At 47.0% G+C, this 144,179-nt stretch overlaps 2 protein-coding genes across 3 annotated transcripts; both read left to right on the forward strand.

Moving 5' to 3' along the window:
* The first annotated feature begins 6,184 nt into the window (after positions 1-6,184).
* Positions 6,185-93,856, forward strand: MFSD2A (MFSD2 lysolipid transporter A, lysophospholipid). 2 transcript variants are annotated; one of them, XM_078680792.1, is made up of 14 exons: positions 6,185-6,746; positions 12,745-12,870; positions 15,390-15,514; positions 45,056-45,179; positions 46,929-47,007; positions 67,770-67,942; positions 69,135-69,225; positions 72,923-73,044; positions 75,781-75,864; positions 80,526-80,609; positions 81,419-81,531; positions 83,865-84,008; positions 84,470-84,646; positions 92,710-93,856. In XM_078680792.1, exons 1-14 carry the CDS (start codon positions 6,663-6,665, stop codon positions 92,762-92,764), a joined length of 1,581 nt encoding a protein of 526 aa, XP_078536918.1. In that variant the 5' UTR covers positions 6,185-6,662; the 3' UTR covers positions 92,765-93,856. The 2 variants fall into 2 exon arrangements, with proteins under 2 accessions (XP_078536918.1, XP_078536920.1); XM_078680794.1 differs by lacking the exons at positions 6,185-6,746; positions 12,745-12,870; positions 15,390-15,514 and adding an exon at positions 29,748-29,888.
* Positions 31,000-35,795, forward strand: LOC144822844 (uncharacterized). Its single transcript, XM_078680795.1, has 2 exons — positions 31,000-31,551; positions 35,048-35,795. Exons 1-2 carry the CDS (start codon positions 31,008-31,010, stop codon positions 35,668-35,670), a joined length of 1,167 nt encoding a protein of 388 aa, XP_078536921.1. The 5' UTR covers positions 31,000-31,007; the 3' UTR covers positions 35,671-35,795.
* Positions 93,857-144,179: the final 50,323 nt, after the last annotated feature.

The following is a 144,179-nucleotide window of genomic DNA, read 5'->3' on the forward strand; positions in this document are numbered from 1 at the left end:
TGAAGTGGTGTTGAATGCAGTGTCGGGGTACAGTGGTGCTCAGTAGATAAGAGTGGTGTAGAGTGCATTGGTGTAGAGTGTAGTGGCGTAGCGTAGAGTGATGCAGAGTAAAGTGGCGCAGAGAGCAGTGGCATAGAGTACAGTGATGCAGAGTCGAACAGAGTGGCGTACACTGCAGTGGTGCAGAGAAGATTGGCATAGAATGCATTGCCGTAGAGTGTATTGGTTTTGAGTAAAGTGGTGTAGAGTGCAATGGCTTAGAGTGCAGAGGCAAATAATAGAGTGGTGTAGAATGCTTTGGTGTAGAGTAGAGTGGTGCAGAGTAGATTGGAGTAGCACAGGGTAGATTTCAGTGGCATAGAGTGGAATGGTGCAGAGTGGAATAGAGTGGTGTAGAGTAGATTGTTTCAGAGTATAGTGAAGTGACATAGAGTGCAGAGGCATGGAGTAGAGTATTGTAGAGTTCAGCTTCATAGAATGCAATGGTGCAGAGTAGATTAGAGTGGATTGGTGTAGAGTGCAGTGGCATAGAGTGGAACAATGCAGAGTAGAGTGGCATAGAGTTTATAGTGCCTTGGTGTAGAGTGCAGTAGAGTGGCATAGACTAGCGCGCAGTGGCACAGATTACAGTGGTGTAGAGTACAGCTCAGTGGCATAGATTACAGTTGTACAGAGTGGAATGGCATACAGTTCAGTGGCAGAAAGTGCAGTGTTGCTGAGTAGAGTAGTGTAGAGTGAAGGGGTGAGAGTGCATTGGCATGGAGTGCAGTGGAGCGGTGTAGAATAGAGTGGTGCAGAATACGGTGCAGTGACATAGATTGCAGTGGTGCAGAGTTGAGTTGTTCAGAGTTCAGTGGCGGAGAATGCATTGGTGTATAATGTAGCGGCATAGTGTAGAGTTGTGCAGAGTGAAGTGGTGTACAGAGTAGGCACGTAGAGTACAGTGGTGCAGAGTAGAATAGAGTGGCATAAAGTTCAGTGGTGTAAAGTGCAGTGGCAAAGAATACAGTGACGTAGAGTACTGTCTTGTAGGGTAAAGTATTGTGGGTACAGTGCAGTGGTGCAGAGTAGATTTATATATAGAGTACAGTGGTGTAGAATGTATTAGTTTTGAATAAAGTGGTGTAGAGTGCATTTGCATAGAGTGCAGCGGCATAGAATAGAGTGGCATAGAGTAGAATGGTGTAGAGTAGGGTGGAATGGAGTGGTGCTGGGAAGATTGCAGTGGAATGGCGTGGCATAGAGTGGAATGGCGCAGAGTGGAATAGAGTGGCTTAGAGTGCAGTTGCGTAGAATAGATTTTCAGATTAGAGTGAAGTTGGCATAGAATGCAGCTGCATAGAGTAGAGTTCAATTTCCTAGAATCCACTGTTGCACAGTAGAATAGAGTGGCTTTAAATGGATTGGTGTAAAGAGCAATGGGGTACAGTGGAGCGATACAGAGGAGAGTGGCATAGAGTGCAGGGGCTCAGAGTGTAGTGGCATACAGTGCTTTGGTGTAGAGTGGCGTTGAATATAGTACAGTGGCATAGATTGCAGCAGTGCAGAGTAGAGTAGTGTTGAGTGAAGTGACGAAGAGTGGAGTGGTGCAGAGTAGAGTACAGTGGGATAGAGTGGAGTGATGCAGAATAGATTTGCGTAGAGTGGAGTGCCATAGAGTGCAGTGGCGTTGAGACGAGTTGTGCAGTGGCATAAAGTGCAGTGGCATAGAGTGCAGTGTTGTATAGCAGAGCGCTGTAGAGTGCATTGGCGTAAAGTGGCGAGATGCAGAGTAGAGTGCCATGGAGTGTACTGTGCATTGGTGTAGAGCACAGTAGAATGGCGTAGAGTAAAGCACAGTGGCATAGATTACAGTGGTGTAGAGCGCAGTGGCATAGAATACAGTGGTATATAGTAAAGTGGCAGAGAGTGCATTGTTGCAGAGTAGAGTAGTGTAGAGTGAAGTGGTGGACAGTGCATTGGCATTGAGTACAGTGAAGCGGTGTAGAGTAGAGTGGTGTAGAATACAGTGCAGTGGCATGGAGTACAGTGGCACAGAGGAGAGTGGTATAGAGTTCAGCTGCGGAGATTGCATTGGTGTATAGTGCAGTGGCGTAGTGTAGAGTGGTGCAGAGTAGAGTAAAGTGGGATAGAGTGGAGTAATGCAGAGTAGAGTTGCGTAGAGTGGAGTGGCATAGAGTCCAGTGGCATAGAGTCGAGTTGTGCAGTGGCATAGAGTGCAGGGCATAGAGTGCAGTGGCATAGAGTACTGTGGCATAGAGTAGAGTGGTGCAGTAGTGTAAAGTGCAGTAGCATAGAGTTCAGTGGCAGAGCGTGCTGTGTTTGAAGAGTAGACTGTCGTAGAGTACATTGGCGAAGAGTGCAGTAGAGAACAGTGGTGCAGAGTAGAATAGAGTGGCGTAGTGTACAGTAACAAAGAATAATGGTGTTGAGTGCACTGGCGTGGAGTGTTGCAGAGAGAGAATAGTGGCGTAGAGTCCAGTGGTGTAGAGTGCATTGGTTTTGAGTAAAGTGGTGTTGGAGCATTGGCATTGAGTACAGTGGCATAGAATAGAGTGGTGCATAGTAGAATAGAGTGACGTGGAGTGGTGCAGCATAGAATGTATTGGCATGGAGTGCAGTGGTATAGAGTAGGGTGGAGTGGCACAAAGTGGAGTGCCACAGAGTGCAATGGCATAGACAAGATTGTTTCAGAGTACAGTGAAGTGGTGCAGAGTGCAGTGGTGCAGGGTAGAGTGCAGTGGTGCCGGGTAGAGTTCAGTGACATTTAGTGCCGTAGTGTAGAGTAGAGTAGCATAGAGTGCAGTGGTGCAGAGTAGATTAGAGTGGTATAGAGTGGATTGGTATATAATGCACAGGCGTAGAGTCGAGTGGTACAGAGAAGAGTGCAGTGTTGTGGAGTGGGGAAGAGTAGAGAGGAGTGGGTTAAAGTGGAGTATGCATGGTGTGTAGCACACTGCCATTACAGATCAATCAATCACTACATTTGTAGAGCACACCACTTACCAGTGAGGTTCTCAAGGCGCTGAGGAGGGAGGGAGTAAGGGGGCAGGGGTGCTGCTACTGCTCGAACAGCCAGTTCTTGAAGAGTCTCCTGAAGGTCAGCAGGTCCTGGGTCTGACATAGGCGGATGGGGAGGGTGTTCCAGGTTTTAGTGGCGAGGTGGGAGAATGATCAGCCGCCGGCGGTCGCTCGGCAGATGCGGGGGACGGTGGTGAGGGCAAGGTCAGCGGAGCGAAGATGGCAGTTGGGGGTGTAGAAGGTGAGTTGTTCGTTCGGTGAGGTGAGGTGGGCTGATATGTGGCTGTGGCGGGGGATGACTAGGATGAGGCGTGCAGAGGCGTTCTGTATGCGTTGTAGTCGTTTCTGGAGTTTGGCTGAGGTTCCTGCGTAGAGGGCGTTGCCGTAGTCCAGTCTGCTGCTGACGAGGGCTGGGTGACTGTCTTTCTGGTACTGGTGGAGATCCATATGTAGATCATGCGGAACATGAGTAGGGTGTTGAAGCAGGAAGAGGAGATGGCGTTCACTTGCTGGGTCATTGACAACGCGGCGTCCAGGATGACTCCCAGGTTGCGTGCGTAGTTAGTGGGCGTCGGTGCACCTCCCAGGGTGATCTGCCACCATGAGTCGTCTCAGGCAGAGGGGGTGGATCCGATGATGAGGACCTCCGTCTTGTCCGAGTTCAGGTTCAGGCGCTGTTCATCTTCCATTCGGCGATGGCCTTCATTCCTTTGTGGGGGTTGGATTTGGCGGTGGTGGGGGCCTTGGTGAGGGAGAGGATCAGCTGGGTATTGTTGACGTATGAGACCATGTTGAGGTTGTGTGATCTGGCGATGTTGGCGAGCGGTGCCATGTAGATGTTGAAGAGTGTCGGGCTGCGTTGCGGAGGCGTGTGCAGAGGGTGTGGTGTCAGACAGTGTCGAAAGTGGCACAGAGTCCAGGAGGATGAGGGCCGTGGTTTATCCGTTGTCCATCATGGCCCTGATGTCGTGGGTGGCGACGATGAGCGCTGTTTCGGTGCTGTAATCGCTGCAAAATCCGGATTGGGATGGGTCCAGGATGTTGTTCTTTTCGAGGAAGGAGGTCAGTTGCCTGTTGACGATCTTCTCGATTACTTTTGCCGGGAACGGGTGGAGATGGGCCGGAAGTTCTTGAAGTCCTTGTGGTCAGCTTTGGGTTTCTTGAGTAGGGCGTTGATCTCGACGTGCTTCTAGCTCTCCGGTCTCGATTGAGCTGTTGATGATCTTGCGGAGGTGGGGTGCAATGGTGGAGCTTGCTTTGTTGAAGATGTGGTACGGGCAAGGGTCAGATAGAGAACTGGAGTGAATGGTGTTCATGATTTTGATGGTGTCTTCGTCGTTGACATGGGTCCAGGAGAGCAGGGGGTCGATGTGGCTGGGGGTGGTGATCTTCAATTGAAATAGCCATTACTTTTGCACAGACATACCGTTTCACTTGTAAAAGTATACATAGCACAAACGATAATGTGTGGAAATGTCTTTACTTAGTGTATTGATTTGTGTTGATCGTACTAAAATATTAATTTCCACCACACTACAGAATTACTAAAAGCATGCTTCATTTGTACTTTCCTAATTCTGATATATCCTGAAATATCTGCATAGTTTGTTTACAGACATTTAAATGTTGTTGTGAGCTAGAAAAAAATAACATCAGCACGCCCTCAGGAGTCTGTATGACTGTCACATAAATCCTCTCACTTTTAAGTCAGCGAAAGAAAAGTAAACACCAAGCTGCATGGAAGACAAAGCCTATCATTTTATCTCTGTCTTTGAATGCACAGCAAATGTGACAAGATAAGAGCAAGATTGAAAGGCATGTTCACAGAAATTGAACACTGATTAAATGATACAGTAAATAAAGCATGGGCCACAAAAGGGACAAACACAAGCTGTACAACCGAAAACAAATAAAGCAAGCAAATGTGAGTTACAAATCATTAAGCCAATGGTAAGCAATGGGCGGAATGCATTCCATGGGAAGCTTCCTGAATGTCCCCAAGATCTCGTTAGCAAAACAGGCTGTGGTGTCTGGTAAGCTTTGACCTGAAAAACAGGGCAGTCCAGGCCGGCATGTGTGCGGTCTTATATGTTGCATGTTGTCAACTATGTACCTCACTTGGGGCCGTTTAGGACGTGTGCATAGTAAAGCCTACAATACTTATGACGGGATGTGTACGTGCTGTTCGGTGAGCTGTATGAGGTGAAGTATTTATCACCTGTAGTGTAGGTGGTGATGTGAAAGTGAGTTACCTAGTGTGGCGTGTGCTTGATGTGGGTGGGGGTGTAGGGATTGTTGTGCAGTTAGTCTTGTGCTGCCTATATCTGCTGAAAGAAATTGCAGTATAGGAGATGAGATGTGTAAGTAGTGTGTTGTGTGTGGTACGTGTAATGCTGATTATAGTTAGGTGCAGATTGAGGTGTGTAAGTAGTGAGTATTTGTTTCTCTTTACGAGGCCTGTGATTTCTGAGTATTGTGTGATGTGTGTTTGTGCTTTGTGATGGGCTGTGCATGTATGCATTGTGAGTGCTGCGAGGTTCTGTATTTAACGACAAGTTTGTGTGTTGTCTGTGAGGTTGTGCATTGTGTGCGGATGTGACCATTATTGTTTATGATGGGTGTGGTAATGTGCGTTGTACGGTAGATTGTGTGCTGTGCATTTGGTGCTTGTATGGTGTGGTGGTTTAATCATTGTTTGTGATATGTGAGCGAATGAGCGAGACAGTGTCCAGTCATAATAATGTGAGATTGATGAGTGTGTGTGTGTGCGTGCGTGTGATTGGTTCGCGTTCCATGCCCCTTGCGAGGCGTGTGTGGAAGGTGTAGCCCTTGCGAGGTGTGTGCGCGGAATGTGAAGCGTGTATTTACGTGTGTGCGCGAGCTCGCCTTCCTTGCGTGCATTATGCGGTGTGTGTGAAATGTTTGCCTTGTTTTAAGTATGGGTGCAGTTGTGGGGTGTACAGTGTGGTGGTTGGTTTGTGATATTTGATTTTTCGCTGGGAGTGTGTGGAATATGGAATTGGGTGTGTGTGCATTATAATGTACGTGGGGCTTAAGTGCTGCGAATGTGTGGTATGAGTGATGCGCCGAGAGCTGATGAATGGCGTTGCGATGGGAGTGGCGGGGGTGTGCCCAGCTCGGGCGTTCATTGGCTGTGAATCTCATTCCTTTCTCAGCTGCCGCTGCTGACGTGTGTATGGGGTGAGGGAGGCAGCGTGGACCCGCTTTTTTTAAGAGGCGGGGTAGGGGGCGGGCCTAATTCAATTCTCTAAGAAAGATACCGGCTCAGGCCTTGGGAGCAGAAGGGAAGCGGGACCCGAGCTACGGAGAGTGTCCGGAGCAATACCTTATGCCCAGCGGAGACATAGGGACCCCAACCTGCCTGCTGCCAGGACCCCTCACGTTGAGTAGCTGAAGGGGCCCCCGTCACTGAGGCGCGCACACGCTGTGCTGAGCCATCGAGACCTTCAGAGGTAGGCGCATTGGACTTCTCAGTGAGCTGAAAACCAACCCCGGGAGAGCGCCAGACATCCTCGCAGCGAGTCACGGGGACTCCTGAGTGAGGCACACACAGTAAGCCATCGCGACAGCCCCCGGCGGTGAGAGACAGCCCCTCGGAGCCAGCTGCAGAGGGCGCCGGCATGGCCCGGGGAGAGGGGGCGGACAGCGTGTCTTCGGTGGAGCTTCTGAAGCCGGCGCTGCGGGAGGAGGCCCAGGTCCGAGAGGTAAGGATCGCGGTGAGAGGGAGCAGGGATGGGGGTGTTGGGGACCCAGATACCGATGGAAGGCCCCTTTACTCTTCAGGTGTGCAGCCTTGATTGCCACGGGGGATCCGCCCATAGTACTCATCGGCCCCCAGCGTGCATGCCATTGTCCACCTGCCCGCCCCTCTGGACACCTTGCGGCTCCTGGCGCCTGAGCTCTGGCCTTATCTCATCCCGGTGATGGTGGCTGGGCCGGGCACTGATGATTGGGAAGCCTCTGTTAGGGTTGCATTTTGCTGCTGCACCGTTTTACCCCTGTAGTGTAGCGCAATAATTCCAATTATTTGCCCCTTTCCCATGAGGTCAGCAATGATACCGCGCTTCATTCCTATTAGTTAGTTCACCAAAATACCGTCTTCTGGGAGTGGTAGCTCTGCTTCACGCCGCTCGATCCGTTTGCAGTAGCACACATTGGAACAGTGGCGTGTACAGGAAAAACCATGTGTTCCTGGTGCATGGAAGCACCTGCTAGGCTTGCCTTCCATGCACTTATTGGGATTTCATGTGTGGTTTGGCTGTTAAGGACTGGGTTGTCCAAGTGGTCCGCAATGATTCATGGACTGAAGTGTGCCGGCTTCATGACTGAGGGCGATGTTGTGTCCTACCTCGGAGGACAGTGTGGGGCTTCTCTGAGGATTGCACCCTGTGTCCTAACTCCACAGGTTGCTCCTGAGTGTTGCAGTGCGCACCCCGCCAGTGTCATCTTAGGGACTGTTGGTAGGGACGAAGCAGAGGTCAGACGCGAGAGTTGAAGAGAGGGGCACAGAAAACAGGAGTTAACTGTACATTTTCATGGAGGTACAGACAGCGCGCACACATTGGTAGTCCAAGAGCTTGAGTGAAGTAGTAAAAGAGTAGTGAGTGGGGCGAAGTCGAGAGAGGCGCACATAGAGAAAGAAGCAAAGGATGGGGGAGGAAAACCAGAGGGAGAGAATGGCTACTCTTTTCAGTAGCCTCCTTTCGCGGGTGGGCTGGGCAATTGCTCATTTTGCCCCTGCTTTAAAAGTTTCTGCACCCTGACTTAGGGGGTCAAGTATTTCCTCTGCTCAGTTTGCATTGATGCCTCTGAGGGTTACGTCATTTGCTCTTTCTAAGTGAAAGTTACATTCAGAGGGCTGCATGTATGCCAGTCCTGTCATTGCAGCCACGTGATTGCAACTTCAAGTTCATTCATTTTCCACAAAGTCAACTTCCTTAAAGGGACCGGTTAGTAATGACTCGACGTTAGAAGCAACTGCTTCCGCTCATTGCAGCCCCTCCCCAGGCCCCGACTGCCCGTTTTTTCTCGCCGGGAATTTCCCCAGTGGGCTCGAGTTGATGGAATCCTGTTTTTAGGGAAGGGTTCCTTTGTTGTCGCCTTTTTGACACTTTCTCCAGCAGACACAGCGGGGGAAAGAGCGATAAGGGAGGCAGGCGGCGCCGAGGCTGGTTTGAATTTTTTCCCTGGGTTACTTCTGGTTTCCAGTCCGGCTCCCCCGCCCTGCGAGAGCTTTTCACGGCCCGTAATTTTTGTTGACTTCCCCGCTGACCCCTTTTAGTAAACGTGTATTTTCTGTTTGTGATTCTAAATATTATTTCGCCGAAACAGCCTTTCCTTAATGTGAAACTTGCTCGTCGCCTCGTGCCCTCTTTTCTTGTCCCCACGCCGCATCTCTCCTCACTCATCTCCACCTCTTTTGCGCTTCCCAACATCACCGCGCCTTAGTTACGAAAAGAAAAACCCTCCTGTTTAAAACGACGTGGGAAATACATTTGATGTCCGCAACATGTCTTGTCCACCCTTGCTAGCTTTCTGTCATTACAATACCAGTAAATTACGTTTTCGTTTAAAAAAAACAAATCTGATACCCCCCCCCCTCACACACAGCTTGCGTGTATGTACTTCACCGCCTCTGTGCAGCGCTTAGAATCCCCGGGCGGTGCATGAGTGAGGCGCACGCACGAGGGCGGGCTTCCGTGTGTGTTCAGCGGGTGGGTGTGTGCGCTCTGGGCTGTGCCTGGAGTGAGAGGGAGCTGTCAGGGAGCGACACGTTGAGCCTGTCTGCCTCCTCCCCGCTGCCTGTATTTATATCGGGGTCCTCGGGTCACTGCGTGCCTCTGCTCTGCACACCTCACCGCTAAAGCATGTCTCGCTGCACGCGCCGGGCCCGGCCCCTGGGCCCTGGAAGGGGGTGGGCTAATATGTATATTTAACATAGAGGGGGCGGGGCAGGTCCAGCTGGCGTTACTGGGGTGGTCTGGCTAATCTATTTATATTGTTTTCTGTAGCGCAAACCCATTCTACACCACCCGTTTTATTTATCTGTATGTTTTCTATAGCACAGACTCCACCACCAGATTGAGTGTGGCTGTGAAATAACAAGGGCGTCGTAGCGTGCGGTGATAGTTACAGAGCATGTGGACACCACTGTAATAACAGAAGGAGAAGCCATTGACCTGAGTCAGTGAGCGGGATAACATTAGCATAATCGGAAATAATAGTTGTTTTAGTCTGACCCAGCGGAGGTCTAATGGCAAGAGCAGCACGCACATCATTAAGCAGTTTCAGAGTGCTGTACAAAGCATCTCCAGATGTAAGCTCGCAAAGCACTGCGTGGAACAATTTTAGAGTGCTGTGAACGGGCTTTTGTAACAACTGGAGTAAACGATACATCAGTGGGACATTATCTTGAGGCGTGGAGTGCAGAGCGATTATAGTTTCTGCACCACAGACACGGATCAAGCCACAGTTGTCACATAAGAAGCACTCAGATGTGCGACATAGTTTGCCACGCCCCCTTTAAAGCACTGACTCCTCCCCCCTCGGTGCTTCTCTCTGCTTCCTGTATGACTGGTTGTACCGTTTCTCGCCCGACTTCGCTTCCCAGATGACCCCAAGCTGCCATGCCCAAATTCTGGGCTCTCCGTTTCCTGACCACTGTGATTTTGTTGCTTAGTCAAATTAGTTTCACTGATAGGCAAGGCGGGAATAAGCACTAGCATATGATGAAGTTGTACCTACGGATAGTTGTGTGGTATGTCTGTAGAACTAAACCAGGCAAAATGTAGTGGGGCAATGTACAGGGTCAAAGAAAGGACAGATTAACAGTCAGAAGGTGCTTAGACAGGAGTCTGTGTTCTGATAGGTATGCCTGTGATATTTTTATATGGTGTTAATCTAGCCTAGAAGAAGCGGGGCTACTGGAATGTTGTATCCTTGGTAACCTAGATAGGAATGTTAACTTTAGTTTGGGAACTATTCTATCTATTTCCTGTCTAGGATTTCTGTGTTTCATCCAATCTACTTTCTGTCTGGGGTTCGATCCGTCTACTTCTGTGTGAGGTTTTATCCTGCCTTTCTATCTCGCAGGCGGGCGTCATTCTATCTGCTTCTTATCTGGGATTCTTTCCATCTGTGGGCTCCCGCTGCATTGTCACTGGGATTTGGGCCTCTTAAGCCTCCTCAGTGGGGTTCAGCCCCTTATGTGTCCTGCCCACCTGAGATCCGTCATTTCCTTGTCATGTCTGAAATTCACCCCTTCCACTTTTTCCCCATCTGGGATTATTCTAATTTGTGGGCCCATCTGAAATTAGCCCTTTTTGTGGTCTGGTGTAGAGTTTCTCCCGTATGGAATTCAACCCATCTATCTCTCATCGGTGTCTCTTCTGGGTTACATCGAATGTGTCTCCTGTCTGGGATTATGTCTTGCACTTCCATATCATTTGACATACATGCCATCTGTGATATATATGTTCCTTCTGCTACCACTTGGAGATGTCCCATCTACACCCTGTGTTGGCTACGCCCCCTTTAGGCTGCATCCGAAATCTGGGAGATATCCCCAATCAGATAATTCTTGTTTGGCATATATTTATAGTATGTGCAGCCTGTCTGTGATATGTGCCATGTGGGATTATCCCTGCCTGGGATACACCCCATCTGCACCCTTACTGGGATATATTCCGTCTGCAGCTTTCCTATGACACACCCTGTCTGCATCTTGTGTAAGACATGTCCTATCTGGGTTATGCCCCCGGGGATCTTTCTACTTTCAGGGTGGGGACTGATTCATTCTCCTTCTGTTTGGCTTTGCTCCTCGTTGATTCTTTGTCTGAAGGTTTATTCTGTCTGCTTGCCTTGATTTGTCTGTGGATTCATTCAATCTGCTCCCATCCCAAGCAGGAGAACCTCTATGGGGATGCATCCTATTTGCTTCAGGCATAGTGGTTCATACTGTTTACTTCCTGCTCGACAGGAAGCAGGCTCATGATGCCTGCTTCCTGTCTAGGTATACATCCTACCATCTTCATGTTTCATAATGCTTGCTTTCCTTCTGGAAGGCAATCTCCTCTCCTTCCGTCTTGCCTATTTGAGGCATGGACACTGGAATTATGAGAGTTTTGTATATGCATCATTTTCCGTATGTTTATTAATGTGCCTCAAGGCCGCATCAACTGCTTCTTAATCTGTAGATTTTAACAAAAAAAATGTTTATACCTCAAACTGATCAAAAGTTACTGAACTCCGCAACTCTTGTTGCAGCACAGTGATGCCCTTTACATAAAGGGTGACTGCACCTTTCTAATGCGTATTGCTGTATTTGTGTCCTAAATTTGTACTAATGAGAGAAAACCTTTGCTCACAGTGTTAATATGTGTAACAATGACAAATTAATGAAGAATTATCACAAATTTTGCCACATTAAGCAATATATTTTGCAATTTCTTGCTGCATTTTGTCTGAGAGGTTATCCACATGCTTCCTGACGGATTTTGATTCTGTAAGGTGTGAGGTTATCTAGCAAGTGTTATGTTTGCAGTTCCTCTGACCCCCTATTAGTCTGATGCATTCAGTCCTTCTGCTTCCTATCTGGGGTTCATCCTGTATGTTTCCTCCGAAGAGGGTGCACCTCCAACAGTATCCCCTGTATACTTCCTGAGCCAGCAGCTGTTACTGTTCAGTTCCCGTTTAGTGACAGCAGTGCTATCGTAGAGATTTATGGGGCCACAGCTAAAGCATATTTTCGAGCCCCCTGTTCAAAACGACTCTAAATGTATTATTCAAGTTTAGTTAATGGAGAAAGGGCACTGCTTCCCCTTTGTGAATGGGTTTTCACCTCCTCTGAGGATTTGGTAACTTTTCAATGGTTGCAATGGAAGTACAATCGCAAACTATTGATGGATGTGGTACAGGATCGCGGTTTGGAAGTGATGCCCACAACATGTCATTCCAAATAGCAATTCATGAAACATTTCAAAACTCATTTATTGAATTACAAACATAGGTTCTCTGCACCGTCAGAACACTTTCTATGATATCACTGAAATCTCAATGGTGTTGCTTAAAGAAATGTACAGTGACACTGTATAACCCGTATGGGCCTGATTCACAATTCGCTTTTGAGTAAGTTTACTACTTTTCGGTATTTACAAACTTCACTTTTGTAGTACATATGGCCAACTGCTGGTACTGCAACACACCTTCACAGAAAGTAATGGAGATAGGAACTTAAAATAAAACCCCATAGGAAATAATGTTAAATTTAATGTATTTATCAAGTATTTAGTAATCCATTTTGAATCAAGAATGCTTTAACAATAAATGTTTTGTTTTTCAAAATAGGCTATTAAATAGTTTATGTATAAATATGATGTATATATTAAATAATATTGTATATTTGTAACCATTTTAAATGATTTCATTTAACATTATTTCCCATGGGGTTTTAACATAAACCCCTATCTCAATTATTGTCTATGGGAGGGTGTTGGCAGTACCAGAGTTTGGCCATGTGTAGTGCTATACTTACTAGTTACTACATAAGTGCAGTTTATGAATACCGGAAAGTAGTGAACTTACTCAAAAGTGCAGTTTGCGCACCAGGCCCTCAGTCTTTTGTATGGTTAATGCTGTACCTTGTGGGTCCCTGTTGGCATCCTTCAGGGTTTTCATTGCTCATGTTTTCTGCTCTTTTTGTAGCTCAAAAAGCACCAGAGGCTCTCTGTATGCAGCAAGATATGTTACGCCATCGGAGGAGCACCCTATCAGATAACCGGCTGTGCGCTCGGTTTCTTCCTGCAAATCTACCTGCTGGATGTAGCACAGGTAAGTCTTTTGGGATCTGCATCATGACATCCATGGTGCGAGGCGGTCACAAGGTGACCTGGCAGTCCTACAGTCCGTGAGCTGAATGAGGAAGTGCTAAAAGGTAGTCTAGTGCCAAATCTGTGAGGCAAGGTGGAGGCAGGCAAGCTTTTTGGTAGGTGAAGGGTACTTTGGTGATTTCTCTGTAATGGATTTAGGAGTGAGATTTTCCAAGTATCGAATGGAGGGGCCGTAGGGTCGATGCAGATGTGGGATTCTCTATGGTGGTTGGTGGAGTTGCAAGCTTGGGATCCTTTGGCTAGGGGCGATTGGTTCTGTATAATGCATAGAAGGTTGGGCATGTGACGTCTCTTTTGGTTATTTTTCCTCAATACATTGCTTTAGCCAACATTGCTTCTTTTGACAAGGCAGTAAGCCCTTTCATGGTGTCTCAAGGCAGCACCTGACCCATCAGTGAATGTAGCCAATGACTGAAGTGGATTGACCCATTGACACAAGATGTATACTGTAGTGTAGTTGGTGGAAGAAAAATGTGTATGACGCAACAGACCAATAGATGAAGAGAGCTGGCTGAAAGCCCTTGTAAGTATATCATTTTAGCATAGTCAAAAGGTCTTGACTAACACCTGACCTAAAGAACAGGACAGCAAACGAGTGTGTTCAGTTAAAACCCTAACGATAATCGCTTCTTTAGCAGTAAGCAAGCAGTTGTGCTAAAGCTTTCCTCTTGTTGCTTTTAACACAAAACAACGAGCTGAATTGTTTTAGCGTTCTTGTTCTTATAACCGCCAAATCCCCTTTAGCCTCGTGAATTTCTCACCTCAGGTGTTCTCATCCCCTTTCCATTTTGGACAGTTGAGAAAGACACTCCCACACCCCAAGCTTTTTCACGTCTAGTTTCTTGGCTGTGAGGTTGCCATGCAATAGTCCTTCAGAGAGAAGATAATGGAACGCTGGGTCTCTGCTCTTCCTTTAGGCCAGGGAACGCTGGGTGGCATGATATTCATTCACCCACCTTTTGTTCAAGCTGACACTCGCACGGGTATCACTTCCTGGGCCCTTGAAGCTCCTGGCACGCGGTGCCTCTGTGTGTCTCTGTCCCTCCTGTCCTGCCTGCAGCGTGGAGCGTATTACCTTTCTGCCACCCACGCCCTGCGTACGACGTCTGACATTATTAATGCATCGCTGTATGAGGAGGTGTCTGCTGAGCCTTCCTCCGTGCCCTGAGGCCACCACAGGAGCTGGGTCACTCCTGACACCGGTCTCCTGGTCCTGGTCACTCATTGTATTGTAATTGCATTTATATAGCGCTTACTACCCCTGACGAGGCGTCAAAGCGCTTTTTCGGCAAGTAGCACGCTACTCCAGTACCCATAGAGGATTAGTATAGTGAAACATGCAAGTACATTTTAAGTGGTGGATAGGTTAGTCCGTTATTTGGATTTGGAATGATAGCAGAAGGATAGAGGAGGGCAAAGGTTTGTATTTATATAGCGCTTGTTGACGCACGCTATTCAAGAAGCCTACAAAGGATTAGTGGTGAATTAATATGGTGAAATATAAAGTAATTTCAGTGGTGGGTATTAGTCAGTTACTTGGAGTGAGAAAGATAGTGAAGGGATAAAAGGGGAAGAAAGATTTGCATTCATATAGCACTTGTTACCCCTGATGGGTGTTGAATCGCTTTTCTGGCGAGTAGCACGCCACTCCGGAACCCATAAAGGATTACTGTTGAAAATTAGTATAGTAAAAATAAAAAGAATATGAAGTCATTTGAGTAGTGGATATGTTATTCGGTTATTTGGATAGTATATTAGTATAGTTTAATATGCAATTCATATGAGTTTAGTTGATTTGTGATGAGGAAGAGGTCAGGATGAGTTACAGGGGACAGACCAGGCTTGGACTCTTTTCTTCACAGTCACAAGAAAGTTTATGCAAGGTCGGTGGTACGAAGGAAATCATAGATGGATGTTATTCTTTATTTATTTGAGGTTTTATATAGCACTGACAGTGTCATGCTGATGTCCGAGTGCTGTAGGGATAATATGTTGACATAATACTTGAAATTGAGCATAAAATCACAGAGCAAAATCAATGGGCGATTAGAATATCCGGCTTCAACCGAGTTCCTGAACCCTAAGGATGCCTTCCTGGCTAATGAAGGAAGACAGCGTTTTCTAAATCCGCCTTTTTCTTGTTCTGGTAGTCGGTTAAACAGTTGAGGTGGCAGTGTTTGATTTTTGTCTATAAATGTGTGAGATGTACTTAGTAATGGGGAAGAGACCGTGACCGGCTGTGAATGGCAGTTTAGTCCTCTTTGGAGGGCTTCCATGGACCCTCTGGGAGGGGCACAGTCCTAGGCTGACTGGGGGTGATTGTGCAGTACTGGGTGTGATACTGGGGTCTCCCTTTTTTGAATGGATGGATGTCGTGGCACCTGTAGTGAGTGGGGTGGGTGTATAGAAGAATAACTCTTTGAGCTGCATTGCCCTAAACCTCTGCCTCCTTTGCTGCAGGTGGACCCCTTCTACGCCTCCATTATCCTGTTCACCGGCCGTGCCTGGGATGCAATCACCGATCCCCTTGTTGGCTTCTTCATCAGTAAAACATCATGGACGCCGTTTGGGCGCTTAATTCCCTGGTAAGTAGTCTTTGTGCTCCCCTACCCTCTTTCTTTAGTAAGTGGCCCTTTTCTTCAGTCGCAGATATCCTTTCTTTCGCACAACCGCTTTCTCTTACATGAGCTCACTTCCTCCTGCATAGCCTCTAATACAGACTCCCTTTGTCTTGCACAATCTCATCTTTCTGGTGTAGAACTCTTCCTCTGGCCCAACTCCCTTTCTCTGACCTGGCTAACTCTTTTCTGGTCCTACTGTCTCTCTTCTAGCAAATCTGCTTCTACTGTCCTACTTTTCCTCATGCACTCCATGCCCCTTATAGTGGCATAGAACTCTGTCTGTGGCAAGGCCCCCTTTCCTGTGCCCTGGGTGCCTTTCCTGTGGTTTAGGTCCAGTGCTTCTGGCACGGGCTCCTGACTGTGATCTAGATGCCAGGCCTGTGGCACTCTCTCTTACTGTGACATGGGACCCATGTCTTTGGCATGGAGCCCTTCCTCTCACATGGGTGAATGCCTCGAGCATGAGACCCATCATCTGGCTTCAGTCCACTCAACATAGGCCTGGCAGATTTTAAAGTTGAGAAGACCTGCTCAGTGAAGATCAGTCCGCTCAAGTCCTGTTGTGTCTTCGAAGAAGCAATGCAAAATTACCTTCAATGGTTTCTTACCAAGTGTGATGGTGTAAGATGAACTGGCTTCCCAAGGAATTTGTTTATGTATGTATTTTATGAAGCACTTAATGCTACATAAATGACATCACAGAGTAATGCCCCTCATGCTGGATTCAGCCAGCATCTCTGCTGTTCTTTTACTGTGTCTCTATCATGATTTAAGACATTTCACCTGGCTGAGGAGAAAACTGAAGTCCCCCAGTCTGAGGGCACTGGAGATGGTGGTCGGTGGTATTGCAGTTTTATAGCACTTTAAGTAGCACTTAGTGTTCGCTTTAGGTTGTAGAGATTTACAATATGGAACCTTGCTCTTAGAAGGTCGCTAGGGTATAGAATGTTAGACTGTGTGATATCGGTTGGCAGCCTTCATGGATGGGACGTTTTGAATGTACCTCTGTATTAATAAAACTGTCTGGTACATCTAGTGCCTCAAGTCGTGCTTCTCTACAGTAGCGACCGATGTTGGTCTGAAACCATGACGCGGTACAGATTTCCTGCTTTTCCTGGTGTTTTCAAGTGAGGAGCATGTAACGGACTCCGCATGACAGTCCCTGGCCTACCCAGTCTTTGAGCCGACAGGGGTTATTGACTATCACAAAACCCCAAAGATGGTCCTTGGATTCACACTAATAAATTCTTAGCTCAGTCCTTGTAGTGTGGCAAAGAGCAGTCCGGCTTTACTAGAGGAACATGTGTTAAGCATTTCAGAGTACCAACATGGACGATAAGTAATTGGCACAACAAACCGAAGTTATAGATTTTTGAAGTAATAAAATCAATGCAGAATACTACAGTGAAACTTGTGTGGTACTCTTGCAGGGTAAGGGTGATGCGGGTCCCAGCACCAAGCCACAACAGTCAGTTCAATTTTTCCTGGCCCATGGAGCGCGGGTGCAGAGTTGTTCTGGCTGTCCTGTGCTGCAAGAGAGCTGCTTTTAACTCTGAAACGTGGCTGCTGGGAAAAAGATGCAAAAACACAACAATGGAGTGGTTGCTAAAGCTAATCTAAGGTCTGATGGAGTTCCCTCTTGATGCAGCATCGAGTAAAAGGGTTGGTTGCTCTACAAGCAACCAACACGCCCTGGCAGGCGTAAGTAGAGGAGAAAGTAACTCTGACGTCTGGGGGTCCAGGGGAATGTGGTAGCTGCCTGTAACTTTGTGGAAGGCCGGACTACAGTTCCCTGCACTTCACTAGACCATCTGGATCTGAGCAATCCCTTGGAATGCCCAATGGCTAGCGATTCTTCGGTTCCAGAGCGTTGTATTACCTGCATTTGTAGGAGAGTAATGACACTAGTTCAGGGGTGTCTGAGGCTGCTTCAGGCTTTCACAGTGGTCCCTCTGTGTGGGGGAACCAAGAGATACCCTAGGACGAGTCTCAATTGAGCAGTTCCAAGAGCGTTGCCACAGGTGTAGGGTATCCCACTTTTGCTTTGTACAAGTCGTCTTGTCGCTGACACAGGTTTTTTTCTTCTGTCCTCTTTGATGCAGGTTGTTCAGAACTGCGGTTCTGGTATCGGGTGGGGGTGGGTCACTTAAATCCTACATTTAGTGGAGTTAGGGGTGTGGAAGCTGGTAGCCAATGGGCAGCTAGTCGCTACAGCTAGTCCGCCCCTGAAATGATGACATCCGTGGGTGTGGGTCACCTTTTCTACCCAGAACCCTCTATTCTGGCAATCCTAAAGATGCCAGAAATCTATTTTTGGGGTATAGACCAGGCTGGTCACCCTGGAGGTGTGGCTAGCCTTCTGAGGGTGTACACCTCCTTGAATAACTTATTTCCTAACTTATTTCCCACCAGCCTGGGTACGAATGTGCCTGGGGCAGAGGGAGGGCTGTTTTCTCCAGTGGGAGTCAGCCCTTATGCATTTCGGAGGTGGTGCAGCCTTTGCAGCTTACTGGCTTGATGTGCCGCTTCACTAGCCTGCTTGAGAAGTGGGAGGTGTAACCAGCAATTTCAGCGGCCGCCATCAGACCAGGCGTGCACACTGACCACGCCCACTTTAGGCCACGCCCCCCGACCGCTCTACAAAAGCGCTGACCACTAGCGCCTCTGTACATTTCCCTACCCAGTTCCTGAGGCGGAAAGCCGGGAGCTGGCGGTACTATTGCATCTCTAAAAACCGAGTTGAATTGAAACTTTAATATCTAAGCTCTATTTCACTATTTTACAATTTGTGTGGTGTCACCTACTTTGTGCCTTTTAAACCTTGCACCACCGCCAGGAACTGCTCCCACTTCAGCGCACAGCCGACCTTAACGCTGTCGCGTTTCTCAGCAATTTCAGCGGCCGCCATCAGACCAGGCGTGCACGCTGACCACGCCCACTTTAGGCCACGCCCCCCTCTGGGTTAAATATGTGCATGCACAGGAAGCGCAGCGGACGAGCGCAGCGGGAGCGCCTAAGGCAAGCCCGTCTGCGCCCGTCCGCGCCACGACCGCGACTAGCGCTGGAAACCCTGCCCAAATTACATCCAGTAGCAGTTATTCCTCCAGCTACCTCCATCAACTACGAGGTAAGAACTGCTGCTCCTGCAAACTTAATCTGGCAGACCTTACGGACACATTCCGCTGTAATACTTGCCAATGGTCCCTCTCTGCTACCCCAGCTCTCTCTCCACCCCCTACTCCCCCTCACATGGATATCCACCCACACTTCAAAGGTGGATTGATAAACGCACGCTCCATGTGCAAACACAACCAAGACATTAGAGACCTAATCCTGGATCTTGATCTCGATTGCCTCCTAATAACGGAAACCTGGCTTACCGAAAACAGCAATCCGGATTTAGCCATCGCCCTCCCCCAAGGCTTCTCCATCTTTAGACAGGATAGACCGAAAGGGAGAGGTGGAGGAGTAGCATTAATATTAAAAAACAGCTTCTCCTGTCATACATTCAACCTAGACCCCTTGAAAGACATCGAAGGACTCGGTTTCTCAATCAAACTTAATGATTCCATGTCCTTCTCAGGTGGGCTTATCTACCGCCCACCTGGTAACCCCTCCAATTTTTTAGATTCACTTACCGATACTCTGGGTCACCTTCTGCTTAGATACCCCCACTTCACACTGCTCGGTGATTTTAATCTTCACCTGGAATCCAATTCTGATCAACAGGCCGTAAACTTCTTACAGACTCTAGACATTTTTAACCTTCAGCAGATCGTGTATTTGCCCACGCACGCCCTTGGACATACACTCGACGGTGTGTGCTCCAATCTTCCCTCCCTCACCACCCTTCCCCCGTCCCTCTAATTTGGACGGATCACTGCCTGATCCCTTTCCACATTAAAACTTCCCGCCCACTTTCGTACAGCAAATCCAACTTGCTCCCTGACAACTTTGTAAACTGGAAAAAAATACAAGAAGCTCTTGAACTCGACCCTATCCCTCAAACCCATGTCCCCATCCCCACCGGTGATACTGTATCCGACGCTAACCTCTTTCATGGATGGATCACTCAAGAAATCAGTGCACGGACCCCCTCCAATCACTTCCGTAAACCAGACAAAAAACTCCAATCTAACGCCCCCTGGTTTACTCCCAACGTAGCCACTGCGCGTCTCTCCTGTAGAAAGGCTGAACGCAAGTGGCGCAGAACGTATGATACTACTGACCGCCTATCATACATCCTACTAAGGAAAGACTACCACTCCGTCATAGAATCAGCCAAAAAATCCTTCTATATTAAAGCCATTAATGACTCCAACCAAAAACAGAAAACTCTTTTTTCCATAGTGAAATCGTTCACACAGCCCAAATCTCTACAAATTGAAATACCCCCATCCCAAGAGCTATGCAACAAAATAGCTGACTACTTTGAGGAAAAAATTGAAGCTATTCAAAAGGATTTTCCATCCACCAAAGCGGGCCAACTCTCACGGGCTCACCCCCCGATTGCACCCCCTGAGTTCTCTCTAAAAAAATTCTCGCCGGTCACCGTAGACCTAACCAGAGAAGTTATCTTGGCCTGCAAATCCGGGTCGCCCTCTGACCCCTGCCCCCCTAAAATTTTGCACCAACTCATTGATGTGGTAAACCCAATAATCAACAAAATAGTCAACTCCTCCCTAAGTACGGGCTGTGTTCCTCGCCTGTGGAAACAGGGTATAGTTAAACCCCTGACGAAAAAAGCTAACAAACCCCCAACAGATCTATCCAACCATCGGCCAATCTCACTTCTTCCGGCCTTAGGTAAAATTACTGAGCATATGGTTTACAGGGAACGTAAACAATATATTGAAACCCACAACATACTTCACCCGCAACAGTCTGGTTTTCGCCCCAATCACTCCACCGAAACAGCTTTGATCGAGCTTACTGACTCGATTAAAATGCTCCAAGACAAGAAAAAGAACGTGGTCCTCATCCTTTTAGATCTTACTGCGGCATTCGACACCATCTCTCATACCATTCTGCTCAACAGACTGGGAGACATAGGTATTTCTGATGTGGCTCTGGCCTGGATAAAATCCTTTTTAACAGACAGATCCCAAACCATCGCTCTCGGTCCTTTTCACTCCAACGAGAAGAGAGTCTCCTCGGGGGTCCCCCAGGGCTCCATCTTAAGCCCCCTCCTCTTCAACATTTACCTCATTCCCCTTATATCCCTCATCGAGTCCTTCGGCATACCTGTAACATCGTATGCCGATGACACCCAACTTATTGTACCCTTGGAGAAAAGCTCCACGATTGCTGAACTCAACCTCAAAAACTGCCTAACAGCTATCTTCCACTGGATGGACCTAAATCACCTTAAATGTAACTCCAGCAAAACGGAGATCCTTCCCATGGGAAAAAATACCACCTTCTGCCCAGCCCTCTGGTGGCCAGATAACTCCACTGCCCCTCCCAAGACCGTAACCACTGCAAAAAACCTTGGCATTCTATTTGACAGTGATCTTTCCTTTGACCACCACGTCAGGACCGTAGCGGGCCGTTGTTTTGGTATCATCAAGTCCTTGAAAAAATTCTTCGACTTTCTACCTCTTGACTCCAGAAACACGGTAACGGTAGCCCTAATTGTCTCACGCTTGGATTACTGCAATGGTCTCCTGGCTGGCGCCAAAAAGTCCACACTTAACAAACTCCAAAGTATCCTCCATACTGCAGCCCGACTCGTCCTAAAGCTGCCCAGAAAATCGTCCATCTCCGCTGCTCTAAAATCTCTGCATTGGCTTCCCCTCCCTAAAAGAATATTCTTTAAGATGCTGCTGGTCGCCTTCCGGGCTTTCAATAGCTCCGGCCCACGATACCTCACCAAACGCTTCCCCCACTACAACCCGTCTAGATCTCTTCGTTCCTCCCACGACAACCTCATCCTCCCTGCCAAATTCAATCTGAAGACAAAAGGTGGCAAAACCTTACACCACTTGGCCTCAAAAGCCTGGAACCTCTTGCCCAAAAACCTGAGAGTCATAACCCACGAAAAACCTTTTAGAAAATTGCTCAAAACCTGGATCTTCAGCCTTAAGGATGATTATGTCAAAGCCGCTATATAAACTCTTTTTCCCCTATTACTGGATGTGATCCACCACTGGGATTTGTCAGCGCCAAGATGCTCCTTCCGGAGCGACCGTCGCGCTCTATAAATACCACTACAAATACAAAAAAACATCCTTGCTACCCAAGCCTGTGTGCCTGTCTCCTGGGAGTCATCACACTGCCTGACCGGAGCTCAGAATCCTCTTGTCTTGGCAGCAGCAAATTCAGGAAGCGCAGGCTTGACAGCCAGAGCAGTTGGGGCAGCCCGTTGGACAACCTCTAATGTAGCCACCTAGGTGCATGTGCATGCCACATCACCCATGACAAGAGATTTGAATCCAGGGTGGACACGAGATTCGTGTCACTGGTGAGAAGGCATATTTTTTATACCAAAAATGATATATTTCGGCTGTACCATAATGGAGCTGCCAACCTCGAATACCTGGGTGGCAGAACATGTAATCCTATCGACCTCTAACACTTCTAGTAGTTTCCAATGAGGAACGCCACTATAAGGACATATAGGCTTGCACTTGTATGTCCTCACCTTTAATATAATGCACCTTGCCATCTGTGCTTAGGAGACTCTTCCTTAGTGGTACCTAACATACAGTAAAAATAGTTTACTGACTGTGCCACACAGGGTGAGGGCACAATTGAGTACGAGCAATATACATTGTTGCTGCAGTCTGCAATGGCAGGCCTGCTGTCAGTAGTTTACTTGGGTCCCCATGGTACCATACACTAGGGACTTATAAGTGGGTAAAGTATTTGCCAATTGGGGATTACTAACTTGAACATATTAGTTTTGGGAGAGAGCATGGGCTCTGGGTAGCAGACTCCAGTGCACTCCTAGAGTCCTAGCCATCAGCATTTGGAGCATAAACGGAGGGTGACCATACAAAAAGGGCACTTTGCTACAATCAGCAACTATGCAACCACCTACATTAGCTCACCACAGTTGCTCACAAGAGTTCACCACCCATGCTTCAACTATCCACAAGAGCTTCACATCAATGTGACAATCTGCAAGAATACTACTGACCCTGCAACCAGCATCACCAACCACGCTACAACCACCTGCATGAGCTCTTCGTCAATGCTGTCGCCTCTCACAAGAGTTCATTATTAGTTCTGCAGTTACTCCCAAGAGAACCACAGAATCTACAACCATCTAGTGCATTCACCACAGATATCCAGCGTTTAACCCACCCAAAACAGATCAACGATAGCTGTGCAGCCACCCAGAAGAGCAATGTCCACATACAACCACATAGAAGAGGTCACCACCGCTAAGCACTCCTCAGCCATCTAAACCAGTAAACGGCTGCCCCAGGTGACGGCAGCTCGCGGCATCAATGAGATTCAAATGGCTGCCTCATGATATGGCAGCTCACTGCTCTTTGAAACCACAGAGGGTTATAGTGGGGATAGAGGGTTCTTGAATTAATGTAGCCAATTTTAAGACGCTTCTGTTCCCGTGCAGAAGGGACATACAGTTCTCTATACAGTGTTTGATTTGTTTTTCATGGCAGGCTGTGGCTGCTTTGTCTTTGGTTGTGTACTTGCCAGTTTCATTTCCTTTTTAACTTGCTCTGAAGTGGATAACGTTTTACGTGAGAGAACTAAAACAAAGCCTTTCTTGGCTTATAAAAGCGGAAATCTACTGCTTAGATTGGGAGAATTGACGCAAATGTGATTTGAGGCCTTTGGGGAACAGACGTGCAAAAACAATAGACTAGGGTGCGCCCAAAGAATTTAATAACGTTTTACTTTCAGGCAGATAAAAAGCCAGTTGTAAACTAAGAATGTCGGCGCCACTATTACACCCATCTGGACAAATCACTCCCTTGCCCCCCCCCCCCTCCCCCCCACCAATATTTCTTTGTTTCTAGCTCTCCCAAAATTAATTAATAAGTGGTTGAAAACGCAAAGTGTTATCTATAAATTGGAAAAGTACTTGTTTTCTCGTCGGTGAAGAACTCAGCAATTTCTTTCTTGCAACAGTACTCAGACCTGTTCCGTTCTGTATCAAAATCTATTTGTTACTTGCTTGAAGCCAAGACTGACTCAGTGGACAAATGTGCCCACTCCAGGAATCTGTGTATGGCCTTCTAGTCATAGGTTTGAACCCCGGCGGGTCCACTCAATCTTTCATCCTTCAAAATACATATACTTCTTTTTGCCTGTAACGTGCCTACAGGCCTAAAGCTGCAGGAAGGCACTGGGGTGAAGCCTGCAGGAAGGGGGGTTAAGATAACGGTAGAGAAATGGCGGATGGGGGGATGGGGAGTGATGCAAAAGGAGCCTTGTGAATAAAGTGATATATCTAACCCCCTTAATGGTAACATATCTTGGGCGCCTGGTCTACAGGACAAGAGTATAGGGGTAAAAGAGGCAAGGGAGGGGGCAGAGGGTTCGGAAACCAGGAGCTGGAGAAAGTAGGAAAGGAATTGTGGGGGTGAAGGGCAGTTCCTGTGAGAGGAATTGGGGACTAAGAGTTGGTAATGATTGGAGCCTGTTGGTGGTAAGAGAGAATCGATGAGCGTGTCTGTTTGATGGAAGGGTACTAACCTGCTATTGTTTTAAACCTCATGGTAACCTCAGGAAGCAGGAATCTTAGTCTCACAATATGAAGGCAGAGTTGTGAGGAGTTAGAGCTGAGTTCTCTAGGTGGTGTGACTTGTGTGAGCACAGACACATCAGGGTTTTGAGGAGGAGTGCTCCTCATGTTGCTGAATGCCATGCCATGACATTCCCCTAGCCATGAGATGAGACATAAGACTAGGTTGCCTTGATGAGGCCCCTATGATTTTAACCCATTGATTGCTTGGGTTTGAGCATGTGTTTAACAATAAATGACAGAGGGTGCAGACTACTACTAGTTTTACTCTAAATAATTTAAGGGTAACGATCGGTGGGATTGCTCTGGGGCATGTTTTCAAGGTATGGTGTGAGAGTACAGGTTCTTCAGTGACAGTAGGTGGGAATGCAAGATCTTATCAATTTTTTCAAATCATCGCTGTACTTGTTCTAAGGGTGCAGCTGTTTTCTGTTTCAAGGTGCATCAAGATTAACATATAATTTAGATGTATTGGGTATAGATCTTCACCACCCGTTCTAAAACCAGATAAGATAAAACAATGATATACAATTAGAATGGGGGAAAAGATAAGGGTCTGGAAAGCTGAAGGAGAAGGTGGATCAGAGTGGGCCTGCCAGTGAAGGAGTGTAATGCTGGACAGGGGACTCCAGATCGGTATGGCGAGGGAGAATTTTGGGGTAGAAAATATTCTACATGGGGCTGTCAAAATAGTGATGGTGAATTATTGAGCCCAGAAAGTCTGCAGGACTGTGGACACAGCATGCAGGGCATGGTGTTGGGGGCAATTGGGAATTTTGAGCCTGGAAAAGGTTCCAAGTGGCTTCCTGCCTTTTCCCACTGTTAAAGGTGAGTTTTGCGGTACTAAAATTTGATTGGGCGACTTGTTTAAAAGTTTGTTTTATTCAATTACTGAATGTCTTTCTTTGACACTGTTCGACCTTTTGCTGGAATTGTGTCAATTGGTTAGTGTTGATGCTGTGATGTCAGCACTGCATTACAAGCAACTTAAATCAACTTAAAAAGGGTCATTCCATTATCGGGTGATCTTCTCACCACAATTTCTCTGCACGTTGCATTGTCTTATGTGCAAGAGGATCCACGCCTACCTTCACCATACGTCACTTCCCACAAAATGATCAGCATATTTTTTTTTTTTTTTTTTACTTTGGGGAAAACATCCCTTATAAGTGCTTTGCAATGGGGACCAAGTAGTTCTTTTGGTGGCAATCAACATGCTAAGATGTGTACATACTGACCAAAGCTGTCCAGACAGTTTGATACACAATTCTTTCAGTTCTGCTTATCCCTGTGCCATTATACTCTGTCAGGCATACTGATTGAACACCAACCACCTTTATACTTTCCATCTTTTCAGGATTTTGCAAGCGTAGAGAGCAGTCTGAGTGCCAAAGGCATGCCTTGTGCGCGCTTGTAATTTTGAGGGTAGGGCTTGTGGGTTGCCTTTGGTATACCATATCTTTACAGTGACCACTGGTTAGCCCCCTGATTTTGCTCCCGTGGTATTTTTGTGTGTGAAGTCTGTTTTACATGTGAGGCTATGGGGGGGGGGGTGCAATAGAGCTTGGCCTACCCCTGTTCCATACCAAGGTCCAAGCCTGAAACTTCCTGGTCAAGTGCAGATGGGCTTGTCCTCACAAGTGCCAAAGCCTTTGTGAGCAACGCTTTTCAGCTCATTTAGATGAACAAGTTCTCCCTTAGAATAGAAGATTTTTTGGAGCACTTGTGAGACTCTTAAATAAAAAAAATGAGTAGCACCTTCTCTCCAGCATCCTGGTGTGGTCCTTGGCATGGCTTGCATAGATCCTGAGAAGTGAGACTCAAATTTATTTCTTCTGGGCCTTTCTTAATCCGCAACCGTTAGTCATAGTTGAGGTGCAGAAAGCAGAACCAGTTACCCTACCTCGGTCAATGATCTGTGGTGTGAGAATGCATATTTCCCTTTCTGCTGCTGCAGAGCAATGTTACAAGAAGCGTGGCCCAAAGGGTACTCTCATCCACCGACCACTAACTTTATTTACAACATGTGGGACATTTCTGTATGCTAATGTAGCCCCAGATGTATTGTGAGACAAACTGTCCTAGGAAGAAGGTTGAGTCAAAGGCTTCTGACTCCCACCACGCTGCAGAGCACATGCAGTAACAACAGACACTAGGCAACGAAACTTGCTACAATCCGCATTTTACAGATACTTGGCAATTGTAATATCATGGAACTGCTGTCTTGTAGTTTTCCCTGAGGGGATAGCAGACAGAAATATTAAAAGACAGCATTTCTTTGCTATGTAATAGCCATGAATAATGGCCATCTTGATGAAGATCCGAACCTGAAGATTTCCTGCAAAGGAGATCAATCCGCTAGACAGATAAGGAACTGTATTTTCTCTTGAGTCTGAAATCCTAACTATGAGGCTTCTGACCAACTTACATGACAAACTAGGTTTGGCACAATTGTGCGTTCAGGAAGCAAGTGTGTCCACCACCACCTTGAACTCTTGTTTTTTTCTCCTCAACTTTTTGTATTAGCCTTGCTATTCGCCTGCTTGCCTCCTCCACTCCATCCCACTCTCCTCACGCCTGGCTTAGCACGTTTCTGTTTATTTTTTGTCCTACATTTTTTTCTTGTTTGAGTATATTGTGCTGGACATTCATTATTTTATTTTTCATGTATTTAAATTGCCTTACAACAAAACTGGAGGGATCCCTTCGAAGTCTTCTTTACCAGCAGAGAAGTCTAAAATTACTTGACGTGGGGCCCGATGGAGGTAATCCCAGATTACCGATTCTTAAATACCGAATCATACCGATTCGGTATTTAAGAACTGGCAATCGGGATGTAGGTAATTTTACCGAATTAATTACGGAATCGGTATGATTCGGTAATTAATGAATCGGTATTTACCGATTCTGTAATTGCCATTGACTCCTATGGGCCTTGAGGCCCATAGGAATCCATGTCAATTACCGAATCGGTAAATTTACCGAATTTACAAGGGAGACAGGGTTGCATCCCTCAATTGTGCATGGGTGCACATGTTGCAGTATGTCTGCAACATGGCACTGTTTAAAAAACAAAAGAAATGCTTTTTAAAGGGTTTTCTTAATTTACCACCAACTTCTAGTTGGTGGTAAATTAAGAATTCTAAAACCCCTGTAGCACTGATTACAGTGCTACCTACATGTCAAAATACAGATTCGGTAATTATACCGATTCGGTATTTTACCGATTCGGTAAAATTACCAAATCTGTATTTTAACATGCTTCTAAATCTCATTTTCCAAATACCGGTCGGTAACGGCCGAAATTACCGAATTTCAGCCGTTACCGACCGGTATTTGCCTACCTACATCTGGCCCTAAGTGCCTTCCTTCTAAACCCTCCCATGTCCTTTGCTGCCTTTGGAGAAAAACAGATATCCACATCGAGTACACTTGGCTTGACTGTGTAATGACCTGGCATCAATACTCCTGGCACAGTGTCGTGGGCATTTGGGTTGATGGAATTCACTGCTTCATGCTTTTTGTACAGTTTCTGTGACATTGGGAGTGACTAATTCTTCAAAATGCTATTTAGAAAGTTATTTGACTTTAGGTAGTGACAGACTTCAGACAGAAGTTCCTTACCATAGCAACATTACAAAATAAAATGATGGAAGGAGTGTTGAAACTTTTCAATCACTCACCCCCAGTCACAGATCTGGGTTTAATCCATTGCTATTTTGGTCGCCACATCACCCCAGTTTGGACCCAGCCATATGCAAATCAGTCTTCACCCTGCTCCTCTTGGGAACAGTCTAGCCCGAACTGCCAGGCCTTCCCTGGACCGGGAACATAAAACTTATGCTTAAACTAGGCTTCTATATTGTCGGAGAAGACCACGGTTGTCCTAATGCACAAATTGCTGAAACAACCACTGAAAATTGGAAGATAAAGTTGAGAATATAATTTATTCAAAATATCTGAACCATAAAATAATTCCGCTCTCAGTACCTGTAGTCAATAAATTACAAGCAGAAAACAGTGCTCGGTGCTGACAAGTGCTACACATGGTGGTTAAAAAGTCATATCACTGCGTTGCACATGGAATTGACTCCTATATCCATTCATTTCTGTAAATGGCTTTCCACTGCTCTCGGTATAGCCAAAGATAGACAAATGTTATTCCAACGATTCATTCTTGGCTTGAGGATGTGTTTGAAGTGGGTACATTTGAAAGAATGATTTAGAAATTAAATAACATATCATTTTGATCATATTTGGGACCTCTTTTAGGTTCATGATGCTCCGATCTTTTATTATTCACTCACTATTGATGGGTTTAAGTTTAATGTTTACATAATCTTTTGTTTTGTTGCATACATCTATATATAGTTGAGATGACTGATCTATATGAATGCACATTCAGTACTTGGAGAGTTTTTCTTCTGTTATTGCTGTGCTTATTTTTTTATGTATCATATTGCTTTATGTTTCTACGATGGTATTTTACAACTGATCATTATTTATCTTATTTAAAAATAATAATTATAAAGAAGAAACATTTTTCCCCCCAAGATGAGCTCTTTCCACTGCCTGTGCCAGCTTTGCATGCAAGGGCGGAGGGGCGTGCGCGCGGTTGAAGGGCGGTGGGTGAGAGTGGCCGCGTGGAAGCCTTTTTAAAATGGGTGTGGCTCAGCTCTGGGTCTGCCCATGTGCTCTGGTAGGTTTTAGAACGAGTCGTATATATGGAACTGGGAGAGCAAGCACGCAGCTGCTGCGCATACCCGGCACACACCGTCTCCCACCCCCATCCACTCGCTTTGACCCTTCTACTTGTCCATCTGCTGACCTGGCTCTTGCCTCCCTATGAGGTAGCCGCTCAGGGGCGGGAAAGGGTTAAGCGACGGCCGTTAGAGGGTGTGTTCAAAAGTACAACACACCACCGCGTGCAGCCAATCAGAGCCGTGGGTGTGACGGAAGCCCGGGGCGGGAGACGCGGGTTACTGAAGTTCAAGTGTAGAGCCTGCTCATCTAGGGCTGTGTGAAAGGAGGGAGGGGGGTGGAGCGAGCGCGGAAGAGACATGGGACAAGCTTTGGGTGGAGGGGGAAGTGGCAGGATCATGCTCACAAAGGCCGAGGCCCTGGGGAATCGAAGGAGCCGGATAATGGGGATTTGGGGGGGTGGCCGACCAGCGGGAGGCTCGCCCCCCCGGGGAATTTTGGGGCACCAGGGGAGGGGGGGGGGGGTTAGGAAGATGTCCCTCGGGTCTCGCCGTAGCTGGCGTTTTTGGGCTGGTTTGGGCTGGTTGGGGGGTTTTGGGCTGCATTTGGGCTGGTTAAGTATTTAACCGGCCATTTCGTGTCACTGCACGCGGTTTGGGTGCAGTGACACAGCAGCCAGGATCGTTAGTTTTTTGTGTAGTGGTTGAAGTGTGGTAGAGGGATTAGACGGCGGTTCGTGATCTTCAGCGGCGATTTGTGAAGGGCGGAGGCGGTGGCCGGAGTGTGCGCGTCGTGCGTGGTGTATTTGGTTGGTCTTGTGGTGGCGTAATGGCGGAGGGCGATGACCCGCGCGTGGCAGAGGCACTGCGGTTGTTGCGGGAGGCGGGCCGCATGGACATTTTGCGGCCCGGTGTTAAGGTAAGGCCGCAGCGGCGCGCTGCTGACGGCGCCGCTGCGGCTGTTGTGGCTTGCGATCCGCCGCGGCTGCGGCCGGCTGCGCGAGGAGGGAGGGGGGGCGGGGGCGCGAAGGGTAGTGCGGGAATGGCTGAGGCAGCGCCGCGGGGCAAGGCGAAGGGTGGAGCAAAGCGGACCGGGCGGAAGGGGAGGAAGCAGCCCCTGGTGTTTATGGAGGTGGTGGGGGGCGGGGCGGGGGCGGCCCGCGAGGCAGGCTTGGTCTTGGGGGGGTCGGGGGGAGGAGGGGGTGAGTGGAGAAGTGCAGGCTGCCGTGCCGGGGGAGGGTGGGGGCGGGTGCCGGAGGTTCTGGGGGAGAGTGTGATCGGTGGGGGAGAGGGGGCGGGGGGCGGAGGGGGTCCGAGGCAGGGGGACTGCGGGGGGCGGCCGGATGGAGAGGGTGGGGGGGCGGCTTCACCACTATTGATTGAGGAGACTGACATGGAGGAGGAGGTGGGGGGAGGAGGGGGGGTGGACACAGAGCTGGACTGGGGCTCGTCTTCGACGGAGGAGGGGGGAGGCGAGGGGGGCCAGGGCGGTCCAGAGTTCGCAGGAGTGCGGGGGAGGGGCGGCGGGAGGGGTCGAGCGGAGTGGCGTGGCGGAGTGGGGGCGGTGGGGGAGGGGCGTGGGGGTGGCGGCGTGCCGGGGGGGAGGGGTGGGTCGGGCAGTGGCGGGGGAGTTAGTGGGGGGAAGGGGGGCGTGGTGGGGGGCGGAGTCGGGGAGGGGCGTGGGGTTGGCGGCGGGTCGGGCGGGAGGGGTAGGTCGGGTTGTGGAGGCGTAGGGGGAGACGACGAAGGGGCGGGGAGCAGCGGAGGGCAGTGGGCGGGTACGGGGAGGGGGGGGGAGCAGGGAGGCAGCTTGGGGGGGGGGGCATGGGGTCCGGGCCGCGGGGGGAGTGCGGGCCCGAGTTGGGGCTACGGGGGATGGGGTGGGTCGGGGGGCTGGGAAGGGGGTTGGGAAATGGGGGGCGGTGGGGTCCCGTCGCGGCGCGGGGGCCATTCGGCGGGTTGGGGGAGGGGTGGGGCGATGGGGTGGGGGAGGGGGCGGTGCTTGGGGGGGGGGGATGAGCATGGTTTTTACCCTGGCATGCTGGACTCCACCTTTTTTCCTTGGCAGGAGCTGTTTGCGAGGCGCTCGGGGGAGCAGCATGCGGCTCCCACCCACCGAGTGGATGGGCCAGCTCTGTTTGGTGCGGACGGCTGTGCTCCAGCGAGGGACCTTATTCATGACCATGGCGACAGGAGGCGCGGTGCGTCTCCGCCAGCCCCGCCCCTAAGGGTCCTTACGGCCGCCGGGGGTAGGGGAACGAGGATGGAGTTACATGTCTCTGATACGAATGCGAGTGCGGAGGATGGAAGGGCGAGTGTGGACCTGATGGAGTTGATGCGGGTGTGTCGGGAAAGAGCGGGTTTGAGCCGGCTGGAACCCCAAATGGGGGGCCGGAGTGGTGTGGTGCCGGCTATTGATGAGTCGGAGGAGGAAGGGGAGCTTCGGGAAGACGGGGGGGCTGGTAATGTTGTTGGAAGTGTATTGCAGGTGCCAGCAAGGCAGGAAGCGCCCAGAGTGACGGCCCCCTCAGATCCACTGGTTAGGCGGCGGGATCCAGCAAGGACGCCGACCTTGACGCCAGGTAAGACGAGTGATGGTGCGGGGGGTGCCAAGAGGCGTTGTGTGCAGGGTCGGGGGGCGAGGGGGAGGATGGGTGGCGGCTGGTGCGGGGTCGGTATGTGCAGGACGCGGGAGTTGGCACAGACGGCGCGCAGCCGGACGAGGGGGGATCCAGCGCGGGCGACGGGGCAGTGGCGGCGGGTGAAAAGGTGGCGGCGGGGGGAGGTAAGGAGAGTTGTGGGGTTCCGGTGCGGAAGTTGCCGTACATGGGGCTGACCAAGCCACTGGGTGCCCACCTTTCGGCGGCGACTAAGGAGAAGATTTGGAAGGGGGAATACATTGATATCCTGAAGCTGCTGCACAGGGAGTTGACGTCTAAGGAGGGGTCAAAGGAGGCAGAGCAGGAGCTGGCGCGGCGCCCGAAGGTGCCCTTGACGCTCGACAACTGGTCAGCGGCTTTCCTCATATACGCGAGCGTGTATTGCGAGAAGTTCCCAGATAGGTGCGTCGCGCTCTTTAAATACATGGATGTGGTGCGGAGGGCGCAGGTGACCTATGGCGGATATGCGTGGTCACACTACGATGAGGAGTTCCGGGCGCGCATGGCGGGGGACCCGGATGCGCAATGGGGGGAGCTGGATTCGGACCTTTATCAGCAGACGATGGGAGGGGCCAAGTTTGGCCGCACCATCTACACAGCAAGCGGTTTGCCGCTTGCTTCCCCTCCCTTTGCGGCTCGCCCCACCCGAGGGGGGGTGGGTCAGGGAGCTTCGAGCAGCCAGACCGCAGTCGGAGCCTGCTGGGACTTTAATAAGGGGGCCTGCGGGCGTGCGGCATGCCGTTTCCGGCACGAATGCTCGTCGTGTGGACGGAACCACCCAGTGCTGCGTTGTTGGGGGACCGGGGGCCCTCCGGGACAGCTGCCCGTGCAGGGAGGTGCTCTTGCCAGAGGGGGTCAGGGTGGGGGGAGGGGAGGGGGCAGAGGGGGGGGAGCCGGGGCTCTGGGCAAAGGCTCGTACGCCGGTTAGGATCGAGCGGATGGAGCCCTGGTTGGCGGCGTATCCGCGGGCGGAGGATGCTGCAGTGTTGCGTCGGGGTTTCCGGGATGGTTTTCGGCTGGGGTACGAGGGCCCTCGGATTGCTCGCTGGGCGGACAATCTGAAATCGGTGAACGCACACACGGGTGTGGTGAGGGAGAAATTGTTCAAGGAGGTCAGGGAGGGCCGGATGGCGGGCCCCTTCGCGGTGCCGCCGCTGCTGGGACTAATCATTTCACCCATCGGGGTGGTGCCCGAGAAGGAGGAGGGGCAGTTCAGACTGATACAGCACTTGTCCTGGCCGGAGGGGGAGTCGGTAAATGCCTACATTTCGGCGGAATTGGCGTCGGTGACTTACTCGTCGGTGGACGTGGCGCGGCGGCTTGTTGCGACGGCAGGGCGGGGCGCGCTGATGGCGAAATGCGACGTAAAGTCGGCCTTCCGGCTCCTTCCGGTGCACCCGGCGGATCACCAGTTGCTGGGGATCCAGTTCCAAGGTCTCATCTTTGTGGATAAGGCGCTGCCGATGGGGTGCTCCATTTCATGCGCGCTGTTGGAGCGTTTTAGCTCATTTCTGCAGTGGGTCTTTTCCAGGCGCACAGGCTCGGAGTCAGTGACGCACTATCTGGATGACTTTTTCCTGGTGGGGCGGCCCGGTGCGGAGGACTGTCAGCGGCTGCTGGATGGTTTGGCCGGGTTGATGGGGGAATTTGGGGTTCCCTTGGCGCCAGAGAAGACGTGCGGTCCCAGTACGGTGTTGTCCTTTCTCGGTATCGAGCTCGACTCGGTCGCCATGGAAGCACGCCTACCGGAGGATAAGAGGGCTGCAATGTTGGTTTTGGTGGATGGAGTGTTGTCTAGGAGGAAGGTGACAGTGCGGGAGGTGCAGGTGTTGTTGGGGCATTTGAATTTTGCTTGCCGCGTGGTACGGGCGGGCCGAACGTTTTGCCGACGGTTGGGTTTAGCGTTGTCCGGTTTGCCTTTGCCCCATCACCATGTGCGCCTTTCCGCGGGTATGAAGGAGGATCTGCGCATGTGGCGGGCGTTCCTGGAGAGGTTCAATGGGGTGCCAATGGCGCCGGCGGAGGACTGGGAGTGGGATGTCACCATGTACTCGGATGCGGCGGGCGTCGGCGGCTTCGGTCTGTATTGGGACGGAAGGTGGTGTGCGGAGCAGTGGCCGGCGCATTGGCAGGCAGGCGGGAGGAGCATCGCGTTCTTGGAGTTGTTCCCGTTGGTGGTGGCGGTTACCGTGTGGGCAGGGGCGTTGGCGCACAAGCGCGTGTTATTTCGAGTGGACAACATGGCTGTTGTGCAGGTGGTGAACAGGCAGTCGGCGCGGGACGCACAGGTGCTGAAGTTGATGAGGGTTTTTGTGCTGCGCTGCTTGGAGAATGACATACTGTTCCAGGCGCGCCACGTGCCGGGCGTGGACAATGACATTGCCGATGCTTTGTCTCGTTCACAGTGGGAGAGGTTCCATGGGCTAGCCACGACAGCGGAGGAAGCCAGGACACCGGTGCCGGAGGACATGTGGTCGGTGGGCGAGGCCGGGTCTTTCAGCTGGTGAAAGGGTCAGTTGCTGTGTCTACGTGGAAGGCTTACGAGCTGGCATGGGAGGAATTCCTGCGGTCAGGTGCGGTGAGGCAATGGGACGGGTGGCGGCGCGAGGATCAGGTGGTAAGGTTCATGCTGGCGCTCATGGATAAGGGTTTGTCGCGGGTGTCGATTGCGGGCAAATTGTCGGCGGTGGCATTCATGGGCAAGATGTGGTGGGGGCATTCCCCGTCGGCAGGTGAACTAGGAACCCGGCTGCTGGAAGGGTGGGCGAGAGAAAAGGGTGCGAAGGTGCGGCTGCGCCGTCCGATCACGGTGGATTTGCTGGAAGGGGTAATTGGTGCGCTGCCGCGGGTGTGCAGGGATGAAGGTGAGATGGTGCGGTTTTCTACCTTGATGTCCTGGCTTTTCTTCGGGGCCTTTCGTGTGTCGGAGTTGCTGGGCGCGAACGGGAGGCGGGGGGTGTTGTGGGGGGACGTGGAGGTGCGAGATCGGGAGGTGGCGGTGCGTTTGCGACGCTCGAAGACGGACCAGCGAGGGGTCGGGACCTGGGTGGTACTGGGGCCGGGCGGTCGGGAGGGGGTGTGCCCGGCGGAGTGGGGTAGAAGGTTGATGGCAGGCGGAGGCGAGTCGGAGAGGGAGGTTTTTGGACGTGGGGAGAGGGACGGTGTGACGGCGTCTCAGGCTTTGTGGGTTCTGCGGCGCGCCCTGCGGTACATGGGTGAGGACCCTATGGCGTTCGGGACGCACTCCTTCCGGATCGGGGCGGCGACGGAGGCAGCGCGGAGGGGTTGGGGCAAGGAAGAGATACAGAGGTTGGGGCGGTGGAGGTCGGATTGTTACCGGACGTATGTGCGGTTGCGGGAGGTTGAGGGGTTGTAGGAATAGCTGTGTTGCCCGATTCTGACATGTGTGTCTTTACAGGTGCTGTGGCGGGGCCGGCAGTGGCTGTTCTGAATGTATATATTGTGGGACATTCATTCATCAAGAGGGCAGAACAGGCGGAGTGGGACAGTCATCGGACACTCAATTTGGGATTGGACGTGGGGTTGTACCGTTGTCATTGGAGAGGGAAAGGGGGTAGGCGTTGGCACGAGTTGTTGCCTTTGTTGAACACGGTGGTGAGAGGGGGAGTGTGCCCAGATGTGGTGTTGATTCATCTGGGCGAGAATGATTTGGTGCAGTGCAAGGGGTTGGCGCTGCTCAAACAGATGAAGAGGGACCTGAGGGAAATTAAGAGGCAGTGGGCGGGCTGCCATATTATCTGGTCTGAGTTTGTTCCCAGGCGGGTGTGGAGAGGGGCGGAGCGCCCGGGGGCCATTGAAAGGGCCCGAAGGAAGATTAACCGGGAGATGCGGGTATTCTGTGCCAGGGAGGGGGTGGGGCGGATGGAGCACCCGGAGTTGCGGTATGGCGCAATTTACTTTTTCCGGGAGGATGGGGTTCACCTGTCCAGGTATGGCATGGAATTGTATATAATACAGATGAAGGAGGCGTTGGATGCGGCTTTGGGGGTGCTCAGGTATCCCAGGAGGCAGGAGTCCTAAAGGGGGGGTCGAAATTCGTATCGAATTTCGAGTGGCGCTTTCCTAAGGAGATAGGGTGGTTTTGCGGGAGGCCTGGGACTGTATGGTAGACGGGGGTGAGGTCATGGAGGTCACTGTGGCAGTCAGTAGAGGGGTAGGTTGTGAGCGGACGTGTGGTATGACAGTGCAATGTTGGGATTAAACTTTAGGGGTGGGGGTGCGGGGTTGTTAGGAAGTTGTTATTTAGTGAGCAGTAGTTTTGTTCGGCACAGGCCAGGCGGGAAATGTTTTAAGTGCACCTGATTCCAATAAAAAGCGGCCTTTTTCACACACAATTGGGGTCTGTGTCAATTCTTCCTCCCCCCCCCTCACCTACTGGTGTGCCCCAATGGGGATTTGGGGGGGTGGCCGACCAGCGGGAGGCTCGCCCCCCCGGGGAATTTTGGGGCACCAGGGGAGGGGGGGGGGGGGTTAGGAAGATGTCCCTCGGGTCTCGCCGTAGCTGGCGTTTTTGGGCTGGTTTGGGCTGGTTGGGGGGTTTTGGGCTGCATTTGGGCTGGTTAAGTATTTAACCGGCCATTTCGTGTCACTGCACGCGGTTTGGGTGCAGTGACACAGCAGCCAGGATCGTTAGTTTTTTGTGTCCCTCCCTCCCTCCCTTTATTTGGCTGTCCTTCTGGGTGGGGGTGGGGGGGGGGGTGTGGTCCTGGTATGAGGTGCTTTGTTGGGTGAGGGTGCACTGGTTTAGGGTCCAAGTTGTGTTGTCGCTGGAACAGGTGTGTTGCTGGAGGCGCTTTCCTAAGGAGATAGGGTGGTTTTGCGGGAGGCCTGGGACTGTATGGTAGACGGGGGTGAGGTCATGGAGGTCACTGTGGCAGTCAGTAGAGGGGTAGGTTGTGAGCGGACGTGTGGTATGACAGTGCAATGTTGGGATTAAACTTTAGGGGTGGGGGTGCGGGGTTGTTAGGAAGTTGTTATTTAGTGAGCAGTAGTTTTGTTCGGCACAGGCCAGGCGGGAAATGTTTTAAGTGCACCTGATTCCAATAAAAAGCGGCCTTTTCCACACACAATTGGGGTCTGTGTCAATTCTTCCTCCCCCCCCCTCACCTACTGGTGTGCCCCAAAAGGGCAGTGAAAGGGAGCGTGCGGAGTTGAACGTGTTACAGGCTTGTCAGAGCCCTGAGAGGCCTCAGTGTTGTAGGTACCACGAGGACCCGTGGGAATCTCCGTATTGGCGCTGTTACTAGTGCAGAAGCGTAAGGAACAAGCGTCGCAGCATCAGCAGGGGTCACATATTTCAAGGTCTCTGTGTTACGGGGAGTGTACGAGAACCCTCCCAGATCCCTTTATTACAGGAAATGTACAGAAATAAACAGTTGGGGTTTGCGACAGACTGGTAGTTGTGACACTGCCTTGTTGTGACACTCGTGGTTTTAGCCGGGGTTTCAGAAGAAAAAAGCTGTAACACGCTGCCAAATAATTTTTGGTTACTTTTCTGCACTTGCCAATGTTGTACACATTTTTAAGAACTCGATGACGTGGCGCTTTTATCTTAAGGCACTTAAAATCGTAACTTTTAAATCACGTGAGTATAGGAAATATCCTTTCTGAACGAAAAGTGAACGGGCACACAAAGCCACTATCTTGCCCGTGGTCAGACATTGCTCAAGCAGAAAAGAACTGCTCAATAACGCCCTCCCCACCCATCACCACTGCAATTTGTAGCTTCCGGAATGTTTGGTGTTGTGCACATGATTAGACGTTGCACGCACGAGCGTCTGCACACACGAAAGTAGTAATATGAACGAGGTCTCACATGCTCCCAGTTAGAATGCAGAGCCCACAGCTCAAGCTTTGGCATGCTTACTGCATATGGCATATCCTTATTTAATCGTCTATCAGGCATGCTTCCTGGCGGCATCACGGGGCTAGGGGCTGAATCACAGATCGGAAATGACGCACGTTTTACCTTCCCCTTATGATTCTCTATCTGTATCCTGGAAACTTCTAAACTCGGAAGGAGGGAAGGGGGTGGAAAGTGGAACGCTCCGAGAGCCTTTAGTGACCAGAGGGCGTTAGTGCATACTGTAGTATGGCCTGCTCCCTGTGGACACAGTATCCGGTCTATCTCCTCGAAGGACAGGATAGGATCCCATGGACACAGACGCTTAGATTGATCATTATTGCGCTCACCGAGTGAGCACTGGAGCCTGGAGCAGCTCATTGAAAGTGCAGCAGCTTGAACTGAGTCCTGGTCACTGAAAGCTTACAGTTGTATGCTCACATAGGGCACGCAAGCCTGACACCGTGTCCTGCTCACTCGGTGTTGAGTTCATTGAGGGTTCAAGAGTCTGGCTCAGTATTACTTACTAAAGGGTACATGAGCGTAGGGGTAGTGTTCTGAGGGCACAGAAACCAAGGCAATTGATTGTGCAAATTGAGTGATTGTAGGGCCACGGAAAACCTTGACACCTAGAACATACCCAATATCTCAACACCAAAACATGGTGTTTTCAAAACATCGCACTGCTGTGTCCTCATCCTCAATGTCTATCATGTACTGTACTTCATATGCACCATCAGTCCTCTTCAACACTCAGACTACTCAATTATCCTTTGCTCTTTCCACCAGTTACTTGTCTGGTTAACCTCCCAATCCATTAATTCCCTCTTAACTGGAATCTACCACAATGTATTGTCATGCATTCCATACCCAGCGTATTGCACGGTCTGACTCTGCACTGTTGGATTCATAAGGCTTCAATTCTAAGGACTTTATTTAAAATATATATATTTTTTTTAGCTTTCTGCAAGCACGTCAAGCATGTGAACACGCCAAGAAACCATAGTCACATGGGAGTGAATATACAATCGTATCCATGGAATTGCAGTGGTCAGGAAACAAGCATATGATCTATGATAACATGATCCATCACCCATTACAGGGGTTGTGTGAGTTGGGGCAGTTCCCCTCTGTCTTCCATTTCTATACCATACTACCTTAAACCGAGGACCAATACTTTGGTGAACTTCCATTATTCATTAATGTTAGGGCACTAACACAGTGTGTGTGTGTGTGTGTGTGTATGAACTATCCTCTCTCCGCCCCCCAGCGGAGACAATTGGAGGAGTCCGCTCTGCCAAAGCTATGCAAGCGGGCCTTGTCATAAGTCCTGTGGCAGATTTTATATGGGATCAGCCTAAGTCTGGACTTAATCATGACTTCCTACGGGTGCATTAAGGGTGCCTCCCAGTCTGTATCAAGTTCTCCCCCCTCATTTTCTCAGCGTATCCTTAGTTTTGGCGGGTGATCTGCGCATCCCATTTCATCCACCACTCCACCCCCTTATAGGCTTCTTTGGTTTTCTAAGTTGTCGATCACAGCTTTGTTACCCCTTTTCCACCACAGAGGTAATGTAAGTATGAGTGAGTTTGGCATTGGGTCCTTTCTAAGGCATAGGCCAGGTGGCTAGGCATGTTTCCTCAGTCATTAACTATTAGGTTAGCCGGCCAATAATATGCTTTCATGTCTGTAAGGGTGATGGCCCCATTATATCGAATCTTCTATAATGTAAGCAGTGCCACTCTCAGGTGTCCCCATTTCAGACCAAGGGTCGGACTTCCCATGCTATCTTTACAAAAATTTACCATAGAATCTTATAGTATGTGTTTTGTAGCATGTATAAATGTTTCAGTAGTTTTATCATCTTGTACATTGCGGCTCTACCCAGTAGAGTTTTCCATCTTTCTACATCTCCGTGGAACTCTGTCAGGACCCTGCGAATATTGCGTTCTAACCTATCTTCCTAGTTAGCGGAACCCCTCACTGTCTATGTGCAATCGTCCCGGGATGGTGTGCGCATTAAAGCGCCCTCCTGTCGGATATAGGCTAGATTTATCCCACTTGATCCTATAACCTGCATTCGCCCCATATTGTTAGAATATGTGAAAGTTCATAGTGTTGTGCGTGGGTTGGTCTGTGTTGGTGACATAATGTAAAATGTTATAGGCATATAGGGAGATCCGTTCGTCCCCCAGCGCGTCCTCTCTAAGGACTTATTGACTTAGTTATAATTCAGATTTTCCTTATTGGCTCTTTAATTTATTTGCTTGTTTGTAAACTTGTTTATGCACGATAAAGGTAAGCAGTTCAAACTCAGTGCGCTCCCCAGATGCCCTCAGGCGAGTCAGACACTGTAATGAATTTGGGAGTGTGCTCCTATCCCTCCCGGCATAACTTCAAATGCACGAGAGAGGTAAGAAGAAAACTATATATACAATATATTGTTTTCTTCGTTCCTCTCGTGGATTTGATTTAAGTATATATATACAACCACCATAAAATATATACACCTCCAAATCTCGCTCGTTGAGGAAGGAGCATGCTCTACACCAGGAGCAGATATAACTGTTTATTATTTCATGGTAGAAACAAGGCAATGGGTTTAGATTCATTGGACTCTTGATGATTGTATAATCAAGACTCCAAGGAGTCGAAACGTATCTCCTTGTCTTGACCATCAATTAATAACTGCATATGTGCCTACTCCTGGTGTGGCCCATACTCAGTCGATGAACGACATTCTTTGGTTATGTAAGCAGGAATCGGACCCTTGAAACGAGGCCTCCGCCGCAGAAGCTGAACATCTGGTCAGTTTTATTTCACTGGAAAATATATATTTTGATGGTGGTTGTACTTTAATCCAGTAGTATGTTTATTTATTTATAGATGAATTATCATATTACAAGATAAGACTATTATACCGATGAATCATAGAGTAATGAAGCACAGACACTCCCCTGGGAACTGTCTCTAAGGAAAGCTTGTACTGTGACATTTGAGGATACATGGTTGATGTTATATGACCGATCAAACCCAACCAAGCTTGCTGTTTTTCTATTTCACTTCAGATGCTTGCGCTTGGTATCTAGAAGACAGTATATAGCAAACGTTATTGATGGTTCAAGCAACCATGTGGTAACATGAACTTTTTCTTATATGGTGATGATATGGTTTTGAATTTCTACATCATTAGAAATATGTTCCATTGTTTTTTTTTCCTTGGCACAACCATTTATTCTATTGTCAAGAATTCTTTGTTGTACTATCAAGATGGCTTTATGTGGCATAGCTTTACAGTAATATTTCTTGCTGTTTTTCAAATAGAAGTTGGAATCGTCGTCTCCGTGAGGAAGAGCATTACATGTTCGAAATGTATTGAGGAGTTAATTATAAACACATCTGATGTCAGTGAATTTGAACTACGTATCTTTTAAGTTCAGATACATTTTTATTGGCCTTTAACAACTTTATTGTACATAAACACATTTGAAAACAACAAATTAAAGAGCACAATGAAAGAAAAAATGAATCACAACTTTAATACCGAGTCTTTTCACAACAAGAATTGAAGCCCTTTGAAGGCAACAGGGCAGTGCCAACCCTCACAACAACCTTGGGGGATGGGCTGGGTTTAAGTATATGAACATTCTAAATGGACACATTCAGGACACAAAATGTGCGGCAGGTGGCATGCTACTATTGGGAAAAAGGTAGCATTGCATAGAACACAGGTATCATGGTGTGTGCTACAAGCAAGAGTTTTTACAGAATCAATCTATCACAATTTTTAAATCCGCTGTTGTGCAATCTGTAATGGAAAAACCCACTGCCGACCTTTCTGCCCCCTATGTCACCCCATATCTCTTCTCTCATTCCTCTCTAAGATACCGGAACACTTAATTTTCAACCAACTCACTGCATATCTTTCTTCTAATAACCTTCTCAACCTCTTCTAGTTCGAATTCCATGCCCTCCCTGCACTGGAAGCGGCGCTCTCGCATTCACCACAGTACCCAACCATCTGCCCTCCCTGTTCTGGATCTGTTTGCAGCACTCCACGCTGTAAATCAACCCACATCGCTGGCCCCCCTTATCATCCATTGACTTGAAGCAAACAGCCTCCCATTGCAACCACATTGATTCCCTAGCAGGCCATGCGTTTGAGACCCTCAATGGTCAGATGAGTCATTTTGCGAACCTTTGGCACACATGGACACATTCAGTTATTCACCTAATATCTATTTAATGGCTCGTTCTCAGTAGAGTTTAACTATAGGTGCCTCTCAGAGATCAGTTCTGTTTTTATCTCTTTGTTTCACCTTAATAGGGGAATCCTCTATTTTGGTTTCTCCTACCAGTTGTACATTGATGACAAACAAATGTTCTCTTTTAACACTGTCTATCCCCAGTCAAACATCTCAAACAGAAGGTAACTCAAGCAACCACATACCAGTTTTTCCCTAGTTAGGCCTCTACAGTGAATCATTGGCACCGCGATAAAGGGGCCCATGTTGGGGCACACCCTTGGCCACTTAGGGTTTTACAATCAAACACACAAAAGTTGATGGGAGGAATGCTTGTGGTATCCCACCTGTCAGTTCAGTTTGGGCAGTTCCAGTTAGGAGCAAGGTCAGTACTGATTAGCCTAATGTGTGCCTCTAGCTAGAGTGGCTTAGTGGGTGAAAAGCGATGGGTTGGAATGGTACTCAGAAAGATTGTCAACGATGTAAGCATTTCTCCCATTTCTTTTTGTGTTTGAAGCATCCTTTGCCTCCACAACCAGGGGAGCTTAAACCCACGTAAAGGTCATAAGGAAAATAGGTCCACCTCTTCCATTCCACACTACTAAGGTACTAATTCACTCACTAGTGCTTAGGGATTCAGATTATGGTAACAGCTTGTCGAAGGGCCTCCTTCATTATTTCTTTTCCTCACTAGACCATGTATTTAAATGTGCAACAGACCTTATTCAAACTGCCCAACCCCTACCACTCACTTTGAGCATGATGATGGGCATCTCTCAGCCAAAAACAGCTGTTCTCGATTGTTTTTAAAGAAGCCTATGACCTTGCAAAGACTACCCTTCCAACATTCTGACCTACACACTCCCCAAGATTTACCATCCACCAACTTGAACCTGTTGCTCCCCATCAATGGCATGGACGATCTACTCCTATCCGTGCCTGGCCCATGATCTCTGAGTTCAAAGACTGCCTGGAGAGTCCTCTCATGTGATCAGAGAGTAATGAATAAACAGGGATTCATGTGTTATACGCCTTGTTAATGGGCCTGTTGTAAAACTAAGTTATTACCTGTTATCTCTTTGTACAGTGCTGCAAGCATGCACTTGTGTTCCTTTGCCTCACTTTATCTACATATCGTGCTATCACCCTTCTCCCGTGAACGGTGCATTTGCAATAGATATATATCACGCTACTTGTGTCAAATAAATACATATTCACAGGCTCCCCCTTAATCTTATTCCTTCTCTCATCCTTCTCCATAGTTGTGGAGAGTTGGAGGGGGTGCTAGAAGGATGTGGCTTTGGGCTAAAGACAAAGTGCCTGGTTGCCTGCTTTGTTGTATTACCTGGATTGTGCCTTCAAGATGGCTATTGCTCTGCTGCGGATACCTATAGGTTCAGAACTAATATGAAAGGTGCCATATATAGGAAGAGTTTGAAAGCTCCGTTTTCATTTTCAGCGTATCTTACGTCACTGGTCAAAGGTGGGCTCTGGAGGGAGCAAGAGATTTCAGTTCATGAAGGAGAAAGTACGTTTGACTAGCCCATAAGGGTAGAGATCTCTTCCTTTAGCTGTCCGAAAACGAATTTCTAAACTGAACAGGTCACCCCATCTACCTGCGCATGCTAGGGTTTCCAGGACTTGAATCTTCGCATTAGCAAGCAAGGCCTGAAGCCAAGTCTAATATTTAGGATATCCAAAGAGCGTACATGACTAGATGTCATTCATTTCCTATAGTTGGTGGTTCCCCTGAAATTCTGGCATGGCATCTGATGGACCAACGTTGGACAACATTAAATCGTATCAATGCCCACCTGACCATCGCCGCAAAGCTTGTTCTTTACCCCTATCCAGAGCCGACCCGTAGCCTGGCACACCAAAACATTTGCCTCAAGTGTTAGGAGTTAAGGGGTGGCACAGGCTTGCATGACCGGATACCCCAGCATTGCCATCGGGCTGGGATGAAACCCCTGGCAATTACCACTTTAAAAAGCTGCAAATAACATGATTTATTTACTTTTATGTTCAAAGCGTTCATTCTCAATGTGCTAACTAAGGTACCTTATCTGTCGTTTTATTTTGAGGGATTTTTTAAATCTCATTTATCCCTTTACATGTGAAAGGGCTACATGTGATTTACAGTAGGAGAAACTGACGTCTAAATGTTTTTATCACATTTCCATTTACGATAATATGTAATTAATTTAGTTTTATATAGTTCTCAAAGCAGTTAAAAGGCTTTAGAACACTGATTGAAAACCTACCATAATGATGAAATTAATAAACCATGCCTCATGAGTGTTTTTAATGTGTCCATACCAACATCTTGATGAGTTGGCCATATATACTACTGGAGTTCATTGTTTCTTAAATGGCTGTATGACACTATGTTGACGTTGATATTAGATCCATACTATAAAATAATACATCCTGTCAATTTGTCAAGATAAATATATCATTGTAACTTCCACCTGTACTTACTTTGCGATATACTGCTCAGGTAGATATAGTGGGTGTGATAATTACTGCCATGCATTATAGCGGCGGTTTACCATTTAAAGCAACCTTTTTAATATGTGTTTCCTTATTGCATGGCAGGTATACAAATCTATTATTTCTTGTTGTGTCAAAGATCAGAGTGAGAAGTCAATTTGTAATGAGTACACACTTTGAAATGCTGATGACCTGCATATATATATATTTTTTAAATAAAAATAGATATGTCCTTGGTTTGATTTCCTAATTATCACTTCAGTAAAATTCTTTCCATTTGCACTTAAAGTATGGTCAACTCTTTAATGTACAAGCTAAGACGCTCAACAAAACTTAGAAAGTATGGGATACCTATGCCGCAGAACATGTGTACAGAAGGGTCCGTATGGGGCAAGGCTGGTGATTTGAATGTGGTTCTCAGGCCTACCTAGGTGCTGGTGAGGTGGTTTATACCTGGGCTAATGTCGGGGTGCAGCTATTATCCTGTCTACTGAGCTATAGTGTACCCTGCCTAGTACATTATTGCAAATACTTTTAGTTAAGGGTCTTGTACATGGTACATAAATTGATGACTGGCTCGTGTGCATCTGCACACTGACCGTGAGGTATGACTGGGTGTATTTGGGCATTTTCTCCTAGGGCAGCAAAAGCTCCTGGGCCGGTCCCGGACGGCTCTAAACAGCCTGTGTACTTTTAATGGGTATGGTGTTAAATAGTTAGAACACAATACTTAACTCCTCGTTCCAGAAGTGCAGCTACATCTAGATGAAAAACATCCCATCAGAATACTCATCCTCTCCTCTTATGTTCTCTTGCTTTTCCTCAGGATCATCTTCTCCACGCCGTTTGCCATCGTCTCCTACTTCCTGATCTGGTTTGTGCCGGACGTGTCTAGTGGCCTGGTGGTGTGGTACTTGGTCTTCTACTGTCTCTTCCAGTCACTGGTGACGGTGAGTCAACACACTTTTAATGGATCAGGGCTTGGGTGGTGGGAATCAGGTAAGGTCTAGCCCTTCTGGGTGGGGCCTGTCTTGTTCCTCTCCAGTCTACAAGTACAGCCCAGCTAAGTGCAGTTTCGCTCAATCCAGGGCACATCTCAGTAGTGATGAAACGCCCCTTTGTTTTGCAAAGCTGCTTGATTGATCCCACGTTGCGCAGGACACCTTTAGCGATTGCTTTTTAGCCAAAATCCCTTTGCATGCTGGAATCTGTAATCCCAATATAGGACTGGAACACTGAAACAACCCGACACAGATCATGGTTGTCCAATGGGAATCACAAATGCAACCTCCATTGATTCTCTTGCAGACACTCGATTGTCTAAGCAGTCATCTTGCGCTGCTTTGCCACGCAAGGGAGCAGAGTTTGGGGCAATTTGGTGTACCCCTTCTCACCTGCAGAAACCAGTGGGGAACAGATGGCCAATCACAGCATTGTACTTTACCTGATCTCAGGGTCGTCATATAAAGGTCACTGAATGCTGTAACCTCCTTGTTACTGCTCAGCCAGCTGTTCGTGTGCCTTTGTAAACCTTATGTTAGTTCATTATATTTAAACTTGTGGAATTATGAGCAATATCATATTCATTGTATTCAGAGATTTTGATGTTCCGTCTTGCAAATTCACTGGGCTCAAGAGTCAGGTGATGTTCCATCCTGTGATGTTGCTAGGAGCTCGGAGTGGGTGACGGTATTTCTTTTGATAGCACCAGTGCTTAGACGCACTCTACTGTTGGCTACAAGTCCTGGATAACCTAAGGAGTCCTAGATGATGTGGAACCATAGGGTGTATGTGATGCTGCAACCCAGCTTGAAGTACCACTTTAAATACCAGCATTCCAGGCTCTCCGCATGCTTGTGCTCAGCAAATCACAGACAAGCTATTGTAGTCCACCGTCTGTAGGCCAATTACAATGAAGCACAGCCTTCTGAGGTTTGCCCAGTTTATTCATGAAAGCCCCACACTGGCGTTCCTCCACGCACGATACCTGCCCCCATTGACACTTATTCCATTCGAACAACACAACATGCGATGCTTAATGGAAGAAGGTTATCACTGCTGGCATCATTAACACCCTGTACCCAATAGGAATGTTCATTGATGCTGCGGGAGTTGTGTATTTTATTGCCATGATCTCCAAGCAGCAGCTGCAACAAAATCTATATTCACTTTGCAGTATTAATAAACCTCCCTGTAAGGTGACCTCTCAGGCCAAGGTTGGTTACTGCTGGCAACTGGAGGTCGCTCCTGACAACCAGTGATCACTGTAGGGTAATGATGGTTATTACTAGCAACTAATGCTCACGCCTCCGACCTAGTGATCACTACCAGCAGCTAATGGTCACTGATGGGAGTTAACGGTCACTGCAGGAAAATGGCTTCCACAGAGAAATACAGAAATCATTTATGAAGCCATTCCAAACGTACACAGAGAGCTAAATAGGATGTTCAGCCTCCACCAGGGGTATATGGGTGTACTCTCAGAGGACACCTAGCCTTCCCTTTAGGTACCGATGTATTATCACGGGATAGCAAACCTTAGTAGTACACGGGTGCCATTTGACAGGATGCAAAGCCTTTTTTTTGAGATACCCCCCACCGCCTTCCCCAGGTAGTTATGATAAAAAAGTGTGTGTGCATGCGTGTGCACGTCATGGCTGATGTACATCTCTATAATGGCCTCTCTCTTTCTCTTGCAGTGTTTCCATGTCCCCTACTCTGCACTGACGATGTTCATCAGCACCGAACAGAGCGAGCGGGATTCCGCCACCGCCTACCGTAAGTGAGCTTGAGTGTGACTGACTATGATCTTATATAATCATGCACTTTTTCTATAGTGCAGACATGTTACTCTAGGGTCACCGCAGGGCGGTTTCGGACAGTAAAGAGCACACAAACGTAAGAGTTTAAGAGCAGAGCCCTTACAGAAGTTGCCCGGCCTGGGAGTAAAGCGCGCCCAGTTCATGATCTTTGCTTCCGTTGTGTCTGGGTATGTGTTGACAATCTGTTGAAAGAGCACTGCTATCTGCATACGATATTGATTTTTGTGGTCTGATAGGCGAGTTCAGTGGATTGTGAAACTGTTTTCATAGGAACTTCTCCAATCAGCAAAGATCAAGTGAGGATAACTGCCCTTGCTCGCTACAACACGGAAAGTGCAAAGCGTGCTTGAAGTATCCTCTGCTGGAAAAGTGGGAGCACAGTAGCACCCTCGGGATCCTTGGCCTATGTTGTTACACCAAGTATATGTTTGCTAAGGCTGATCAATATAATTACTCAGATGGGACAGCCAATCCTAGTTTCTGTTGAAGAAACTGGAGTATTGGGAAAGATTTAGGGCAAAACAGGATAGCAAGATGTCCCAAATATTTACAAATTTGGACTTTTCATTTCTTCGCAATGGGTTTACTTTACTAAGATTAACAAGTGACAGATAACCAACAGCACTCCCTTTTGGTATAAGTTTAACCTCGGGAGCACGGGTCACCGGACCTTTTGAATAGCTCCTAGAGTTCCCCTCTTTTGATAAGATATTCAACAGCCCCACCTCTCCTTTGCCTACTTATTGTGACCTGTCCTTTTTTTCCTAAACCACTCTGGACACTGTCTCATGAAAGTGGCCAATTGCACCAAAAGGATGAAGATTTAGAGAACATAATACAAAGCTCGAATTGAAGATTTGTTGGGCATCCCACAGAACACCAGGGTCCCACCGGTCTGTGCACTTAGTCACTTCCTTGTAACAAGTTTAAGTAACCTAGCCATTCACCTGGAAAGGAAGAAAGCTTCTGTCACTCTCTCTCTCACTCCTTTCACCTTCATAAAAGATCTAAGATTGTCTTGGTTACATTTTGTGCTAGAATGTGCACGTCTGTGTAATTTTGCCAGCCCTCCCATACTGCACATCTGTGAGCTTAGAGCCATTATAACATAGACGAGCCCAGTCATCAGAATTCGATTTGCTTCCAAAATAATGAGCTCAGACTTTTTTAGGAAATGGAAGCTCAGGGACGTAGTTTATTTTCCTAGGATTATAAACTCGATCAAATGGTTAGACCAAGACTCTGTCTCGGAGCTCCTGGTTCCAAAGTCTGGAACTTGGCCACTAAATGAAGCTTGGAGGCCAGCCTATAGGGGGCTTCACTTTTCTATTTCTCAACAGTTGGCTCACCCTTAACTTGTAGGTTGAAAAAAATGGAGTATCCGGAACAAGTCTTGAGGTAGTGAAAGGAAAGACCTACCTAAAGTTGAGGCGTCACCCCTTCTCCCCCTCTCACCCAACCCTCCATTTTGGGTTCCGGGAAAAGACACACCTAAACTTTGTTGGCATAAAGTGAGAGGAATGCATGCCTAGGATTTATGAAATTATATACATGGCTTTTAGGCAGATCTAGACATTGAAACACAGTATTTTCCAGAAAGATGTGTTCTGCTTATTAATAAAATGCCCTTTCTTGATGCTTGACGAAAACCTCAGATTTATGTGGGTTGATCTAGGCATTTCTTTACCCTCACCCGAGGTGAAAGCTGTTTTCAGTGATTTTTTCTGCACAGGCTGTTTTGGCCTAAAACCCGAGGTTGGATGATAGTGTTTCACAGCTTTGTTCTTTTCACGTAAGGGATCTTCCTCGGTCTGTTGCATTGTACTGTGCTTGTAGGATTGTTTGAGATTACCAAATCTTGGGTTTCTAGTGAAGTGCAGTGTAGGGAAGAATGAAAAGTGATGAACTGAATGCTTGACTTTATCCCATCCACTGTTAATAACCCTGGACCCACACTGCCATGAAAGACTGGTCCAACTATATCCAATTCAGTATTGACCACACCCAAATAGAACCAGCCCTGGCTGAATTGCTAGTGCATGCTCTTTATACAGGAAGACCAGCAACCACAGACTTGTTGGGCGTCATCAGAGTGGTGGATCCAAGGGCGCAGTGACCTATCGGATTGCACATCCATATATACCTATCACACTTATGCTGCCTCGCTGAAAATAACAAAAACGTTTTTGGATGTAATACTTAAATGAAACACACCCTATGCTAAGTTACTCTGGACTGCATTCTATTTTTCCCCTCACTGCCACTACAGTCTGTGGCCAACTCCGTGCTTAATTTGAGCCAGTGGTTTCCGGTGTTTGGCACCAGCACTTCATTATCAACATCGGCACTTATGACAGTCTGCCGCATGATGGCGCTGTTCGAACAATTTTGAGATGAGCAGAGCAACAGTTGTTTAATCATTCAATAGACATTAAAATGACTAATACCTGCCTAGCATGCCAATCTAACAGCTTTGGAGGCCTGCAGTAGTCTGAACTGTAGGAGTGTGATGGTTAGTAGTTGGGTTGCTATAGTTAATGTCAGCACGGCCGGGGCAATGGATGATACCAGCTGCAGTGGCCTCCTGATGAGTGGCCTGGCACTTATATTTTTACAAATTAAACACTGGGCCAACTATATGCCAATATATTTACGCCCACCACAAAGGGAACAGTCCAACCCAAACTGCTGTGCGAAGTCCCCTCTGCAGAGTAGCGCAAGTCTAATGTTTGATCAGAGCAATATGTAACTAAGATTTAGGTTAAAACCATGGACCGTCATAGAAAGTGTTCACTCATGACACAATGTATACATTACATACTGAAGAAAGTGCTCTGTTCCCCGGAGATACAGAATGTTGATACTGTGTAAAGTATTTAGGCTCTGTCAACCCTTGTTGTTTGTCCCTGGGCTTGTAGGGGTCTTATGCTGTTGCTCATAGCCAGGTATTCGACATTTTTTCTACCATTTCATAGCCCTTTTTGTGGGCAAGTCTCTGAAGCGGTGCCCATTTGTAGCTTCGTATGTTGTGAAGTAGATAAGAATATGAATTTCACCTTCTAGAAGATCCATGTTGCATTGCTTGCATAGCTCTGCGGTACAAGTATCCACATACTCCATATCTTCCCCAGCCTGTAACACTTGTAACTCTTCGTGTTCAGAGAGCAACACAATTGTAACTTGTGGCTGCTGCAACTTTAGGCTTTAGGAGTAGGCGGAGCTGGCAAATTGCCAGCAAGCCCATAAGAGTGATGGGGCTTTTTATTTAGGGTTCAGCGCAAGTACTGGTGACTTAGCGGTTTAATTGTGTCTCTTGCTAACCTCCTATGTAAGAAGCCTGGTCGGGCTGTAGTAAGGGGCAGTGTTCACTGGTGCCCTAGGGGCTGATGTGGTAGAACCGTGGCTGTATGTTCCTTTGCCCTCTGTGGGACTGTTGTGAGTAGCTAGTAGGTGTCCTGATCCTGTGGGGGGCTATCTAGAGAGGAGGATATGCACTGGACCTCTGGTGGGTGGGGATGTTGTGATCCGTGGACATACCTTAGGCTTGTGGACGGCTATTGTGTAAGCACTGTATTTATTTATTCATTCTCTCTCCATACTTTTATTCATTTTAGCCCTGCATTTCACTCCCAAGTCTGCCCACTCATCAAGATTAATTTAAATTTTTTTGGACTCTATGATAATCTGTTTTCAGTCACTAATTCCCATTTTTATATTTCTGGCTTGTGGTTGTTTCAGCCTGTTTATTTTCTCTATTCTAGTTAATTGTACATTGTGCCCCGAAGCTGAACCTCTGGCACTTTACAAATGATTAACGGCATAAACAATAAACTGCAACGTGGTTCTCTCTGTTATGTATTTGGCGTGAAGGCAGATGGTCGCCCACCTTCCTTCCATTTTGCCTTTGTGAGGACCTCAAGGCTAGCGGCCATCTTGATTTGAGGAATTAAAAAAAACAAAAAAACGCTCTATTCTGCAAAAGTACTGACAGCCAATGAGAATAGAATGTGGTGTGTGTCGAATGTTACCCATGAATGGCACCTCTGCCTTCACTCCTTGCAGATCAGAGCTTGATCAGGTGTTGCCTGAGATGTTGGTCTGGTTGCCATCACCCCTGCGGAGATCGAGGTGGCTCCAGGCCTCTGGGGTGCACCCTTGCAACAGAGGGTTATGGTGTTCGATTGGTGAACATTGTGAGCGGGAGTGATCCCTTCTGGGCATCCTAGATGGTATTCTTTTACCCAGGAGGGATATGCTAGAATGAACACCTCCTGTTCACATTGAATGTTAAAGGTCATTTGCCAGAAATACCACCGTGTTTCTCCTTTTGTTGAGAGTGATCCGATCTATGTAAAAAAATGTTTTGTGACTCCAGCACTATAGAGCTTAGATGCCCAATGACTGTTCCTCATCGGATGAATTGGTGGGTGTCTCTGTTGCTGGTCTTCTTTTTGTGCAAAATTTTGAGACTAGAAAGAAGCCACTGGGTGTCCTATATACCCTTTCATAGTAGACCTAATTCCAATTTGCCTTCCGCCTACCAGATATTGTCATGGTTATGCCCATCTGAAAACATTTTGAAAGTTCTTGAACTCTTCAATTGTGCCGAAGGGGCAAACATAATTTTATTTCCAGAATACCCATGGTGAATATTGCAGCGGCCCTGGCCATTATGTCTGGTCGACCATAATAAAAATGGGCCGCTATGTTATGCGTTTGTGGTAATCTTGGCTGTTTCCAATATGATCAACAACAGCAATCTTTGGAATTAAATGATCAATTTGGCGCTTTGAGATGGCTGATTATCACAATGGCCCATATATATATATATATATATACACGCTTTTTGGGGATGAGATTTCCCAGAAGGGTTAGGCTCTATCCTGAATTTATTACTAGCCACTCCTCCATAAGACAGGGCTGTGACCTTTTCATTTGACTGTTCACACTATGTGAGTGATAAGTCTAAGGAAGAGGGGTAAGATTTGTTCTGAAGCTGGTGGGTTAGAAAGTAGCCTTGACATTTTATGCAGATGAAATGGTGCTTTGGGGGAGAACCTGTGGCTTTGAAATGAAGCTTTAATTTGTTTTGTGGTGGTTTCTTGGCTCAACCAAGTTGAGGTTGACCAGGATACTAGTTTGTGATAAGTACCTGCAGCCAAGAGGCGTTCTGTCATAGATGTGGTAAGGGACTTCGCTAGATTCAACAACACTCATTGAAGCTAATCAGTCTTGGCCTTTACAAAACCTTACATGGCCAAAGTTTTGATGACTGCGATGTATGGTTCTGGGGCAGGAGACTGGTTTTGGGCCTGTGTCAGTGCGTCATATGAGGTTATCAGATTAGAACTGTCCTTTAGGTCTTCGTGGAGTGGTGCCTTGGCCAGACTTTTAAACTGTAATCATGTGTAGCTTGGGTGGCATTTGATAGCTTATTTTGTTTTATGTTAATGATATTTAATAAGCTATGTACCAGCTGTACTATTTTGGAACTTGAAATCTTGGGCCCGAGTGCATTTCATGGCAAGACCCTTTCTAGTTGTCTGTTTAAAGCTTAGGTGTGTTCATGTATTGATAGAACACTTATGGTGATATATATATATATATATATATATATATATATATATATATATATATATATATATATATTTTTTATAGTGCAATCCTACTTTTTCAGCGCCTGTTGATTTCTGGATGTTGAATTGGTATTACTGGAGGGATAAGTTATTTCCCAAAGCATGGCGCTAGCTGCAGTTGAGACATAAATCATACTCGCCGTTTTCTATAAGCTGCGTTTTGTCCCCACATTTCCTATTTCTAATAACCACTGGTTGTCCTTTAAGGATGCTTGGCATGTGATAGTTGAGGCATTAACTAACCTGAAGGAACATCTTGAAGATTTTAAGTTCCCCCCTATGTGCTTTAGAGAAGTGCTCTGCAATAGTAGAAGGTACCTAGAGAAGTTCATTTTTTACTTATTACTCATTTTTTAATTATTGAGGAAGATTTTAATTTTTTTGTCCTTAATTATACTATGATTTTTCATGTATTCGTTTTTAGGTCTCGCCTGTCGATGCGCATGCGCATCGAGCAAGCGAGACTATAGGGGCTCATCGACTCTTTATCTAACTTGCAAGGAATCGTGGCGATTCCTTGCAGTGCCCGTGACTTTTAAGCTCAATGCGCATGTGCATTGAGCTTAAAAGCGCGTGCACAGCCGCCCGCATTCCTCCGACACCTTTGAAGTGAAGCTTAGCTTCACTTCAAAGGCCCGGCTTCTTCACACCCACATGCCGCTCTGCCCCGCTCCGCCCCCTCCCCTGAGTCATCCTGCCTGCCCAGACTTCTCCTCCCCCCTACTTACATCCCGCTTTCACTTGTTTTTTTGACTCGACGTTCCCCCCGCCCCCTCCCGCCACGCAATGCCGAGAGCTTGTTGACAATGAAAACAGTTTTAGTGATAGTCCCGTGGCATTGTCGTGTGTAATCTGACACTGAACTTTACCGGACCAGAAAGTATGCTTGTCTTTCATTGCAGCTTTGCTTTTTCTGACTGCCTCGGCAAGCTCCCATCCTATCGTGGCTCCTATCTTTCTAACATGATTTGGCCATGCCAATCTGCCTCATTTGTTTGTAATAGGAAGGAGGGGTTTGGTGTATATACTGTGATATATAACGAAGGCATTTCTATTCCCGGCCGTACTTTTTTTTCTACTCCCCCCTAATTATTCACGGCCGCGTTGCCCAGAGCTGCCACTTCTCTTTTTTTGTGCACACCTTTTTTCTTTTTTTTTTTTCTTCTTTTTGCTTGCATTTTTTATCACCTCTCTCTTTCCACTCACCATCTACCTCCCTCCGCGATCTTTCTCGCTCTCTCCCTCCCTGTCTCACCCCCTCTCCTTCTCCACCGAGTCCTCCCCTGCCCCCCCCTGCCCTCCCCACTGCCTCTTTTCACGCCGCTCTCTCTTCTCTTTCTCCCCTCCGTTATGTCACAGGTTGTTACCCGCGGAGTGAGACCGGCCGGGTGAGACCCGGTTGAATCAGCGTCTCTCGCCTGTCAGCCTCTCACCCCATCCCTCCCACCCCTCCGGTCCCTTCCCAGCTTCTCCCCGTCTCTCCCTTTCATCGTCCCCGCAGCATCTTCCCCATGGACCCCACACTTCCGGTCCGATTCCGCTCCACATCTACCTTTCCTCCCCTTCCTGCCCCCCTATTCCCTTTCAGTATTTCTCTTTTCATCCCCTCTCTTGCGTTCCCTCGTGCCGCCCTTCCACCCCCTCTCTCTCTCCCCACCTCTCCAATTATGCTTCTGCCACTGTTCTCCCTTCCTGTCTCTTCTTCTCTCCCTTCGCTTCTTCCCAGTCTTTCCCACCCTCTTTCCCTCCAGCTCCCATTTTACCATTATCTTTCTTCCTATCTTCCCCTCTCGCTCTCTTTCACTGCCCTTCCACTCTCTCTCATTTTCCTCTCTTACCATCTCTCTCTTCTCCGTTCCCGTGGACTCTTTATTTTTCCCCCCTCTTTATTCACTTTCCTTTTCCCATCCACCCCTGCTCTCTGCCACTCCTCTCTCCCATGCCACCAGCCTTGTGGAGTGCTGGTACGCTCCCATTCAATGTAATATTACACCTCTACTGAGAAATTAAGGTACTCTCCCTCATGAGTTCTAGAGTCGCAGGCACTGAGTACCGGACAGTACCTGTCCACTCATGTCACTATGCTCAACCGGAAGCTATATGGAAATGCACGTGCGTGTGTTCTTTCACATATGAAGCAGAGCTTTGGTGACTGTAGCGCCTCGCCTTCTTCTCGGTATCAACTTTAAAATGGGTGCAATATTGTGATTTCGTTATTTTGTGTTTAATGGCTGAAACAGAAATGTCGAAAACGGCAATGGATTAATGTGTACTACAGCGCACTTCGCCAACATAGTGGCATATATATTTTTTCGGTTTACACATTGTCATGTCCGTTGACAAGAATTTGACCGAAATTACAAAAACATACAGAGGGATTTGCATGCAGACCGCTTTCAAATTAACTCTTTCAACAGAGTGTTTATGATTTTCTACACATTTTTTTTAGCGTGAACTTGACCCGAATGCACTGGAGCAGTGTACAGGAGCACCAGTTACATTACACAAGGGCACACATTCATGTGTTTTTTTTGTTAAGTATCGAGACTTTAAGTGATTTGCCCAGAATCACAGGATGTTGAGCTGCGGAGAATCGAGCCTATCTCACCACTTCTAAAATCAGCACCGCTGGCCGTAAGCCCACATTTTCTGGCCATTTTCTACAAACTTTTTTTTGGGCCAGTGCACTATATCGAAATATTCCATTTCAGCAGACTTTGCACTTATCCTCCCATAGTAATCAAAAACGTAAATAAGTGTGATTAAAAACTCACTTCTACACTTTATATCAATGGTTTCCAGCCACCATAAATGATTGTCAATAAATGGCCGACATTGAGAATACAAAGATATTGTGTCTGGTGAACAAAGGGACTTTTTTGCCCCGTTTTTTCTAGGTGCCCTCACTCTATCTATCTATCTATCTATCTATCTATCTATCTATCTATCTCCCTCACTCTATCTCTCTATCGCCCTCACTCTATCTATCTATCGCCCTCACTCACCCTCACTCACTCTCACTCACTCTCACTCACTCACTCTCACTCACTCTCACTCACTCTCACTCACTCTCACTCACTCTCACTCACTCTCACTCACTCTCACTCACTCTCACTCACTCTCACTCACTCTCACTCACTCTCACTCACTCTCACTCACTCTCACTCACTCTCACTCACTCTCACTCACTCTCACTCACTCTCACTCACTCTCACTCACTCTCACTCACTCTCACTCACTCTCACTCACTCTCACTCACCCTCAACCCCTCACCCTCACTCACTCTCACTCACTCACTCTCACTCACTCTCACTCACCCTCAACCCCTCACCCTCACTCACCCTCAACCCCTCACCCTCACTCACCCTCAACCCCTCACCCTCACTCACCCTCAACCCCTCACTCACCCACCCTCAACCCCTCACTCACCCTCACTCACCCTCAACCCCTCACCCTCACACAGTGCAATAGGTCTCGGAGCATTTGAGTTAGAGCTTTTAGAAATGTTTATGGCTTTTTTTTTAAAATTCTTTAGCATTGGCTACAGGAAACAAAAATGCTAAAGATTTACAAAAAAACCCATAAACAATTCTAAAAGCACTAACTCTAATGCTGCGAGACCTATTGCATTTCCAATGCTTGTTGATTTGGTATGTATGAAATGTGTGTGTGTATACTGCTTGTTTCTATGACTTAAATCGATGTGCAGTATTTTTAATTAAAGTTTGTCATCAGTGAAATTTCCTTTGGCGCCCGGTTTGAGCGTCTGTACTGCACCTCAGTTACAAGGATGCCTCACGTGAGAGTCCTCGTGCCAGCTGGACCACCATCCAAGTGTGTGCCAGTCTGAGGCCGGGAGGAAGCGGTCTCTGCTGATGGGGTGGGTGCCTGGCTCGCATTGCACAAGTGAGCGGCGCAGCATCCTTCCAAGGGGGCGTCGTCTGTGCAGCTGCAGCGGTGGTGCAAGAGCGCTCTGTCGCAGTCTGCTCCCTGCTCCCTGATCACAGAACTTCTCGCTGTCTCGTTTCTCGCCTTCGCTGCATCTGCACGGCCTCTTGGCCATCACTGCTGACATAAACCAGGACAACTTTGCTTCGCTTCTTCCTTCATCTCCCCCTCCCGGGGCACCCTTTCTCCCGAGCGTGACTTTGTTTCTAAATGCAGGTTTATCCCAGCTCTTCTTATCTTGGTGCATTCTGTTCTCTAATTCTTGCTAGTCTCATTCTGCAACATTATAATGTTTTTTACAAGTTTCTCTTAGCGCAGCACATGCCAGCTCGGTACAGCGAGCCTCTCCCAGAGCTCTGCACGTCCCGGTTCTGCCCGTGAATCTCTCATGGGTGACGGAGCGCCTCGGCTCGGTGTGACACCCTTCCTGAACACTCTGCTGCGATGTGTATCCGACTCCCTGCGCTGTCCCTTAGCCTCTGTATGGCTCGGAGTTGGGAGCCTCTCACGTGCCAGATAATCTCAGCTCTGTTAAGAGCCCCTCCATGTCCCAGGAAACCCCTGATCAGTTAGTGTGCATCTTGCAGCCTCCAGTGGATCCCAGTTCTGTGACACCACTTGAAGGCCACAGTTCTGTCCACGAGCCTCTTGCAAGACTCAGAAAAAAAACATTTCTTTGTGAGCTTCTGTCCGGTCGGGGAACTTCCCAGCTCTGTCCAAAAGCCTCTTGTAGGTCTCAAATCCCAGCTCTGCCCCTCAGACGCTCACTCTCGTAAAGTCCCAGCTCTGTTAATAAGTCTCCTGCAGGCCTTCCATGAGGCTCTCCCAGGTGCCAGACACCCCTTTGCAGTTCACCAGCCTGTTACCGAACCAGTGCCCGCCCTTACGCTAAACCAAGGCCCAGCAATAGTCCGACCCCAAGTCTAATTCTAGCCGTACAACTAACCCTAGCCCTGTGGCCTCCCCTTTGGGCTAATGCTGAGCCTAGGCCGGAACCTAAGCCTAAAGCAAACCTGTGTTTGAAGTTTTAACGATTTCAGTTTAAAAAAAAAGACTTGCCATAAGTCTAACATTAAATATTTAAAAATTCAACAATTGTATCTTTAAATTGTTGGTATTTGTATTTTATAGGCTTGTGTTGATTTACTGTTGGCGCAACAATGCTGTAGTCTAGGCAGCACACACAAGTCCATGTTTTAATCAGTTGAGCATCTAAACAGGTCCAAGCTCTGATACTGTGGAAGCCTGTGCTGTGATCCTTAGCAGGTCTACGCACATCTGATCTTCATCTGGAGTCTGAGGGTCTGTGCTGTGGTCCTCCGTGATTTAGGAAGGCCTTAGATGTGATCCTTGGAGTAGGCCTATGAGGGCCCGTACTGTGATCCTAGGAAATAACCTATGAGGATCTGTGCTCTGATCCTGAGAATGGACCTATGAGGATCTGTGCTCTAGTCCTTGGAAAGCACCTATAAAAGCTGTGCTGTGATCCTGGGAAAAGACTTATGAGAATCTCTGCTGTTATCCGTATAGGGTTTAGGAAGGTTTGTGCTCCTATACATAGAGGGTTTAGGAGGGGCTGTGCTCCTATACATAGAGGGTTTAGGAGGGGCTGTGCTCCTATACATAGAGGGGTTAGGAGGAGCTGTGCTCCTATACATACAGGGGTTAGGAGGGGCTGTGCTGCTATACGTAGAGGGGTTAGCAGGGGCTGTGCTGCTATACGTAGAGGGGTTAGCAGGGGCTGTGATCTGATCCTTGGAGAGTTTTCCTAAGGATCGGTACTCTGATCCTTAGGTTTTTCGATGTTCGTCTCTGATCCTTAGGTTTTTCGATGTTCGTCTCTGATCCTTGGGTTTTATAAAGGGCTGTGCTCGGATCCCTAGAGAGTCGAGTTCTTAGGCTTAGAAAGGGTGGAGGGAGATCTGCAGGATATTGCAAAATGCTAAACGTTGTCAAGAGGCCACGCTCCGATTTTTGCCCTTTCCCAACACAGACAGTTGGACTTTGTCGATCTTCCACGTCCGATGTGCGACAGTCCATACCTGGGCGTTGCTCCCAACTGGAAGTTCATCCAAGTGCAGTGATTATGAAATGCAGGCCATGACCTCAGATATGCTTACAATTAATTCATTGGAGTGCACGGCTGCCAAGGGATCCTGTATAATATTCGACTTGTTAAATCAAGGGTGAGGTGTCTGGGCTGTAACAGGCATTTGGGGGCTCTGAGCCTGAAATTCTGGAAGGGTGCAGGCTACTGCTTGCACTTCTAGCCTCCCACGTCCTCGGAACCAGCCAGTGCCACCGCCTGCCAGTGCTTGGAGGAAATTCCTGGTATGTGCTTCTGCCCACCAGCGGCGCGTGGTAGAGACTGGCCAATATTTCCAAAGCCTTTGGCAAGAAAGTAGGCCGTAATTACCCAATTGCTTGTAGGTTATCTACGGATGAATCCTTTTGCGTTGAAATCCATTTTGATTGACATTATACATTCGAAAGTCATGGATTTAAAACGACTGAGTTTTGGAAGAAAATGGACTCTGAATGGTCCCCACTCCCCTATTTTTTATTTTCTTAAGTTTATGTGGCGGATTCTCCTCCCTCTCTGACATCATCGATATGGTGTCTCTTCCTTTCAGACAGTTCTTCAGACCCTACAGTCTGGTTGATGGTACTGTGTTCGAACGCTACTAACCTGGTTACACAGAGCTAGAAAGGCACACTTTACGTCAACCTTCATTAGCTCAATTGTTTGGGGTGGTGGGGTTCAGGCAGAATCCTAGAGGGGGAGATCTATAGGTTTGAAGGTTGCATGAGATACAATTGCAACATCACGTTATTGACATATACCTCAAAGTTTAAACCTGATCAGTTTTAATATGTACACAAGGATTCAATTAAGTTTTTTTTTTCTCCCCTTGCCAACAAATTCCCATCATATTCTGCTTTCTGTAATTTATCCTACATTGGACTTTGTTTGTGCACCTGTTAGATGTTCTGTGTCTGCTGCTCCCGTGCTGTATGTAAACCATGCTTAATTTGAGCCTGTGGTTTCCGGTGCTTAATTGCCAACACCGAAACGTGTGGTAGTCTGCTACAAGGTTTGCGCTGTGTGGCTAATTTACAGATGATCATAACAACTGTTCATTTTTAATCCAATCCAATAGTCATTAAAAATGACGTTTCCCAGCCACCCAAGCCATTCTTATAGCATGGGGGCATGAAATAGTCCAATAGATAGCCAAAGGAGAAGCAAAAGGACAGCTGATACTGATTCTCTTTTAGTTATACTAAGTAAAAGGCGGGCAGCTGAATTCTGTAGGACCTGAAGCTTATTGAGACTTTTCTTTCTTATATTTACGAAAAGAGCATTTGCGTAGTCCATTTTTGAGAGTATCAGGGCGAAAATTACAGTTTTCTGCAGGTCTATCGGAATGAAGGGAAAGATCTTTCTTAAAAGTATCATAGTAAAGCAGCAGATAGACATGATTGCATTTACATGCCCTTTGAAGGTAAGTTGATTATCAAAGATAACTCCAAGGTTTTTTTACCTTAGTACCTGACGAGCTAAGTTCAGGTGGCCACCAATCTTGGGACCAAAAGGAGAGCTCCTTTCCAAAGTGCAATACTCGGTCTTGCCTGAATTCAACTTCAACCAGTTTTGGGCCATTCATTTTCCGATCTCCTGCACACAGCTATAAAAACGCTTTGCTGTCTCTGAAAGATTTGATGATACTGAGATCACTAATTTGGTATCATCTGCGTAAGTGACTACAGAGAACGTGAAAGATCTAATAAGATTTGCCAAAGGGGCTACCTAGGTGTTAAAAAGGGTCGGGCTAAGAGACGAACCCTGGGGGACGCCTCAAGGGAGAGAGAAGGAGGAGGATTTAAAATATTCAACTGCAACAAAGTGAATTCTGTCTGACAAAAATGATTTAACAAAAGCAATAGCTTTTGTCTTTTACCCCAATATCCTCCATCCTGTTCCGCAGGATTTGGTGGTTTGCAGTGTCAAATGCTGCTGAGATGTCCAGTATGACCTGCACTGCCCTACCACCCGCATCCGGCGTCAATCTAATCTGTTCCGAAACACTTATCAGTGCCAATTCTGTACTGTGATGTTTCCTAAATCCGAATTGGCAAGGGTCTAGGTGGCTTTGGTCCTAAATGTCAGCTGTGAATTGTTGGCTTTTTCAATTATTTTGGCCGGAAGGGGCAATCTGGAAATGGGACGGTAGTTCCCAGATTCTGAAGGATCTAGGTTAGCTCTTTTAAGTAAAGGAAGAATGTAAGCTATCTTCCAGACTCTGGGAAATTTTCCTGAATTCATCAGGAGATAAAACCTTTCTGTGAGGTATTCCAAAATCGTGTCCGCTGCTAAATGAATAGTTTTTGGTGGGCATGGATCCAAAGGAGATCCTGACTTTGTTTGCAAAAGGATGGTTTAAATTTGCTCCTGAGAAAGTTCAGCAAACGCAGTTAGACGGACGTTACATTCATTATTATTAATTTGGGAGCCATTATGAATTGATGATCCATCGAGGGATTCAAGGAAAAAAGATTAAAAATGGACTTAACCTTATCTTGAAAAATGGAAGTCCATGAATTGCAGGTTTGGTCCATGCCCTGATTCCCCGTTTCTGGAGATATAGATACTGTATCAAAAGGTTATTTTGTGGAATTTTTTGCTGCTTCAATCTTCTGGGTGAAATATTTGGATTTTTCTTTCAAAATCAGATTTTTATCTGAGGCTAAAATAAGTTTGTATTTCTCTTTTTCTGAATCCTCATAGTGGCGGCTCTATTTTCTTTCCTGCCTACGACATGCTTGTTTAAACCGCCTTAGGTTTTCTGTGAACCAGCGTTCAGAGGGAGTGTCCTGGTTCCTCCTGTGGGCTTTAGTCAACGCTATTTGTTCTGCGGCATTATCCAACCATCTCTAATATAGACTAGCCACTTAATCAGTATCTGTTGTTGTGTGGGGCCGTGTTTTTGATAGGATGGTGTCTAGCTCGGTCTTCTTTACCAAATGCCAATTTCGTGAGTACCTTACTGGATGAGATTTATTGTGAGATGCAATGAGGGGGGCTAATTTGATGTTAAACATAACTGCTCGATTATCAGACCATAGCAAGGGTAGGGCTGCTGATGTTGACAAGTACGGACAGTCGGAGAAAATGCCTTTGAGTCGATGGCCTGCTTGATGCGTCGATTCATTGACCCGTTGTTCTAGTCCGAGACTAAGCAGCATGTCAGTAAGACATACCGCATCTGTGTTCTCTGGATTTTCTAAATGCATATTAAAATCATCTAAAATTGTGCCAAGCAGGTGGCAAAATGAAGGGGTAGCATGCAGAAGGACCCCATGCCACGAGTGCACTGGGCACAGCCATGACCAGGTAATGAACAGCTTTGCTAAGTAAGTTCTGGGAACAGGGAAAGTGGCTATGGATTCCACCCAGAGCTTGTGGTAAAGGCCAAATGTTTGCTAGCATGGGTAACTCAGGGCGTGGCCTAACACTATGCACTGGGACTGAAATCCGTTGCATGTTGCTAAGGGGCTGGGTCAAACAATTGGAATGCAAATATTGATGTGAATTTCAGAACCACCACAATCCTTCTACAAGGTAAAGAAAGGCTATCCCAGTTGGATCCCACATAGCGCGAGTCCCTATCACAGGCCTGCCCTTTCTAACCATCGGATTGCTTGAGACTTGCATAGGTTTTCAAGAGGCAACGAAGGCTGCAGTTCAGACTTTCTTGTGGTCAGACGATCCGCCGGAAGTACAGTAACTGTAGCGCAGGAGAGCCTGCACAGCACATAAGGACTGAGGCGAGTTTAGTACACGATGACTCAGCCAGAGTTTATTTAGAAGGAGTCCAACCAATATGTTAATTGCTTTTCAAAGTGTTAGCAAGGCCCGTGCCAAGAGAAGGGCTTGGAGACCAATATTGATTAAGGTTATTCTTAAAAAGACAGGGTGGGGTTGGCCCTGGGGCAGAAATAAATCAAATCAATTAAATTGCATTGTAATGAATGCATCAGTCCAATGATCGGAGTGGTTAGTTGGAATTTAAATTACCATACAGATCGAAGCCTCTCTGTAAGGAGTAAAACCCATATTAGATTATTGGGATATTTGACGGTCTCTGTTTGGCCCTATCGGGGAGGGGCAAAGGCATGCAAGAAATGCTGCTGTTTGGCCGTAGGCCAGACCACTGCTACATGTGAGCGATCCACATAAGTTGTATGGAAGCGAGCAACGTGAATAGTTTGCGAGGAGAGCAGAGAAAGTGCCTTCCTCAATCTTTTTTCAAGTGGTTGAAGTAATTATAAAATGTAAATGTCTTCAGAACAAACGGCTCCTGCATTGTACAGTTCGTAGTTAAAAACAATGTAGACCTTATTAATGTCTAGAAAAAGGGTGTAGCAAACTCTGAAGATATATATAGACCCTTGACCAACATGCAATAATATCCACTGTACAGCAACTAAATAAATGTATGCTGAAACACTGATATATTCAAAATTATTAAATCTTTTTATTGCAATCATTTACTTATTTTTTTCATTTTTGGTTATTCATTTCATATTTTCCTTTCAAAAATATTTTCAGACATACATGACAATTAAATTCTATGGATGAGAATTATTTACAAATAAAGTAGTGCAAAAACAATCAGTGTAGACAAAGCAAATACATGAACACACTATCATCAAAAAACAGAAAAAAAGGGGGGGTGATATACGATATAACCAATCGTTGGAAAATTCGATGAAGGCAATGCGGTTGAATGGAACTACGCGCGTTTCGGCCAAAGGGCCTTCGTCAGGTGACCGTCATTCGTACATAACATATATACACAAATGTGATACGAACATGGAGACAATGCTGCTTCGTGAAAACAACAAGGCAACTCTGGTTCCTGTGTGAGCAGGTTTATTTGGATGGCATCAGATTATGGCATACTGATAAGTTCAAGTAAATACCCTTTGGAATAATTGATTTCATATGTGGCACAAGGGTATTAAATCCAGTCTTATTTCGTAATTTCTTGAAGACTTTGATGGAATTACCTGGCTCTTAAACACACTGTCGGATATTTATCTATAATCGTCACTTCACATAAAAAACGTTTATAAGCGCTGTAGACCGGAAGCACAAGGTGCCGGCATCTATTTCCTTCTCTGTTTACTTAGTCTTGGCGTGATTATGGAAATAGATACGCCGGAGAAACAATAATGTACGTCAGGCAACCTTTAGTTGCTGTACAGTGGATATTATTGCATGTTGGTCAAGGGTCTATATATATCTTCAGAGTTTGCTACACCCTTTTTCTCTACACAGTTTGTATTCCCTACGAGTAGCTAACTCAGTACATTGTAGGGGCCCCCCTTTTTCCATTGACCTTATTAATGTCTACACACACACAGCAGAGCTCAGCTGGTGTGGCCGATCATTGCATTGCCACCTAGGAAGCTCTGACCGCACTTGCAGCATACACAAGTTCTTGTCAGACCTTCCAGGATTTCGCAATTTAACGATTTGCAATAAATTTGCAACATCGCCACTTTTGTATAAAAAAAAGTGGTGCTTTTTACAAAAGTGCTTGCGGAACTTAGAGGAGTGCGGACCCTCCCTTGTAATGGTCCAGTGGCTTTCCACTGGGCCAATGGAAGCGGGGTCCTCACAGCAGGCAGGCGAGGTGTTTATTTACTCCTACCCTGCTGTTCATTCCTTTGTTGTTTGTCCTTGACGACAACGCCCCTGCTGCAACCGACCTCACCCATCTTGACGACCTGGGGGTTGGTGGGGGGCGGGGGGGACACCAGGTAGGTTATCCCTGTCCGGGAACATCGGAATATGTGCAGGTAACCTAATTATTGAAATTGGGGTCGAGCTTAAAATTTCCCAATGTTGGCAACACCTCACCTGACCTACCAGCGAGGCCTCTGAGCCTTAGCACACTCACCCCCCCCCCCCCCCCCCCCCATGGCCTGAATGTGATGGCCTGGCAGAATGGCAGGAAGGAATGCAGGCTAGCACTGCTCGTGAGATCTGGGCTTTTGTGAAGATGGCTCAAAGCTACAGCCGCAAAACGTGCCTCTCACTCGGCTCAGCTCCCCACCTCGAAGCACAGCGTTCTGTGATGCAGCCCGCCTACACATTCCATAGTGGCCTAGTCAGGTGGCCATAGTGGGGGCTGGATGGCCAGTAGGATATTGTGGATGGTTGTTCTCCATGAAACAGGTGACACTCCGACATGGCCCATCGGCCGAATGTGCGCTTTGCCAATCCATCCCTGGCTGCTGCCCACACCCACATCACTAACCTCGATTCCCACCGGCTGTGTTACAGTTTCACTTAACCCACCTTCCTCCTCATACTGACATCAAAAAAGTGCAGCCCTACTCTGCCAGCAGGAGGCAATCTCTTAGATTTCCCCGCATTGACGATGTGCCCATTAGCCGCCCGCTCAAACACCTACTGTGCTTGACACCTCACAGAGCCTGAGTGTCAAATATCAGTGTGACTCGGGCCCCTCCCAAACCGCCTGCCAGCTCTGAAGAAATGCACACGGGCCGCCCCGCAGCTAGCGCCCTGAGGGCAGATTAGCACTCCATTATTAGAGTGCTTCACTGGAAACAGACCGACTCATCCGGTCTGTCAGGCTTCTTTTTGTACAAGCCAAATGTCACGGAGCTTGGCTTGCTTTACCATGAGTACCGGTACTCTCTGTGGACACTGAGGCAGACAATGTAGAAGTGCCGGTACTTAGTACCGGCCCATTTAAAGCACTGAGCCCTCCCATCTTTGTGGGGGGTTCCGGTCCACCCATGGAGGTGAGCAGGCGGCTCGTGGTCATAGTTTGTGTGACGCCCCCTCCGCCCCAGGCCTGCTGAGGGGCCGGCTGGAGAGAGTTACTCCTCAGATGGGTGTTTCTGAGGTCTGCTCGGCGCAGGGTTATCGCAAGAGATAAGGAAGGCGGGGTCCGAGCACCAAGGCGGTGGGTGCCGTGGAAGGAATGTTCAGAGCCCCGGAGAGATGGGAGAAGAGATTCTGTGCTGTGCGCCTGGAGGCGGGCTGTCCGTGGTGGGTCGGTTTATCTCCTTATTGTTTAGCAGCCTTCGGGCCCTGTCTCTGCAGCAAGCAGTGGTCGGACTCAAGGGGGAACGGACGCAGAGAGCAGTCTCTTCAATCCCTCCGGGACCACCGGCAGCGTGGGATCACGGTGCCCAGGCAGGCCTCTCCGCCTCGGGCCCAGTCACAGTCCCTCCAAACATGGCCTTTCAGGGACCCCTCATGAGCAGCGGGTGAAGTACGCCCCGCCTGGAGCTCGATGGCATCCGTGCGCCTCACTCCTAACTCCAGCTTTCAAGGCTCTATAGCGCAGAGGCATCGCATGTTGCGCCACCATCATGTACACGCAGTGCAGCATACAGGCCCGTCTCAAAGGATCATGTCTGTGAACTGAACCAGCAAACTGAGAGGCACATGGGAGAGTGGATGTGCTGTCACTACTCTATCTCCTTGTAGGCGTCGTCTGCACAGCACTTGCGCTCTACTTACGAACAATCTTGTAAAAAAAAATTCTTAAAAGGGGCCTCGAGTCCCCCTCCCCTACCCTTGGTTGGCTTCCACATCACTATTGTTTTCAGGGGCGGCTACAGCCAATCCAGGGGGTGAGGGGGAAGTAAAATAAAAATATAAACTTACCTTTCTTGCCTGCCGCACCGATCTTCTGCTCCGAGCACTACAATTCCCATGGGCACAGGCTCCCAGAACCCACCCAATCCCAGCGCTTCTCCCAGCTTGAGAGGAGTGCTGGATTGGACGGAGCGGGGCGGTTTGGCGCTCCAGCAGGGGTTTGGAGCCTGACCCCTAGGATATCTCCAAGGAACAGCCTAGAGATATGCAAGTGCTCATGTCAGATTGGCCGCCGTGGACTGGCGACCGAACTGACATTTGTACTCTTCCCCCCCCCCCCCCTGCTGTGTGATGCTGCAGCCAGGTCCCGCCTCGCCCTCGACTCTGCAGACTGGAAGTAAAAATAAAATGACAAAATAGTTTTATGACCTTTTATTTGTCTTCTGACTGCTGCATTTCAGAAGTGGGGTGACACTCCTCCTCCATTTCGGAAGAGCTGCCCCTGGTTTCCTTGCTTTTAATTGGCCAGCATCTCCTGCTCCTTCCTGGTTCCCCCCAGGGCTTCAGTGTCATGTCTGCTGTGGACCATGTACCTAGTACTGTTTCCTGTCTGCCTCCAGTATCCTTCCACTGGCTGCTGGAGGGCTCCGGCAGATACTTTTAATATTCTTCTGGACATGCACTCTCAAAGAGTGCCTGTCTCTGCAGTCTATGTGCCGCTCTCCTCCTGCTCCCTGGTGTTGCTTTTAGCCCTCCTCCCACTGTCTGTTCTTGCTTCCCGCACCTCGCTCATGTTCGTTCCCTCCCACCCACTGTCCATTCTTGCTGCTCCAGCGCCTCCCTTGGGTGGCTTGTTCTATACATTGCCTCTTAGTAATTCCCCTTAGTAATTCCCCCTCTGGCCCTACCGTACGTCACTAAAAATATATATATTTACAAAACCAAATAGCTCTCAGAGCTATTTGGCTATATTATTTTTTTAGGCTGTTGCACAGCTTTGAAGGGCTTAAAGTAAACAAAAATAGCTATGCTACGGTCATTGCTGGTCGATGGACAATTATAGAGTATATATTTGTGTTGATGCAGAACTGCATACGGAGAAGTGGATTTCTTTCACTGGATGGTTCGGGGAAGCGCTGCATACTTTCCTGATATATTGGGAGGGACTACAAGCCTTAGTGGCTCCTATCCGAAGAGGTACATGGGTTTTGTCACCTCTCCTTGCACAAACCTCTCGCGAAAATACCCAGGTCTTGAACGCTGACCACCATATGTACCTTGTTTGCGTCCTGTGTCAGGCCTTTTGTATTGCAGTACAAGTTTAACATTATCTTCCATGCTCTTGTACCTCTTCCGTTGCTATCTGAACTCAATTTCCATTTTCTTAGAAGCTTCTTAGGTTGTGTAGCTTGAGGTGTTATTTTTACAGTGATCTTGTAGTGAGTCTTTTCTTTCTATTCACAATTGTGTTCACTTTCTGTGTTACAGGAATGACGGTGGAGGTTTTGGGCACCCTTTTGGGGACGGCGATTCAGGGGCAGATTGTTGGGCAAGTGGGCATGCCATGTATCCCCAGTGAGTTGCAGATGCCCCATGGAAATACCAGTGTGTCTTTGGAGGAAGTGAACAGCACGCACAACACAGACTCCATTGCCGACACGGTATGTACTTTGTTTCCATCACTTGCCCCCTCCCCAATGAAAGAGACCATGTCCCAGCAACTTCATTTAATTGGTTCTGTAGCAGTCATACTTGTGGGGCTTGCGGTGACTGTGTTCTCTCTGTGGGAGTCTTTTGTGGTGACTTCTGCCCTTAGGAGCATCTGGTGGCTAGTTCTTTTTTGCAAGAGCCATGGATAGCTTGTCACATCCCGCTGGGCACTCCAGTGAATGGCTACTTTCCATGGTCACTCTTGGTGGTTGCTCTTCTTTAGAACTTTTTGTGTCTTGCCATTGTCCATGGTAGCCTTTGGTATCTGTGTGGCCCATTGATGACTTTCTACCTTTGTGGGAGCTGCTCTTTGGTGGCTTTTTGTTTGAGTCTTTGGTTGTGAGTCCTCCATCGGACACTCCAGTCAATTGTTACTGTCCATGCGACCCTAGGTTGCCATTTGTGAGAGCTAGTGGTGGCAGGTTGACATCCACCAAGACCTTAGGAGTCTTGGCACCATTGTGCAGCCACTTTGGCAAGTGGTCACCATCTATGAAACCCTTGGTGGCTGATTGCTGTCTGTGGGAGTCTTGGATGGTTGGTGGCTTTCCAAAGAGCCCTTTTGTGGCTGATTACTATCTGTGCTGATCGTTTTGTCGTTGGCAACTATCACTGTAAATTCTTTTTGGCTGGTGGTTGTCCATGGGACCTTTTGGATATGGTCTTGGCGCATAGAGCCCTTTATGCGGCTGGTCATGGACTAGGACCCTGTGGTGTCTGGTAAATGTCTACTTACCCTTTAAGTGGCTGTTTTGGTGCCTGTTACTCCCTTGGTGGCTAGTCCCTCATTGTAGGGCCCTTTGTTGACAGGTCGCCATCAATGGGACGCTGGTGAATAGTCTTGGCACGATGTTTTAGTGACTTGTCACTATGTCTGAGAACTTTGGACGCCCGGTCATTGTCCTTGGACTCCTGGGACTTTCTGGTCACTGTCTGTTCGACCCTTTAATGGCTGTCTTGTGTGGGATCTCTTGGTGGCTGGTCATTGGCCACTTGGACTTGGTGTGTTGGGCTATTGGGTACTCTGTCTTGGTGCCCACGGTCCTTCAGTGCATATGTGCAGCGCATGGGACCCTGCAGCGGCTGTTCACTGTGTATGCTTTGCTATTCCTGTTGCTAACCTAGACATCCTCTCGTTTACAGAAAAAGGCTTACATGCTTGCGGCTGGCATAATTGGAGCGATCTACGTCTTTTGTGCAATTGTCCTGTGCTTAGGCGTGCGTGAGAAGCGAGGTGAGTGCACTCATATTGATGTAACATACCATAACGTGTTTCTAGCACCACCCTCTGCCCACCTCCCAAATTTTTCTATTTTTAAATTGCCTGTGCCTACCCGTACTCGGTCTGTTATGTTATATGGTTCCCTTTCCCATTTACCTCTATTTTATCCATCCCTCCTGCTGTCTGCCCTATACCTCTTCTCCCCACCTTTCACCCTTTCTGCCCCTACTAGCCATTCCTCTTTCCCCCTACACTTCCCCTCTCTCTCTCTCTGGAGCATTCTTAGTTACCCTCTCCTATCCTCTAATCTCCTCTGATTGCCCTTTGTGTTTCTCACTCCTTCTCTACCCTTTCCTTCCAGCTCTGTATCCTACCCACACTTCATCCTCTGCCTATCTGTCTCTCCTGCCGTCTACTCTATCTATCCCTGGAGGAAAGAAATACCTTCCCATGTATCAAGGCGACTCTGGTAGGATGGGTAGTACCAGCCACTCAGAAGGGCGGTTGATTGGCGGTTTTTTCCAATCAGAATTTCTCTCTGCCTTTAAACAATTTTGGGCCAATCTGAATTACTGTCCTCCCAGATGTGCTGAAGACCGAACGCAAACATTAAATGGTGGAAAAGTTTGCTACTGATGACTGATTGCTGGAAATGTCAGATTCCACCCTTTCTGCACTCAGGCGAATTGTTGCTATTTCAACTAAATACTTCTCCTGCAGCTGAGATGCACTTCTAGGCCTCGAATCCACCATTTCAGAAGACATCATATCAAAGGAATGGCCCTGCAGACATATTGACACAGTATTCTAGCTCCGTCCATCATCGCCAGACACTGCTGCCAAAGAGACTACGTGTCTTCCTTCCCAGCAATCACACTGAACCACAGACTAACCCAGCCAGCCGCTGGCAAACGCACCCACGTGCGTTTGCTGCATAGGGAACAATGAAGAAATGGAGCAAGAGTCGGTGGAGCTGGATGGTCCTGCTTTCAAGCAACTAGTTGCTATATACAGTGTCACAACTGGTGGCTTCAATTCCCTGTTCTGAGAGTACATAGGTTTTGCAATATGCACTAAAGTGAGCACTCGAGAGACCGTATGATATCCATGTCCAGGTCTCTTATTGTTGTAGTGAGGTTAGTAGGCCCCATGGGTCTTTCTACTCAGCCCAGTGGTGACCCATGGGCTAGAATGCACCCTTTTCACAGGGCATGGTCAGTGTGGCTCCCTAACCTCATTCTTGGCCATCTTCCACCGGGTGTCTCAAAGTCTGAGGTTCCTTATCCTGAAACGATTCCCAAGCATGGGGCTTGATGACAACCAGAGAAGACTTTATATGAAGTGACCATCACTTTCAGAACACTTGGGCTGAGCCCCCACCACGTTCAGTGCATCTATTCTGTGTTCTTAAAGCAACTTTATGCACTGCTTTGGCACAATCTGAACCCCTAATTCCTAGTGGCATATACCACACATATGTTTAAGTGCTGCCCCACTTACTATATCCTCACCGTGAAAGGAAGTGTCCGCATCCCTCTGATTAGCAAGTACTGAGGTGAATTCCAGGAGTCCCCAAGGATGGGTGTCCCTGAGCGCCTGTGTTGTTGCAAGACTGTCTCTAAAGCACAGCCTCTTCCTACTCCGGGTTCAGGCACAGATCCCAACATCCAGAGATTTTTTTCAGGAGCACCTCCGGTTTAAAGAAACCTCAAATGTAAGCCGATTTGAGAGAAGAAAAAGCGCATGTAATAGTAAAAAGCTCAACTCAGAATTTTGTATCTACGTTAGAGCAAAGTTGCTTTTCTGTGTAAACTTTCACATTAGACACCAGTTGGACCTCTAATGGAAAAAGGCCTGAAGCTAGAAGAGAAAAGCCCAGCTGTACAGCGAGTGGGGTGTAAAAAGAGGTAAAATAAAGAAGGGTTATAATCAGAATATCAGAGCACACCATAGCAGGCTAACACTGTTAAAATCTTAAGATGAGATGCTAGCAAAGATGGGAATTTACCAAACGAACAAAGAACTCGTCTGACACAGAAAGCAAAACCAGCAACACTACAGGAACAAGGACCCAATCAAATACAAAAATCTGGAACAAAGAACCGACATACTTTAGCACAGCCCAGCTAGCGAGGGAAACCGCACGAGCAGGCAGTGCCCAGCTGGGCAAGGAAAGCCCCAGGAACTTTGCTCCTTTCTACCCTACTATCACTCAAGTGTGTTATCTTTTATTATTGTGGTGTACCTTATCGATGTGCAGAATCAACTTCCTCCAAGGAAACCACAACATACATATATTAAACAGGTACACATTATCCATGTCCTGCCTGAATAGAGTGAGGGACCAGTTTGTAAGGGACTTGCAGACAAATTTGGGAAAGTTAGGCTAGCAAGGCAACTCTTCCGGTGAGACAACAGGTAAAAAAGACTATCCTATGTAGATCATCTTTATGTATGTAAAGATGGTATGGCACGGAGATTTGCGTTAAAAGGTTTATTTCAAGTAAACCTGGGCACAGCAGAGAAACGCCTCTACTCTCTTCCCTCAGCTCTCCAACTGCTCCGCGATCTAGAACACCACCACAGTGGACGCTTGGAGCAAGGGCAGAGCGAGGACATAGCACGAGAGAGAGAACATAACCAAGTATAACAGGGCAATAATATATACATAACAAAGTACCACCACTGTGATCCTCCACAGCGAGGCACGCTCAGTAAAGGTGGTGCACATCGTATAGCTCTCAGCCCACAATGCCCCGCTCTGGGTCACATTCCATGTCACAATGGGCCCTCAGACAACGCACATTACTGTAGATTTTGTTGAGGCAAAAAAAATCAGTCTTAACCAAGGAAACGTGTGGAATTCAGGCCAAGGAATATGCTCTGCCAAACCAGGCAGAGGACCTTTTCTGTTTCCAACACATGTGTGACATTTTCCAACTCTTGTTTCGTCAGTGGTTAATATTACTTTAATTACCCATGCATCCTGAGGGCAAACCTGTACATCAAGTTTACTTTTGGTAATAAAGAGGTGGAAAGTATGAGCTGGCAAATACGCCTCGAAATAAGCAGTGCCCAACGGCGCAGGCAAGGCAGACATTCTGAAAAGGAAATCATTCAGGATCCGCTGAATAAAGCAATAAAAAAACGAATGCCTTGAAACCTAAGAGAAAGTATGCTTTCAAATATCCAGTCACGGACTCTGGCAGCCCACTTGCAGGAAATGTTGAGCACTTCATGCGGCGTGTCCCTGTGGACAATCAAATCAAAACCTTGGAGCTAGGAACCAGGGTGTAAACATTGGTGTTAAACTAAAATGGCCAAAACGCAAAGAGGCGGCCAACCAAAATACCAATTGTCGAGCAAGAACAGATCCATGTTGTGAAATTGGCAGGAAGGCAGCAGACAGCCACAAGTGCATGTAAGTATTTTAGTTTCTTCAGACGCCCTGTAGCAGTAGTGTGCTTTTCTGCCACCTGCTGTTCTCGTCGCCACTCAGTCTGTTTGCCTCTCCTACACACCCTCTGCATTACTCAGGCTCATCGCAGTCTAAATCCACTTTTCCTTCAAGATTTCTTTCCTGCTTTCTTCTTTCCTCCACTCTCTCTGCTACCCTCTCCTCAGTCTCACTCATGACTGTTCTCGATTTCACTCCTGCTCAACCCGAGTGTGTCCCTCCCGCTCACCCCTCTGTCTCTTTGTCCTACAGACACCGGGAAACTGTTCACGGATGAGCCAGTCTCTTTCTTCCAGGGGCTGAAACTGGTTATGAGCCATGGACCTTATATCAAGCTCATTGCAGGCTTCCTCTTCACCTCGCTGGCGTTCATGGTAAGTGATGAGTTTTCCTCTTCATGGGGTTAGGGACCCCAAGATGGTCATTTCCCTCCAAAGATCCCAACTTCATCATCCAGATACCTCCACTCAGTGAACTGTTCAGCATCATCCCCACCCTATGAACTGCTCAATATCACTCCCCTACCCCCAAGTATGTCGGCCAGTCTCACCCTACTCTGTCCAGCAAATGCCCTTGACGCCTCCCTCCCCCCACATTCAATCCACCAACTGAGTGACCAGGGTCCTTATCATCGAACCCAGTTGATTGATCTTTTCGTACCATTTTGCACAGAATGATTGAGAAGAACTGAACTTGTATCACTCCATTCCAGAGAGGTCAGTATCCCCCTCCACTACCCAGTGCGCTGTCAGTATCACCCATCCCAGTCCCAACAAACTTGTTGGTTCCATCGGTGTCCCCTTCCTTTTCCCAGTAATCTGGTCAGTACGAGGCACCTCCACCCTGGGTGCCAGGCTAACATCAATCCCCTGTGACCTGTCCAATGTCAAGGTGTGCAGAGGGTCACACTGTGCCCGGTCACCTGTTGAATATCACACATCCGCTCTATAAAGCTGTATGACTAGTAAACCTTTGTCTGTTGTATTTTTTTCCTCCCTTTTGTGCTGGACGCAATAGCGGACTCCACCAGCTGGTAATAGCGCTATATAAAAATGAATCTGCTCGCTAGTGTATTCCACCATGGATGACCTTTCTCCCCAGTGGCTTGCTTCCCTTATATGTATATTGCACCCTCCTTTCCAAGAGTGCTAATATCTCCCCTCCCCTCCCTTCCCTTGTTCTATCCCCTGGTTCCTCTTTGACCATGCTTGAATCGGAAAAGTGTTATTAAGTTTTCTTTACCAGGGATCAGGCTTTAGTGGGCAAAATGTTTACAATAGGAAGAAGAGAATGTTTACATATCAATGCCTTCCTTATAAAGCTCACTTTGGCCATAGATGCCTTTTAGGGGAGGCAGAGGAGGGGAGGGAGTGTCTGCTAAGTAGGTAACCATAACAAGCATTAGCAATTCCAGTAGGTCTGGCTTTAAAGGAGTGAAGTATGGTAATGTGAAGCATTACAAGTAAATAGAATGGGAACGCATCTCCATTTGTGTGGAAGCAAAGAACTGTAGAAAAATACTGTTGTAGGTTAAAAGGTCCAGTGACAGTTGCACTGCCATGTCAGACCTAAAAATCCATGTAGGTTAATGACTGCCCACCCCCCCTGTCTGTGCTGCTGCCAGAGGAAAATACCACAAATTATCTAGTTATCTAAGACACTTCAATAACATTGCAATATCCTGTGTGTGCCCCTGGAAGTTCAAGCTAAGGCAGCTGGATAAATAAAGAAAATGATCACAGCTGTGTGGCAGGCAAGCACACTTTTTGTGGACGCACACAACTTCTGCCCAATTCAAACCTGTATTCCCATCACCCAACATGTAGGTGAAGTCAAAGCCCCTCTCTGTTGATGCTCACATAATTGTCTGGCAATAGCTGCGTTGCCAACCCAGATCGTAAAAATCTGGTTGGGGCTTTGCTGAGTGCAGAATTGAGGTGCACAGGCATGTCAGCCTTTCACTTGTAGGAATGGTGAGCAGAGGGTAGCACACCCTCCAGACACAGTACTGCGGGTACCAGGTAACCTCCTTTGACGCTCACTAGTGAATATCTACACAGAGTGACCGCGAGAAGCTTAATTCTACAAGGCAGTGCTTGGGTGATAGACTCGAGCTTAGAGGTTCCAGGCACTTTAGTCCTGAAGGAAGTGACAAACGATAGGAGATGGCGTGCACTGGTTCCCTTTCAGACATACTACACATGGGCCACTTTCTAGTGGCAATGCATGGTTGAGATTGGGAAGAGGGGGACTCCAACCTAAAGGACTACAGAAGTGAGGAGGGTCCCCATACAGGGCTTCTGAAAGGCACAAAAGGATCCATCTTTGCGGGCGGAGTCCCATTCAAAAAGACCCTCTTTCACATTTTCCCCGACAACCACAAATTGAGAGATTTGTTCTTTGAAAGAACACATACATTGTTTTCAAGGTTACTGTAGATTTGTATTTAATCACGGCTATTTGGAAAGGGCAGCCCGCCCCCAACACCCCCCACCTACAGCACATACGCGTTATCTAAAACGACACATGATGAAAGTAGCCACTGCCAATCAAGTAGCATTTTCATCATGCTTGTCGTGTAGCAAAACTTCGGGAGGAGCAAATCAGTTTACACATCAAATGTCAAGGCCGCGGTTCCAGAGCCCACTTTCAAACACAAAGAAATGACAAATTATGTATGTATTTCAGGAAGCCTCAGCCATAGGCTGTCTTTCACAGTAAGGGATCTATGGACCTTTTTGAGCAGATCCCAGAAAGGCGTTAGGAGTGCAAGGGATGGGTTTGAGATGCACTAGGGAGGCTTTGGCAGGTCAGGGGTAGTGTGTGTCCAAAGTCCGTCTAAGCTCTTGGACAAGAGGTCGTTCCTTCTGGGGCATGGCAGAACGTTTGACTTTCATGAGCATGCATGGCTGTTTGGGGCATTTGACAGTATTTTTGATTTATTTTTTTGGAACTTGGACAATAACTTTGAAGCCTGTGTAAAACCAACGGAGATCTATTTGTGTGGGTGCGGGTGACTGATACAAAGAGCCTGGGTGCGGGTGACTGATACAAAGAGCCCACAAAGTTTGGCGGAGAAGTCCAGAATAATTCTTCTTTCTCTCCCACAGCTGGTGGAAGGAAACTTTGCCCTCTTCTGCACCTACACTCTGGGCTTTCGCAACGACTTCCAGAACATTCTTCTCGCCATTATGGTAGGTTCCTCATGAAGTGGTGGCTGGCATCTACGGGGAGGGGTAGCGGGTACAAAAGAAAATAAAAATGTATAAAACTTACCTGAATACGATGTCCTCCGCTCCGGTCCTCTTCTCTCCACAGGAACTGGATGCAGTAACTCCCTTGACCAATCCTGGCACTGCTCTCATGCAGCAGCTTCACTCTTAGCTCTACAGCTCTCTGGAGGCTTGCACTTGCTCTAACCCAGCTGTCCTAAGACAGTTGGGTTATAGCTGTTTAAAGTGCACGTGTGACTGGCCGTCGCAAGACGGCCAGCCAAAAAGACATGCACACTTTAAACAGTGTGCAAAGACAGCCCACCCTCCTCCCTGTTGCTGTCACTGAAAATGGTAATAAATTGCCCTTTTTTTTTTTAAGGGTTTTGGGGGGATTTTAAGTGGGGTGACACTCCTCCGTTCCAACAGAGGAGCCGCCCCTGACCTCATGCACGAAAGGTTAGGACTGTCACTGTCCTACACTGTAAGGAGTTACATGCTCTTTGCCCCATACGATCCCCCAGCTGTGTCTCTGTCTACCTTGCTTCCTTTACTCAGACAACTTGAAATGCCCTTGTTGCAGTTTGTGTATAATTGGACGAACCTTACGTCCCTTCCTCAACAATCAGCCTCCTCTTCCTGTTAATAAGAATGATACTAAGCTCTGCCTCGCCCTCATTAACCTGTGCTCCTTTCCAAAGCATAAAATAGAAATGGCTGACCTCCTGGGTAGTTCACACTTTGATGTACTTTTCAATACTGAAACCTGGGTCGAGCCGACGTCCAGCCCTGATTTTGGTATTGCAGTCCACACTGAATTCTCTCTATTTAGATAAGAGACCACACAGAAGAGGTGGAGGTCTTGCTTTGATATATCGTAGCTGGCTCACTGCTACCTGTGATCCCGCTCTATTTTTAGACTGCGAAGCCTTCTTTAAAATAGGAATCCACAGTAAGCTCACTTTAAGAGGGCTGTTTTTATATCGCTCACCAGGCCGAAGAAATTGTTTTTGAACAACCTTGGCTCACTATTAGGAAATAGTCTCTGTGCTGACGATTTCACAATCCTGGATAATCTAAATTGTCGGACTTCATATCCCTTATAAACTCCACATTCCTTTAAAATCATGTGGTCCCTCCTGCTGTAGGGCCTGGAGTAAAATCGCTAGAAAACATTCTAACCCAACTCCTCCTTAAATGCCATCCTACTCTTCCGTCCGATCCTGACCTAGCATCGGCTCGCTATATGGACTGACTCAACGACTCCTTTTCTAAACTCACCCCACCCAAAATCTCTCACACCGACAGAAGGGAACCCTCAGCCCAAGGCGTTCAGACTTGAGAAACAACTCTGCCGGAGACGGGAAAGATGCTGGCGCAGGCACTGTGATTTGTTGGAGAAGCACTCCTACAGATTAGCATTGGCCAAGCTCCAAAATTGTTTAACTAAAGAAAAAAGCAATTTACTACACTCAACTAATCCAATCAGCCACAAACTCCACTACAGAATTATTTCGGGTAGTCACTAAGCTCACCGCCGTTCCCAGTAATAACGCTGTTTTACATAGTCAACAGTTCTGGGACAATAATACTTAATGGCTCAAAATCTGGTTCTCCACAAAATCCCTCCCCTCTTGGCCTACTCAAGCTTGCACCGGAGTTAATAGCTATTAATCTCTCATCCATTTTTAACTCCATGTTTTCAACTGAAGTTTTTCCATCAGTTTGGAAAAAACCTTCTATCCTCCCCTTAATAACGAAACCGATTCTGAATCCAGCAGACCCTAATAAGTACAGCCTCATTTCCGCCCTCCTTCTTCCTGCTAAAAGTGTGGAGAAAATGCTGAACATGCATCGTACCCAATTTATCCACGTAAACCATCTTCTGCACCCAACCCAGTTTGGTTCAGACCAGTAATAGCCCAGAACCTGCTCTCATCAAAGCCACCGAGGAGTTAAGAGCTCTGCAGATCTTAGCAGATGGTGGAAGAGGTGTGAAGCCGCGGCCAGGGCGACTGACTCCGGAATCTGGGGATCACGGTTCGATCCCCGGCAGCGGCGGCAGATTATCCCAGCACCATGTGACTCTGGGCAATAGCTTGCTTAATCTTCCCGACGGCCCCCAGCGCCTAGAGACCCTTACGGGTGATTGTGCGCTTTACAAATGTGGATTATTATTATCATTATTAGCAGCCTTTGATACGGTTGTTCAGAAAACCCCAATCAACTGTCTGGCTGAATTAGCTGTTAAAGAGAACTCCTTCCTCTTAAACAGGAATCAATCAGTGGCTTTGGCCTGCTACGAGTCCTCTCCTTTCTCACTTCCTTGTGGGGTCCCTCAGGGATCCTCGTTTAGTCCAACACTACTTATATAGGTCTCTGAACTGGCTACCCTAAGCAGAAGCTTCGACTTCTCACCTACCTTCTACGCGGATGCAATTCAAATAGTAGTGTCAGCCTTTAACAACAACCCCACAGTGTCTACCCACTTCCAGGACTGCATGAGGACAATCAGTTCATGGATGAACTGGCACTGTCTGAAGCTAAATTCGGAGGGGAGGGGAGGGGGGGCTGAGGTTGTAACATTTGCCAACCTTTCCCCTTCCTGGTCCCCGTCCTGGTTGCCAGTGGAGCTCTGTCCCCTCTCCCTGACCAAAGAGAAGAACCTGAATATACAAATTGATAGCAAGCTTAATTATAGAGCTCAGGTTTCTGCTGTAGTCTCTTCTGTCTGCCATAGTCTCCGGATGATCAAAATAATTATTCCCTACATTTCCGCAAAAACCAAAAAAGTTGTCCCGCCTTAGAACTATCTAAATTAGACTACTGCAATGGCCTTGGCATGAACCTTCGGAAAAAACATATTCACATACTTTAGACAGTACAAAATGCTGTAGCCAGAATGGTTCTAGAATTGCCTAGGTTCCACTCCATGTCCCCTGGAATCTGGAAGTCTCCCTGGCTTCCTGTGCCAAGTCATGTACAATTTAAATCCCTGTTTATCGCCCATAAGGCACTGCACAACACAGGCCCCAAGTTTCTGAGACGCATCTTCCAGTGGTACATCACCTATTTGCTTTCCTTCAGGGAAAAACTCAGAACATGTCTTTTTAATAATTAAGGTGTTCAGTTCGTGCTCTAGTACAGTTAGCGCCAAGACGCCCCAGGGTATATGTGCCCTTAATTAATTTTAATAACATAACAGTGTTGGGCATTCTTCTCCTGGTGGCCGTGGAAAAAATCTCTAAAGAGAAGCCTGTACCCCTCAAGAATGGGGTTTTACTGTTTCTTTTGGGTAAACTTGTAGCATGGATGAGAACATTTATTAAAAGTGTACCCATTTAAAAATGTTTCTGAGGTCAGGAACGTTTGCCCGTGTTAGAGGTGCTGATGGATTCCACTATGTAGAAAAAGATAGGTTCAGTCGCAATGGTAAGTTCTCGTTTTCTCCCCACGCCTGTGTGCAGTGATCCAAAGAGTGTTGCCTCTTTCCTCCCAAGGACCCAGAGGAAGTGAATTATGTATAGGAACCTCTCTAAATCAGTGACAGCCTCATCTGAAACCCAAGAAACTGACTGCCCTAAATCACTTGGCCTTAGGACGCTTCGGGAATTAGATGTTGTGACACGTTGTTTTATGTAGAGCGTATGTCTCATTTATTGCGACCCAAAGCACTTCAGGGGAATAGAAAGAGAAGGAGAGATTCCGAAGTGAAGGAGGAGACAGACCCATGGCAGCAGGCGACTATGGAAGGCTCCTCTGGGGTGGCAGGGAAAAGGGTCAATGAGTAAAGGATAAAATGAGGCAGAAAGTTGTGAAATAGAGACTGTTTTGCATAAAGGACACAGACCGTTTCGAAATACTATTGGTCCATTGTGATGGGATTTGCAAAAGGTCGGTAGGGTTAGAGTATTGTCAGTACTCTCTCCTCTGGAAGCCTACTGGTGCTGAAGCAGATTGGCACATGCTGAATATTCAGCTGAAAGACTCCAGGAAACATCAGGCACACTGAGGCAATAGTTTGGCCTGAATTTATGGGACCTCACTGTCTCTGTCGATGCACAGTCTTGTGGTCGCTGCATGCTTTCCATTTAGGCTTGATGACTGTAAGTCTCTACGTGTATGCCTGCACTGCCTGTGACTAACCTGCAGCGAAAGTAGTACAAAATGTCCAAAATGTAACCTTGTCTAAGAAGCCTGGAAATGTTTGCATTGGTTGGCATCTGAACAAATGGTGCTGGTCTTGGCTCTCTGCGTTGCGAAGAGCCTTTTACAATCCTAAGAATACAAAAATGTGCCAGGTGTTAATGCCCTAAACGCCGACCTGCTCTGTGCGTTCACAAAATGGGTTTCCTGATGGAAGGTCGTGCCTTCCACTTTCCAGTCCCAGGCCTCTGGAACTCTCTTCCGTAAGAATTGTGAGCTCAAACATTACCTACTCATTAATACAAAGCTAACTACATCTTTTTTTTTGTTAATTGAAAAAAATTTAGAAATTTGGTCCGATATTTTTTTGTCATATTGCGCTATTGTAATGTGGGTCTTCTGTTTTCTCTCCTTTGTATTTTATTTTAGAACCATTAAACCTTTCAGTGGCAGTGCAATTTATAAATAAAGATCTCCATGTGCTCTCTTTTTCTCAGATCTCAGCCACCCTCACCATCCCATTCTGGCACTGGTTCCTGACGCGCTTTGGGAAGAAGACGGCGGTATACTGTGGCATCTCAGTAAGTATGGCGGAGCGGCGATGGTAGGGTTGGGGCGATTGTGCATTTGGTCTTGGAGTAGCCCACACAGCGCTGTTTCTGATCCAGTGTAAATCTATAGTTGGCTGGATGTTTGGGTTGCTTGTCAGGAATTGCTGAGTACAGATGACTGCTGGACAGCATGCACCTCTAGCAGGGCTGTAGAACTAAATACAATGGTCAACCATATCGAGCAGCACATATATCCACTCCAAAATAACATCAAATAGGCTAAGCATATGCATGTACATTTTAATGTCTTGATTCCACATCGACTTACCTTGACAATATGTTGGTAGTCAACCTTGCGCATTGATATAAATGCAGAACAATATTAAATATTTAATGTTTTGGGAGAACACTGTCTAGCAGATGGGGGAGGGGGGGGGGTGACTAGGCCCGGGGTAATGATTGATAAGAGTCGCTCTTGGCAAACAAGGCTGTGGGACTCCTGGGCAAAGATGGAAATGATGAAGAGCAGGTGCCTAAGAACCGCCTCTGTAAACACCCTGTTGGGAAGGTTGGAATATTTTGAGTGACCCTTGTTCCGTCGCATAAGCACTAAAAGTGCTTTGTTGACCAGCCCTGTGGGGTTTGGTAATATAAGGAAAGTTACCCCATTCAGGGGTTCTTGCTGTACCCCATAGCGGTGCCCACTCTGCTTCCGTCCGCATCAGAAGGCTAGTCTGCGTCCGCTCATTCCAGTCATGGGTCGCAGTCGGAGACTGAGGCCATCTGATGGGGTCTTTTGGTGCTCTCTGACTCTATCCCTCTTGCCACCTCTTTCACAGTCTGCCATCCCGTTCCTCATCCTCGTGGCCGTCATGAAAAGTAACATCATCGTCACCTACATCGTTGCCGTTGCATCGGGCGTTAGTGTCGCATCTGCCTTCTTGTTGCCTTGGTGAGTACATGGTTTTGAAGTCTGTATAGATGTAGTTTGTGTAATCTAGAAATGAGAAGAGACTGGCCTCGCAGCAGCCACAGGTAATTAGTTTGCTGTCAAAAGGTGGTTCTTTCACCCACTCCTTCCAAGTGGTGATTGGCCTACTGTGCCCTTCCGCTTCCAAATATTACTTCCCCATGTATCCCTACTTTCAGATGTTTTTTCTTTCCATGCACTTTTTTTTAGTAAGTATTTTGAAGAGTTTTATCCAACAGTTGGTAAAATCATAAACAGTAAATGAACAATGAAATGTCTTAAAAGTTGATTTTGTGACTCCATACACTACTGGTTGTAGATGTTGTTCTCCGCCTTGTAGGGCCAAACAGACTGTTTGTCTCATTTGACGTCTCCCTTTTCAGGGTATCTCTGTTGTGTGGGGACAGAAGCGGGCTGGGAAGTGCTGAGGTGGCTCTAGCAGGGCTCCCTTGCAGCACAGTAGTCCAGAGCCCAGCCCTGTCCAGGCAAAAGAGAACCTCTGTGCCTCGCCGGTTCACCTATGGTAGCGAGGTTAACCCATAAAGCCAGATGCTCTGTTTTATGACATACATTACAATACAGCGGCACAATATCGAAGAAATGCTCATTTCCCTGTCAGGATACTTGCTTTAAAAGGGAATAGATGTTTAATGGCTTTAAAAGTTAACACACAGAGGTAAAATTGGCCTAAATCATATTATTTTTCGAATGTTTTGACCTCAAATATCGTGGGATTCAACTGGTGAAAATCGAATCCTTAGAAAACAGTGGGACTCAAGGTTGCAGTGTGTAGTAATATCAGTCCTGTTTAAACTGTTGTTCCTGTTTATTGCCCTAGAGATACCATTCATTTTGAAGTGGCTTCTTGGCTCAAAGTGTGGCATTCAATCTAAAATGCAGACAGTAGCTTTTGGGCACATTCCGAAGCTCACTACGGCTAGTCTGTGCCCAGCCACCTGAAGGCACTAGACTTTAACAGACAGTGCTTAGAGCGACTAGCCCAAGATCAGAGGCTTCAGGATGACTTTTTGATTCTATCTGCATGGTGACGACATTGCCCCAAAACAGGGGTGGCATTCCAATAGCTCCCTTTTTCTCATGTACCCAACAAGGAGAGCAGCTCGCATACAACTACAATGCAAGGAGGATCTTGGCAGCCATCTTGAGTCGGATGCTGGGCAGATTCCATGATCTGCAGGCGTCTCACCAGCAGTCGAGGAAGACCAAGCATGCCAAGCCCATCTGTCTTGGATCCCCATGATCCAACCACCCTGTACTAGGAATCCTCTAGTGAGGAAGTACATCCATGTTAGCTCTCAAAGGAAATGCAAAGCACTGAATTGAAATACTGACTTTCAATTCATAGAACTCCATTGCAGTTCATAGGAAAGGCAACAGAAAGCCAGATAAATCTCCGTATATATAGCTAAATCTTTCCAGATATGGGGGAAACCTTCTTGACAGGTGAATGCGGGAGCTGGTGACTTTCTTTCCCACAGATGATGTATAAGGCACTGGGCTAAATAACCTGCATTTGAGATGTTGAATATAGTGTGGGATTGCACATAAAATGCTTTAGTGAGAGTTATGGAGAGAAATCTTTTTTTTCTGAAAGCAGGGTTTACTCTGTCATACCCTCGCACACAAAGGCTATTCATGCTTTCATTCCACATTTTTCATAGAGGCAAAAAATCCACTTGTTCATGTCACAAGGTGAAAATCGAGTCTTTGGCTACAAGACAACCAGCTTTGCATTTGGGTTTAAGCAGTGCTCCATGGAAAAGCATACCACCTCCACCCTTCCCTAGGTGTCATACGCTCTCGTAAAACTCAAATATGATACAGTAGAAAAAGTAGATGCCACCAACCAGTTACAAGAAACTAAACTTGCAAATGGTACTTTTCACAGAGATACGGTGCACTTGATTACTTTGGCTATAAGATAATGAAGGAGCTTTCTCAGATTGTGCATCTGTTTATATATAACAATGCCAGGCTTTGTGCTACACAGCCTACATTTATTCCTTAACGAGTCATCAAAACTGTAAAGTTTAGTGCCCACCTACCAGATGTCCTTGGTGACTTCCACCTTTTGTAGGTCCATGCCACTAGATGTTATTGTCTCACTTTACTCAGCTACAGATCATTGCTGCCAGGTGTTATTGTCAGACCTCTTCTTGTATGTCAATGCTGCTAGATGTTGTTGTCTCTCGTTTTGTCCTTGTAGGTCCTCGCTGTTGTATATTGTGAGACCTTTTGCTTTAGGTCCATGATACCAGATGTTATCATTTTACTTTCCTCTTCTACCCATGTAGGTCCATGCTGCCAGATGTGATTGATGACTTTACCCTCAAGTATCCAGAATCTCGGGGCCATGAAGCCATCTTCTTTTCCTTTTATGTTTTCTTCACAAAGTTTGCCTCTGGGGTCTCTCTGGGAGTCTCAACACTTAGCTTGGAGTAAGTTTAAGTCAATTGTGAATTCCCCCAAATGCAAGCCAGTAACTGGTCGAAGAATGGGAATGTTTTGCGAGAAAATGAATATGGGGAAATGCATGCAATAGTGGATAGGGCCAAAAGCAATCTTGTAGATGGAGGGGCTGGGAGAGTGATAGTTTAAATGCCCCTCCGTACTCCCACATAGTACCCAATCATAAAAACTTGGCTTTTTTATGGTGTGTTTATGGGGTCCCTTGACATCTTTAGGTTTCACCATTGAATGTGGCCTGGCCTACTGGTAATTTCAGCGATGTTCTGATTGGCCAGTGCCTCCGAAATGTGTATGGTGCCAAGGCAGTGCATGGTATGACTCTTCTCCACCTTGCCTGTGCAGGTCTCCCATAGGTGCATGCTGTGCATGGTGCTAATTTCCCTGTCCGCTAGTGTTCTCTCCTTACTAATGGTTTCTTTGTGTTCCACAGCTTCGCCGGATACCAAACCCGAGGCTGCTCTCAGCCAGAAGAGGTGAATTTCACTCTGAATATGCTGATCTCTGCAGCCCCTGTAACTTTGATCCTACTGGGTCTCGTCTTATTCAAGCTCTACCCAATCGACGAGAACAGGCGGAAAGAAAACAAGAAGGCGCTCAAGGAACTCAGGTGGGTGAGGAGCTTTCTGCAGAGGTGCTACGGAGTGGAGTCCAGAGAGTACGATGTCTGTGCATCTGTCTGAACTAGACAGGCGTGAAACGCTTGGGCACACCAGGCATATTTTGGTTTAGGAGGAAGAAGCAGGATCCTCACTGATTATCATATGATGGGCGGGCATGTATTGCCATTCCTTGGCTCAGATGCTCCAACGCGCATCAGGCTTTAAGCCAGGGGTCGAGAGAGTGGAGTGGATACTGCATCTGCTTGATGAAGTGAGGATGGTTATTTAGGATCCTTTGCTGGAGTGGTCAGATATAGGGGGTACTGGGGAATCCAGCCGCAGATCATGTATGTATAGTGCATGATTTGCTGATGGGATTGAGCGATGCCTGGTTAATGCCTGGCATCCACCTTTGATGGGCGTGTACCACGAGGTATGTACATTTCAGATGACCATTCCAGCTTGGGATATTGGTTGATGTGTCCATCACGGCTGATTTGTCAATCCCATCTCATCCTGAAATTCAGGGTGAAATGTAGAGATTGAGGAGGACAAGTAGATAGCTTACAATTCTCCTGCATTGCACTCACGAGAGCTCTTGAAGCACCACAATAGACGCAACATATACTCTCTTCTTTCTGTTGCGGCTTTGCACAGGCGCTGTATTTGAAAGGAGCAGTAGGTTTGGAAATTGTTATCACCAGGCTTTTCAGAGCTACAGAGACATTCTATGCCCATGTAACCAACTCCCAAAAAGGAGCAAGACCCATAAGTGCCTGCCCCAAGCCTTATTTTCACAAACTCGGAAACCGCTTTCCATGCACGAGACTCCCTTCAGTGCTAGGGTCTTGCAGTGAAATGTGTGCAGATAACAGGGTACTCTGGGAACACCCCGCGAAGCATACAGCACTGTCTGCAGGAGATAGACATAGTACGAAGCCAAGTAAGTGAGCAAAAACAAACAAACACCATCAGCCCCCGTGGATGAACTGGCTGCTTTCTTGGCACCGGCGTGTACAGCTTGTTCCTCGTGGTTACGGGTTCATGGGCCCCTGTGGAGAGTGCGTAGAAAGCCAAGAATCTCCTCTGGTGCACTCCTACTCCATAGATCTTAGCAACACCAGCCTTTAATCCAGCTTTGTCATAGGTGTCCCAGTAATTACTGCGCCTGTTAAACCCAGGCCTCGCCCTTCCAAAGCTGTGCCTCCCTTGTTTTCCCCAAACAGGGCTTTATACCACCCAAGGGTAGGATTAGACTGCTTAATTTTATGTGCAGCACAAATCATTCCGTGTTTGTCTCTGGTCATCGCACGCCTTCCAATGAGCCCTGTGTATTATTTTTTATTTAACAACATGATATGACTTTATCTGAAGTACCTACCATTCCTTAATAACCAAAGACAAAGCAAGTACTTCCTCTAATTTTTATTTACTTATTTACATTGAAACGTTTTGGTGGCAGGTGTGTGGACAAGTGCAAAAGGGTTTGCATGCTGTGGCGCTGAGCTGTGGTAGCGGTTCCATCCGTACAGCCAGGATGGCACCGCGCCTGAACCCCTTTCAGGAGTCCGCCTTGAACAAAACCACTGCTTGTTTTCCAAGACTGTGAGACGCTGTCACCCAATGAAGATTCCAAGGCAGCAGTGAGGACCGTACAGTAGTTGAATTAAAGAAGTCAAAACCCAGAGGCTCGTTCCTCCCAGAACATTGGTACCCGACACAGTCTGAGCAGACTGTGGTAAATCACCCACTTGAGGAGAGAGGTTGGTAAACGTCTCATGATAAGGGGAACGCGTTTTCCACACACTGTGTATCTAGATTCTAGAAAGCTGCTTTAAGAGACAACTTGAGCAGATAACCCTGCTGTCTACCCCAACTAGAAAGCGCCATCTTAAAACAAGGGTTTTTGATTCAGCAGGGACCATATGGGATGAAAGCATTAGCAGTACACGACATTGTCTATTACAGTATTCCATAACATTTCATGAGACAATTCATCTATTAATGGGCCAGCTAGGCTGTGCTGCATATTGACGAGCACCTGTACTAGTTGGACACATGTCTGATACTCTGGTGGCCTAGTTCGTCACAATGCTCTGAACTTCTGAAGACAGCAGGTTAGGCTGCTGCTGGGCGATTAACAAACTAATACAACGCCCCAGGTCAGTGGTTGTCAAATATTGGTCATCTGTATTTCTGCGATTGGGGGATACTCAAGAGACAGAAACCTAGATAAGTTGGAGGGTTTGAGATCATGACACTAGTGTGATGCTGGTTTGTGAAACTATAAGATGCTCACCCCCAGTCTATACGAGGTAGTTTCTTTCTCGCCTCCAGCCAGAGGCCCGGCCTGTGCACACACGGGCGGGGACGGATTCTCTCCCAGGCCGGTAATCTCAGAAATGCTGATGGAGTCTAAAAGACGGATTCTGCCCCAGCCTTGGCAGCATTTTCAAGGGTGCTGGTACCTTGGGGAATCTCTCAATTTCCCTCTGGGTCAGACTGTGTTGGAGTTACACACGCTCTCTTAGGCACTAGTGTTTCATACAGAACAACTGCATCTATTGTCCTCTGCTGGCAGCCTTGGCACAGCTGCCCTTTCAGAAACAAATGGGCCCTGGAAAGAAACATTTACAATAGAAAGAGACAAGGGTTCTTTCAGCTGTTAGTACCACCCTGGACCTTGACCTAGTGCACAATAACTGACGGACAAGGGGCAGAGGGCCTAGAGTGCTCCGAAGTCACAGGCCGAAGAGCAGCATGGGAAAACTGTGTCACAGCAGAGACACTGAAGTCACCATCTTCTGAATGCTTTACTCACACTCCATTAAATGCTGTTGGGAAAAAAATAACATGAATAATTATAAACGTCTTCACTCATGCTCCATTAAATGCTTTTGAAAAAAACCAAGTAAAACCTGGTGGAATGAAACCAAATGTAGAAAATGGCTGAAGGACCACATCCGTCTGTCTTAGGGAGGGGAGTTCGGGGTGCAGAAGCCTTCTAGTAGCACAGCTGGTCCCATGGCTGAGGGTTGATCACATTCACAAGGTCCCCCTCTCCTTCTTGTGCAGCTCTGCTAAGCACGGTCAGTAGTGAGAGGGTAACACACCGCCATTAGGAGGTCAGGCAAATGCTCAATGGGCTAGAACTGTAAACGAAGTCTCCCACTTCCCTATTATTCAACGTCCCAGTACTTAAGGGCAGGTGCAGCCCGTTCAGGTAAGAGCGGTTGCACGGGTGGGGACTCAACAGATGACAAGGAGGGAAACTCAAATAATTTTCACTCATCGTCGGCTTTTGAGTCCTTGCCAACCCCCTGCCTCCATTTACCCCCGCTGCCCCACCACTCTTACCTGCAGAGGACGCTCCTACTTAAGGGCGTGCTATGTAGAGTGACAAGGCGCGCAGAGCTTGTCGCCATTGGGTCAATTAGCCCGAGGTCATTGGCCTAGACCCACTCCAAGGCCATTGGTTTTAATTCAGATTCTTACTCAGGCCGTCTTTAAAGATCTAACTCGGCCAGATATTACATTTTTAGAGAGTTTGATTACTGTTCATATTGTATTTGAGTTATAATCCTTTACTACCTGCTGGATTAAGCCTGGACTGCTCACTATTGCAAATTATGGGATCCCCGTTTAGGAACTGAACAACTCCAGTATTCACATGGAATGAAAAGGTCTTATGCTTTCAAACACCAATGTTAAAAATCAGTATCTACCATGCTTAGTGCCTAGTAACCACTTACAGCCACAGGATCTTGTCCAGTGGGTACGTTTTAACCATGGAACTAGGATACTTGACATCCAGTCTTAGGTTTACCACTTCACCTAAACATGATTGCATAAATACTGTGTTCTAAAGCTGGGCAGGACCCACCACACAGTGACCTTTCCATGGGAAGTTGCCACTGACACCATAGCTGTGTCTAGTGGAAAAGTAGAACCAGGAGACCACGTTTTTAATCCCGGCCTCCCATTTGGACAAATTGTGGGCTCTTAGTCAGTTTTTCAATGTATTCCTTTGTTCCCTTGTTTGGATAGACTTTGTATTTGGAATCAGTGTAAATACTTCTTCTTTGGTGTGTGGTTAGAAAATGGACTGGAGAATACCTAGGAGAGCAGAGGAAAGCCCAGTCTCCTGGTATAGTTACAAAATGCAATATGGTGCTCAAGGTATGCCCTGTGCAGCAAGTAGCCGTGTGCAGCAGTCTCTGGTCTACTAGCAAACTGTTTGATCCCTGTCAAATCCAAGTATACTCTCCCTGTGCCTCTATCCGCTGCTCTGACAATATATCTGTTCTTCGAAACAGGCTTAAGGAAGCAATAAACATGACAGGTTTACTCCCGAGACAGGCCTCCAGCGTAGTTTTCATTCACACATGTAGGGCTCTTTACCAGTAGGTGTTACAATATGCATCTCAGTAGCTGAACATGATCCTGGGTCAGGATTGTGGGGACTGACTCCTCCTATGCTTCAACCCCTCACTCCCAGTCAGTCCGGCACCTCTCTTGCAGCTCACAAAGGGCTGAAAGAGTGAGCGCTTCTTGTCTTTTGAGAGGGTTACAAGTGGCGGGGAGCCATAAGACACAATTTGTGCACGCCAGCCAGCCCTTGTGACACACCGCATCTTGTGACTTGCCTGCTGTTTCCTAAAACTGGATTTTTGGGCATGACTTGGAAGGGGGAGGCTGATTCCACTTTGTGATACAGCGCTCCGATGCCCATGGGAACTGACCTTGCAGTCTTTATACACAAACAAAGCACCACGTGGCATCTGAGGTCACTGTACAGTGCACTGCCTTGGGTAGCTGTAAACCTTGCATCTTGTTGTGGTTTGCCACCTGGCCCAAGGTTCCATCAGGGTCCATGGGTGAAAAAAGGAAAAGTCCACAGCCTAGATAACTCGAGAACAATGCTATAAATATATAAAACAAGCATTGAAAATGCAATAGGTCTCGCCCTAGTTTAAGTTAAAGCAATTCGGTTTGTAATTAGGTCTCTTTTTAGCTTTGCTTTTATTAGTGTTTTTCAAACTTTCATGTACGTAACATGCATATGTATGCATATATGTACATGTATATGTATGCATGCTTTTTTATTTGTATTTATATAGATATGCAGGTGTGTGTGTGTGTGTGTGTGTGTGTGTGTGTATATATATAACACATATATACGCATAGAGAGAGGTGTAGAGAGAGAGAGGTAGAGAGTGAGTAGTAGAAAGTAGAGAGTAGGTAGTAGAGTAGTAGGGAAGTAGAGTATTAGAGCGAGAGTAGTAGAGAGTGAGGTAGTAGAGAGTAGTAGAGCATATCCCAAGCTGCAAAAACGTAATTCAGCAGGGCAACATTAAAAGGTCTAAGAAATGTCAGATAACTGAGCAAAAGGGTGGAGTACCTGTCAATATATTTGCTTTCGTTCCCACTGAGGGAAGTGCAAGTTCCAGGTCCTCAGCCTTCTTGCCTACCGTGTGCTAGAGAGCACTTCTGGAGGAGAGCGTCATGAATGATTTAACATCCCGAATTCAGGGGATGGGTCAATGCCACAAGCTTTCCCATGGTCCTTGAATTTGATTAGAATTCCGTGGCAGATATTGAGATATCTCTCACATCATCAGTTCTTGACGCATCCAGTGGGTCGGAATCACTGCAAAACAGAACAAGTATCATCTACCAGTGGGACAACCCATGTGCCTGATTCTCTCTATTCTGATTCTACTCCATGAGGCATTGTGCCTCCCTCCGGAATTTGCTAGGCATCCTCGTGGGCTCAGGAGGGGGAGGTTTTGCCTTGGGAAGTTCTTTCTTCAGGCTCCTCATCGCTGGTGCTGAAGCCATTAGCACCGAAAGTCAAGCAGGCATCAGAGTCAGTGTTGTCAAAGATGGTGCAGGGTGCCGTGGTAGTGGAGCAAAGAGCAATGCCACAGGAAAGTGCTGAGGCAGGAAGGGGGCAAATGGCGCAGCGGCATTCAGGAAGAACATTGTGTACTTTCATAGATTAGGGAACTTCAGAAAGGCCTCGGGGCACTGGCCATGATGGCGGGTCCTGTGGTAGGAAAGAAAGCAGTAATGGTCCAGGGTCAGTTGGTGCTGGTGGCATTGGGTCAGAAGAGGGAGAAATCTAAATCAACTCTAGTTCAGAAGACAACTCAGTGGGGTTCGGAGACCATTGAGGGGATTTATATTTTTTTACATTTGTCACTGTCAGCATTTCTCTTCGTTTTATGCTTGTGTCTCTGCTCTCATTACGATTTCGAAGTCCGAGACCCAGTGACCTCAAAGGGTTCGGAAGTTTCTCTTAACTCCGTCGGTTGTCATCATTGAGCATGGCTATAAAGAGTTTTACCTTCCTCTCTGTAATGGCCTTGGGGTGCATACTCTGACAATATTTTGCAAGGGTGGGGGGCTGAAGCAGGAGAGGCTGTGCGAGCGGCCATTACAAGTGTGTGGACGGCGCTGCAAATGAGAAAAATAGTGCTTGGAGTCCTTTAAACGAAAGAGTGTAATCCGCCCGTAAACGATCCAATCCCGGTGGGCGGGAATCAAAGGAGACAGGGTGGCAACAAACCGTGAGTGACATGCCTTCAGTGCAATCATTGCACTGTGTTTGGCATAATTTGTGACACTAAACGACGCGCACAGATCATAACTGAATTGTATCAAATCCAAAAAGCCTCGTATGACGAGAGCAGCGCATGTGCTGCTGACGTCAGGCCGAAACCTAAAAAATAGATACTCTGTTTTTAATTGCCTGTTTTATATGTTGTGGCAGTCTCTGAGCCTCTGGCTAGCTAGCAGTCTGTGACTGTTACACTGACATAGCAGATGCAGCTGCAGGATATCTTGTTTCCTCAATCTCTTTTACTGTTAATTTAGTTGTTTGTGTACCATCTATTAGGGACTAAGAGCTATACCCCTAACAGAATGAAGGTGCCATAAGTAATTTGGATGGTCTTTCCTCTAATCAGGATATGTCTTGCTGATTATGCTTTGAATTTTCTGAAAACTTTGAAAGGTACTTCATTTGAGGCCTGGTCTTGCAGGGAGACTGAAAGATGTGTTCTTGTTGATGAGTACACTTCCCTATAGTAATGCGGAGTTGCATGTCCAGGTGGCCACGGAACATTATATGCTGTGCTTTAATATATAATGGATGAAAGAACTCCCAATAGTTCTTTTAAAGGACAAATTGGCCATTCTGTCACTGTAGCCTTTTCCCTGTTGTCTGCAGGTTTGGAGGCTGCTTTTGGAGCTGTTTGAGCATGATAGGCTGCCAAGGCCCACTCATCTAAGACACCTCAGTCCCATTCTAGTCTCACCTTTGTTTGCATGTAGATGCTTCTTCATCAAGAAGATTGTTTGTCACATATGGTAGTTCTAATCCTGACATTAAAGCCTCGAGGCTGCTTCTTCGGCCTTCATTGTCTCCTTTATTGGCTGAAGCATTCGCCACTCCATGTATTCCATGGCCCGTTGGAGACCAATTCCTGCCTGTCAATATTACATGGAAAGCAAACGTTTGCTCTATCCTTCATGATTTCTCTCCACATTATCTGTTGGATGTTGGATCCAGAGATATTGATCAGGTTAGTCTGATCTTGCTGAAGATAGTATTTTGTTAGACGAGTTTGAGTTGCCAGCTGCTTCCCTCTTGCAAGGTAGCCTTGCGAGTTAGGCTCAATGGGCCATTGGAGTGCATACACATTAATACCATTAGTACCTCTAATATTCTTCATCCTCTATCACCCTCCCATTTCATCTGTCTGCATAGCGCCTCTGATCCGTGTCTAGATAAGCATTCTCGGAGTAGCAGGAGATGCAGTTAGCATGATTGGGTGAGTGGGGTCAGTGCTTGTCAAGGGTGGGGCAGCACATAGACTCCGCTTATTCTGGTGCAATCTCTCAAAAGAGGACAAGCCAAGGGTTTGTTGGAATGGCATTGTTGTGCGAAGAGTATTGATGGGACTACATTACATAGATGTTTCAGTTTTGTAGCAAGATTTTTGTTCTGGATTAAGACCCGTCAAGTTTTTGTGGGATGCATAATGTCCTATTTATATTTTAACAGAGACAGCGACTCGAGCTCCGAGACGACGTCCCTGGAGCTGGCCAGTAATGTATAGGGGCCCAGGGCTGAGGCCTGGTCTACGTCTGAGACTGCTGGACATCGCTGCTTCTCCAATGGGATGGCGAGAATGATGCTTCTGATGACACTGGATGGTATCTCATCACTGAACCGGATCTCGATCCAGCAAGGACAATGTGACTGCTGAGGCTACCGATGAGAACCTGTACCATATCCAGGGATATGTGCGCGGTCTTTCTATGGTCTGTGGATGTAAGGCACAATCAGTACCACATCCCAGGGTTTACATGCTGTATCTGTGTAACATCAGTATTATCTGCATCGCATCCACAGGCTCGCGTGCCGGACCTGTGCCATAATCCCCGAGTTTACTTTTAGGGTCTGTACCATGTCGAGCAAGGTTGGGGGGAGGAGTTACATGTGCAATCTGTGCCATGTCATTAGAGCGAACTGTATCTCCCATCCCAGGGATTAATCCAAATACTGTGCTTCTAAGGTTTTGCGCCGAATCTGTTGGTTGCGCCTCAGAAGGACCACGGATCTTCCATGCTTTATGGAATCTCCTGAAGTTTGTCAATGTCCTCTTCAGCAGTTGACCGAGGGGCTGGTGGGGCATACTGGTACAGGCTGTATGTAACATTGCACTAAGCCCCCCACCCCTCATTTGACTCTTCAGCATTACACTGGAATCCACTTGAGACTCTACCGCATTGCAATGCACTCCATCTGCGTCTCTCCTACGTTGGACTGGACTCCGCCTGCAACTCTCGCATTGCACTGAATGCCAAACCCAAGAAGCTCCTGGGCAGGGTTAGCCTTTGCATGACATTGCATGGGACCGTTATGCCCAGCGTGCTCACATGGTGCTGCTCCGAACCATGGAACATGAACCTACTTGAGGCATGGAGCCATGGACTCTGAGCTTAGTTCAGAAATGGTGCCACGGATGCCGGGCTGCCTGTAAATAATGCCCCGGCACAGAGGGAACCCTTCCTCTCATGAAGGTATTTCCAGAAATAATGTATTTATGTTGTTAAGGGGGTTCAATATCCCCTCATTGTACAGATGTTTATACTGCGAATTAGAACTGATTTTTGGAAACAATAAACGTATTCGTGCTACCAATGTGGATTCCTGGTCTCAGCCGGATCTTGTTTTTTGATACTTCTTTTGGCTTATTTGTTGGGTGCCTGGAAGGTCTTACTCTTGTTGTTAACATGAAGATGTGTGTAGTGATAGTTCTTTAAAACACATTGCCCGAATCACTGGATGTTTATGTGATCATGTTTTGCTAGTAAAAGAGCTCTAATTTGACTTTGGGTTTGTGACAATCTGGAGTGCGTGCTCCTTTTTCAACCTCTGTTGTATTCAGTGGCTGACAGTAATTTGAGCATTGGGGGCAGGCAGGCCCGGACCCAGTAGTTAATTTGTAAAAGAGAGCGTGCCGGTGCCTGAGGCTCTACACGCAAGCGGTCCAATTAAACATGGGCACACAAATATCAAAGGTTGGTAAAGTTAAATCCACCTCATGCTTCTTTAATCCACTCCAAGACACTCCCTGACCCTTTATCTCACTATTTGAGGTTCCTACTTTTGTGACTGTTTCTTTCGTCTTTCTCTTCCTCAGTCTTTCCACTTTGTGTGTGTGTGTGTGGTTTTTTTTTTATTTATATCTCTTTCTCTGTGTCCATGTCTGATGCAGAAAAACAGGTGATGGTCCCCTAACGTAAGTACCCGTGGCCACCACCGGCTCCAATTAAGCCTTGAGCAGGCCACACACATGCCCACCACCACCCATGAATTCATACAGGTGCACATATTCGCAAGTATAAACACATGCACATACACCCATTCACTGCTCACATACATCTATACATGCACACAAGCACACATGCACACATGCACCAGACATTAAAAAAAAAAAGACCGCTTATTAGGCCACATCGGCAATCGCGGGTGGCGGGAGGGAACCCTTGTGGTTCCTGGGGATTGGGACGGCAGCCTCTCTCATTGGCGGATCTTGTCATGGAATAGCCAATGATAAGAGGCAGCAATCCCTGGACTTTCCCTCGAAAGAAGTTGGAAACCTGTTGTTAGTGCACACATTGATGTTGCATTTGCTGATATCCCCTACAAAAGCCTCAGTAGGGGCAATTCTGTGGGAGGTCTGCCAAACAAATGGAGCTAGGCCTTGAGATGAGTGGGACATTTAAGAGCCTAAAACTGAAGCACCCAGGTCTCAGGCTATCAGTGAACGTTCCTATCTTGTCATGAGGGGAGGACCACCAAGGACTTTTCTAGTCTGAGAAGTTCACACCACATGGATGTATAACATCTTCAGCCCAGCAAAGTTCAGCTCAGTCAGCCAGGCACATTTAGCGCAAGTACAGCGCCTGACTACCTAAACATGAAGAGTGTTTCTCAGGCTGACCTTTGCTCAGCTTGACAGACACACTTCACTTTTGGAAAATGTTGGGCGGCCTCCACCCTTAATGACTGGTACCACTAGTTCTATTCAATATTTTAATTGGCTTCGTGGCTAATTTGCAATGTCACCTGTTGAGGCCTCAGGTCAAGGCCAGTGGTAGGCATGGGCAGTGTGGGCAGCTGCCCAGGGCCTCGCACTCCGCTAAAACACAGGGTGACCCTTGTCACTATGAAATGCCACACTTTCACAATTAGCCCAGCTGCTCCTCCAGGGCCTCTTGCCCCACACAATCACATTACAAATCCGACATGTCTTGACCTAGCTGGACAGGGCATGGTGGCATTCCTGGGGGTGCGGAAGAACCGGGTTTTCTTAGAATCCAGCGGTGCCAGGGACACACCCGAAGTCTTCGGATTCTCCTGTCTTGGAATACAGAGACACGGAATACTTCTGGATGGCGTCAAAGATCAAATGTATTACCTGCAGCTAGTAACAGTAAACCAAGCAATACAACACGGTGTACAACTCAGGAAACTGCTCAATTTCATAGAGCAAGACATCACTTTTTATACACCATATTCTCATTATAAATGTACACCCACTGCGCAAAATTCTGACCAATAGGACACATTTTCTAACTGAGTATCACATAAACAAAAACCCAATTTACAGTAACCCAACCCAAAAGTTAATTATTAGGACTGTCCCAAATTCAATTTCCACAAGCCGAACAAACCCATAATTGAAAGCACTACCCATGTAATGAAAAGTCGTAAGGAAAGAAACAATTCAGATGTTGAGTAGGATAAGATATGTGCAAGAAACTAAAAGTTAACGATATCCTGAACATTGATTGGCAATTTTAGACAACGATCAGCCAGAGAAATTGGCTTCATGAAAGGGTCAGTTTCAGGTGACGGGGTCAGCGTCTTTGCAATTCATTCACAAGTCAGAAAAGGGCTTGTTAATGCATACATGAACAATGAGGCCCATGCAACTTTGTTCGTTCGGTTACCTCCATGGCCTACGTGAGGGCAACACAAAATGGCGTCTTGAATAACGCAAACTAAATGGAGTCTGGTTCGAAATCACGGAAACTCAGCGCAGGGATGGGGAGAAGGGACAAACAGAATGAGGACGGCACTGCAGCTGGGCCAGCAATTATGTTGGCTCACAGTGTCAGGGGCAGGCAGCACCTCTGTCAAGTACCGGCCATTCGCTTTCTGCATTTTGTTTCTAGGCAACAGAAGACCCCTTTGTTTCCAGGACCAGCCAGACACAGGTAAGGAGAAGTGGGTGAGGGGAGGAGGGAGCAGCCAGATCAACTGGCTATTGTTAACTTTTGCATCACCCATTTTTTTTTTTTTTATGGGAATGTGCATTTAAAATGTATGTAGAACAGCAGTGATAGGGCTGTGTTTTACGAAATGCCTTGTTATTGCTTTGAGGCCCAGGGGATGGGGCTCCATTTCCCTGGGCCACTAAGAACTAGAGCAAGCTACAAGGTCCAGGTGTGGGGCCCCCTTTCCTGGGCCTTGTAGCCCTTACTCCCTCTTTCCTTTATTTGTTCCCCTGTGAAATGGATCCAAAAACAAAAAACACTTTTGCTGGGAAGGTCTCTTTTTCGAATATTTTTCACTCAAACGGGACGGAGAGAAATAAAAAGTTCGAAATATGAAAAATAATTACAGCAAGACAGAGTGGGTCGAAAAGGGCCCGATTGATTTTATTCACACCCGAAACACATTAGTGCCACTTTACAGAGTTTGCCAGTGAAGAGCTGCTTTTGTTTTCTTGTCTTTCTCTGAACAGCAGTGTTTTCACCGGGTGGGGAAGTGCACCATTCCTGGATGTACTGCAATACTTGCTTGATGGGTGGATTGGAAAACAAAATTTATACCATGACGCTGTATTCTTGAATGTGGTCTTTTTCAACCAAACTGCTTACGTTTTTTAAGGATATAAGCAATGGACATTGAAACTGGTCCCTTCCTGCCCTGTACTCATGTCCTTAACTTTTCATGCAAAAGCACTCATTGTCTTCTGAATAATAAGCGCAAAAGCGTTAAGGTAACCAATTTGTTCCTTCTTACAATTCACATGCTTTACTTAATCTTGAAGTCCCTATGAGGGTTTGCTTTTTCCAGGATGTTGTCACTTTATTTTTTTTAGTCTGCATATTGCTCTTGTCTAGTGTGTAATTTGAATTGAGCCGCATCCAGGTGTTCATAGCAGGGCTCATTTGGGTTGTAGTTGAAGGCAGTGCAAGTTTCTCTCAGTGGGGCAGTATGATGTTCAGTGGGGAAGAGGATGTGGCACTATGGTCAGAGCTTCCAAATTTAGAACTGGGGAACCAGGTTTACCCTTCATGACCAGACCACTCTCCTGAGGGAGCACATTTCCATGCTAGACCTTGAAGGCCAGCAAGACCTTAAAATCCCTGATGTCTTAGCACATCAGGTGGACCCTAGCGGTGGCAAGTGTGGGTTAACCTTAAAGGCCTGTCCACCACCACCCCTATTGAAGCTCATCTCTTGTCTTTTGGGCAGGCCTACGAAGCAGCACACCCTAGAGCAACAGTGACTGTCACTGAGGTCATAGGACCCTTGAGAAGGAAGGCTCTAGGGTGGTGTGACCGGTGAGATCGCACTGAGCGCGTACTTCGGGTGGGAGTGTCATGTTTGCAAGTAGATTATGTTTTTAAAAGCACTTGCTTCCTCCTTCCTGGCCTTCACCAATTTTCGGCAACAATAAAAATGTCATAAGTCTGGTGATTAATGTTCTTCCTAGAGAGAGATGGAGTCGTGTCAAGTGGATGCTTTGACTCGTGGAAAGGTAGCCCAGGGGGTTAATGTGCCTGCTGCAAAAGACATGTATCATGCAGATCAGGAAGAGCAAATAATGTAAATAGGTCAGTGGGTTACTTCTTTTGTCAGTGAGATCCTTTTGTTACTTGTCAAAAAAGTCAAAATCCTAACCTGGCACAATTAACTATTAATTGTCATCTAAGAGCTGCATGCAAACTACAAGGTATAAATTAGAGCGTTATGGTTTTTTCGCCAGTCTTTAATTATCCTAATATTGCAAAAAGGGTTCATTTGGCTAGAAATCAATTATGGTTATTAAAGAGAACCCTCCAACCATAGTATTACGTTCTAAATTCAGAGTTTGTGTTTCTCCAGACCAATCACTATTAAACTATACTACCTACTAATATGGTTATGTGATGAGGAAGTCATTGGGGGGATACCAACAAACAATGTCGCACAGGGCTCCACCAGCGCTAAAGCCGGCCTCTTCCATTTCCTATAGTTCTAACACCAAATCATAAATGTTGATTTGAAAACCCCTTGAAGCTGTAGCATACCTTCAAGTCAATGTATGATTTAGCAGTGGTCTAGGTTGTTGTAAATCTTTTTTTATTTATGTACAATCTTTATTTGTTTGCAATGGTGTCCTCTACTTTTGTATTATATGTGTTGTGTTTTTGCACTTAACATAATTCTGTGGAGTAAAGAGCCCACACACAAAAAAGATTGTCCTACGACTCTTAGCATGTGCGTGTGAGAGACTGGTGAGAGGATTTACGTTAAATCAAATTACTAAGTATTAATGTCAACCTAAGGTGGCACAATAATGGCACATAAAGATAAGGGAGCCTTTTGAAATGTGCAATTATATCCATGGTGTGAGGTTTTCTTGTGTGTAATTTTATATTTTGAATGATCCCGCCCCTCATAACCTCAACAGGATCTCTCCCCTTTATGAGACAGATCTGGAATATTTATCATGCACTCATCTGGAAATAATTAATTAACATTGAGTGAAAAAATATCCATCTTTGTGAGACCTGCACCTAGCTTTTCATCTAATGTGACAAATGTAATCCATTTAATACAGTTTTCAAAATATATGGTCTTATTTCATTTGTATGCTTATCTTTTTTTGTCCATGTTACTGATATCCACGTTAGGTCTCTTCAGTGATGCCATATAAGATCAATAGTCCTGAGATTTCACTTTCTGTGATGTCAGTTTTTGTTATGTTACATACAAATTAGAGGGGCCTCACATCTTCCCTTTTGCCCAGGGCACCAAAGGTTCTAGGACCGGCCCTGCCTCAGGTGGTAAGTCATTTGTGGCTCAACAGTCCTGGGGGCTTGTCGGTGATCTGTGAACTCACTTTGTCCCTGGGAGACATCGAAGATAATACCGGAGTTATCTGGTGCAAAAACCTGACTGCTAACCTATGAATCACTGAATTACCTTGCGAGTGTCCTACCATGTCGCCTTCCCCTCAATTTGGGGGAGGCGATGTGGCCTGATTTCACACATTTGCATTTTCACTGACAAAACTATGTAGTGCATAAACAATGTGTTAATAGGGTTTGAGAGAGTATTTATTATTTCTACAGCACACGTGTAAAGTGGATTTGTTTAGATCCTATTAAATCTTTGTTTTAATTGCACTTTGAAATTGCAAAAAATATGCTTCACGTGAGCTTTGCTAATTGCTGATATATTTTGAAATATTTGTACAGTTCATTTACAGGTTTTTGTTGTGTTAGGGGAAAAGCTGCCATCCGTCAGCCTTTCCTTTCCGCACTACCTAGAACCCAGCAAGACTGTGAGATCGTTCACCTTACAAAACGCCCTCACTCTGTAGTTGGAGAAAGAAATGTAAATGCCAATCTCCTGTTAAAAGCATGAGCAGCAATGTGTCAAGATAAAAACAAAATGTAATGGCCCTGTATTGCTCTTTCACCTTCTGAACTCCAGCACAGCAGCTCTACTTCCAGCACGAGCAACAGCTCACCATCCTGTGGTTTTAGTCAAATCACTTAATCTCCCCTGCCTGGAAAAAAAATGAATATGACGTTGTCTAATGTAATCTAGTCTTTATGTAAAGCCCTCGAATCCCCTTGAGCCAAGTTCGCACTGTGAAAAACCGCAAAAGGTCTATTGACTTCTTGTTATGAAGGTGCTTCTCTGGGTCTGTGGGTGGCGGCGGCTCTGCAGCAGGGCCGCAGCCAATCACGTTGACGCTGCTGCCACCATGAGGCTGCTCATGGCAATTGCAGTCCTATTCGCGCGAACGACAAACCCACTTAGCTTGTTCCGAGACACGATACAAATATATAACCCACAGGTAGGAGTTATGGAAAAAACCCGGTAGGGGAGGCTGCTGAACCTTTTACACCTCATGGTAAGCTACAAGAATCACATTTCTCTCCAATGACCTTACCGAGAGGGTTGAAACCACCGATTTACACGAAGCTTTAAGACTGATTGTCCATTATCTCCAGTATAATCCCACTAGTATTCCTGTATTCCGATACATTTGAATGAAAACTTCAGGCAGGACCAACATTTTAACTTCAGCGGCCCTTTGAGACATGCCAGGCTCCCTCATCTGGGTTCAGATCGTGAAAAAGGGTGCTTTATTTGGCAGCAAGGAGAGCTCTCAGTAACACAACCTTTGGCCAAACCACGCATAGTATATTTCCGACAGTTGTACTAACGCATCAACTTTACCCCCCCCCCCCCCACCTCTAATATTTCTATCCCCAACTGTCCAACCTCCCTCTTTGTCTTTAACGTTCAGCCCTCCCTCCCCTTTAACTCTCAATGGGGTCTCCCATGGCACCCTCTCCTGGCCTGGCTGCATACATTGGGATAAACAGGACCTTAGACTGTTGCAAACCGGCCCTTACCAACAGGACGCAAGCAGGTTACATCCCCCGAGTATGTCCGACTTTAGGTCTACCCATTGGGGAGCAGCCTAAAGGTCGTTGCCTCCTACTTTCTTTAATATTCACACCTGCCCGCTGGTGAAACTGATTAACGTGTTAGGGCTGCAGTGTATAAACAGTGCTGATGATAATCTGCTAATGATCACAATGGAAAAGTCACCAGTATGGCATTCTATTACAGTCCGGCTACAACATAACTATCTAAAATTGAACTATGAGAAAACTGAGGTACCCTGGCTACAATAATCTTGTAAGCCTAGTCTGCTACCATCAGATTTTTGGACTCCTTCTAGGACTGCCCACCTTGTCCCTCCAAAAACGATAAAGAAATTCTGGGGTTGTATCTGGAACCTAATCTCTCCTTAGCAGGACAGGTCAAACAGGAGGTCTCGTCTTTTTTTATTTGCTTAAGGTGCTGAAGAAAATGATGCGCTTTCTCCCTAAGAATGTGCACTGAGTAGCGTCCCAGGCCACCATACTTAGTCGCTTGGATTACTACAACTACCTTTTTCTTGTGATGGATATGGGCAATTGTTGAAGTTACAGAAGATGCAAAACTCAGCCTGCAAAAATGATACTAGGGGTCCGATTATGATGTAGGTCGGAGCTGCCTCCGACTGATATCATCGCGGAATCTGGACCGACCGACCTCTAGTTGGTAGTCCTGACCGCAGAATTACGATGCGACCACACATGGTGCGGTTGCATACTCCTATTTCCCTATGGGAGCTTGTGCTCCTGCCATAAACCGGCCATAGCACAAGCTCCGATAGGGAAATGGGAGATTGTGTTCATCTCTGCACCGCGTGGCAGGCACACACGATGCAGGGCTCATCCGAGGGGAATCATAGGAGGCCTTTTGGCCCCAACCAGAAGCCGCAAAGAGAAAGCCCTACTAGTGGCCCCCAAACTTGATTTCTGACAGGCTTTCCATGCCGGAAAGCCCGGCATGGAAAGCCTGTGGAAAACTAGCGTCGTAATGCCAACTGCAAAAATGCAGTCTATTAGGATTACGGGTCGGTGTCAAACTAGCCGACAGGCTCCTTGAGCCTGACGGAATCCAGCCGGAATGACTGGCCAGTTTCAATTCTGACCGCCTACATTGTTATTAGGTGGTCAGAATTGAAACCGACGATGTCAGTCGGAAAGCCTCCGACCGGAGGTTCTGACCGACATTGTAATAGGTCCCAAGTTATTCCATGTTGGTCTTCCTCATCAGATGTGTTAACCTGTCACTGGCTCTCGGTGGCTTAACAGCTCTTCTAGTGCCTTACTGCAATGCTAATTTCTAATTTTCTTAACACCTTCATCATGTAGAAAAGTTTTCTAATTTTTTCCAACAAAAACATTGCAACAAGAGATTTGTGATCACTGTCTAGTTTGGGTACTACCCAATTGAGTAAAATGGGGTACCCCCTCTAGCAAATAATTTCAGGTCAGGGAGTGGAGGGGAAAGAGCAGAACAACAACCTAGAGAACTCCCTCTTGACCTACAAATACTTTTCACATAGAGATTATCTCAACAACCCAGGGCATATATACATATAACACACTAATATTAGAATTTTTAATTATTTTATTTCATTTTTTTCCATATCCAACTTTTTTATCTCATTTTTTATATATATATATATACATTGGTAAAAAATCTCCAAGTAACATACTTTCAATACATTGGAGCCATAGCTGTTTTTCATTAGTTGTCAAAAAATTCATATAAAAGTACAAAATAAATTAAACCAAACAAGGTAGAGAACCATGCATACAAACACATTCATACTCACTACACACTCATTGCATTACAATCAAACATAGACATCCTATAACATTGCATCCGTTGTCCAGTATGAGACCAGATTCATTAGATCTACAAAAATGAAAAACATAGGTCTAGGAGTAGGTCGACGCGTTTCGGTGGATTAACAGCAGTAGACACCACCTTCATCAGGACCTCCAGAGACAAGTTACTACAGGATCTCTACCCTTCAAGTCTGAAAGTAGATACTCATCATGACCAATAAATGTGCCTAATCCATAATCTCCTCACAGCGCAAGGTGCGAGTTTCCTGTTACATGTACCAAGGCGTAGAATGAGGCTGGGGTCGGCTTATCCAATAATTCGAAATTCAATTCGTCATTTAAATTTACATGTGGAGGGGACGCCACATAATTAGATTATCTTTTAGTGGGATGCTTAATATGTTCGTAACTCCAACTTTTTCTAAAACATTCACCCAGGGTGCGATAGCTTTTCTGATTTTGTAAGGCTTCCACGTCCCCTTCTCAAGCCGCCTCCGCCTACGACCGCAGTTCCTTCCACGATGTCCTAGGTCCCAAGTTATTCCATGTTGGTCTTCCTCATCAGATGTGTTAACCTGTCACTGGCTCTCGGTGGCTTAACAGCTCTTCTAGTGCCTTACTGCAATGCTAATTTCTAATTTTCTTAACACCTTCATCATGTAGAAAAGTTTTCTAATTTTTTCCAACAAAAACATTGCAACAAGAGATTTGTGATCACTGTCTAGTTTGGGTACTACCTGCATATTCCACACCATTGCCCATGCGTCAAGGTTTAATAAAATGAAATCAATGAGAGATGAACCCTTATTACATTGGTATGTAGTATTTGCCAGGACATCAGATGGAGTACAGCCGTTAAGATGTCTTAATCTGCAGGTCAACATCACAGACCTGAATCCTTCTTATAGGGACTTACTCCATGTGCTACCTGTTAGAATCGGGGATCTCTAGTTGGCACAGGTAGGTGCTTGTGACAAATAGGGACCCTCTTCTCTAGTCAGGATAAGGGGATTACACTCCTAAAATAACCCCTGCTCACCCCCTTAGTAGCTTGGCACTAGCAGCAAGGCTTTATCTAAGAGGCGTTGTAAGTTAAGCATTTGTGACCACATACAGTAACCCAGTGACAACACTACAAATAGACACCACACAAGGTTTTATATAAAAAATAAGTATATTTTATATAGTTACCACAAGACCAATAAACGACAAAAAGAGTCCACAGTACTATTAGAATTCAAGAGTTCTGGTTAAAAGGCTTAAATCAAGGTTCTGTGCGAGTCTGTTGCCCGGACGGGCTACAGCGTTGTTGAAAATAACACAGAGTCTAGCAAATCCTGCGGACCGCGTAGGTACAGGCCCCCTCAAATGTCGACAGACTCAATCACAGTATCTTTTACTTGAGGCGGCCGGCACGGATCTGCGAGCTGGTTCCGGTGTTAGTCGCGGTGCAGAAAGGAAGCATTGCAGGACGCGTTGTCCCTCGATGCGGGGCAGGCAGCGGCCCGTTGACAGAGTCGGTGGATCCAAGGCTTGCATTGCAGGGCGAGACGGTGCTTCGATGCGGTGCTTGCAGTTTGTGGTGCGGTGACGGAGACGAAGTTCGGGAGCTGGCATCGATCAGCGGTGCGAGTTGGGCGGTGCGTCGCGAAGCGTGCGTGCCGGTGCCCAACTCCGGTGCGTTTACAGGACTCGAAGTCGGCAGCTGTGACCGCATCGGTCAGGCCCGTACAATTCGGTGTAGCGAGGCGTTGCATGTCGCGGTGTCCACCAGTCGCGATGCAGGCAACGGCTCGGTGACGGCGTCAGGACGGAGTCAGTGAGCTCAGAGCTTGCGTTGTTTGAGGCGGACTTTGCTTGATGCGGTGCCTACAGGACACCGGGCAGGTCGTGAGAGTCGGTCACAGCTCCCTGCCTCTGTCGCCACTGAAACAGCGTTTCCAGCAGAAATTCACAAAGGCAGGTGAAGTCCACTGGTCTTAGGACTTCAGTCAGGGGGCAAGCTCTCTTCCAAGCTCTTGGACATCTTTTGCACAAGTTGAAAGTAAAGGTTACAAAGTTCTTTCTCCTCTCTTTGGCAGTCAGGCAACCACTGCAGGCCAATCCCCCAAGCAACACTTCAGCTTGGGAATAGTCTCTCCTCAGTTTCTTCAGGTTCCTCTCCTCAGCAGAGATTTTGTCTTGTAAGTCCAGAAGTGATCTAATTTCATGGGATCAGGGTCCCAATATTTATACCCCAAAATCCTTTGTTCTCTGAGGGGAGAGGGGCCTGTACCCAGTCCAAACCAGTTCTGAAGCACTCTGTTTACCAGACTTCTCCTTTCCTCCCACAGTGCAGGGCAGGAACATCAGATGCCCCACAGGAGGTGGAGCCAGCACTGTGGGGGGTGGGGGGGGCACAGTCCTATTCAGGTGCCACTCCTCCCTCCCATCTAGATGCCGATCTCCCTATTCACCACTGGGCTGACTCATTCTGTCTCCTGGAATCCCCCAGCCCTGTCACTTAAACTCCAGAAAAAGGAATACACAACGTCGCAGAGGCAGGCTTGAAAGTTTAGGCATGCAAATACCTACTTTCTAAAAGTGGTATTTTCAAACACAGAATGTTTAAACCCACTTTACTAAAAGATGTATTTTATCATTCTAAGTCCAGGCACACTAAACTCGAATTTCTACCCTGTTCTCTGAGTCATTTCATTTCATTAACTTTATTCCACAATTAAGTCATAAAAGCAGAACATAAAATACACATTTCCCAATATATAAAATATCATTAAAATTTGTAAAATAAATATTTAAAAAAAGATTAAACTACAATGGACTTTTGTCGAATGTCGTATATACTTAAATTCATAAAATTCATAAACCTCATCATATATACAGCCCAGGGTGATATTACACAAAGCTCAATTAACTTATAGATCCCCTATATTTACAGCTAAGTTAGGTAAATGGATATTAGATTCTCATTTCACTGCCGTAATGGTTTTGCCCGAACTACCCATGCCCATTTTAAAAACTTGGCCACAGCTATAGCAATTGGGGGGCTGGGGTCTGTACATAAAATTCTTAATGCCTGTTCATGTCTGCGGGTGCCAATCATTTTACAAATAAGTTTCACCCACATCGATCTAGGAGCAACGTAAAGAGGACAAATGAAGAGAAGATGACTTATAAACTCTTGTTCGTCCGTGCACCTAGGGCATTTATCATTGTCTCCAGCCCATTTGGCTGTAAATGACCTTGTTGGAAGGGAGCCTACTCGAAGTTGGAAATAGAGTTTACGGTCATACTGCTTCTCCATTGCATCCCAATATGATTCCAGCTTTGGTTGAGCCTTAAATTCCAGAAAACGACCTGTTCAATGTAAAGAAAGACCCTTTATAAATACTTTTCGATTAACCATCTCCTGATACTTTGCCTTCAGAATTTTTTTAGAGGGGAATACAGCATTTGCAGGGTCGTCCCAGAGTTCCCCCATTCCGAGGCGGAATAACAAGGACCTAATGGCCTTCAGCCAGTGTATTTTGTGGGAGGAATCTTTGGCAATTATTTCCTTTAGACCCCCCGCATAATGCTGTAATTCTTCTGTGGTCCATATCCTACGCCAATAAAGTAACGGACGTAGGGAAGCAAGATCTTGGACAGTTTTTTCCAAGATCCCACATTAATGGTGTCAGCAGAGTACTTAGCGGGACACTAGTGGCTTTTCTCAAAAATTTGTTTTCCGCTAGCGTCAAATTTCTTAGATTTTCAAACCCCCAAAGTTCTTCTCCGTAAAGGGCCGAACTTAGCAACTTCATTCCGTATATCTTTGGGCTAATGGGTTTTGATACTGAGGAGTTAAACCTTTTGAGAAGAATACCTGCCTGCTGGTGATGTTTTAGCACTGCTAGATCTAATTGGCTAGTCCATCCCAGATCTCTCTGGAGGGTAACCCCCAGATAAGTAAAGGCGTCAACCCGCTCCAGCGGGGATTTATTCATATATATCTTCCCTCTAAAGGGTTTAGCAGACCCAAGGGGCTTACGGTCAGTAAGGACCATAAACTTTGTTTTCGCTGTATTTATTTCAAGGCCCCGGTCCGAGCAAAAAACTTCAAAGCGCCTTAAGGCACATTGAAGCCCACTTGGCGTTTTTGAGGTTATCAAGGTGTCATCCGCGAACATGAGGATCGGGACTCGCTCACCAGACATCGCAGGGGCATCGGTCGGGACCAAGGAGAGGAAATCCGCCACCCCGTTCACAAAGAGCGAGAACAAGGTAGGCGCCATAACGCAACCTTGCCTCACTCCCCGCTCAACAGGGAAGGGTTCCGTAACCTCTCCCTGGCGTCCCCACCGAACCCGAGCGAATGTGTCCTCATGTAAGCGAACGATCAGACTCAACAACTCAGGGGCCATCCCTAGCTCCTCCAGGACTCGACACAATTTGTTACTAGGGAACCAGGTCAAAAGCCGCCCTTGGATCAATAAAAACGGCATATAGGGTACCTTTCTCCAAAACCACAGTGCGCCAATATAGGATAATAAACCGGAAGACCTGATCTATAGTGCTGGTCTTGGGTCTAAAGCCAGCCTGAAGGTGACTCAAGATGTTAGCATCATCCATCCAGGTCTGGATTTTCCCCAATACCAGCCGGCCCATGATTTTTTGGATGGAGCCAATCAGGCTGATAGGCTTGTAATTGCCTGCTGACGACTTGTCCCCTTTTTTATAAACAGGCACTATTTCAGCACCTGTCCACAGTGTGGAATTTCTATCTCTTGAGCTATGGCATTTGCCAGGTACATAATATAAAACCGCCATCTATTTTTATAATTTAGGAATAGGTCAGCGGGGACACAATTCATACCTGGAGCGCGTCCCTCAGTCACTAGATCTAACGCCCTATCTACTTCTCTTACAGTGAAGGCGGCCTCATTGTAAAAAATATGGACATAGGTCCCCTCGCTATTGCCAGCTTCACTACTAGCGTATTGCGGCTTAAAGTAGTCTACCCATGCGCTTTGAGCAACATTATTTTGAAGGCTCTCCCGATGCCCACCCCTGTCCCATTTAAAAAGATTCCAGAACATTTTTGGATTCTTGGACTCGCATGCCGCTATAAGATCCTGCCACCTACTCTCTTCCCATTTTTTTTTAGCAACAAACTGTTTATGCCTATAATTTGCTCGAGCCACCTTTATTTCGCTAAAATCTTTAGTTTTTAATGCTTGGCCCAGCTTCCCCCTAGCTTGACGGCATGAGCCATCATACCAACTTTCCACTTTTCGAGTTTGGGCTCTGTTACCTTGACTAGATTTACAGAAGCAAGTTTTCAATTTGGTGAAGAAATTTCTCTGAGTCAGTTAGGATTATAAAATGTAATAATTCTAACAGCCCATTCTGGCTTATGGAGAACAGGTAGCCTTGCAATAGTGAAAACAAAAATGGCTGTAATTCACTATTAGGACATGCCACACACATATCAGGGTTTGTCCTACCTTATACTTACAATGCACCGTGCCCTTTGGGCCTACCATAGGGGTGACTAATATGAAGAAAAGGGAAGGTTTAGGGACTGGCAAGTGGGTGCACTTGACCACTCAGCATGACCGTACCAGACTGCACACAGGCTCTGCAATGGCAGACCTTAGACACATTTTACAAGGCTGCTTTTGTGGGTGGCACAACCAGTGCTGCAAGCCCACTAGCAACATTTGGATTTACATGCCCTGGGCACAATCAGTGCACTGTACTAGGGTATGACAAGTAAACCAAATAGCCAAACATGGAACCACTGATTAATACATTAATTTACACTAGGGAGAGCATATGCACTTTAGCACTGGTCAGCAGTGGTAAAGTGCCCTGAGTCATAAAATAGCCAACAACAACCGGTCAGAAAAAATATAGGAGGAAGGCAAAAAGCTCAGGGATGACGCTGCAAAAAGGGCCAAGTCCAACACTACCTCAAATAACAGCTTCAGATACTCTCCACGAAAAGCCTTACCTGTGGAGTGCACTCCCTTGTACATCACATCCCAGGAAGTTGTTGAAATCTAAACAAACTACAATGCTGCGCTGAGATATTTCACTACAGTCTGATCTAATCTTTAGGATTAATTCCTTGAGGGCGTCAAATGCATGTTTGCTTTTTCCTTCCTCCCCGTTCGGACATAGACTTTCAATATGTCTATGACCTCTTCCATAAGACAATTCCCACCTAAACTAAAATGTAAGATGTTGACAGACATGCTTAATACAACCATAGGGGTCACAAATCTTAACAATTTCAAGGACACCCAAATCACTTGACAACCCGATTGGGGGCCCATTTTCTGCTTGGTGGCTGGAGTATAATAAGTACTATAGCCCTCTAAGTTCATTTCTGTAATAGCCCGTGTCTCCTGAATTCAGCAGATATCAATCTACCTAATAAATGCTTACCACTCTAAGTCCTCCAATTTGGCCGTTAAGCTAAAACATTCAAGCCAACAATTCTCAAGGTGTTTAGCCCTGGAGGAAATCACTATAAAAAAGAAAATTTGACTTCCAGACATTGTTAGAATCACACTTTAGAATGTGTTTTAACTGCTGCAGAAACGTTTTCACGTAGAAAATGACCTGTAGAAAAAATGTGCTTGCTGCATAAACATGAAATAATTCTTATTAATGGTGCAAATAACATATTAATTACTCATATTTAGTGGAAAGGGTGTTTATTAAAGTTCATACGAAGTTATGTGGTAAAAGTTTGTACTAGGCAATTATTCTTAAATGTGCCCCTTTAGTTAAGCCTAAAAGCCTGTTCTTTTCACTCTTGTGCACAGCTTAATAGACATTTATTTAGAACAATTTGGGTAGCACCAGCATTTTGCTTAAGAATGTGCAGACTGTAAGCTGATGTTTCCTTAGCCTCATTACCAACACATTAGATCACCTACCTAATACAATGAGCTTTGCTGCGACTGCTTGAATAAAAAATGAATTGGATATATTTTATGAATGCTTCACAGAATAGTATTGCTAGTTTGCCCTCTTCATATCCGACTTGCTTTGTATTCAGAATTGTTTCCGGTCCAGGGAAGGCATGGCTTGGCAGTTCGGGCTGGACTGTTCCCATAAGGCACAGGGTCAGACTGATTTGCATATGGCCATGTCTGAACTGGGGTGGCAGAGTGGGCTAAAGAACGGTGATGGATTAAACCCAGATCTGTTGACTGGGTATGAGTGTTTGATTGGTTCAGATGCTCCGTCCATCACCACCCTCTTTTGTACCGCTTTGTTCGCCATAAGTTGGCAGGGTATGCTCAGACGTGAGTCCCTTGCTCACTTTGCCACTGGATTCAAGCAAGCCTGGCTGAAGACGGCTGTAATGCCAGAAACCGGTCCTAGGAAGCTTGTTTCTGGTCCATGGAAGGCATGGCTTGGCAGTTCGGGCTGTACTGTTCCCATGAGGCACAGAGTCAGACTGATTTGCATATGGCCATGTCTGAACTGGGGTGGCAGAGTGGGCTGTTGACTGGGTGTGAGTGTTTGATTGGTTCAGATGCTCCGTCCATCACCACCCTCTTTTGTACCGCTTTGTATTCAGAATGGGCAGAGAGCGTATCTTTTAGCTTAGGTAAGTGATTCTCATGAGACCTTTCCTCTATGTAAAATGGCTAAACAAATCATGAAACAATGTTTTACATTATATCGGTGTAAATGTTTAACAGGGAAATTGGGAGAAGCATCGGAAGTTGACGATCCCATCGGATGAGTAGTTTTCATTGGGTAAGAGGAGCTAATATCTAATAAGTTTCAATAAAATATTGGGTGATTTTATATTAATGAGTGTTCCTAGTTAGTTAGCAGAAGACTCTCTCAGACTCTGATACAGCAAGTTTTCCCCTGCCTTGCAGCTCTTCTACTGAAGAGTTGGTCCTTCTGTTGCTGACAGCTACTGATAAAGGTGATATTATTCTTAAAGTCTAAAGACCTTTTTCTTGATCAATGCTACTCCAATGATCATTCTATTATTGACAGTTGCTATTGCAGCTGTAGGGAACTTGACTGGATTTCCAGAACGACTCTTTATGGGTAGTTCATTTTATATTCTGATTCTTTCTCTTTTTCGAAAATAACTCTTCATGGGTTCTATTTAGGGTAGGTTAGGTTCCTTAGCTAGCTTAGGGACAATTTTCCTTTATAGAACACTTTGTATTGATTTATGCTGCCACTAATCAATCTTTTATTGATATTTCTGTAATTTGACTAATCTGAATAAAAATGGCAAAACAATACTAATCTTTTAAGATAAATAACGGTGTTGTAACTTCATCAACCTCTCATCATTGACCGAACATTTATAATCTGATTTTTGATTATATATGCATAGTTTAGGTCTTCGTTCTCGCTCCATTCTACCCCGGTGTCAAAGGTCCATTGACCTTTCAAAAGCCATCAGGATTTCCAAAAAGGACAAAATCTGTGAGTTGAGTATTTAGTCTTAAATACCATTTTTGGCTAATCCTCAGGCTCCCGCAGTTCCCATACTAGCTTCACTCAACTGTTTATCCCTATTTGCATGTGGGCTAAACCCTCTCCCTGCTTTCTGAAATAGTAATTACCATTTGCTAGAACTGCTGGTAACCAAGCAAATGTGTTATTTCCGGGTGAATCATGCATGTTTTGTCTACCATTTTCTCTCCTAGATCGATTGTATACTACCCTTTCATCCTCTTTCATCATAAGCACCAACTGCTTTGCATCACAACTAATTGTTTGTGATGAGGCATGCTGAGCTGTTAGACAGGAAACACCAGAGTCATCTCTTGTCACTAGATAAAATGGTAATACAGCAATACCCGTTATATGCACACCTTCTACATTATCCATGGTCGTATTTACTACACATGTAGATCTAAATTCCACAAGAGTAAAGAAGTTAACATATTTTCCATCCTGAATCATGGGGGTCTAAAAAGTCAAGACATGAGGTAAGAAATCGTATTGGACATCTTCTATCTATTCTCACCTCGAAGTGTGATCAGTTTAGAGGTAACCTACTCGATACATCAGAAAATATGTCAATGAAGTCCAGAAAGGGGATCCATAGGTCGAATCTGCCTCTAAATGAACATCACATAAAGAAGACCTCTCCACGTTTTCTTCTCTGCTTGTTCACCCATTTTGTGCAGGTAGTTGGAATGACTCTGCCAAAGGAATTAAGGGAACAGATGCTTGAACAGCCACTGGGGCTGGAATCGAGGGGTGAGAAGAGGGAAAGAAATTCGAGCGAACGAAGTCTGTTGTTCTTTCAATAGACTGAAGGCGCTCACCCCCTGCTGGCATTGGGTCCATTCTCATTTTCATGCATATAGATGAACCTCACGCTGTGCATCCCTTTCTTGGGGATCTGTCTACACTTTTGCTTCTCCCTCTTGCTGGAATTGCTGTTAGTTAAACCCCTTGCAGTAGATTTTTTCTTGCAGGCAAATGTAGTATGCATATGTATTGCTGCAGTGTCAGATAAGTTAGTACCTGATGAAGTACGAGGGTCTCTGCTGGATATACCCTAGGCATCTGTTACTTTAGTATTCCCTTTTTGAACACTACTTTCAGTATGTAGACGGCATTGTAGTGTCTTGCTCTTAATAATGACAGACACTTACTTGTAGTTTATGGGAGCTTTATTGTCTGCTTGCTCTCCGGTCCCCGTCCCTACTCTAACTGCCCTAACCTCGTCCCCTTAGCTCCTCCTGTTCCTGTTCCCCTAGCTCCACCCCAACCACTAGACTGCATCACAATATTACATCTCCCCCTTTGGTAACAAAATTAATTTAGCGTCCACCATATCTGTAGTTCTTCGATCAGCCACACGGGTCTGCAGGCCGCCCATTTAAGCCATGACGACACATCTCCAGTTCCATGGTGTGGCTTCCTCTTGCCTGGACAAAAGTCTCTTTGACTACAGGAGTGCATCTTTTAAATTGCGAAGTGTCTCGTGTGATCTTCTTGTTCCCTGATTCATGTCGGTTTCCGATAGGCTTCTGGGTTATCCACTCATCTTCAGTCTCCGAGGCGATCATGACTGCTCCTCGTGAGGTGACCATGAAGGGCTCAGCGTGATGGCGGCAGTCCGTCTTCCTTTGGGGCTCTTGTTAGATTGACGCTTGATCTCCTTCATGAGAGGATGTTGTTCTGGTTCTTTTCCGAGCACCGGCACATAATTTTACTTCTTTTTGTCTTGTCCAGTCGAGGGTGGCACCGTCCTCCTGTTCAGCGTCATGCATACCAGACGGTGGTACACCGTTTGAAAAGATCATCCTAGTTTGGTCCGGGGACTCATTTGCTGCCGCTGGTTGTCTCACCCACTCCCACTCGCTTTTGGGACTGGTGAACCCTTTGACTATCTGAGCATGTGCATGTTTCCCTCTCCTCTGATGATGATTTGTCTCTGTCAACACGTCAGGTTTTCCTTGCGGAGTGACTGGATAGTCCTTTCTCATCCGGTGTGTAATGTCCCTTATATCTGTTTTCATTAGGTAGGTCCTTTGAGTCAGCCTCGCTGACCCCTTCAGGGGTGACGGTATATTCTTTATGTCTCGACATACCTGCGACTGACATGACAGATTGTCTTGAGGTGTGATTGGGTCTTCAGAGACATTGGTGTGAGATAGTTTGCTCTTGATGGGAAGACTGTCCTTTGGTTCGATGGTGTGTTCGGTTGATTGATGCCATGGACGTTGTCGGAACCATGACTCTGTCGACCCGAGGGATCGAACAGACATGCTTTCTGAATCGGAAGAGTCTTTTGCTGATTTCCTTCGAGAATGTTCCTTTGGGTGTGTCTTGAATGATAGATTTCTTACACAGGTAGGTCGTGACGGGCTGCTCCTAGAGTCGGAGTTCTCTTTGAGATATTTCTCTGGGTATCTTTCTCGAAGTGATTCCGGTGCCATCTCACTGGAGAGGTTGTTTGATAACCACTTGTTTATTTCTGGAGTTTGATCTCAGGGTACTTCGTCTCTGCCTCTCTGGTGTCTGAGTGAATCACCCCGCCTTATGTGGTTTGCTTCTTCTTCTCGTTTGTTTGGTGCACTGGCATCCGTGCCATGGGGGTGATGTGTCCCACTGCTTGATGCTTGCTCGGACTCATCTACTGAATTTGGCGAATAGTGAGATGCTCGGGATTGTTCGTGCGCCGAGTTCCAGGGCTGACATGATTGGTCCAATCTTCTATTGTTTGTCTTTCTTACCCGCTTGTTGTGCAGGCTGTCATCTGGTCCATGGGTGCGATCTGTCCCACTTGACGATTCATCCTCTTCAGAATAGTTAGTGCCATACTTTGAATGACTCCTTGAGGGTGAACAGCTCCTAGAGGTTGTCTTTCGTATTGTTGACTCGGAGTATTCCATGTCACTTTGTCTCTCCCGCTGTCTTATCTCTCGTCTGCATTCACCCTCCCTCTTTCTGGTTTTGTTTGTTTCTTGAGCTTTATTCCCGGACATGAGGGATGTCTCTTTCCGGGTATCTTGGTGTCTTGCATTCGGGTGCAGTTCCTTCGATCTGTCTCTTGCTTTGGGCCGCACTCCAACTTCGGCCTTCCTAATGATTTCCTTTAGCGACCAATGCCCTCGAAGGATCTTGCGCTTCGTGTTAGAACTTGAACAGCCTTCGATGATCCGGAGCCGAACTGCTTCCTCATTTGTAAGTGTGTTGAAATGGCAGCATTGTACCAGACTTTGTAACCGGTTAATGAATTTTGGCAATGGTTCTCCTGGTTCCTGCCGTGCTGTGTTGAAGGCGATGCGATCATGATCCACGTCTGCCTGTGCGTGGAAATGGGCACGTAGCTTCTCTTGGAGTCTTTCATAGGTCTCTGTGTCCTTTTCAGGAAATGTTCTGACTAAACATCGGCCCTCATGACCTACTAGCTGGAGGAGTAGTATCAGACATTTCCCATCCCTTCGTTCACCGATTGCGTCCAGAAAATCGTCCAGTGATTCAAGCCACCGGGTCCATTTAAGACCCAAACTCCGACTGTCAGTCTGCGTAACTGGGGGTGGTACTTCAATGCAGGGGTTGGACCGTTGTGTTATTTCTCCCACCTCCATGAGAGAGGAGGATTCTGATCTGTGACAGCCACAGGACTGTTCACTTTGCTTCCCGTCTTCTTTGCTGACTCTCTTCAGCCGAGATCCTTGGTCTGGTCGTTTGCTTTGAGGTTGGTAAGCTTCGCAATTATCTCAGTATGCGCCAGTGAGTGAAACTTGGATTTCTTCAGTTCAGAATGGCCACCACTCAGCTACACTATGCGTAACTCGTGGCTCCCTTTCTTTAGAGTCGCATGCTAGCTGAAGGTGGTTGATGACTCTTCCGCGATGATGCCTGGCACATTTGACATCTTGTTCATTCATGCGTCTCTTCTGGACTAGTACAAGTCCTCCAATCCCTTTGTTGATGAGAGAAGGCTTCCTCGACATTCATCTACTCATGCTTTTGGATCATTCATTTTATTAGCCTCTGTTATTTTTTAATTGTTTGTCTTCACGTGGTGCTGGACGTTTACTTTGGCACTTGCCTTTGCTTGTGTTTGTCACATTCGAGGTTTGTGCGGGCTGGTGATTGTTTTCAGTGCATCCCTTGCACTTGCCAGTGTTTGCTGTGTTCATAGGCCCTTTGCTCCTTTCACTTCATGTTTCTTGTACTCATGCTTGTTTACATTCAGTGCGATATTCGCTTGTTTCTGGTACTGCCTTCTGCAGTTCTGCCCTCTTCGGGGTCTTCTGCAGGACTGCCCTCTTCAGGTCTTCTTCAATTCTGCCCTCTTCAGGGTCTTCTGCAGTTCTGCTCGCCCTCTTCGGGGTCTTCTGCAATTCTGCACTCTTCGGTTTGTGCTCAACGTTGTCTTTATCTGTCTCTTGCATTCGCTTTTGCTTGGTCTCTTACACCGCTTGCGTTTGCTTATGTTTTTTCCTTTGATTACGTTTCTTGCATCTGCCTAGGCTTGTTTCATCACACTTCTTATATTAGCCAGTGCTTGTTTTCTTGCACCACTTGCATTTGCATGTGCTTGCCTGTGTTGACTCTTGTATTCACTTGTGCTTGTTTACTTGTTTAATTCACTTCTTGCATTTGTCAATGCTTGTTTTCTCATGTTTATCAATGCTTGTTTCTTCTGTTTGCCAATGCTTGTTTGCTTGTCTTCGCTAATGTTTGTTTGGTCTTCGCCGATGCTTGTTTTGTCTTTACCAAGGTTCGTTTGCTGGCTTCTTGTCTTCGCCAAAGCTTGTTTTGCATTTACCAATTCTTTGTTTTGCATTTACCAATTCTTTGTTTTGCATTTACCAATTCTTTGTTTTGCATTTACCGATGCTTGTTTTGCATTTACCGATGCTTGTTTTGCACTTACCAGTGCTTGTTTTGCACTTACCAGTGCTTGTTTTGCACTTACCAGTGCTTGTTTTGCACTTACCAGTGCTTGTTTTGCATTTACCAGTGCTTGTTTTCTTGCATTTACCAGTGCTTGTTTTTGCATTTACCGAAGTTTGTTTTGCATTTACCAATGCTTGTTTCGCATTTACCAGTGCTTGTTTTCTTGCTTCTGGTCTTTACCAATGTTTGTTTGTTTCTTTGCCAATGCTTATTTCTCCAAGTTCTGCTTGGCCTGACTCTAAGATGGCCGTCTCCACACTTCACAAGGGGATGTCTCTCCGGCTGCCTGACTTCAAGATGGCTGCCATTCTGGAAATCTCGTCCTCCACGAGATTTGATGCCATTCACTCTCCAGGCTCACAAGTTTCCTCGGCACTCACCGGCAGCCGATTTTCTTTGGGCAGCACAGCCTCAGCAATTCCTCAGATGCTCCTTGGACACCGGAGCAGCCAGGTAGGATCGGGGTGGGCTCCCGATTTCTTCTCGTTAGGCACGTGCCGTTTTGCACGCATCAGGGGTGAGCAACGTTTTGGCGCGCACCGGCACTTCACATCAAACGCTTCCAGTGCTCGACTGCGCTTCCTCCTCAGGGCTCCACGCGACCGGACGGTTGCGGAGTAGGGACAAATGCCACTGGCCTTCTGATCTAGGCGGCGGTCCCAGCGTAGACACACGTGTCACAAGAGCGCTTTCTTCTTTTGTGCTACACAAGACGGGACGCTTCTTCTCAGGGGTTTATAGGTGACTGATTGCACCATCCCACCCTCGTCGCCAGCTGTAGTGTCTTGCTCTTAATAATGACAGACACTTACTTGTAGTTTATGGGAGCTTTATTGTCTGCTTGCTCTCCGGTCCCCGTCCCTACTCTAACTGCCCTAACCTCGTCCCCTTAGCTCCTCCTGTTCCTGTTACCCTAGCTCCACCCCAACCACTAGACTGCATCACAATATGTAATCCCTGAGTGCCCTCGGGATTGGGTGTGAACCTATCTCTTAGACTGTGCCGCACATACACTGGAATAAGGCAATCGCAATTCAAGGTTAATGTATGAGGGTTTTATGAGCAAAACATATACTTCTAGGTTGGTACGTTTCACACTTGTAAGTACAACAAGGGTTAACTCCACCCTAGGTGCTCATTCCGTCTTCAGACCGTCCTCCGCATGAGTGCCCGTCCAGACACTCTCCAACGGAGGGCACAGTGCTAAGTAATGGCCGACAATGCCACTCGACCGTCCTGCTATACTCAGTCTGCACCGTCCCCCGCAAGAATGCCGATCCCGGCACTCACCAACGTGGGGTACAGTAAGCCTGGTTGTGTAACACCAGAGACCCGTAGGACTAAAGGCTGCTAGTCTGGAAAGCCCTTCAACCACAGTCACTGATTCGGTATCAATTGTTAACTACACTGGGTGAGCAGTTATCCTCACTGGCTCCCCTGTATTTAAATGTCAAAGCTGTAGAGCAAACAGTTTGTCCTGACCGCCCTAAGTGCGTGCTGTGGGCGTTGCTGTGCACCCGCTCTCGTGCCTTGAATTGTCCTCCTCTGTACCGGGAGGCTTTAGAGTACAAACGAGTCTGCCGTGCGCGAGGGCACGCAGAACACCTAACAAAGCGGCCGTAGGCTTGCGGCTCCGTTACATCCCATGGGGTTTCAAGAAAGCAAGCGTAGGAGGTATGAAGTCTCTTACCTTGCGGAGTATCCCCAGCTCGACGATGCGGCAGCAATATACGACCGGGTCCGCGGGCGCCGCCATCTCTTAAGTACTGCCCCTTGGAGTGCGCATGAGCCGCACAGTGCCTCACGGGAACTGTAGTTCCTTCCGGGGTCGCGATCCCGGAAATGTAGTTTGATGCGATCGCGATGTCGTCCTCTATCCCGTCGCTGTTTTCTTCATCCCGGGATATGTATGACACAATATTACATGCATCAATCATGTTCTTACTCCTTTAGGTCCCGTCAGTCTCCTCTTCAGGGGGAGACATTGTTTACCACGCATCCATTTTAACGTGGTACTATTACATCGTGGTTTACACTACGCAAGTTGTTACACCGACTTGCACTGGAGGGCGCTGTTGACTAAGGAATAGTGTAAATTGCTGCAGGCTTCTTAGAATGAATACTGCCATTAATTTCTTACTAAGGCTTATGACTGACAAGGGTAAGGTTACTATTAAATGATGTGTCAAAAGTGCATGTCTGCAAAGCCAAAAATGAAATTGAATTAGATACATATGACTTTAAGAAAACAACTTTAGAGACGCTAGATGATAACTGTAATGACTGGTTCCCGATGCACCAATGAAAAACGCACGTTAAATTATATCATGTCGCATATTGAAATGTTCAATATGATTTAAATAGCTGAAGTGATAGGTGCTCTCAAAATACTGGACCCAACCCTCGAGGTGGCCAGGGGTCTTTCCAATGCATGAGTACTCTGAAGGCGGAAGTCACTAGCTATATTATCCTTTCCTTATTTTCCGAACATTTTAGGTGAACATGATAGATTGAAAGACCAATATACGCTGTTAGGGTGAATTAGAAAGAACTGCAGAATGCTGAATTTCATATGCGCTCAGGAAGTCATTTAATCCGACAAGAAGGCCCTACAGTGTACTAATTAACATAGCTTGGCCAGACTTTTGGAGGGAAGCATAATAACGTGGTCATGCAGTGCTTCATATCTTCAGCTCTGCTGTTTCTAAGCACTGCAAATAGGATATTTTATTCTGGGGAGTGATGCAGAGAGTGTCTTTGCTGTGCAGCTAGCCCAAGCGCATATGCATTTAATTGATGTACGTACGTGTTCCTTGAAGCACGAAGATGAAGGGCGCACATATAGAAGAATGCAAAAATGCGTAACCCAGCAAAATGTAAGATAGTTGCAAAGAGACTGGTGCTTGCTCTGGAGAGCATAATATCGTGTCTGAGAGCCAGAAGTGTGCATTGTGCATTTTCCTGTTCATCGCTGCACTTGGTGACCCACCCACCCAGAGTAGGAGGTATACCCGGGTGCAGGGTCTCTGGTGTTGTTAGAGGCGGCATTCATGGACCTTAGGGGCTAGAAAGGGAAGGCTGGTTAGAACGCCCTTTCAGGCCAGGGGCACAGAAGACCTGCCCAGACTATCCCAGTGTGTCTTTCACTCACCAAAGCAAGGAAATATAATACCAACCTGATAACTTCTGAGCCTCAGATGACATGGGAAGGCTTTTCTACTGAGAATTTTGAGAAACGATAACGTGGGAAGCCCCCGAATCCCCCGTAGGTTGTTCAGGCTGGCTCGCTACGCTCGCTTGCCGCAGTGCGGTACGACAATCATTTTATGCCCTACCACTTTCAAATGTCACCAGCCGCCATTGTCTCTTACTACCAGTCGCGGCCGGCATGGCGGGCGGGTTGGGGGGGTGGAAAGGGGATCATCGTGGGGGGATAGGGGGTAGTCGGGAGGGGTTTAATTAAAAATATATTTAAAATAAAACTTACCAATACCGTCCTGCGCCACCTCACTTCTCGATGGGTCCAGAGTCAGACTCCCGCCGTCCTGCGTTTTCAAATTCATCATCAGGAAAGGCAAAGGCAGCCTCCCTACCTACACTCCGCCAATCACAACGCTGCTTTGGCAGCTTTGTGATTGGTGAGGCCGTCCCCCACCTGGGCCATTTTCTCTATGTATGCTGCTGCAGGCAGCAGCATACATAGAGAAAAAGAGAGAGTGGGTGGTCCAGCTCGAGGGCAGGGGGAGTAGTTAGTCCACTGTTGATCATACTGACTGTTTGGGCGGCCTCGGGCTGCACAAACAGTCCGTATGCACAACAGTGAACTAGCCACTCCCCCTGCCCTCGAGCAGGACCGCCCACCCCCAACCACGCACTTCTGCTTTCTCGCCCTGCGAGAAGGCAGAAACATAAAATGGTAGTTATTACCATTTATGTTTCTGCCTTCTCACACTGGGAGAAAGCAGTGGGGTGACGCCCCCTCGCCCCAATGGGGGAGCCGCCACTGTAAAACATATTTACGTTTTTAATTATTCATTAATAATTATTAAAGGCCTCCTGAAAAATTTTAGACCCATTTCCCTGCTCCCTGCACCTGCAAAAATTCTAGAAGCACATTTGAATCGCCATTTATCTTCTTTTCTTGAGGCCTCTGAGTATCTAGACACCACCCAACATGGATTTCGAAAACATCATAACACAGAATCCGCTCTCACCTTTGTAGTCGATAACATCCGACGTAAAGTTGATGCTGGACAAACTACCGTTCTAGTGTTATTGGACCTCACGGCCGCATTCGACACCTTGTCTCCTGCCATTTTAACATCTCGGCTTAGGGAGGCAGGTGTCACTGGCTCGGCCCTGAGTCTCCTCAACTCCTTTCTCCTGGATAGGGAACAGAGAGTGATGCTCGGCAACCACCTCTCCCCAGCGAAGTCTTTGCAATGTGGGGTGCCACAGGGGTCGGCATTAAGTCCGACCCTGTTTAACATCTACGTGGCCCCCCTTGCTAGGCTTGTAAGATCGCAGGGGATGGAGGTGGTATCATACGCCGATGACACCCAGATTATGGTGTCACTCACTCAGTCCTCTGTCATAACATCTGCCTCTAGCTTCAGGTCCTGTATGCAACATGTTGCAGACTGGATGGTTATCAACTCCCTGAAGCTAAATGGCGACAAGACTGAGGTCTTGGTCTTTGGGAAGGACCAAGATGTCTGGTCGAGTGAGTGGTGGCCTTCCTCTCTCGGCACCTGCCCCACTCCCTCTCAATCTGCCAGAAATCTGGGTGTGGTGTTTGATACTTCACTCTCGATGTCTCTTCAGGTGAATCGGACTGTTGCAACCTGTTGGGGTGTGATCAAGACGCTCAATAGAATTCGCAGCTATCTGTCTCTTCAAGCACGTAAGCAGATTGCAGTCGCCCTTGTTGGTTCCAGGTTAGATTATTGCAACTCTCTCTACTTGGAGTCCAACAAGGGCCTTATACATCGGCTGCAAATCGTGCAGAATGCTGCTGCACGTTTTGTCCTAGACCTCTCTAGGGCCTCTTCTGCTACTACTGCGAGGAGAGACCTCCACTGGCTGCCTATTCAGCACAGAATTTACTTTAAAATTCTGTGTCTGACCTACAGAGCTCTCGAGGATGGACCTAAAGGCGCTATCAGCTCCCTGCTTACCCGTTACCATCCTACAAGGTGTCTTCGCTCTTCGGGACTACTCCAGCTTGTTGTCCCTCGTTTCAAGCTCACCAGATGGGGAGCCAGGGCCTTCTCTGTCGCTGCCCCCCAGCTCTGGAACATCTTGCCTATGGAGATCAAGACCCTACCCTCTTTAGTGTTGTTTAAAAAGGCCTTGAAAACGTGGTGTTTTTCAAGAGCCTACACAGGCTGAACTGCAGGGTTTCTGCTATGAGCTGGCTCTGGAATTAGGCGCCTTGACGCCCATTGGGCTAAGTTTGCGCACGATAAGACCCCCTTTATTATTATTATTATTATTAATAAAGGTGATGTGCAGAATTAATTCAATGTAGTTTACGTTTAAAGTATTTTATTTAGTGCAACATAAATAGACAAACATACAGAGTACATGCGGTATCAGTTCAATGCGAGCAAAGCCGCACCCCCTTCGTTGTGTCTTCAAAGGACAGTGCAATCGTGGGTTAATCTGTAGCGGCAGCAAGGGATATGCATTGTTGCAATGATAGTATAACCTTCCCTCCTCAAACTCCCCTCCAACCCCAACTCCCGGATCCCCAATCCCCCCTGCCCCTCCGACCCCCCCATCGTCCAGTGCGCAGATCTGTTCCCAGCCGTTTACCTTGTCCCCCATAGCGAGAGAGGTTGAACCCTTATCCCCTCAGGTGGTCAAGTCCGCAGGGCTCGTGAGTCTTAATAGGCGGAGGTATTTGGGACACGGGAGTTCCTTGAATTCAGTGAGCAGCAAGGAGTGGAATGGCTGCCATAAGTCGTTAAATTGCTCCACATCTCCTGCCACTGTGAGTGATAATTTCTCCATGCCCAAAACATGCCATAATCTATGTAGCCAGCCCGTGATGGAGGGCAATGTGGCGGTACGCCAATGTAACAAGATGTTCTGAACTGCAGAACCTAATGCGATAGCTATCTGTCTGCCCCTGCGAGATCTGAGGGGATACAACAACCTATTTGGGAGCCCTAACAGGGTGTATGCGGGGAAGCGTGGCAGTTCGGTGTCAAAATTGGAGTCAATTTCATCTAACACTTCTTTCCAGTAGGGCTCTAGGAGCGGAGAGACCCATAGAATATGTGTCAGTGTGCCCCACTGCCCGCACCCCCTCCAGCAGGTGTCGTCCTTGCTACGGTCCATTTCATGAACCCGTTCCGGCGTGTAGTACCAGTAGGTAGAGACCTTAGTCAGTGTTTCAGTGAGGCCCATGTGGTATGCCGAGTGCCTTGCCCTGTAGGATATCTGCTCCCATTCTTTATGGCTCAGTGTTCTGCCCAACTCCCGTTCCCAACGCTCCCTCCCAGGGTTGTAAAGGTGTGAAGAGAGTGGTTGCAGTAGTTTATAGAGATCAGTAATCAGTTTCGTGTCTGAGGTGCGTGTCATGAGCCATCTCTCATAAGGGAGGAATTGTCTATCGGCTGACCCCCGTACATCTGTATGTAGTGCCCAGTGTCGCGCCTGCATATAGCGGAGTCTTTCAGACTCTGGGAGTGAGAATGCCTGTCGGAAGTGCGGGAAGGGGATGACCCCCTCTGGGCCGTACATGTGACACAGGGCTCGACACCCAGCCGCTCGCCAGTGGGTAAAGGCCCCTCTCTCCATCCCCGGAGTAAAGTCTGGGTTGTCCACCAATGGTGTGAGTGGCGACGGGAAAGTAGTGAGATTGTGCGTAATGTTAGTGGCATCCCAGACCCGCAGGGGAACTCTGGTGACAAAGGAAGCGTAGAGATTCACGGGGCGGTGAGTCCGGCGCAGGAATGGTACCTCCTGCAGGGGTCGTCCCGCCACCGCCTGGTCCTGGAAGAGCCAGGGCTTATCTGATTCCCATCTACTCCATTCTACAAGATAACGCAGCTGTGCTGCTTGAAAGTATTTGCGCAGATCCGGTATCCCAAGCCCTCCGGCCTCAGGGGCTAACATGGAGAGTGCCCTGCGCATTCTGGGCTTCTTACCCTGCCAGATAAAGCACAAGAGGTCTGTCTGTAACTGTTGAATCCACCCGGCTGGTGGCTGGAGCGGCAAGGCCCGAAACAGGTAAAGAACCTGGGGTAGGACCGTCATTTTGACAGCAGCTATCCTACCTAGCCATGAAAGAGTGCTGCGATTCCAACGCCCGAGCTCCTCCCGGATCTTCTTGCCCAGTGCGGTGTAATTAGCCATCACCATGGCCGGCAAGGTGGGGGCCAGTTGGATTCCCAAATAAGGCACCAGATCCGAAGACCAGAGCATGGGGAACAGGCCTTGTAGATGAGATCTGGTGGCTGGCGCAAGGGAGATGTCCAAAGCCACAGATTTCCCCATATTCATTTTGAAACCGGCAACAGCAGCAAAGGAGTCCAGCTCCTTGATGCACGCCGGGAGGGCCGTCCGGGGCTCGTCTAATAATAGTATAATGTCATCCGCATAGAGGCTTATGGTGTGAGTAAAGCCCCCAAACCGTATCCCCGTCGCTGCCGGGTTGGTGCGTACCCGCTGGGCGAATGGTTCCATATAAAGCGAGAAAAGCAGGGGCGAGAGCGGGCACCCCTGCCTGGTGCCTCTCTCAATGTTAAAACTTCCTGAACTATAACCGTTCACCCGCACTACTGCGTCGGTAGACTGTAGCAATTAAGGATCATGGAGCGGAATTTGTCCCCTATACCCACCTTCATCAAGACTCGTTCGAGATAAGGCCAATGCACTCGGTCAAACGCCTTCTCAGCGTCCACCGCTAGCATCATTCTTTCACCCGGAATCCGGGAGGCCTTCTCTAAAAGGTGGACAATCCTCTTTGTGTTGTCCACTGTTTGCCGCCCCGGAACGAATCCCGCCTGGTCCGTGTCTATAAGTCCCAGTAGGAGGGGGGCTAGTCGGGCCGCAAGGATCCCTGTGTACAGCTTTAAATCCACATTCAAGAGGGAGATCGGCCTGTAAGAGCCGCATTGCGTCCGATCTTTCCCGGGCTTGGGATAACTGTGAGTGAGGCTCGCAGGAGATCAGGTGGGATGGCCCCCGGAGCAGCAAATGAGTTGAATAGGTGGGCAAGGAGCGGGGCCAACGTCGTGCAAAACGTTTTATAAAAAAGCGAGGTATATCCGTCCGGTCCCGGGGCTTTGCCATGCTTAAGTTTGGCGATAGCTGAGATCACTTCCTCTATTCGAATTTCCCGTTCTAGGTGCTCTGACTGCAAGGGGTCTAGGGAGGGAAGGGCGACCGCGTCCAAGTATGTTGACGTTGCGGTATCATCTGGTGGGTCTCCTGTATATAGTTCTGCATAAAATCTGCGGAACGCTTCAGCTATATGGGCGTCCTCCGTGACCGTCGCCCCAGTGGAGTCAGAGATCTCCTTCACTAGCTGGGTCTGATGCGCCACTCTAAGCCTATTACCCAGCAGTCGGCCACAGCGGTCCCCCCCGGTGTAGTAGGCATGTCGCAAGCGAAGCGCAGCGTATTCCGCTCGGTCTAAATCTAGGGCCGCCAGAAGTTTCCTCGCCTCCTTAAGTCGCTTCCAGATCCTGGTGGCCCCCATCCGGCGGTGCATCTGTTCGAGCTCGCGGACCTGTTGGGTAAGTTCATCCCTCTTGTTCTGTCGTTCTTTATTCTCAGCAGGGAGATGGCTAAAAATTCCCCTCGAAGGACTGCCTTCAAGGCTGCCCACTGCGTTGCCAAGGTGGTGTCGGGGTTATCGTTATGGGACAAGTACTCCCGGATAGCACCCTCTATGCGGTCAACTACTACCTTCCTGTGCAGCAAGGTATCGCGGAGGCGCCATGTTCTCGGGGGATAAGACACCGGCGGTAGACATAATGTAGCGGAGACCGGGGCATGGTCTGATAAGGACAGCACTCCCAGGTCCGACGCCGAAACCAAGGTCCGTACCGGAGTCGTGACCAGGAGATGGTCTAACCTCGCGTTGGTTTTGTGGGCGTGAGAGTAATATGATTACCCCCTGTCAGCGGGGTGCATGTGATGCCAGAGATCGTGTAGGTCTACCTACGACAACTGCGATTTACACCCGGCTGAGAACTCCCCAACCTGCGGGGAGCGTTGCGCGGATCTGTCCATGGCCGAGTCAAAGACCAGATTAAAGTCTCCTCCGATGATAACATGTCTATCCTGCGAGGCTGTAATATCCACTAGCGCCGATCGCAAAAAGCGCTCCTGCTGTTCATTAGGGCTATACAAGGACCCGACTGTAAAAGTGACCCCTCCGATCTTAAACCGGTAAGCTAACAGCCGACCTTTGTGTTCCGTGTGTTTGTGAAGAATTTCTCCCCTGAAGTGTCGGGCCACCAGGATTGCCACCCCCGCAGTCTTAGTGTTACTAGAAGAAAAGAATTGTGTCGGGAATTTATGTGAGCGATTCAATGTAATTTAATTAAATTTCATTAAAATGTAATCATACTTTTTAATTTAAAAAAGTGATACAATGTTTTATAAGTAAATAATAAATGCTTATTTTTATATAGATTTTTCACATCAGATCATATTTATATCTATTTTTTATTATTGTAAATAATTGAATTCAACATTATTTCCTATGTGGTTTTATTTTAAGGACTTATCTCTGTTATGTTCAGTGTGGCCATGTATTACTACTGTTCTTTTTTGACAGTAGTAACTTCCACTCGTAAGTTTGGCTCCATCCACTTTTTCTGGGAATGGTCTACACTATTACACTATGATTTTGTCGGATTCTGGAAATAGCCAGAAGTAGAAAATTTGCTCAAACGTGTAAGAGTAAAGTAAACATGTTAATTACTCACAAGTATAAGTTGCCTTTGAGAATAGCCCTGATTGTTTTTAGGTGGGTTAGTTCAGCTCAAGTGGATCAGCGGTACAGATTCTTGATTGTATTAAGTTGTTAAATAAAAAGTCAATGATTGGGATACATTGTTCTGTGTGGACCCAAACGTGCTAGTGCAACAATTCAACCTCACAAGAAGTTCTACCATTACACTCAATCCTGACCTACAGCACCTCTGCTCTTCCAGAATTGGGACCATAAGCCACTCTGACAATGCTCCTCAATGCTGCCCTGATGCACCATCACCCATCTTTTCAAAAACTAATGCCCTTATGAGCAGATCTGCCAAGCAATGTCAACCCTAACTTGTAGCGCTGTTTCCCTACTGTTCCAAAATCAGGGCTCTTACAAGCAATGTACTGATGGACTGACTATGGATGTTGTGATGAACTAGGGAGTAGTGTTTGGGAGGGGGAACGCTGTTTGTTTTTGATTTTCTGCTCTTTACTCCCTGCTCTTTATTGTCAGTCAGTCAGTCAAAATACTTTATTTCGATAAATCAATATCATAAAAAGACAATGGTACAAGACAACACATACATTAGGTACATTATTTACACATAATAAAAAGAAGAATATTAAGCCAATTAAAAATGTTCTCAACAATTTCATAGGGTTTTATAAAATCACAATAAATAGAATAAAAACAACAACCAATTTAGATACCCTAGCTATCAGTTTTACAGTGCAGACATTATTCTAATTTATATCCATAGGCATTTATGTGCAATTAATCATCCTCCTGTTCTTAGTTCTGACAGCACTCACTAAAAAACTAGCGACATGAAAAGTGATCCGGGGGGTCTTTAATAATTGCAAGTACAAGAGAGCTGGCTTGACTTGCAAGAACCCCGCCTCCTTAAGTATTGGAACCAAGAATTTCATTCTTGATTCCGTAAAATGACCACAGAACATCACAAAATGCAATGTGTTCTGGATGGAAAAGTTGTCACAAGAACACGGCAATGCATTTTCAGAAGTGCTCCATTTAGGAAAATGTCCAAGATTCAAGTGGATCAGGTTAAAACGAAAACGGGTCAAAAGAAACCTATGGTAAGGATGGTTCACCATATTAACATACATTTCTGGACCTGGTAAACTAGCTACAATGAGATTAGCCCTTACAGTAGGTTTTCTGAGCTCTATTTCCTCTCTCTCCAGAGACAACATCTGTGCCATGGCTCCCTTAATTTGCGTTATGTCCTTGGATGTTATTATCTCAGGGGGGGAGAAAGGCTCGGGTCTTCCTAGTTTAAAAAAGCTATTTTTAATATATGTCAACCACTGAATCTTACTGGAATTTTCTAGTAGGAGACAGTCTTTCATGATAATATGGTTCAGGGAGATTTCCTGGTTCAGCCAGGTCTTCATCCAGCATATTACGGGGGCCATTCTTATCATGTCAGAAATGAACCCTACCCCCAGTTCAGAATGGATAGTGTATGAGAGAGTGGACTGTGGCACTGATAGGACTGATCTCAAGAATTTATTTTCGGTCACCTGTAGGCAATCTAAAACAATATAGCCCCATATTGAGCTACCATAAGTGGCTACTACAATACATTTCGCCTTATATAACTTCATTAGTGCAGCTATAGGTCTTCCCCCCAGTTTTTTTGTGAAACCCTGGAGTACAGAAGTAGTTCTTGTGAGGGAGATATTTCTATTTTTGAGTTGCAGGCCCCAATTCCCCCTCTCATCAAAAGTAATCCCAAGATAGGGGAATGTGGGCTCTCTACAAAGTTCTTCTTCGCAACAGAAAAAAGTTTTAAATTGCTTCTTTCTGCTGCACCTCCCCATAATCATAATTTGTGACTTCTTTGCATTTATTTTAAGATTCAGGGATCCCATAAAATTTCCCAAAACATCTAACAGCCGTTGGAGTCCAACCCCCGTCCGTGAAAGAAGGACAGCATCATCCGCGTAGAGGAGAACTGGAATACCAAGTTCCCCTATACGCGGTATGTCGAGAGTTGCCTCCTTTAATTCAGGTTCTAGGGCATTGATATATACCGTAAAAAGAAGGGGGGGCAGGATACACCCTTGCCTGACCCCCCTTTCTGAGTTAAAATGGCTAGAGCAGCGCCCCTCAGCAGTAACTCGGACAGAGGCCAGTAGTCCCGAGTGTAAGTCTGCCAAGAGGTTAACTAAGGCCCGATCTAGTCCCATGTCAAGTAAAATTTGCCATAGCTTTGACCGGTTTACAAGGTCAAATGCCGATGAGAGGTCCATGAACCCCAGGTACATTGACCCCTCTTTTGCCTTGGTATATTTATCTAAAAGCAATTGCAGATTAAGACATTGGTCTAAAGTGCTTCTTTTCGATCTGAACTCATATTGCAGATTCGACAGAACCCTTCTATCGTCGAGCCAGTCCGTTAGTTTATGCAAAATAACCCGTCCTAAATTTTTTACCGAGGAATCTATTAGGGAGATAGGTCTATAACAGGAGGGGTCCTGCCTATCTCCCTTCTTGAAAACTGGGATAATGATGGATTTTTTCCAAGACACCGGGATATTATTTTGGTTCAGGGCGTTAAAAACACTACACAGGATTTTAGACCAAAATTTCGGCACACATTTAAAAACATCTGAGGGAACCCCGTCAGGACCTGGGGCTTTATTTTTTAAGGTCTGTTCAATCGCTCTTTCTACCTCTATCTCTTCAAAGATCACATGTATACTCTCAGAACTAGAAAATATATTAATCTGCTGTTTCTCCGAGTCTGGGGTAGAATAGATTTTCCCAAAGTGTAAAATCCAACCCTCGTCCGGGATGTTGGACTCTAGGGGAGAGTTATCCTGAGCCGAGAATAGCGGTTGATTAACAATTTTCCAGAACTGCCCACTATAAAGTCTCAGGGGCAAGTAATTTCAACCAGGCCTCTTCTTTCAGCTAATTTTTCCTATCTTGGATAGCCTTCTTATATGCAGATCTTAAGCTGGCTATTTGAACTCTGTCTTTGGGGGGTAGCCTTCCTAGCCTTGAGTAAAAGTGCATGTGCCCTAGAGCATCTTTTATTAAACCATCTTTTACCGCGATATCTCGTCTGTCTGGGGCCAGCAAGTAGGCTTTGGTAAATTTGTCTACAGATGTTGTCAAAAGCGGTGACCACATGAATCTTTTGAGCCTGCTTCTCTAGGCATATGGCCACATCGTCCTCAACCTTACCCAGTACATCCTGCAGGAAAGTTTCAGGAACTATATTTGACCATTTCAGCCTACGTCCTTGGTCTTTAGCAGTTACATTTAGGCCACCCTTATGTATCACAGTTTTAAAGGTTAATAAATCTGCGGGTATTATCTCTACTGACACCGGGTTATGATCACTACAGACCGAGATCTCAGTCTTCTACATTAAAACTTTACACAATACAAAAGAAGACAAAAAAAATAATCAATAATAGTACCATCGATTGTTCCTTTAAATGTGGGGATCCTAGAGCCACCTTCCCCGCAGCCTGACTCATAGAGATTCCATCTCGCCAGAAAGTTTTCGAGGGCCTCACCCCGTTTCGAGTGTTCGAGATGAATAGGTGAAGAATAAGGAGGGCCCTCCTCTTCTATATTGGCACATGGTTGGTTGCAGGGATGAATGTTAAAGTCCCCTAAAAGGATTATTTCAAAAGTATTCACATTACTGCTATAGACTGACAAAAATGTCTCCAAAAGGTCCAGATTTAAACTGGTACACTCATTGGCATATGAATTATAAAAATTAATAAATAGAATCTTAGGAGTGTCAAAAGAGGATAGTTCAACAATTAAACAATTTTGACATCCTGAATTACACAAAGTTAATGTGCCCTTTAGGTCAAGTTTAAATAAACTCAGTAAGCCACCCTTAGCTCTGCCTGCCACACTACAGGTGCTGGAATGCAAAAATGACTGTACCCATCCAAAGAAAAGCTATTTGTCGGATCCCAGGTCTCTTGGAACGCTATAATATCATAAGATTTTAATGAGTTGATCCACGTGTCATTCCCTGCTTTAGCCTTAATTCCAGCAATATTCCATGTCATAATCCTACAAGAAGAAGAATGTAAGGGCTGTACGTTAGACCTCGGAATATTTGGCAGTCAATCATTTTCATCCAAAGATAATAGAGGGGTATATCGATTGGCCAGTGGGAGGGGTTGATCAAATTGGCTATTTGGCCAGGGCAATCTGTAATGATATGGGTCCAGTCTATTCGCGGGATGATTCCCAGTTTGGGGAGGAATAACACAACCACGCCTAAGTAGAGATGGAACTGGCTTGGGCAGAACAGTGTGTGAATGTGGAATATTGCCAAGGTGGTTCTAAAAGAAGCCAAGAGGGCGAGCACATACAGTATTGTCAACAATTGGTAGGGAAGCCGCTCTAAGCAGAACTGTGGCGACATGCTGCGGATACTTAAAATTGACAATAATACAATCCCCCCTAGTATTTTTCCTAGAATTTCCTATCCAGCTAACTCTACAGGTAGATATTATATCATCTGAGAAAGATAGTGGGAACACACAGCTTCTATTCAACCACGATACTGTTTTATTTTTCAGAGAATCGTGGGATTCTATCCGAGACTCCGTAAGATAAGAATCCACCCCAGGTACATTAGTTAATACTACTAAGTAAGGAGCGCAATCTGGGGGGAGATTAACTGAGGGTCTTCTATTTGTCTCACTTCTCCTCTCGTTGTTATTCCCCCCTATCGAAGTGGATTGGTTTCTTGGAGTCATTAGGGGTGGTTGAATGGCTGAAAGAGGGGGTGTTTGAGTAGCTGGTGCAGGTACAGGGGGAAGTTGGGAGACTGGTACAGGTTGTGTGATCCTATTACCCCCATTGCAGGTAGCAACTGCGGCTTTATCTATATTATTCCCACCCTGTGTGTCATAGCTAAGTGAGAGTTCAATAGGCCACCCAGTCTAGATACTTCTTTTGAGACCTGGTCTAGTTTGGCCATAAGAGGATCAATAAAAAGTTCTAATTTGGATTCAATAAGACTGGCCATCAGGTCAAAATGGTCAGAGTTCAGATTAGCCAACTCGGCCTTATTTGAGGTCCCATCTACTCCCCCTACGATTATAGGTGGGGTGCCAGATCTTTTAGATTTCCTGTACCCCCCCACGCTTAGCAGGTAACTTCCTGCAAGCCCTTACTACTCTTCGTACCGGTGAAGGTGCCGGAGAAGATGTCGGGGAAGGTTGTAGTAAAGTGTCCAGGGAATTATCTAGTACTGTCTGACTCAGCACTGGGGGAACAGCTATTTCATTACTAGTTAATAATAATTGAGGGTCTTGAGTGCAGCTAAGATCTGGAGCAGAAGTATCTATGGGGTCGGACAAAGTGGTAGGGGAAGCCGGAGGGCTTGCCCGGTTTAATGAAAGACGCCGTTCTTTATTAATTTTACTTACTACTTTGACCAAGTAGTTATCCATTGTACTCGTCACTAAGGGGGTTTTAGCCGATCTAAGTTTAAACATAATTATACCAGATGACTGCTAGAACGACACGTATTTTACAACAGAGGACGTAACATAAACAAATGTCTCACAGTTTTGGAGTGTAGGAGGAAGAGCCAAAGTCCGTGGCACAGCCCAGCCGTGGCCAGCCCCGGACGGCCACAGACGGCCCGCCCTTTGCCCGGGCTTAGCGCGGCTGGTCCCGCGCGCATCCCGCGTTGCGGGAGAAGCGCTGTTGCTTTTCAGCGCATCCGGGCGCTGGCGATGATGTCGGTGGGCGGGGCTTGCGGAATTGTGGGGGCTGTAGTCCCCCCGCTCAGCGGCCGCGATGTGGAAGCGCGGCGGCGGCGGGGACCAGGCACCCAGATGGCAGCACTCCCGGACAGCAGCACAGGGCCCGAGTCAATGCTTCCCCAGCAGCAAGGGTCGAACAAAGTGTGGTTTCCTTCCGCGGAAAAACGGCTCTTTATTGGTTACAGTTCATTGGCCGCATTAGTATTGGCTTATACACTTCAAACTATCCTTCTTCATTTTGTGCCTTCCCACAACGTTTTTGATTTTATTTTTCTCTTGTTATCAGGTACTTATGGAGACAATTGTTGTAAAACATGCTATGTTTCTTACGTCTGTTGTGTCTATATACCTTTATATCTTTAACGATAGAGAATCCCTGAAGTTTTGGGAACCTAAGCGGTGGCTTAGCATGGGGGGGGGACCGCCTTGGGCGGCACAAGTTTTTAGGGTGGCAGCCTCCCCCTGCTCTTACCTGCCGTTCTCGGGGGGGGGGCAATCGCTCCCCCCGCTCTTAACCAGCTTCAAAGGGGCGGCAAATTGGAAACAATACTGCCAGCACACAACCCTCCCAAACCCCCCTCGATCTTTGATTCGTCCGCAGCGGGCGACAAACACGGGGACCACTATGGGCAGCCAAAGTGCTTGCAATGCCACTGAACCCAAGGGCCTGGGTACTGAAAAACAGGTCCCACTGGCACAAAGAAGGGTTAGATTACCCTTGGGAGGAATTGTATACCACTGCATCCTTTAAGACCATTCAGGCGGGGACTCTATCAAGAAGATAAGGGACCGGGCCTACACACGAAGCTGAGGACCCTCTAACGAAGATTTGGACATAACTGAAGAAATTGGACTCAAATTACAAATTGAGCCAAATGAATATGAAAGACTATTGCTTTCATATGGTATATTTCAATAGTGTGTACACATGTATGGGAGATATCTTGTTGTCCCAAAGAAGATGGTCAAAATCTGTGTTAACCACCGAAATGCTTTGACGCTTAGGTTATGCTAAATCTGATGAACATGTGGATACAATTAATGATGATCCCTTAAATAATCATGTGTCCAATTTCTCGATTTACACTGATTAGAAAGATACAAACACAGATTTAATAGCCCTGTATGTTCTCTTCTCTCCCTTTTTCCAATATATTTTCTTGAAAAAATAATGTTATTGTGCATGAATTCTGGTCGTTTTAATATGGTTTTAATTTGATGAATTTAAGTGACTTGGTGTCAGCTCTGTACAGTCCTTGTACATTTTTGATGTTGCTTCAAATGCTGTGTGTAAAGATTTGATATTATAGACTTGAATTATTAATTAATTCACTGGTATTTATCTTGATTAGTGTTGGGGTCGCTACAGATTGATGTATGAGGTCACTGCAGTGAATGTCTGAAAGTATGCCTGCAGAAACATAATTATGGTGGATTTTAGTCCCAAAGGTAGATTTTCTCGACTTTTGAGTATATACCATTATAGCCTGAGCTATCGAATTGAACATCTTTTGTTATCAAATTAAAAAGAATGATTAGACAAGGAACTACTAGTGTCCTTATGAGCAGGTCTGACAAAGCACATGACTCCTGAATTGCAGCACCATTGCCCTGCTATCCCAGAGCCTGAGGCAGATGTACGAAGCCACTTAGTGGTTGCAAAGCTTATGGTTTGCTAAATCATAAGGTTTCCATTTTAAATGTACTAAGCCCATTTTGGCATTCGATAAGTGTTTAACTAATCGGTTAGAGGAGTAGGCCTAACGGCTATGGTGGTCGACCTCCAATCTGGGGAACCAGGTTTCAATCTCGGCAAGAGCGCCATCCTTTTGTGATTCTGGGCAAAATCACGTAATCTCCCCGTGCATAACTAAAATAAATGTGTCCTCATGTAACGCAACTGGTGCTCGTGTAAAGTGCTCTGATACCCAATACTTTTGGGTCAAGTTCGCACTATATAAAACTCAGTAAAAAAAAAAATGGTTTAGAATGAATAACAAATACCAATTTGGAAGGAGCGCGTTTAGGGTATCCCTTCCAAATTGTGATTCGAAATGCTGTGTATCAAATGGTTTGCAACTGTAATTATTTTTTAATACATTTTTTCTTGGTTTCATTGGAACGATAACAATAAAAACAATAGCCGTCTTTAACCTTTTGATATAGAATTGGTGAAAAAATAAAGTTCGTGTCCTACATGTACACAGGAGCACTACAGCCAAATTACAGGTCTCCGTCTCTTTGGAATGGGCCATCATTCTTCAGTATAAGTGAAGCTGACATATTTGATTGAGGAGAACACCCGAGAGCCTGCTGAGTCTACAAATATCACAATGAGTTCCACCCAGACGCCCAAGACTTCCTCTGTTCCTCTGCCCTTTCATCGGTTCTGCACTTTTTCAAGGGCACCTCCTCAGCTGCTGCCCGTTCAGCCACATCCATCTCCCATCACGCCACACTAGGGCCAATCTGACCCATCCAGGTAATCTCAACTCGTCACTTTGCCAGAAGCAACAAGTGTGAAAGCTTAAACTCCATTTTACGGCCCTTCTGCCATTGGTTATCACCCAGCAGGCAAACACCGGCTCTGCCTATACCAGTGTTTTAACCAGGGTAGCCACTCACGCCACAACCGTCATCCAGAATGCATGCACCACTGCCAGATGTAAACAAGCATTGGCATAGCCAATAGGTCTCGCATTTGGGACCTTATAAGTGTTTAGCCATGCAACAGTCGGTGTTGTTGCACCAAGGATATTCTGCTCCATAAATAAATACTTATAAGGTCCAAAAAGCGAGACCTATTGGCTATGCAAATGCTTGTTTGTTTTTTGTTGCTGTTTTGTTTAAGTTGCCAGATCTACAATAGCTGAACCTGTTTTTTGTTAGCAGTTCTTTGCATCAAATTAACTTGTTTTCATTGCTCTGAATGTTGCTTCCAATCTGGTTGTAGGAAGCAGTCATTCCCGGGGGTGTGGGGGCTGCCTAGCTGTGCGCATGCGCCAGACTTTGCAAATGAGAAAAAGCCTGGTGCAGGTGCAATATACAAGTGTGGAGTGAGTGAGCCCCAGGCAGCATGACTCACTCACACAGGAGTTCATGCACTGCACCTGCATACTCAGTGGTGTGTGTGCCCGGTAAAAGCTTGCACTGACGGCTGGTGTTGTGTGTGCCTGGTGGAAGCATGCCGGACGGCTGCTGGTGTGTGCCTGGTGGAAGTGTGCACCGACGGCTGGTAGTGTGTGAAGGCTGGTAGTGTGTCTGCCTGGTGAAAGCGTGCATTGACGGCTGTTGGTGTGTGTGCCTGGTGGAAGCGTGCATTGACGGCTGGTGGTGTGTGTGCCTGGTGGAAGCGTGCACTGACGGCTGGTGGTGTGTGTGCCTGGTGGAAGTGTACACTGACGGCTGGTGGTGTGTGTGCCTGGTGGAAGCGTGCACTGAGGGATGGTGGTGTGTGTGCGCCTGGTGGAAGCGTGCACTGACTGCTGGTTGTATGTGTGTCTGGTGGAAGCATGCACTGACGGCTGGTGGTGTGTGTGGCTGGTGGAAGCATGCACTGACGGCTGATGGTAAGTATGCCTGGTGGAAGTGTGCACTGACTGCTGGTGGTGTGTGTGCCCGGTGAAAGCGTGCAATGATGGCTGGTGGTGTGTGTGCCTGGTGGAAGTGTGCACTGACGGCTGGAGGTGTGCGTCCTGGTGGAAGCGTGCACTAACGGCTAATGGTGTGTGGGCCTGGTGGAAGCGTGCACTGACAACTGGTGGTGTGTGTGCCTGGTGGAAGCATGCACTGACGGCTGATGGTGTGTGTGCCTGGTGGAAGCGTGCACTGACGGCTGGTGGTGTGTGTGCCTGGTGGAAGGGTGCACCTGGTGGAAGCATGCACTGACGGCTGGTGGTGTGTGTGCCTGGTGGAAGCGTGCACTGACGGCTGGTGGTGTGTATGCCTGGTGGAAGCAGGAGCATTCACAGTGATGGAAGACACAAATGAAACTGACGAAGAGGGAGGGGGAGAAGGGAGGGGGGAGTGCGAGCAGAGGAGCATGATTCACAGCTAAAAGACACAAATGAAGCTGACCGGGAGGGAGGGGGAAAAGGGAGGGGGTAGTGCAAGCAGAGGAGCCTGATTACAGCGTGCACTGATGGCTAGTGGTGTGTGTGCCTGGTGAAAGTGTGCATTGACGGCTGGTGGTGTGTGTGCCTGGTGGAAGCATGCACTGATGGCTGGTGGTGTGTGTGTCTGGTGGAAGCGTACACTGACGGCTGGTGGTGTGTGTGCCTGGTGGAAGCGTGCACTGTTAGATGGTGGTGTGTGTGTGCCTGGTGGAAGCGTGCACTGACTGCTGGTGGTATGTGTGTCTGGTGGAAGCATGCACTGATGGCTGGTGGTGTGTGTGGCTGGTGGAAGTGTGCACTGACGGCTGATGGTAAGTATGCCTGGTGGAAGCGTGCACTGACTGCTGGTGGTGTGTGTGCCTGGTGAAAGCGTGCACTGACGGCTGGTGGTGTGTGTGCCTGGTGGAAGCATGCACTGACGGCTGGAGGTGTGTGCCTGGTGGAAGCGTGCACTGACGGCTGATGGTGTGTGTGCCTGGTGGAAGCGTGCACTGACAACTGGTGGTGTGTGTGCCTGGTGGAAGCGTGCACTGACGGCTGGTGATGTGTGTGCCTGGTGGAAGCGTGCACTGACGGCTGGTGGTGTGTGTGCCTGGTGGAAGCAGGAGCATTCACAGTGATGGAAGACACAAATGAAACTGACGAAGAGGGAGGGGGTGTGGGGAGGGGGGAGTGCGAGCAGAGGAGCATGATTCACAGCTAAAAGACACAAATGAAGCTGACCAGGAGGGAGGGGGAAAAGGGAAGGGGTAGTGCAAGCAGAGGAACCTGATTACAGGAACAAAACACAGATGTCAGCTGTGCACGTGCACGAGCTCGTGAACGCATGCTGTAGGCCAGCAAAAGCCTCTGGTGGCACTTTTAAAAGCCACTTACTAAATGTCTCGAAGAGACAGCGCATGCGTTGTCTCAGGTGAGACCTAAAAAGACGCCACCGGAGCCTGGCACCTGGGACAGCTACGGAACTTACTGGGATCCATTTTGTGTAGAAGTACGGGTGTCATGTACGTGCGATTCAGATAATTAAAGTGGGTAAGTTTAAACCTGGCATTACAGGAGATAGGTTGCAGTAATGCGAAACTTCTGTCCCATTGTGCATCCTCCAGTGGTATCCCCAAGTCACCGTCCTAAGACGCCCCAGCAGGGTAAGGGATGCTCGTACGTTCAGCCATTATGGCTCTGTAGAAATGGGAAACCAGGTGGTCGAGTCCACCAACTCCAACCGAGCCCATAATGCGAGCAATGTGGCCGGAGCCGCAGGGAAGGTGGGACATAGATCTGACCATGGCTACTGTGCTAGTAATTAGGAGGCATTGCACAGACCCCTCAAGATAACAATCGCTCACCACCTCAAAAGGAAGAAACTCCTCGCTGGGGTATAAGTCTCCTAGGGTCCACCCCCCTCCAAGCAGTCAAGTACATTGAGTCGGCAAGAACTTAAACCACTGGTAGGTCCCAGAAAATAAATTCCCTGGCGAAGTGATCCCTCCCAAGTACAATCTTGACAGTTCTCTCCCACAGGGAGGCCGTGTTTCTGGTAAGATATCGTCCCGGGCCACATCCCGCCATCAGCAGCTGCGGGGGGGACAGAATGCACACCCAAACCTCCATAAGTGATTTCTCCCAGTTACCCCCTCCCCTCCCCCCCTTCCCTCAGTGAGCCAGTGTGTAGCATGCTGAATCTGAAAGGCCAAATAATATAACTCCAGGTTGGAGGCCGCCAGACACCCCTGCACCAGGGGCAGAAACAGGAAGTCTCTTAAACTGCGACCTCCAGCCCATATCAATGTAGAGAGGAGGGAGTGTAGTCACCTGAAGACTGCATGGGGAAGGGAGTTAAATAAACATCTAAGCAACAGCCACCCGGCCCTTAAGGGATAGGAATAGGGTATTCCAAAAGCAAACAGATGATCGCAGGCCTTCAGTAATCCTCCCAATGTTATCCTGCATGCGTTTTTGTGTTGTGTGGGTGACCATGAACCCTAGGTAGTGGAATTGATCAGTCTCTCAGCGCAAAGGCAATTTCAGAAGTGCGGTTGGGCATGGGCCGCCAAAGGGGCCCAGGGGCAACACCTATGATTTTTCTATGATTCATTTTGATACCTGAAAGTTCCTAAAGACATTTAAGTAGTGCAATAGGGGGGAGGGACCTCCAGGGTGGCCAAGAGATTAAAAAAAAGTTGTCCTCTGCATGAAGGGACAACAGGTGATTAACCGCCCTCACCTTGATTCCCCAGTCGGACATGGCCTAACAAATCTGGATGGCGAGGGGATCAAATGCTACAGCAAAGACAAGGGGGGATAATGGCCCCTGCCCACCAAGCACAATCGACCATCTTTTACCCTTGCCGTCGGATCAGTGTATAGGAGGTGCACCCAGGCCTGATATTGTACACCAAACCCCATCTCCTCCAACACTCTTATGAGGTAATGCCAGTCGATTGTGTCAAATGATATGTCAATAACAATGGAGACAACCACCATCTCCTCATCCCTGCCCTCCAACTCATGCATAGCCGATGGGTCTAATGCGTCGGAGCTAGTATTCGATACCATATAAATGCAGCCATCCCACATGGACGGAGGCAGCATTCTGGTGTCCCTTGCCTCCACCTCCATCTGTTATGTTATGTTATAGTATTTGTAAGAGGATCAGAGGCAGAACAGAAGTTAGGGAGTAGGACTAGCAACCTGGCTGCCATATTAGGAACCAGCTGGCATCTACTAGTAACCGCAGTGTAAAAGTAAAAGGTTCTGTGTGAGTATGGGGGCGTAGGCCTGGTAAAATTCATCAAGGGAGCCATCACTACCTGGGGCCTTCTACCTGGGCAGACAGGCAAGCTCTGTCTGGATTTCCTCCAGAGTAAGTGACGCGTCCAAATGTTGGGCAGTGGTAACCCCTGGTTACGGGATATGCAGAACATCTAAAAAGCCAGCAAGTCATTCCAGGTCAGGGGGCTGCGAATTCCAATATAGTTGTAACAGGTGGGTCTTAAGGACGTCCACAATCCCTCTCTATGTGTAACCCCCCCCCCCCCTCCTGAGAGGATGGAAAATGAAGAATGGGATGGCAGATTTCTCTCAGTGCAGTATCCAGGCCAGGAGCAGCTCAGATCTGTCCCCCTCCCTATGAAGTAGCTGCCGGTAAGATTTCAAGGTGTGTTTCTCTAGCCTATCCTGCACAGTCACCAGCTATTGTTGAGCCAGCACTTCCCTTACCTGTGGCCCTCCACATCATCTGGTGGGAGCTCCTCAATGCACTGAGCTCTGTATAAGCTCAGTCTGTAACATGTGCTGTACTCCACTGAAAAGGCCTACGCAGCGCCCCTGTTTCGCAGATTTCATTGCCTCCCACTCTGTCGAACAGCTTTGCGTAGCAGAACAATTGAAATCAAAATGCTCCTCCAAGGCACCAGCTAGAGTCTCTCTGCAGGTTGCAACTGCATTTTTGATTTTAAGAAACACTGATAAGTCACAGACTCTCCAAAGGAGGCGGTAGCTCATTTACAAAGGGGAAGCTGTCCTGCCAACTTATAAATGAACTTATTTAAAAAAATAAACTGTTTTTTTCAATGCAGAATGACTTCTTTAAGAAAACGGGCTGCATTTACGGAAAAAATACTGTAGTTAATGTGATCACTGTCATGGTGGTCTGCTGACCCCAGCAGGACACTATCCTTTTAATGTCATTCAATTGGAGTGAGTCACAATTTGCAACCTTCCTCATGGATAGTAATGAGAAATGTCTAACCACTTACCTCAGCGACAACCACCTCCTCTGCACCACTCAATCCAGATTCAGGTCTAACGTACAGACTACCCTCATCGCCACTACGGACAAGATATGGGTGATCATAGATAGAGCCGACACCATTGCTCTCACCCTACTGCCTTACTAAACCTTTCTGTAGTCTTTGACACCGTTTCCCACCCCATCTTTATCCAATGATTGTACAAAGCTGGTATCTGCACTACATTGGACTTGCCTAAAAGGCCACACTCAGTCGGTCAGAGTGGCCGCCTTCCCCTCAGATTCTGGCAATATAATTTGCGGAGTTCCACAAGGATCTCCACTCAGCGCCACCCTGTTTAGTGCCTACATGACCCCACTCGCCAAAATCGCCCACGCCTATGGAATCAACATCATATCCTATGCTGATGACACCCAGCTCATGCTCTCACTCTTCGACAAGATGCCAAACACCCAGACCAATTTCTCCATATGCATGACTGAAGTCACTAAATGGATTAAAACCAACATAGAGAAGACAAGTAGTAATCTTCAGCAAAGACACCTTAACTTGGGACTCCACTTGGTGGCCTACCTACTCGGACCCACATGTCTCTTGGCAACCTAAGCAAAGAACTAGAGAATAGTAATCGACAAACAAATCACAATGACCAGCCAAGTGAAAGCAGTCAGTCTCCTCTTTCAACACACTCAATATGCTCAAGAAGATATGAAAATGGCTCCTCACCAACACTCACAGAACTGTTCCCTAAGCCCTCTTCACGAGCAAGCTGGACAACAGCAATGCACTCTATGCTGGATTCAATGCTCAACTGACCAGAAGACTAAAGACCATACAAAACTAAGTGGCCAGGCTCACCCTCAAGTCTGCGGTTCGTAGAACAGGGCACTTGTAAGCTGCTAAGACAATGTAGATAAATAATAATTTTCTCAGCCATGCCAGTTGAGGCCCAAAAAAAGCAGCTATGCCAATACGACTCGGTCCAGGTCTGCAAAGCTGCCTCTACACCTGTCTGGTGACCTGGAGGCTGTAAATCTGCAGCATTTCCTAGCAAAGAATCATCGAATCACCTTACTCAAAGTGTCAACAGAGCACCGCTACGTCAAACCCGGTCTCAACTACCTTACACAATCCACCCACTTTTCCAATTACAACTCTTCTTTCCTTCCTTCCCTGCTTTTAACTGAATTTAAAAACACAACAAAATGATGCTTTGTGGTACATGCTGGTTTTGTAGTCAGGGTGTAGCTACCATTTGGTGCAGCAGATGCAGTGCATCGGGGCCCCTTGGACCCTTATAATTGCTGTATATTACTTACTACTCCAGGAACAGTCTAAGGGGACAGTTTTCTTGTTTGCACCAGGGCCCGGGGTATTCTTCCTACATTAAGGTTTGTAGTTCTATAGTTCATTAAAGCAGCATTTGATGCCTGATCTGCCATGCCCAGCATGTCACCATGACCCTCACTACAGTCCTCTCGGCCAATCCCAAACCCACCGCTTGCACCTTTCAAACAGCAACAGATTACACAATGTACCATTAATAACAAATCAAGCACAAAGCAGTATTGACAATATTGCCCTTGGTACCATTTAAAGATGAGCCACGCCCACACTCTCACCTCCTTAGTACCTAATATTCAGACCTACTGTCACAGGGAGTAAATATATGCACCAGAGGGAAACGCCTCTTTCTGAAAATTCACAAGACGGGTGACTTTACTGCCTTGTCCTGCAGCAATCCTGAATATATAAACAGCCACTTTACAGAACAAGAAGCTTACATCGTGCCTTCTTTCAGAGCGCAATTATGAAGGGATGTCCTGCCTAAAAAAACATTACATGTTCATATATCCTGACCTGCCCCTCAGAAAAAGTTTGCAAACCCTAAACCATGGGTGAGTCTCATTATGGCCTGGTACTTACCTAAGACCCCTTTTCTCCTGGACCCACCAAATCTATGGGATGGATGCCACCTTCCTCCCCCGAGTGAATCATTAAAACCACACCAAGTTCGGATTGGGGGTGTGTGACCCTCCCACCCGGCCATATTTATTACAAAATTTAAAAACATAAGTTATTAATATCTATGTACAAAAGGTTATGCAGAAAGTACACATATATTGATAGACAAATGCTGTAATGTGGCTAACCTTAACAAATTCTAATACACAAGACACTCCTACCGTAAATCTAACAATGCATATATATTCACTTTCTACGTGTCCTCTCTAGAGACTACGGCAAGGTCAATGACTGGCAGCCCCTAGATCCCAGTAAATTACAAATACACCAACGGAATAAGGTTGCGCAGGGGGTACAGCTCATCGGAGGAGACTTTCCCCCGGACCCTCCCTATGCCCTGAGTCTTAAACTCCATCACGGGGCTTCAGACTTCTGCATACTGGCGCCCTGATGTGCCTGCGCGTGCAGGGGTGGCCACAGGCCCACTGGGAAGAATGCCTCCCCCGGCCCCCGCACCCCGACAGCCTACTTATCAGCTGTCACTGCCCCTGGAGTTACATGGTGTGGACCGCTATGGACCGAACACTATGCTTACCAATCATGACCTTACCACCTGACCGGAGACACACGACTAAATATGACAATATTACCTGCAACAAAATACCAAATACAGACACTTTATTACAAGCTAGCTACAACACATAATTATATTCATTACATTTCTTAAGATACCTGTAATGAAAATTAATATAGCAAAACAAATACATTAGTGACATACACCCTTACAAAACCTGCCTTAGGGGATGGTGGGTGGGGAAGAACAAGTTACGTGCCACTGCGGACCCAGTTTCCTTTCCTATGGGGAGCAAAAGAACCAGAGACTGTTCTGCTCCCACAACCCTCTTTTAAAGGAGGGAGCACAGGGCAGGTTGGTCTAGACCGGTCTGCCTCGACGTTGGCTTAGCTTTTGAACCGGAAGCACTAAAGTGCTTCCGGTTCATGCTCAGACGATCCTCCCAATAGGTCATCCTGTGGGTGGGAGTGTCGCGTCATCAACAGGTGCGGTGACCCCTCCCCCACCTGCCCCTGGGGACTGGTGCGTCCGCCATAATGGCAGCATGCACTATTCTAGCCCTCGGCCTTGCCCATATGGCCTGGTACTTACCTAAGTCCCCTTTTCTCCTGGACCCACCCAATCAATGGGAAGGAGGCCACCTCCCTCCCTCTAGTCAATCATTAAAACCACACCAAGTTTGGATTGGGGGGGTGTGACCCCCAGGAGGTATTTATTACCAAATTAAAAAACATTAGTTATTAAAATTTATGTACAAAAATTACGCAGAAAGTACAGATATATTGATGGACAAATGTTGTAATGTGGCTAACCTTAACAAATTCTAATACACAAGACACTCCTACTGTAAATCTAACAATGCATATATTCACTTTCTGCGTGTCCCCTCTAGAGCCTATGGCAAGGTCAATGACTGGCAGCCCCCAGATCCCAGTAAACTACAAAAACTCCACCGGAGTAAAGTTGCGCAGGGGGTACAGCTTATCGGAAGGAGACTTTCCCCCAGCCCCCCCTACACCCTGAGACTTAAACTCCATCCCGGGGGCTGCAGACTTCTGTATATTGGCGCCCTGATGCATGTGCAGGGGTGGCCACAGGCCCACTGGGAAGAAGGACTCCCCCAGTCCCCGCAACCCAACAGCCTCCTTACCAGCTGTCACTGTCCCTGGAGTTACATGGTGCTGACCGCTAAGGACCGAAGACTATGCTTACCAATCATGACCTTACCGCCACAGGCCAGCATATTTGCCCGACTATCTGGCCTCCCCCTCAGCCCGCTAGGAGGTCATGTTCTGCATCCCATACTCTCCACCCAAGCTAAGATGTCTTCCATAAAGGCTTGATTTCCCTTGTATGAGAGATGAACCCCGTTCTGCAGAAAAAACTGATCCCCTCTGATGTACCTATGTCCTATCGACCTTAATTTAGGGGTCATGAATAGCTTATCAAACTTGTTGTTGATCCTCTTACCGCGTGATTCAACTCCCACACTGACTCCCCCCTCTCCACTGAAACCTAGGGATCATGTGAGACTAGACGATCATAGTCGCGGGACATCTCTTTGCCAACCATCATACCTCGGTGAGCAGGTCCTCCACTAGCACCCTCCACCCTAGTCGAGCAAAGTTGTTTCCCCCTAGGTGCAGGATCCAGATCGCAGGTGGTCCCTGACTTTCTTTTAAAGCGCGGTTCACCAGTTCCCTGAATTGCCCCGCGCACAGACCACCCTGCCCAAAAAATTTCAACTTTGTTCCCAACTGATGTGCCCTGGCCTCGTAGGCCCATGAAAAGAAAGTTTTCAAACAACGGACATATGAATGCCCCACAACCCAAATTCCTTGCTGTTTCTGGGCCTTAGAGTGAGCTTGAGCCATCACCTGTGCTGTTCGCTCGTAGGTTGTTGTCTGTCGTCCCCCTATTTGACACGGGG

Source organism: Lissotriton helveticus, chromosome 3_1, assembly GCF_964261635.1.
Source record: "Lissotriton helveticus chromosome 3_1, aLisHel1.1, whole genome shotgun sequence".
Lineage (NCBI taxonomy): Eukaryota > Metazoa > Chordata > Amphibia > Caudata > Salamandridae > Lissotriton > Lissotriton helveticus.

Excerpts from the sequence above, each read along its gene's own strand:
- LOC144822844 (XM_078680795.1), top strand. The coding sequence starts at position 31,008 with ATGCTGGACTCCACCTTTTTTCCTTGGCAGGAGCTGTTTGCGAGGCGC. Across the intron at positions 31,552-35,047 it reads GACGCCGACCTTGACGCCAG|GTGCTGTGGCGGGGCCGGCA; the intron begins GTAAGACGAGTG and ends GTGTCTTTACAG.
- MFSD2A (XM_078680792.1), top strand. The coding sequence starts at position 6,663 with ATGGCCCGGGGAGAGGGGGCGGACAGCGTGTCTTCGGTGGAGCTTCTG. Across the intron at positions 15,515-45,055 it reads TTTGGGCGCTTAATTCCCTG|GATCATCTTCTCCACGCCGT; the intron begins GTAAGTAGTCTT and ends GCTTTTCCTCAG. Across the intron at positions 80,610-81,418 it reads CGGTATACTGTGGCATCTCA|TCTGCCATCCCGTTCCTCAT; the intron begins GTAAGTATGGCG and ends CCTCTTTCACAG.